The sequence below is a fragment of the Aquarana catesbeiana genome, linkage group LG04 (assembly GCF_042186555.1).
Source record: "Aquarana catesbeiana isolate 2022-GZ linkage group LG04, ASM4218655v1, whole genome shotgun sequence".
Classification (NCBI taxonomy): domain Eukaryota; kingdom Metazoa; phylum Chordata; class Amphibia; order Anura; family Ranidae; genus Aquarana; species Aquarana catesbeiana.
Window position 1 is genome coordinate 310,287,928 of NC_133327.1, and position 144,179 is coordinate 310,432,106.

The following is a 144,179-nucleotide window of genomic DNA, read 5'->3' on the forward strand; positions in this document are numbered from 1 at the left end:
TGAGGGGAAGCACTGGTGATTTTATCATCCAATCATGTAGAAGCAAAGATGCTGTTTTTTTATTTTACTTGCATGTCCCCCTCGGATCTCCAGCAAATGCACTTGTAGTGCAAAGTGGATTTGCCTTTAGTAAATAAACCCCAATGTCCAAGATACCTAATAATTTGGGGTGTACAGAGCAATTTACCTAATGGGGAAGCTATTTAGATTGACCTGTGTGTCCCCAAGGAAAGACATTGGTAGGGTTTTACCCACACTTCCTGTTTGGCTATGTGACAGGAAGTGAATAAATTTGAAGGAGAAAGTGGCAAAATTTGGGAGGTGTCTTCACCCTATCAGAGGTGCAGACATCCCCAAAAACTGACAAGACTTCTAATCCCTCTGCACTCTATCCCCAAGCAAAAGTAAGAAAGGATTTCATTTAGTTGAACTTTGCAAAAACACATTCCTAAGTTCAACTGTGATGCATGTCAATGGCCCATTTAGACCTTGTTTAATAGAAAACACCAGTTGTCTTTCACTAGAAACATTAATTTTCCTAAAAATTGGGTTCCTGCTGCTAGATGCACCAAATGCATCTAGATGCGCGACCGCTGTGTATGTGAGATGCGCAACTGCTGTGTGCGTGGAGGTATGTACCCGGGTGCATATCTGGTTCCCGGAAGCGGTGGCCAGCACAATGAATGAATGACATCATGCCCCTACAGGAAGTTGCTTGTCCTGCTGCTAATTACTTCCAACCACCATGTCCCGCTCACTGTTCTCTGAGGAAGAGATGATCCTTTTTTGCAAATTAAGAATTTTTTTTTTTTACGTGGGGTGGTGTTTGTGTGGGTCCCTGACACACAGTCATACATATTAGGGCCAATTTAGACAGGATCCAATTTACCTACCAGCATGTTTTTAGAGTGTGGGAGAAAACCAGAGTACATGGAGGAAACCCACACAGGGAGAACATGCAAACTCCAGGCAGGTGTTGTCACGGGGGCGGGATTCGAACCAGCGACCCTTTTTGCTGCTAGCTGAAAGTGCTAACCACTATACCACTGTACTGCCCAAATATATATCTATAGATGTAGGTTCTTGTGTCCACCAGCAGAGAGAAGTTGGGTAGATGCCACACTCCCAATTCTGGAGGCATAATAATGGTCTAGCACAGGGGTCTTCAAACTACTGCCCTCTAGTTGTTCATGAACTACAATTCTCATCATGCCTAGTCATGTCTGTGAATGTCAGTTTTACAATGCCTCATGGGATGTGTAGTTCAGCAACAGCTGGAGAGCAGTAGTTTGAAGATTCCTGATCACTCTAGCATGTCTTGAAAAAAAGGTGGGAAAATACAAGTGGGTCATGGCACATCTACATTCCAAATTTGGCACGTAAGATGGTCATGCACTATGCAATCTGATTGGCCAATCTCTGTCCAACTCGATGTTTAGGCAAAATAGGTGATAGGAAGACGCACTTGAACAATTAATTCAAATTATAGGAAATCAAACAGGCTCTTGCACTAAATCTAATTTATTTAAGATCTAACTGACTGCAGTGTATGGTCAGCTTTAAAGATCAAGATCCGAAAATATTAATTTATTGGGTTTAGAAACACTTCTCTGTTCTTTATAATGTATTGAAAGATTTGAGTAAGCCCGGGTTCACACCTATGCGAATTAGATGTGCGTTTCCCCGCATCTAATTTGCATAGTAGAAGAATGTGACTGGCTCCCTATGGAGCCGGTTCACATATCTCCAGGGCGGCTGCGGAGCGCACTGCACAAAAACGCTGTGCTTCTTTGGCTCCGTTTCAGGGCTGAATTCAGGCATAGAATCGCCCCTGATTCGTCCCTGAAACGGGGAACAGGGACGCACAGCGCTCCTGTGCGATCCGCAGCCCGGTATAGTGTGAACCCGGGCTTAAATTAGAAAAAAAACACATTTCAAAGATATATTAGAAGTAATAGGAAGGAGATTAGCATCAAAAGGGGTTAATTAACTGAGAACACCTACTAATTGCCTAACAAGACACATCCAGTGAGATGAAATTAACCAATTGTATTAGGTGTGCGCTATTATCAATGAGAAAACCGCAGTTATCCTAGCACTAGTTGCAGTTTACATATTTATTATCGTTTTGCGCTTCAAAGTGCACTGGCTCGCACATTCAGGTAATGACTTTTCCAGCACACCAATTAAGGTATGAACTGGCGCAACACATTCTTCTTAGTAAATCAGTCCCTATGGGATAGATTTATGGACTTTTATTTTTTTTTATTGTTTTTACTAGTAATGGTGGGGATCTGCGATTTTTAGCAGGATGGCGGCGGACAAATCTGACCCAAAATGACACTTTTTGGAGGACTAGTGACATTATTACATTTATCAATGCTAAAAAAAAATGCGCTGATCAATGTAAAAATGACACTGGCAGGGAAGGGGTTATCACTAGGGGGGCGACAGAGATCACTGTTCCTGATCACTGGGAACAGTAGATCTCCAGCATGTCCCCTGTCAGAATGGGGATCCGCCTTGTTTACAAAGGCAGATCCCCATTCTGCCTCTCCTCACCACGATCGCGGGCTGCCGGCGGACACCTGCGGGCACGCTCTCGCAGCGGGCGCGAGAGCATGCTGACATCGGTGCCCGCCTGCACGAGCTGACGTACAATGACGGCGGTTTGCGCAGGAGAGCTGACCTGCCACAGTACACCTGTGGCAGGTGGTCGTTAAGTGGTTAAAAACTCTGTTTTTTTGATAGAAAATTACTTAAAACCCCCAAACATTATATATATATTTTTTCAGACACCCTAGAGCAGGGATATGCAGGGATATGCAGATAGCGGACCTCCAGCTATTGCAAAACTACAAGTCCCATCATGCCTCTGCCTCTGGGTGTCATGCTTGTGGCTGTCAGAGTCTTGCTGTGCCTCATGGGACTTGTAGTTCTGCAACCGCTGGAGGTCCGCTAATTGCATATCCCTACCCTAGAGAATAAAATGGCGGTCGTTGCAATACTTTGTCACAGCAGTCTTACAAACGCAATTTTTTGGGAAAAAATACACTTTTTAAATTAAAAAATAAGAAACCCGTAAAGTAAGCCCAATTTTTTTCTATATTGTGAAAGATAATGTTACACTTAGTAATATGATATCCACCATGTCATGCTTCAAAATTGTGCCCGCTCATTGAATGGCAACAAACTTTGACACTTAAAAATCTCCATAGGCGACGTTTAAAAATTTCTACAGGTTACCAGTTTTGAGTTATAAAGAAGGTCTTTTGCTAAAATTATTGCTCTCGCTTTAATGATCGTGGCGATACTTCACGTGTGGTTTGAACACCATTTACATATGTGGGACGCGACTTACATATGCACTCGCTTCTGCTCGTGACGGGGTGCTTAAAAAATTGTTTTTTATTTCTTTTACTTTTTAATTTGTATTTTTACACTGTCCCTTTAAAAAAAAAATTTGGACCACATTTTTCCTCCTATTGCATGGAATGTAAACATCCCTTGTAATAGAAAAAAGCATTACAGGACCTCTTTAACATGAGATCTGGGGTCAGATCTCACATTTACACTTAAAAGCAATAAAAAAAAAAAATGTCCCTTTAACCATTCCTACTAAGTAGGAACGCACGATCTGTTAGCTCCCCCAGTCAGTTCCATCCCCCCACAGTTAGAAACACACCTAGGGAACACAGTTACCCCTTGATCGCCCCCTAGTGTTAACCCCTTCCCTGTCAGTGACATTTATACAGTAATCAGTGGCTATTTTTAGCTGAACGTTGTATAAATGTCAGTGGTCCCAAAAAAGCGTCTGATCTGTCTGCCGCAATGTCGCAGTCCCGATAAAAATCACAGATCGCCGCAATTACTATTAAAAAAAAATAATAGTAAAAATTACATAAATCTATCCCCTATTTTGTAGATGCTATAACTTTTGCACAAACCAATCAATATACGCTTTTTGCGATTTTTTTTTTTTTTTTTTACCAAAAATATGTAGAACACATATCGGCCTAAACTAATGAAGAAATTTGTTTTTTTACATTTTTTTGGGGGCGATATTTATTATAGCAGAAAAGTACAAAATATTGTATTTTTTTCAAAATGGTCGCTCTTTTTTTGTTTATAGCGCAGAAAACAAAAAGCACAGAGGTGATCAAATACCCCCAAAAAAAATCTACTTGTGGGGAAAAAAGGACATCAATTTTGTTTGGGTACAGCGTCGCACGGCCGTGCAATTGTCAGTTAAAGCGACGCAGTGCCGTATCACAAAAAATGGCCTGGTCAGGAAGGGGGCAAATCCTTCCCGGGCTGAAGTGGGAAAATCCGATAGCCTCTAGCGGGATCAGGAAGGAACTTTTTCCCCTGCTATAGCAAATAGGAGCATGCTTTGCTGGGGTTTTTTGCCTTCCTCTGGGTCAACTGTAGGGTGAAGAATTGTGTATATGGGATTGTATTTTTTTTGCTTGAACTAGATGGACTTGTGTCTTTTTTCAACCTGACTAACTATATATAACGATGGTGGGCAGTCCATAAATGGTTAAGGGAACAGGATCCATTTTTTTTTGTTTAGGTTAACAAACACTTTAATGTTTGTTAACCCAAAAAAAAAAAATCCTGCTCCCTTAAATCAGATTAAACAGCACAGTGCTTGTGCTGTGTAATCTGTCCCCTCTAAACTGTGAAAAACCTCCCTGAACCTACCACTTCCTGTATCCCCCTCTCTGCGTGCTGACCACCATGGTCAGTGTATTTCCCTTTGTCATCTGTAGCCCTGGTCTCAGCTCTCCTCTCTCCCCCTTCTCCTTCCTGTCAGCTATGTGTCTCTGTCAAAGCCCCCCCCCCCCCCCCCCCCCACTGCTATTAGTAAAAAAAAAAATTCTAAATGGTCCCTGCCAGCCCCTCTAATATAGCCTGACATAGCACACTATAATAGTCTTTTATAAAGATGAGCGTTGTCAATATCGATTTAGCACGATCTTCAGGCGGGTCACGTGACTCTCGGCTGGTTTCCAGGGCTACTGCAGGAGGGGCTAAACGCCCATGTGATCTCCCCAGCTGACGTCAGGGGGAGATCTCCGCCCCTCCTGCAGAGGCCATATATCAGAGGTATACAGCGGCTGCGAGTCATGTGACCGGCCTGAAGATTGTTTTAAATAGGTATTTACAAGCTTCTTCTTTTTTTTTTTTTTTAATAAAATACTAATGCAGCGTGCTATGCCAGGCTCTAATAGAGGGTCTGGTAGTGTTTGTTATATATGGGTTAACAAACACTTTAAGGACTGGACAACTCTCACAGTACTGTTTGTATCTGAGGATCTAAACTGAATGTTATGAAATATATTATTGTGGTCCCTAAACAGGATATTTCCCTAAACTTGTAGGCAAATAAATGAGCCAGAACCTATCCTAAGTGCAAGTGTGGATTTTGATAATGGGTTTGCCTTCACCCAGGAGAGGGCTTCTGTCAACAGAGTGGATCCCTTCCTGGGAAATTATCCAGAAATCTAAAAAAAAGTAATTGGGAGCACAGGCATACTGCAACCAGCATATAACATTGACAAAACGTATATTGATGCGTATCAGTATGGTAATAATACAAGCTGTACATCCAATGTACAAACAGATGTTATCAACGAAGGGCCTGATAGGAGTCCTAGTAAAATTGTGCATACCGTATTTTTCCATGTATTAGACGCCCCCTACTTTTCCAACCCAAAATTAAGAAATCAATATTTTAAACATAAAACAGAACACATTTTTAATTAGTACTTACCGCAGGTACAGTGGGGCAAAAAAGTAGTTAGTCAACCACCAATTGTGCAAGTTCTCCCACTTAAAAAGATGAGAGAGGCCTGTAATTCTCATCAATAGGTATGTATACCTCAACTATGAAAGACAAAATGTGGAAACAAATCCAGACAATCACATTGTCTGATTTTTGAAAGAATTTATTTGCAAATTATGGTTGAAAATAAGTATTTGGTCAATATCAACAGTTCATAGCAATACTTTGTTATATATCCTTTGTTGGCAATGACAGAGGTCAAACGTTTTCTGTAAGTCTTCACAAGGTTGTCACACACTGTTGCTGGTATGTTGGCCCTTTCCTCCATGCAGATCTCCTCTAGAGCAGTGATGTTTTGGGGCTGTCGCTGGGCAACACGGACTTTCAACTCCCTCCAAAGGTTTTCTATGGGGTTGAGATCTGGAGACTGGCTAGGCCACTCCAGGACCTTCTTACAAAGCCACTCCATTGCCCGGGCGGTGTGTTTGGGATCATTGTCATGCTGAAAGACCCAGCCATGTTTCATCTTCAATGCCCTTGCTGATGGGAGGAGGTTTGCACTCAAAATCTCACGATACATGGCCCCATTCATTCTTTCATGTACACGGATCAGTCGTCCTGTTCCTTTTGCAAAGAAACAGCCCCAAAGCATGATGTTGCCACCCCCATACTTCACAGTAGGTATGGTGTTCTTTGGTTGCAACTCAGCATTCTCTCTCCTCCAAACACGACGAGTTGTGTTTCTACCAAACCGTTCTACTTTGGTTTCATCTGACCATATGACATTCTCCCAATCCTCTTCTGGATCATCCAAATGCTCTAGCAAACCTCAGACGGGCCCGGACATGCTGGCTTAAGCAGGGGGACACATCTGGCACTGCAGGATCTGAGTCCCTGGCGGTGTAGTGTGTTACTAATGGTAGCCTTTGTTACGTTGGTCCCAGCTCTCTGCAGGTCATTCACTAGGGCCCACCCGTGTGGTTCTGGGATTTTTGCTCACCGTTCTTGTGATCATTTTGACCCCACGGGGTGAGATCTTGCATGGAGCCCCAGGTCGAGGGAGATTATCAGTGGTCTTGTATGTCTTCCATTTTCTAATTATTGCTCCCACAGTTGATTTCTTCACACCAAGCTACTTGCCTATTGCATATTCAGTCTTCCCAGCCTGGTGCAGGTCTACAATTTTGTTTCTGGTGTCCTTCGACAGCTCTTTGGTCTTCTCCATAGTGGAGTTTGGAGTGTGACTGTTTGAGGTTGTGGAGAGGTGTCTTTTATACTGATAACAAGTTCAAACAGGTGCCATTAATACAGGTAATGAGTGGAGGACAGAGGAGACTCTTAAAGAAGAAGATACAGGTCTGTGAGAGCCAGAAATCTTGCTTGTTTGTAGGTGACCAAATACTTATTTTCCACCATAATTTGCAAATAAATTCTTTCAAAAATCAGACAATGTGATTGTCTGGATTTGTTTCTACATTTTGTCTCTCATAGTTGAGGTATACCTATGATGACAATTACAGGCCTCTCTCCTCTTTTTAAGTGGGAGAACTTGCACAATTGGTGGCTGACTAAATACTTTTTTGCCCCACTGTACACACCAGTACTGTGATATTTGTAGCATATCACTTTATTCAGCCTCTGTTGCATCATTGTGGATAAAAAAATACAGCTCTTGCAAGACACAATATAAGTGAAATCAACAAAAAAGTCCAAAATAAAAATCCAAATAAATGCAACTGAAGTGTTAGTCCACAATGAAGTAGGTGCAAAAAATGCTTCACAAACTTGCAGGAGTACAGTGACACCCCCTTTTGCATCCCCACTCACCAGAACAGGACGACCCCCAGCTTTGCAGTCCAGGGGTCACTTCAGGCTTGTAAATGATATCCCACACACGTGGATTGGTGTCAAAACATCAGATGGTGGATCGGTGTAAACATCAGATGATGGATTCCAATAGGAGGCTCTCAACAGGATATACAGGCACCCAGAAATGAAAAGAGGATGGACTAATAGTGAAGTACTGTTATAAAAGTAGATTTAATGCGCATAGGGATCGGTACTTACAAAAAGACGGAGCTGTAGATATAGGAAGCAGCCGCTTATAGCATGTGTTTCACAGACCGGAAGTGACGTCAAACCAGGAAATTGTCAATGCATTTTGCCCTCCCTCAGGGCGTCATCAAAGACCTCATTTTCTGCTGATAGAGCCATCATTAAATACTGGGAGAGAGAGAGAAACTCCCCTACTGAATATCAGAATGGCATTGCGGAGATCTTGTTGGTTAGATAAAAACTGTCACTACCATGGATGCAGCCATCTTGTTGGTTAGATGAAAATTGTCGCTACCATAAATGGAGCATAGTCCATAGGAGAGACAAGGTCGCCATGGACCTGGTTGGAAAAAAACTAACTTAGAAAAAAACTTTTACGTCAATTCCGGTGACATGGTAAAATTGGTGCCAAATATAATTATACAAAAATACCTAAACTAAACACATGAAATGAATAGAAATAAAAATAAATATAAAAATAAAAAAGTGAATATAAATAATAAAAATAAAATGAAAAATGAAAATAAGAATAAAAATAATAAAAAAAATAAAATAAAAATGAAAATAAAAATGAAAATTAAAATAGAAAAAAAATAAAAATGGAAAACAAAATGAAAATAAAAATATAAAAGTAAAAATAATAATAATGATAAAAATAAAATAAAAAATAGAAAAAAAAGATAAAAATAAAAGTAGAAATAAATGAATACCAAAAATGAAAAAAGAAGAACTATAAAGTAAATAATAAAACTAAAAACAACCGCTAAAAGGACAACAGCACTAAACGATAAAGAAAATAATAAAACTAAAAACAACCTCTAACAGGACAACAACACTAAACCTCCCATACTAAAAATTGGACAAGAAACAGTTCAGGTCTAGTTAGATGTTCAACCCCTGAGGGCTCATAGTTCTTAAACGATGGATCCCCTGAGTCTCATTTCGAGAAATGGCTCTTTTAAGATTACCCCCTCTCCAATGCTCTTCAATTCTGTCAATACCACAGCAGGTAAGCCCACTTGGGTCCTTACCATGGACCAACCTAAAATGATTGGATAAACTATGATGTTTAAAACCCTTTTTAATTCTGTTAACATGTTCACGTAGTCTGACTCCCAATGCCCTAGTGGTCCTGCCTACGTACTGAAGACCACAGGGGCAGGACAAGAGGTAAGTGACATGGGTCGTACCACACGTGATGAACTAAAAAAACCCACCTGATCCAAAAAGGTACATGTTTTCTTAGGAGGATCAACAACGTTGGGTGCTAATTTCAAACGTAAAGTGGGGGGTTTGGTGTAAACCACAGTTTATCTACACCAAACCCCCTACTTTACGTTTGAGATTAGCACCCAACGTTGTTGATCCACCTAAGAAAACATGTACCTTTTTGGATCAGGTGTTTTTTTTTAGTTGTGGGAGGTGTGTGATGTGTAAAACATCCAAACATAGGGTAAGGAAAACTATGGATTTCACTTCACTCGCCTCAGGCGAGTCTTTTAAAATTAACAAGTTCATCACGTGTGGTGTGACTCATGTCATTTACCTCTTGTCCTTCCCCTGTGGTCTTCAGTACATAGGCAAGACCACTAGGGCATTGGGAATCAGACTACGTGAACATGTTAACAGTTTTAAAAAGGGTTTTAAACATCATAGTTTATCCAATCATTTTAAGTTGGTCCACGGTAAGGACCCAAGTGGGCTTACCTTCTGTGGTATTGACAGAATTGAAGGGCATTGGAGAGGGGGTAATCTTAAAAGAGCCATTTCTCGCAATGAGACTCAGTGGATCCATCGTTTAAGATCTATGAGCCCTCAGGGGTTGAACATCAAACTAGACCTGAACTGTTTCATGTCGAATTTTTAGTATGGGAGGTTTAGTGCTGTTGTCCTGTTAGGGGTTGTTTTTAGTTTTATTATTTACTTTATCGTTCTTCTTTTTTCATTTTTTGGTATTCATTTATTTCAACTTTTATTTTTATCTTTTTTTTCTATTTTTTATTTTATTTTATCATTATTATTATTTTTACTTTTATTTTTATTTTCATTTTGTTTTCCATTTTTATTTTTTTCCTATTTTCATTTTTATTTTTTATTCTTTTTTATTTTTATTCTTTTTTTCATTTTTCATTTTATTTTTATTATTTATATTCACTTTTTTACATTTTTATATTTATTTTTATTTCTATTCTTTTTATGTGTTTAGTTTAGGTATTTTTGTATATTTATATTTGGCACCAATTTTACCATGTCACCGGAATTGATGTCAAAGTTTTTTCTAAGTTTGTTTTTTTTCCAACCAGGTCCATGGCGACCTTGTCTCTCCTATGCTCCATCCATGGTAGTGACAGTTTTCATCTAACCAACAAGATGGCCGTAATGCCATTCTGATTGGTTTTCAGTAGGGGAGTTTCTAACCAACAAGATGGCCGCATCCATGGTAGTGACAGTTTTTATCTAACAAACAAGATGGCCGCAATGCCATTCTGATTGATTTTCAGTAGGGGAGTTTTTCTCTCTCTCTCTCTCTCCCAGTATTTAATGACGGCTCTATCAGCAGGAAATGAGGTCCTTGATGATGCCCTGAGGGAGGGCGAAATGCATTGACATAATTTCCTGGTTTGACCTCACTTCCAGTCTGTGGAACACATGCTAAGAACGGCTGCTTCCTGTATCTACAGCTCTATATCATGCCTGTTTTTAATCGTCTTTTTGTAAGTACTGATCCCTATGCACATTAAATCTACTTTTATAACAGTACTTCACTATTAGTCCATCCTCTTTTCATTTCTGGGTGCCTGTATATCCTGTTGAGAGCCTCCTATTTGAATCTATCATCTCATATTTATACCGATCCACCATCTGATGTTTTGACACCAATCCACGTGTGTGGGATACCATTTACTAGTCTGAAGTGACCCCTGGACTGCAAAGCTGGGGGTCGTCCTGTTCTGGTGAGTAGGGATGCAAAAGGGGGTGTCACTGTACTCCTGCAAGTTTGTGAAGCATTTTTTGCACCTACTTCATTGTGGAATAACACTTCAGTTGCATTTATTTGGATTTTTATTTGGACTTTTTTGTTGATTTCACTTATATTGTGTGTTAGGAGCACTGTATTTTTTATCCACATTTATCCAAGTGATTAGCACCTTGTCTACAGCAGCTGCATTTCATTATCACTTAGTTGTTTCCATCAGCGTGAGTTTATATTTAGTAATATATTTTCACATTCTGTTGCATCATTGCTCTCTTCTTCATCACTATTAGTAGCAATATCTTCAACATCTATTGCATCACTGCTGTCTTCTGAGTCACTGTCTATATATGTGAGATCATCCTCAGTTCCGTCCATGAGTCAAAGGGTATTGCCACTGGGGATTAGCAAAATAGACAGTGGAGGGTACCATCATCCTATAGTGATATAATAGAGAAGGAAGGGAGATTGAACAAGGGCTACTCCAAATATGCCCTCAATCGCCAGGAGAAGTTAGGACTATCACGGTACCCAAATATACAATAGGACATTTGATAAAAGTAGAATTTATTATACAAAATACAAAAATACCAGTTACAACAAAAACAACAAGGTGATTGTTGCAGAAATACATAGAACAATAACATTAAAATTGACAATTGAAACCCCCACGGATATGTAGAGGCACAGTGATGTGGGTATAGACGTTGACCTCAAACGTTGACCTCAACAGTTTTGCGGCCAAAATTGGCTGCGAAACTGTTGAGGTCAACGTCTATACCGTTAAACACCATAAGTGGCTGTCAGATGTCTTACCTGGCGCTAGCCTATGCAAATTATTGAGCCCTGAGCTAAAACTAGCTCTAGAACCCCAGACCAGAAGGGACAGGGTTAACATTAATAACAGGCGCTGCACAGAAACTCCATTGCAATAAACAGGTTGACCTACTAACCTACAGCAAGGTGACCACTACACATGCATACTATGTCACAGACTGAGCTATGTGGTATAGTGCATGTGAAATAACAAAGTAACAGATATACTTCTGTCACCAGTTGTTAAATATATACACCCAGTAGCTAAACACAACAATAGTAAATTATTAACATAGGAATACTTTCCCAATAGTCCATGCTTTTGGTCTGGAATATCAACAATTTCTCCATGGGGCCATGTGGTCTCCACTCCCCTCTCTCTCTCCACTTTTTCCTTCTGGGTTTCCAAGGCAGCCACCCAGAGATAGGAAGTGCTAATAAATAATTATACAACTGTGTGAAAGCTAGGATGGTTACATCTAATAGAATTTATTGCATGCATATTATTGTTACAGTATGCAAGTTAGCCATTTGTGAGGTGTTGGAACATCACAAAAACCATCACATTGGTTTTTGCTCTTTCATATAACACAGTGGTCCTCAAACTATGCTTGTTGGTAAATATTGGCACCTACCATGATGAAGCCCTTCATGCAGAAATTTCTTTTTTGTAATCAAACTTTTATTGGAGTTTGCAATACAAATACAAAGCATACAGTAAACAAAAAATAAGCATAGTGATCTTTTCCCCAGTGGTTTCCTGTGTTGTCCCAGCCATGGCGTTTCTACACTGAACAGCAGAGCACATGGAGCCAGCAAGGTAAGTGACCACTGGACACCAATGATAGGGCACTATTCCTCCCTCTGACCAGGGAGAATTTTTTATCCCACTGACCAATGATGCAGGGGCAATTATTACTCACACTGATTACTTATGCTGTGTTTTTTTTTGTTTGTTTTCTGGCCACAATTAGTTCCCAATTAGTCTGTTGTACGGTTAACTTGCCTTTTTTTTAAGAATATTGAGGACATCTGATATAACAAAATGCTTCAAGATGGCCATAACCGTGAGTTTCAGTAAGATGTTTGTTGATGAAAGAGCCATGTAAGGTGGCCAAGTGTTTCATAAGAAAAAAAAATGTTTTAACAATGAGAAATAAGGATTCCACTTCTAAACAGCATTTTTTTGTGTGAAATTAATGAGGAAAACCTTTTCAGGAGATAGGAAAAATTAAGTTGAAATAACTACCAGGTTAATAAACTGAATGTAGTATGTCCAAACCTAACTTGGTTAAATGGGCTTTAGTTATTTTTATTTTTTTCATTGCTGGTGTTTCACACCCAAAAGAAAACACTGGATTTTTGTGTTCCCTGTAAAATCACTTTATTAAAGTTCATGAAGGAACAGAGGATTGGATGAATCTGAGACCACTGGGGTTATACTTTAGGAAAATGTAGACACTGGCAAACAAAAAAAGTCACTGTTCAGCCAAGTATATCCTCTGCCATGATGCTTCTCTTTTTAGAAAATCTGCATTTGGAATAGAAAATAAACATATAGAGACGAGACCTGTGTCCCTTGAACTCCAAGAAAATGATCTTATGGTAATTACAAAAATCCTGTTTTCCTAATCGTTTATCAAAGGAGACAAGATCAGTTGAATCTGAAACCACTGGGTTGACCCAAAGAAGTCCAGCTGATGTATAAGCAATACGGCTAACAACAACGCTAACAGCCCACAAAATGAAAGAATTAAGTAAACAATAGGGGTTGTCCGCAGCTTAAAAGGCTGCCATAGGACCTTACATCCAAAGCTTGCAGCAACAGATGTTTGAGGATGCACCTGGTAAAACTTTTGAAGAGAAGACTAGGTGGTGGGCTTGCAAATCTGGGAAATAGTTGCTTGATGATGAAAAACCCAAGAAGCACTTAACTGATCTAGTAGAGTGCATCTTGACTGGAAAAGGATGGGCTTATCTTTAAAACAATTGTATTGTTTCTGAACCTCCTGAGTGATAATTGAAAGCCACCCACACCCCAACCCTATCAGTATAAATATAAGCTTCTTTTGGGGGAAGCATTTGCAGGGGGCACACATTTGCAACTGGGGCTCTTTCTCAAAGTGGGCGATTTCTATAAGTGGGAGCACTTCTGACTCTGCACTTCAGCGATTGCTCAAAGCGAAGGGACACAAGAAAATACTTTGAAAAACACCACACAAACATCAGGTGGCCTTGTTTACCCCTTTAGCTCTTTCTCTTTGTAACATGCTTTCTCTACCACTCCTTTTGACAGCTCTCTCCTCTATCCTAAAACTATCTCTCCTTCAACCCTCTTCTCCCCCCCACAGCATATATATATATATATATATATATATATCACCCTCACTTCTGTCCTCTCCTTATTACTGCGCCCACTAACTCCTGCTAATTCTAAATCCACATACACTAAAAATCTCCAAGACCCTGGGGCATGTCTCTTCATATAAATCCCACTACCATATTACCTTACTCACCCTCCTGCTTCTCCTAACCTCTGGAGATATATCCCTAAACCGTGGGCCTCCATCATTTAACCGTACCCCATGCACCCATCACCCTGCACCCTCTGGCAGGGTGGCAATTTAGTTCCCATTTCTATTCTTCCAAGACAAGACTCCCTTTCTCTTGTGCCCTTTGGAACTCCCGCTCTGTCTGCAACAAACTCACCTCTCTCCATGACCTCTTTATTGCCAACTCATTTAACCTATTCACCATTACCGAAACCTGGCTCCACGAATCCGACACTGCGTCTTCTGCTGCCCTATCCCATGGTGGTCTTCTCTGGACTCACTCCCCCAGATCCAGTGGAAGTAAGGGAGGAGGTGTCGGAATCCTTCTACCCCCACAGAGCACCTTTCAGGCACTTCAGCCACCTCCCTCTCTGTCGCTCTCCTCTTTCGAAGCACACTGCATTTGTCATTTCACTCCAATTTCTCTAAGGATAGCCGTGATCTACAGGCCCCCTGGATCAGTATCAACCTTTCTTGATGACTTCTCTGCCTGGCTACCCTACTTTCTTTTCTCTGAAATCCCCACAATCATTCTCAAGGTCTTCAACATCCCTATTAATACTAACACTCCTGCCCCTTCCAAACTCCTCAGCCTAACCTCCTCCTTTGACCTGAAGCAGTGGATACATGCTCCTACTCACTCCGAAGGCAATACCCTTGACCTCGTTTTCTCTCACCTTTGCACTCCATGCAACCTCTCTAACTATCCATTCCCTCTCTCTGATCACCACCTTATTAGTTTCACTCTCTCCCTCTCCTCCACCCCCTCTCCCTCCAACCACCTAAAAGTTACCCGCAGAAACCTACGTCATCTCAACTCTTCTCTTCTCTACTCTGCTATCGACAACCTCTACGACAAAATCTCACCCCTATCCTGCACCAACCTAGCCACTTCTGTCTACAACGCTTCACTTCTAGCCTCACTGGACTCACTGGCCCCCCTCACTACACACAGAATCAGGCCTCGACCGCTTCAACCTTGGCAAACAGATGATACTATAAGGCTTAAAAAATGTAGTCGTGCTCATGAGCGCCTGTGAGACCAAGTCTCAGAGAGATTTCAACCAATATAAATCTGCCCTCCAAAAATATAATTCCAGCCTCCTCTCTGCCAAGCAGACCTATTTTACCACTCTCATTAGCAACTTATCATCCCATCCCCGTCTCTCTACTTCGTCCTCCACCGCCTCCACCCGCCAACTCACTCACTGCCCAGGAGATTGCCAACCACTTCAAACAGAAGATTGATACAATTCGCGCAGAGATCTCTACTGTTCTGATACCCTCCACGCTTTACACTTCATGCCCACAGGCACAATCATTACTTCCCTCTTTCAACCCCACCACTATAGACGAGGTTGCTAAAATACTTGGTAATGTCCACCTTACCACCTGCCCTCTGGATCCTGTTCCCTCACAAATGCTATGTTCACCCTCTGGCTCTATGCTACACTTTCTAACCCAAATCTTCAATCTCACCCTCTCTTCTGGCATCTTCCCCAACTCTCTAAAACATGCATTTGTCAGACCCATACTTAAAAAGCCCTCACTGGACCCATCCAATCTTAACAACCTACACCCCATCTCCTTGCTCCCCTTCTTATCCAAACTCCTCGAACGTCTGGTCTACAACCGACTGAGAATCCACCTCGTTGATAATAGCCTTCTTGATCCCCTTCAGTCTGGATTTCGTCTTCAACACTCAAAATCACAGAAACTGCTCTCCTAAAACTAACAAACGATCTACTAACGGCTAAAACCAATTGACACTATTCTGTACTCCTACTCCTGGACATCTCTGCTGCCTTTGATACGGTTGACCACCCCCTCCTCCTCAAAAAACTCCACGCCTTTGGCCTCCGTAAATGTACTCTTCGCTGGTTCTCTTCCTACGTATCCAACCGCACCTTTAGCATTTCTTACAACTCTACTTCCTCCTCTCCTCTTCCTTTCTCTGTTGAGGTCCCCCAAGGTTCTGTTCTTGGACCTCTCCTATTTTCAATCTACACCTCATCCCTGGGTCAACTGATAGCCTCCCATGGCTTCCAATACCACCTCTACGCTGACGACACCCAAATCTATTTCTCTACCCCTCAGCTCACTCCCTCCTCATGTATCACTAATTTACTATCAGATATATCAGTCTGGATGTCACACCACTTCCTCAAACTCAATCTATCCAAAACCGAACTTATAATTTTTCCTCCCCCATATGCCCCTTCCCCTGATCTCTGTCAAAATAGATGGCACAACTATAAGCCCATCCCCGCATGCCAAGGTTCTAGGTGTAGCCCTGGACTCTGAACTCTCCTTCAAGCAACATATCCAATCACTGTCCAAATCCTGCCACCTCAACCTCCACAACATCTGTGAAATGCACCCCTTTCTAACCAATGGCACAACAAAGCTCTTTATTCACTCGCTGGTCATTTCTCGCCTCGACTACTGCAACTCCCTTCTCATTGGCTTACCTCTACATAGTCTATCACCTCTTCAATCCATCATGAATGCTGCTGCCAGACTCATCCACCTTACCAATCGCTCCGTGTCTGCCACTCCTCTCTGTCAATCCCTCCACAGGCTTCCGCTCGGCCAAAGAATTAAATTCAAAATACTAACAACTACGTACAAAGCCATCCACAATTTCGCCCCCAGCTATATCACTAGCTTAGTCTCTAAATACCAACCTACTCGTTCTCTTCGTTCCTCTCAAGACCTCCTGCTCTCTATCTCCCTCGTCACCTCCTCCCATGCTCGCCTCCAGGACTTTTCCAAAGCCTCTCCAATCCTATGGAATGCCCTACCCCAATCTGTCCACTTATCTCCTACTTTATTAGCTTTTAGATGATCCCTGAAAAACCCTTCTCTTCAGAGCCTACCCTACCCACACCTAACAACTGTATTTTCATTTTCTCCATCAGCTCATCCCCCACAGTTATTATCTTTTGTTTCCACTTGACCCTCCCATCTAGATTGTAAGCTTCAACGAGCAGGGCCCTCTGATCCCTCCTGTATTGATTTGTATTGTAAGTGTACTGTCTGCCCTCATATTGTAAAACACTGTGCAAACTGTTGGCACTATAAAAATCCTGTATAATAATAATATTGGATAATGACATGTCGAAGCCAAAGAGACCTATATAGTTGAGCGAGAAGCAGTTGGCCTTTTCCAGGGACCCTCAAGAATGAAAGAAAGAGACTGAAGGAAACTGTACCTGAGAGGTGCACACAATCAGATTGTACCATATCCAAGCAATGGATGGTAATGACAGAAAAATAAACGTATAATATCCTGATTAATCACTTGCCAACTGCCCACAGTACATTTACTGTAGGCGAGCAGCATGTACAGGCAAAGCAACTTACCCATATGTTGCTTTACCTGTACAGACATATGGGAAAGCTGCACCCCACATGATCAACGCTTCAGCAAAGCTGTTATCAATCAATCTGAGCAGTCTCACTCAGGGCTGGAAGTGGCGCCAGTATTTCCCGGCTGAAAAGAGCCCTGCCTCCAAGACCCTCTGCGGCTCAGCCGCCCTCAGGATGGTGTCTCCCCTCTACGGGCCGCACCTCCAGAGCAATGCCACTGACGTGGTGCATTGGCAGCCCATTTAAATATTATTGGGCTGACTTACCTCAGTGCATATTAATGCTTGTGTGGAAGCGTAACAAATTTGTGAGCTGACTTTGAAAGGAGGACAAGCTTTTGTTGGGCCTACAGAAAATCTTAAGATCCCAGCCTGTCCGTACACACAGATATTCTATCTTCATACTCTCCAGTGTTACAGCAGAATAGTTCCACGCGAGCTAGTAAAAAAATTAAATAAATATTTGACTTTTATTAACTCATCGGTAGAGTTAGGCCAATAGTTCGGGCCAAAAAAGAGTTCACACCAAACATCGCCCGTTCGCCCGTTTGGCGAACACCCGAATTTGCATTCTTAGCTTTGCCCAATCAGGGTGCAGTGAATAGCTGGTTAAGGAGCAGGTCTGGGAAGCCGGCCGCAGCGTCGTTAACCCTAGGTTCTAATCTTTTTGCAGCCTGTCCATTTTTGGAAAGGGTCGAGGAATTTTTTCCCAATTTTGCGTGTAATAGACTTCAATGGAATTGCACCAGAAACGCAAGTATTGTGATGCAATTTTTGATGTGTTTTGTGTTTTTTATTTTTCCCGTTTAAACACTGTATATAGCTGATTGCTAAGGAGAAGCCCGCCTCCGCGTCCTTGACAACCGATGAGTAAAATAATGAGTAAAGAATGTAAAAAAAACAAATCACTGACAAAAAAAAAATTGAGAAAAAAAACCAGCTTGTTAAAGGGGGCTTCCAGATTCTGATAATCCCTCTGCCCGCAGATCCCCACAACCACCGCCCAGGGTTGTCGGGAAGAGGCCCTTGTCCCCATCAACATGGGGATAAGGTGCTTTGGGGTGGGGGGCAGAGCCCCTTACCTCCCGATTTCACTTATCTCTTTGATCACAAGTGTAATTATAGATTTTTACTTTATTATTGTAATAAAATTATCACATCATTATTTTGGCACAAACTTCATATATATGTTTGGTTGGGACATTTCTTATATAATTTTTTTTTTGTTGTTGCTGCAAGTGGTTTTAAACTTTTTTAATATTGTTTTTTTCACTTAGTGCACACTTGTCTTTGACATTGCTGTAGTTGGAGCCTCTACACAGTCAGCTGTGGATGAGGAGTTGCTCTAGACCTTGAATGAGTGCCTGAAAAAAGATCAACCCTCTGGCATAATTCCTAGGCTTCATATACCATATCAGTTTTAACTGAGGTAGTGTGTACAAATTTAACCATCTCAATACCATTGTAACTGTATATACGGCCTCGTATTGAGGTGCTTATATCAGGATCATGGTTAAGGCTACAACCATGATTCTGGTATCTTTTTTTACAGCAGGCGATTCTGCACATGGTAAAAGTAATACAAGCAGCTACCCATCTGCGGGATTACTTTTACAGGCGAAACCAGGTGCTTTCATCCCATCCAGGAGCAGGGTAATGATGCAACTGGCAGCATCAGCTTCCCTGGACACAGTGAAAGGAATTGATGATGTTCCTCCCACTGGGTGATGTCAGAAACCAGAAGTGATGTGGATTTAGTTGCTTCCAGTTACGGTTTGATGTAAACAAGCCGTGACTGCCTTAAAAAAGCACCTGACCAAACTGATCTCAATTTGATCAGATGCTTTGGAGGCCAAAGGAGAGATATGAGGTCTAATAGACCCCAGATCTCTCCAAAAAGAGGTCCTGTCATGGTCCATGCTATCACAAGGGTTAAGTTCATGACAGTTCTGGATACTAGTGACCTGTAATTGCCTACAGCTAATCACATGGTACAGGGTGTTGCGACTGGCCCATTTACCATGTGACAGCTGTTGGCCAATCGCAGCCCACTAGTACTCGGAAGCAAAGCTGTTATGCATCAGTCTCACTCTTACTGCTGATGCGGCTGCCTCCTGTCACAAGCCTGTCCCCCCTTCCCACCCCAGAGAGTGAGAGTCTGAGCAAGCAACTCTCCGGGCAGCTGCACACTGAATCCTCCTAGGAGGGCATGAGGGGAGGAGGGTCTGCACTGATAGAGGAGGGTGGTTTGTCCTGAGGTGGGGTCCGTACTGATGGAGGGGGTGGTTTGTTCTGAGGGGGGGGCTGTACTGATGGAGGGGGGTGGGTTATCCTGAGGGGGGTCTGTACTGATTGAGGGGGAGGTCTATACTTAGTGGGGGTCTATACTGAGGGGGTCTATTCTGAGGAGGGACTATACTTGGTGGAGGGAGGATCTTTAGTGAGGGGGGCTAGATTTGGTGGAGGGGGGTGACACCATGTTTCACCACGCCAGGTGACGCCCACCCTATTGACTCCACTGCACCACATTGCACAGATGGTTTACATATGAGCACTATAATGCACTGGCAAGGCGCATTGCGATGCCTTTCAAAATCAGCATTGCAATAACATGCAGTAAAACAGTGGTTCTCAACCTCAGTCCTCAAGTACCCCCAATGGGCCATGTTTTGGGAACTTCCCTTAGATAAATTAGCTCTTATCAATACCTTGTCATTGATATTGATTTAAAGCAGCTCTGCAAAGGAAAACCTAAAAGCATGTCCCGTTGGGGGTACTTGAGGACTGAGTTGAGAACCCCTGCAGTAAAACATGCGCTTTATGGTACCTTACCAGAACATATATCTGAATCCAGCCTTTCTTTTTTTTTTTTAATTGTATTTTTATTAGGTTTTTTTTTTTTAACATTGTAGAATGAACAAGTACAGCAGTAATGTTGTACAATATAAAATATAAAAATTTGAGGACATCTTTATAACGAAACAAGGTAAAGTACATAGGAACAGAGTTCACAATTACAGAGCACAAACCGCTCTGTACTTTTTGTTCAGGATACAGAAAAAGTTCTTCTAAAATAGAAGTGCAGGATCAAAGGTGTAAGTTAGTTACATAAAAGAGAGGAGCATAGATTCTATGAAGGATATGTGGTATGTAATAATAAGTTCTGAATAACACATATGAAAATGGGGCAAATGGGGGGGCTGGGATTTCATGATCATATGGGACGCCCATGCCAGTATAGAACAAAAAAGCTTAAAGAACGGTGTTTGGCATAGGAGTCCCAAATTCCGACTCATCCCAGGGTTTCCACAATTTTTCAAATTGGGGGATAGTATCATGTACTGAGGCCGTTAGATATTCCATCCTTCGGATATCAGTTACTAATTGTAGAAATTTGGGCCAAGGGGGAGGGGCATCGGACAGCCAACACAGGGGAATAAATCGTTTGGCAGCCAGTAGTATATAAGAAAGAAGCCGGTTAGCTCTTTTGGTTAAGCCAGGGAAAGGAAGGCTCAACAAATAGTGTAATGGGTCTAATGGGAGAGTTTTATCCAGCACTTTCTGTATCAGGAGCCCCACCTCCCTCCAGAAAGGTTGTATCCTTGAACACTGCCAAAATATATGGAATAAAGAACCCGTGTCAATCCCACAACGCCAACAGCGCAGCGGGACTGAGGGGTCGTACTTATGGATAACGTCAGGGGTTCTATACCAAAACATAAGAATTTTCATAGAAGTCTCCCGTTGGGTCACACACTTAGAGGACTTGGAGACAGAAGACCAAATCTTGTCCCATAACTGAATTGAGATAGTTCTGCCTAACAAATGGGACCACTTTCCCATATAATGATGCGTGGTCTCAGTCAGAGGTGTCGACTCATGAAGGATACGATGGATGGTAGATATTAAGTGTAACTGGTGGGGTCCCTGTGCACATATGTGTTCGAAATTAGTTGGACTTTCGAGGGATAATGATGAAGATTTAGAGTGGAAAAAGTGTCTGACCTGCAGGTAGAAGTAAAAAAGTTGGTGAGGGATATTAAATTTCTCACGTAAGGTGTCGAAGGGATGTAGCTTTTGCGTAACCGGGTTTACCAGATTTCGAAGTTGAAAAAGGGAGGCGTTAAGCCATGGGGAGATCCTGCTCAAGGACAAACTGTCTGGTATGAGTGGGTTAAACAGTACATTGATGAGCGGGGAGCAGGGCGAGACGAGTTGGTATTTTTTGAAACATTTACGCCAAATAGTTATAGTAAAATTCATTGGGCCAGTGCACTGGTGTCTAAAAGTGGGATCTATAGGAAAGGAATCATCCCAAACCAAGGTACATGGGTGAACCGGGTATATCACACCCTTCTCAATAGCGGACCATTGATTTGGAGCAAAGAGGGATGCCCAAGAAATAATAGGCCTTAAATGTGAGGCATAATAATATTTGAAAATGTCCGGTGCACCCATTCCACCCCTGGACCTCGGAGCAAACACCACTGAACTGGCTATACGGTGGGCCCTATCGCCCCATATGAACTTTAGAAAGTTACGTTGGAGTGTCTTTAATTGGGATGAGGGTAAAGCAATTGGTAACGTTTCAAAATAGTATAACAGTCTAGGTAAAATAGACATTTTTAAAACGTTTACCCTGCCCAATAGGGATAACGGATACTTAGTCCAAGACCTCAAGGATTTATTAATTTCTAAAACTAGGGGTGGAAACTAGGGGTGGAAAATTAGAGAAGAGTAGGATGGGGTGAGAAGAATACCTAAATATTTGAGAGAGGTTTTACACCATTTATAAGGATAGGACTCTTTGAGTTGTAATAGTATGGGTAATGGGATATGTATGGGCAGAGCTTCAGTTTTAGACGTGTTAACCTTATAGCCCGAAATGGCCCCAAAAGAAGACAACAATTTGTGTAGGGAGGGGAGAGAAATCATTGGATTAGTGATCGTGAGCAAGATGTCATCCGCAAAGAGTGATAGTTTATATTCCCCTTGTCGCATTACCACCCCCTGAATATCCGGATGGGTGCGGATGGACTCGGCCAGGGGTTCCAGGCAGAGAATAAAAAGCAATGGCGACAAAGGACAGCCCTGCCGAGTACCATTAGTCATGGGGAAGCTTGGCGACAAGAAGGATGACATCTGTACTTGAGCTGTGATTGTTGAATATATAGCCTTCAAAGCCTTCAGATAAGGACCCCTAAAGCCATACATCTCTAAAACATTGAACATATAGGGCCAGCTTAACCTATCAAAGGCCTTTTGTGCATCTAAACTCAGGATCAACGCCTGTCTAGAGGTTCTATCTAAAAGATCTATCAGGTTTATTGTACGACGGGTGTTGTCCCCCACGTGTCTACCAGGCACAAAACCTACTTGGTCCCTATGAATCAATTTGGGGATAATCCTAGATAACCTGGATGCAAGAATTTTTGTAAAAATCTTATAATCTGAATTTAGAAGAGCTATCAGCCTATAATTATCTGGGATAGAGGGATCCTTACCGGGCTTCGGAATGACAGAGATAAATGAATGAGAGAATTGTGAGATAGGAGATATACCTTTAAGCAGGGATTCATAGAGGGTTAGCATATGTGGAGATAGGATATCAAAAAAAGATTTGTAATAAAAATAGGGTAGACCATCAGGGCCGGGCGATTTGTGTATTGGAAGTTTCTTAACTATGGACAAAAGTTCTTCAGTCGTTATATCTATATTCAAACTGTCCAAGTCTTCAGAAGTCAGCTTCGGAAGTTTTATATTAGAAAAAAATGTTTTAAATTTTTCCTGAGTAAAGTTAAAACCATGCTCAGGAGTGAGGCAATTATATAATTTATGGTAAAATTTGCCGAAGGCGCTAGACATTCCACGGGGGCAGTAAACTCTAGATCCATCTGTCTGCTGAAGGAAATCGGGGAATGAGTTGAAAGGACGTGGACGAAGTTTATTTACTAGCATTCTATGCGGTTTATTTGAGTACTCGTAAAACTTCTGTTTTGTCCATAGCAAAGATCTGACTGCCCTACCCAGATGAAGTGATTTAATTTGCTCCCTAAGAGAGGTTACCCTTCGAAGTTTTGAAACTGTAGGGTCTCTCAACAATCTCCGCTCCGCAGCAACCAAAGCAGCGGTAAGAGATTGCAAAAGACTATTTCTATCCTTCTTTATCCTGGAGCTTTCGGCTATGCAGGCGCCGCGAAAGACAGTTTTATGTGCTTCCCAAAGTGTGGAGAAATCTGAAACAGAACCTATGTTATGTTGAAAAAATTCTTCTAAATTTTTTGCTAGTATATTACGTGAGATCTCGGATTGTAGTAGATGGTCGTTTAGGCGCCAATGACATGACTTAGGGTAGGCCTGGGAAAGCACAAGATGTAACATCCAGCCTTTCTGATGGCCAGCCAGCTGTCATTTTCTGCTCCAACCACCCTTTTCCTGTCGCAAGGTAGAATTATTGTCTTTTTTTTCAGAGAGTTGGCTTCTACATTACCTCCCTGTCATGACAACACTAAATCTAATTTTATGTTAATTTAACAGCTTCAGAATAAGGTTCTCCACCAACTTTTTGGAACACCCAGCAAGCACATTCTATTCAACACCCTCCAGCAGCCCTGCATGTAGTGAATTGACTTATTGTATGCTAGTTATTGAAGAAACAAGCAACTGGGGCTGCAATCACTAATAATGTGTGTGTGTGTGTACAACTGTGCTCATAAGTTTACATACCCTGGCAGAATTTAGGATTTCTGGGCCATTTTTCAGAGATTATGAATGATAACACAAAAACATTTCTTTCACTCACAGTTAGTGTTTGGCTGAAGCCATTTATTATCAATCAACTGTGTTTACTCTTTTTAAATCATAATGGCAACAGAAACTGCCCAAATGACCCTGATCAAAAGTTTACATACCCTGGTGATTTTGGCCTGATAACATGCACACAAGTTGACACAAAGGGGTTTGAATGGCTATTAAAGGTAACCATCCTCACTTGTGATCTGTGCGCTTGTAATTAGTATGTGTATAAAAGGTCAATGCGTTTCTGGACTCCTGACAGACCCTTGCATCTTTCATCCAGTGCTGCACTGACGTTTTTGGATTCTGAGTCATGGGGAAAGCAAAATAATTGTCAAAGGATCTGCGGGAAAAGGTAGTTGAACTGTGAAAAACAGGAAAGGGATATAAAAATATACCCAAGGAATTGAGAATGCCAATCAGCAGTGTTCAAACTCTAATCAAGAAATGGAAAATGAGGGGTTCTGTTGAAACCAAACCTCGGTCAGGTAGACCAACTAAAATTCGAGCCACAACTGTCAGGAAAATTGTTTGGGATGCAAAGAAAAACCTACAAATAACTTCAGGTGAAATACAGGACTCTGAAAACATGTGGTGTGGCTGTTTCAAGATGCACAATAAGGAGGCACTTGAAGAACGATGGGCTGCATGGTCGAGTCGCCAGAAGAAAGCCACTACTATGCAAATGCCACAAAGTATCCCGCTTACAATACACCAAACAGCACAAAGACAAGCCTCAAACCTTCTGGCACAAAGTCATTTGGAGTGATGAGACCAAAATTGAGCTTTTTGGGCGCAACCATAAACCATCTGAGAAGATAAAGAGCCTCATCTACAAATACCACAAAAGACTTCAAGCTGTCATTGAGGATAAGGGGGAAATACATGGTATTAAGAACTGGGGTATGTAAACTTTTGATCAGGGTCATTTGGGTAGGTTCTGTTGTCATTATGATTTTAAAAAGAGTAAACACAATTGATTGATAATAAATGGCTTCAGCCAAAAACTAACCATGAGTATATATAATGTTTAGATGCTAGCCTGGAACTTTGCTTTGAAGCCTATCTCTTTGACCCCTCCCTTCTTGTGGTCCCTCCAGCAGTAATTTTTCAAGTCTTACCTGTTTCAGCAGGAAAATCGAGGAAAGCTGGAAGCCGCACACCGGTGTAATGATGAATGCTTTTATTGGTAAAAAGCTAAATCATAAAGGAACACAAAACACTACAGCAGAAGCGTACAGAAACAGCTGACGCGTTTCACACTCACACTCACTATGAGTAAGCACTCATTGTGAGTGTGAAACGCGTCAGCTGTTTCTGTACGCTTCTGCTGTAGTGTTTTGTGTTACTTTATGATTTAGCTTTTTACCAATAAAAGCATTCATCATTACACCGGTGTGCGGCTTCCAGCTTTCCTCGATTTTCCTGCTTCATCTTGCATCAGCCAGCACCTGGGACTCTTCCCCTTTGAAGGATAAAACTATACTGGCTTTTATCTCCACTGGTTTGTGCCTACCTGAGCGGTGGGACCCTTCTCTGCTTTGTTTGCATCTCTGGACCTGTTTCAGGCATCTTCAGTCCAGGCAAGGCATGTGACCTCTCAAGGTCCTCTGACTGTTGGTCTTTTCGCTGCCTGAGTGGTACTCATTGATGCAAAGAGTGCGCTGATGTCTGCAGTATGAATAAAGGGTGCCATGGTGATACCCTCCTTTTTCTTTTTTTTTCCACATAGATTAAAATGTTTGTTTCTTTTTTTTTTTTTACATTTGCTACACAGTAATTTATGCAAACTTAAAACGCTTTTTCACACATAATGTCCGTTTTTGACGGACTCTGCTTGCTCAGCAGGGATTGCTCCGTCGATCCCTGCTGAGTCGGTGGATGACAGGTCCGTCTCTGCTGCCTGTGGAGGGACGGACCTGTCAGATCTCCGCTATGGGGGATCGGATGAAAACTGATCCACCTGTCTGTTTTCATGCGATCCAATCTGCCAGATGGATGGAAAATAGGGTTACCATCTATCTGAATTTAGCGGAGCAGATTGGACTACGATCGGACATGTCACCGCTGACATCCGTCGCTCCATAGAACTGTATTGAACGTCGGTTTAGGTCCGCCTAAAAAACTGACAGGCGGCCCCTTTCATACTTTTGCGACTTGTCCTGCAACTTGGGACTGCAAAGTCGCATGACAAGTCGTACCCCCTGATTTCCAATGATTTTGCGACTTGTCCTGCAACTTGGGACTGCAAAGTCGCATGACAAGTCGTAGCCCCTGATTTCCAATGATTTTGCGACTTGTCCTGCAACTTGGGACTGCAAAGTCGCATGACAAGTCGTAGCCCCTGATTTCCAATGAGTACCGTCTGGCTTCAAAGTAGTCCCTGCACTACTTTGGTCTGACTTTGATGCGACTTGAGGTCCATAGACCTCAAGATTACACAGGCATTGCTTCAAGTTGTGTCAAAGCCGCATGACTTTCAGGTCATACAAGTGTGAAAGGGGCCAAATAGTTACATATGCTCTATATCAAAGCAGAATACTGATTGATTACATACCAATCATTCCATGTTATGAGTTGGTCCCATAGCTGTGGTATGCACAAGCTGTATGTTCTTTCAAGAACAAGTGTTTACCAGTCATCAATCTTTTTATCGAACAGGGTCTAGTGCATCCCTGTTCACCGTTTCAGGTCCGATTTCAGTCTGAATTTTTGGCTGAATTCGGACCAGAAGAAGCACAGAACTCCTGTGCAATTTGCTCCGCAGCCGTCCTGGAGCTGTGTGAACCGGCTCCATAGACAGCAGGCCACAGGCTCCTGACATGCGAATTGGATGCAGAGAAACCCACATCCAATTCGTAATAGTGTTAACCCAGCCTAAATCACATCTTTCTGAAATGATGAAACAAAAATTGTAATTGTTGAATCGTTTATTGCATTTCATATAGCTTGATTTGTACATACATTGTGAAAATCACAGTATATTGATAAGCAGATTGGTGTTTATGATGCATTGATTGATTCCGATATAAACAGTCCCATAGTGCCCCAAGCCTAGATAGCAGCTACTTTTTGAAATAAAAATAACAAATCATTAAGATCAAATACCCAGCAATGTAAATAGTAAATCTGATTCTATTTTTTTTTCTTTCACAACAGATTGGACCCTAATGGAAGTAGGTTGATGAAATGGCATAGAAGAACTCTAATGACCAAAATCTTTTAGTTTTAAGTCCCTTTTCCACTTCAGAGATGACAAACAATATAAAATCCAAATTAGCTTCTGTCCCTAGATACAGACCGCACATTAAATGGTCAATTTTGTTTACCTAAAGAAATGTTTAGTTCTGTGTACTCACTCACTCACTCATTCAAAGTGCAGATCACAAAGTTAAAAAAGAACATGGTCTAGTTTATTCAACTGTAATAAAAAATGCCCCACCCAGCAATCTCATCCTTAAGCTGCTACATATAGAGGCTGCCATTCCTTATAGTGGTTCTAAAGCCTAATGTTATTTACTTTAATGCATGCTATCCATTAAGGTAAAAACCTTCTGAGTAACAGAATCCCCCCTCCTACCCACTTTATACTTACCTGAGCCCATTGACGATGGTCGGGATCCACACAGATGCCTGGATTGGGAGCTGGCTCAGCCTCTTAGCGATTCGCTTGGAGACTAAACCAGCCCTTCTTGACCCCTTCACAGCCCAGCGCCTCAGTGAGCACTGGAGGGGCAGAGCAGAGAGCCGGTGACTGACAGTCACTACTTTCTGCTCAGAGCGAAGGGGCAAACTGAGAGATCAGCGGCATTTGATCGCTCAGTTCTCACTGCAGAGTTGGCAGGGGATCGATGCTGCATCCACCTAGATGAGTCAATACTTCTCTTTTAATGTTCTCTGGTGCCTAGAGTGCTGGACGCAGGAAAAAAAATAAGTGACTAGGATGAGATATGACAACACTCTAAATTATACAGCGCTGAGATGCTTACTATTCCTTGTGTCAGTATTTCGGTCAAAGGGAGTAATATGTGCTTATAACAATCCAAATATCTACAGTATCTCTCAAAAGTGAGTACACCCCTCCCATTTTTGTAAATATTTTATTCTATCTTTTCATGTGACAACACTGAAGAAATTACACTTTGCTACAATGGAAAGTAGTGAGTGTACAGCTTGTATAACAGTGTAAATTTGCTGTCCCCTTAAAATAACTCAACACACAGCCATTAATGTCTAAACCGCTGGCAACAAAAGTGAGTACACCTCTAACGGAAAATGTCAAAATTGGGCCCAATTAGCCATTTTCCCTCCCCCGGTGTCATGTGACTCATTAGTGTTACGAGGTCTCAGGTGTGAATGGGGAGCAGGTGTTTAAATTTGGTGTTTTCGCTCTCACTCTCTCATACTGGTCATTGCAAGTTTAACATTGCACCTCATGGCAAAGAACTCTCTGAGGATCTAAAAAAAAAGAATTGTTGCTCTATATAAAGATGGCCTAGGCTATAAGAAGATTGCCAAGACCCTGAAACTGAGCTGGAGCATGGTGGCCAAGACCATACAGCTGTTTGACAGGGCAGGTTCCACTCAGAACAGGCCTCGCCATGGTCAACCAAAGAAGTTGAGCGCATGTGCTCAGCGTCATATCCAGAGGTTGTCTTTGACAAATAGACATATGAGTCCTGCCAGCATTGCTGCAGAGGCTGAAGGAGTGGGAGGTCAGCCTGTCAATGCTCAGACCATACGCAGCACATTGCATCAAATTGGTCTCCATGGCTGTCGCCCCAGAAGGAAGCCTCTTCTAAAGATGATGCACAAGAAAGCCTGCAAAAAGTTTGCTGAAAACAAGCAGACTGAGGACATGGATTACTGGAACCATGTCCTGTGGTCTGATGAGACCAAGATAAACTTATTTGGTTTAGATGGTGTCAAGCATGTGTGGCAGCAACCAGGTGAGGAGTACAAAGACAAGTGTGTCTTGCCTACAGTCAGGCATGATGGTGGGAGTGTTATGGTCTGGGGCTGCATGAGTGCTGCCGGCACTGGGGAGCTACAGTTCATTATGGGAACCATGAATGCCAACATGTACTGTGACATACTGAAGCAGAGCATGATCCCCTCCCTTCGGAGACTGGGCCGCAGGGCAGTATTCCAACATGATAACGACCCCAAACATCCCTCCAAGAAGACCACTGCCTTGCTAAAGAAGCTGAGGGTAAAGGTGATGGACTGGCCGAGCATGTCTCCAGACCTAAACCCTATTAAGCATCTGTGGGTCCATCCTCAAATGGAAGGTGGAGGAGCGCAAGGTCCCTAACATCCACCAGTTCTGTGATGTTGTCATGAAGGAGTGGAAGAGGACTCCAGTGGCAACCTGTGAAACTCTGGTGAAATCCGTGCCCAAGAGGGTTAAGGCAGTGTTGGAAAATTATGGTGGCCACACAAAATAATAAAACTTTGAGCCCAATTTGGACATTTTCACTTAGGGGTGTACTCACTTTTGTTGCCAGTAGTTTAGACATTAATGGCTGTATGTTGAGTTATTTTGAGGGGACAGCAAATTTACACTTTTATAAAAGCTGTACACTCACTACTTTACATTGTAGCAAAGTGTCATTTCTTCAGTGTTGTCACATGAAAAGATATAAGAAAATATTTACAAAAATGGGAGGGGTGTACTCACTTTTGTGAGATACTGTATATAAACCAATACTTTATAAAGTGTCCATGCAATGTAATAGCCTCTTATATGTGCATAATAATAAAGACCATAAAGTGCTATTGCGTTGTGCAAAAATTCTTCAAACAGAATTGTGTATTGTTAATAGGGGTGTCATTAACAATACATTGTTAATGACAACCCCATTGCAGTTCGCAAATTGCACCCATGCGATCTGATTCTGGTGCGGACCAAAATAAGGGTCCTGTGCAAGTTTGGTCTGAATGCGATGCAAATTCAGCCATACTATCTGTACGGCCGAAATCGCATCGCATGGACATTGCATGTGATTTGCACTGCAGTGCGATGCGAATCACATGCAATCTCGCAGAGCGCATTGATGTAAACCGGCACTAAGAGCTGGAAATATGTGGAATAGACTCCTTCGGGAGCTAGTTCAAACCAGCTTAGTTGTTTGTTTATTAAAAAGTAAATGCATTCCTGAATACACAGAAAACAACATTTACAGGTAATAACACCAGAGAATGTTGATCCAGGGAATATCTGATCCCTTTCTGGAAAAACAAAGATATTTTTTCCCTGTTGGAGCAAACCGGATCAAGCTTTATGAATGTTTTTGCCTTCCTCTGGATCAATTTTGGGTATAGTTTTCTTTTGTATATGGGGGTTTTTAGTAAGTTTGACCATTTTTTTTTTCTGTTGGTTGAACTAATTTCATTTTCCAAAGGTGAACTTATCCTGTAAGGGCCAGCTCTTCTGCATCCTAGGCCAGCTCCCTGCCCAAGGAATACAGATGATGTAGGAAGTAAAGAGGTTATCTGATTATGCAGTGTTTATAATATATGTAAATCAGAATTTCAACATTTTTGGCAGGTAAAACAGTAAAAAAATATATATATATCAACTGTGAATTTAAATGTTTTCAAAGTTTTGACCTATTTTGCCACAATTGACCTTGCAAAAACCCTCAGCTTTTCGGTTTGAGGTAGAATTATCGTCCTTAATTGTTTCATGCAGTTGGGACACAATGGATTGGCAGTGGGACACGATGAACTGGGAGTGTGACCCTCAACATCTAAAGCTTGGCCACTGTTTAGAGCCAGGGTCCAGTTCTATAAGTTAAACAATGGATAGCCGTGTTTTATTTCATCAACTATTAGATCATAAAGCAAATTGCAATCAACACTGTCCTGGTTGAAGAGATTATGCGATGGTATAAAAAAATTTGGTAGACACGCATCTGCAAGACAAGACAGAAAAAACTGTATATATCTGTTAAAGCACATATCTAGGTCTTCTAGTTTCCATTCTTCATCTCTAGGATGTTTTGCACATAGGTGAAGCAAGGCAGTCTTTGCATAATACGAACAGAACTTATCCAGCTTTTTTCCCTGTCTTCCATCATTTTTAAGCAGTTCCAGTAAATGCTTCAGCAGTTTAAGGCATTTTTTCCTGTCAGAGTATAATGAATAAAGAAATAGGGAGAATGAGTTGATTATTTTTATAACTATAATAAAGAGTAAGTCAGCCGAAAAGTGTTATTTGTGTTATAGGGAAAGATTCTGGTCTTGTATATGTCTTGGATACTCCTCTCCTTGTGGTAACTTCAAACTCTGTGTCCACTTAGAAGTTTTAGGTGTTCCGTCCCCACTTTGTGTGTCACAGCACCTCCTGTTGCATTCTCCATTATATAAACTTTATAAACAATCAAATGTGGAGAATAGGACACCATTGTAATGAAATCAGCAGGTGTACAAACCCAGAAATGCAAGCATTAACCGGGTCCCTGAGAGACTGACGGATAGGTTAATTCTATAACATCTATCAAGAACCGAAATATGAGCTTTGGGTGGACTGTCCCTTTAAAACAGAACCCTTTTCAGTCTGGCATGGAGATCTTCACAAACTCAATCCAGCTATTTAAGCTATTGGTTCTGCCTGGTTACTCTCTCTGTTTGTAAAGAGAACTCACAGGGGTGTTAGGATGCCAATACTGTATTATCATGAACTCCTAAGCCAGTGTTAATTTAGTTGACTAAAACATTTTAGTCAACTAAATGAATACTATTTTAGTCGACTAAAATACGATTAAACTAAAACAATTGAGATGACTAAAATACGACTAAAACTAATTTGGAATTTTAGTCAAAGGACTAAAATTGGACTAAAACTAAAATGCCATTTTGGTCAAAAGACTAAGACTAAAACTAAATAGAAATTTGACTTCAAAATTAACACTGGTCTGTAGTGCATGTTCATACCTCAATACCATAAATACTAGCATATTAGATTTTTCACTCCAGCAGTATATAATGAGTTTGGAAATTGTAGAGAAATGTTAACTAATGCATTACAATTTAATTACACCCATTAGATTTTAGACGACTAAAATGAGTTTTAGTCGACTAAAATGTACTGAAGATTTTAGTCGACTAAAACGTAGGACATTTTAGTCGACTACAATCTACTGGATGTAAAAATAAGGTTTCATATACAAATATTGCCTGATATTTGTCCACATCTATGTCAGGTAGTAGACCCAGGAGACATAACTTTGGGTCCAGACCCACAGGGGTAGCTTTCTCAGTTTTAACGTAGAAATAAAGGCAACACAGAAAGGGGGGTTATAACTCCCGTAAGGTTTATTTTTGCCATCTGTGTCCCATTGGGGAGATTTCCCTTCACTTCCTGTCTTATAGCCAAACAGTGAGAGAAAATCTCTCTGAAGTGAGGGAATCCCTTTTTGTCACCAAGGTTACCAGAACTAGTGTCCCTGTTGGAAGATATTCCTGTTCTGGAGACAATCTAAAATCTGGAATTTTCTTTTACTTTCACTTTTGATGATAACTGTAAACAGGACAAAGAGGGTGAATCTCCCTAATGGGAGCACAGACAGCACTAAAAACCCTGACAAATGTTTTAATCCCGCTCCACTCTATCAAAAAAAAAAATGCCTTTAGTTAAACTTCAAAGCTGAACTCCAGGAATGCAGCCACTTTGTAAAATGTGCTGGTATACTATGACTTAAGTCCAACAAGGTGCATGCCACCTAGGGAGCTCAGTATATGCAGCTATTACAATACTCCTGGAGCTCTGACAGGAGGGACACTGTGTTTTCACCAGAGGATCCAGCGTCACTGTGACAGAAGCATAGTGATAGCAATGTTTCTGGCGCTAAGGAAAAATTTAAACTGTAAATTAAAGAAATACCTCCATAAGGCGGCATGCATCTCATTGGCCTTATCCCCTACTAATCCAGCACATTTTACAAAATAGCTGAATTCCTGGAGTTTAGCTTTAATAATTGTCAGAAACGTACCCCAAAATGTATAAACACATGGGTAATCCAACCACCATGGAATGTGTCAAGGCAGATGTTGAAAAACATGGGAGGTGTGAAATGACCCTGTGTTCTATTTCCATAATTCATTCACACTGGTGCTAGAAAGTCTCGGACAGGTGTTATTCATTTCAATTACATGGCCTGTGTGAAAAGTTGCCAAAACATCAGGGAAGAGATGTTAAAATAGAATTATATGTGGGTGACAGATTGTTTTGAAGGACAACCTCTCTGATTAGGGATAGTTGTTCCACTTACACAATGCTATTTGGCCATCTTTGCAAGGACTTTCAGGTTTGCATACAGGCAAGTATTATATAGACTGATTAATAGATTTTTATCCAGGCTAAGAACACATGGGGGCCTATTTTAAAAATTAGATTAATCTTCCTACTGCATGTGTTGTTAAAGTGGTTCTTCACCCTAGAAACATGTTTACTTTGGGAAGCTGGCTGTAACAGCTTGTAGCTTCATGGTAGGCTTCCCACTGTGCATGCATGAGCTGCACTGCACTTTGTGAATAGTCCCTCAGCATTATGAGACCTGTGATGTGAAAGGGGGGTAACTTCCACTCAGATCGCCTTAATGATCAGACCAGAAATGGGAGTGGGTACATGTCAACACCAGGTACCCGCTCTTTCACCCCCCCCAAAAAAAAATAGAGTGCCAAAACTTAGAGAGGGGGCGGGGGGGGGAGGAGGCAGACAAGTGGAACTTCCCTATTTGGGTGAAGTTCTGCTTTAAATAAGTGACTTGTAGACCACCAGTAAATGACTGGGGTCTATAACGTTTACCCAAAACTATATTTGTACCCTGCAAAAAAAGAATCTGGTATAGTACGCTTATATAATGGTGTTTTTGCAGAGACAATTAGAACCTCCCTTTTGTAATGTGATTCTGTGGTCAAACTCGGTACCATGAACTCAGGATAGGCTCTAATTGTTTGAGTTACATGGCCAAAGGTGTAATTATTTTCAAATTGCCAGGGTAAATAGGTTAAAATGACATTTAATAACCACTCGCCGACCAACCACCACCTTTTTTTTTTACTGTGGCAGGACGGCCATGCTGCGTCGGAACATGTACGTGATCTGGCATTTTCCCTTCTGTGCTGTCATTCCCTACACGGAAGTCGGTTAGCAGGTCCAAGCCAATGATTTATGGCCGGGACCTGCTGATCGGCTTAGCGAATGACAGTACAGAGCCCTGTGTTTACTAACAACACAGGGTTCTGTACATGGAACAAAGTAAGTGAGCCTTGTACAAAAATGGTAATTCTGACTTACTTGTAAATTCTTTGTCTTGACGTACACTACAGGACAAAGTGCTTGTATTCATAGACCACGGTTATATGCATGCTACCTTCAGGTGAAAGGACACTGGCAAAAAATGCCCCACTCACTCAGTGAAACTCCAGTATTTTGTGCAAGTAATAAGGAGTGACCATATAAAACAGAGGTGAGGGGCCTGTATTCTGTATTGTACTCAAAGACAAGGACTATTCAGGTACTGTAAGTCAAAATTCCCAATATCTTAAATTGTACAGTACAGTATACATTGCTTGCATTCATTGCTTGCATTCATAGACCAGCCCTCAAAATTTCCACTTGCCTGCTCGCATTTTAGAAAATTGAGGGCGAGTATGGGGCTGCCTCGGGGTGGGGGTGGGGCAAGCGCCACCGGCAGGCGGGGTTGAATGGGAGCTGTTCTCCCAGCAATTGCCCAGAGAGAGGAGAAGAAGAGAGCAGGGCATGTTTAGGGGTGGAGGAACTGGTGGCGAATAACCCTTAAGGCCTGATTAGTAGCTCAGGACTTGAAATTTTCAGCAGTGTAATAGACTATGGGACATCCCAAAGCAATAAACTAAGGATGGACAACAACATTATAAACAGAACTGCCAACAGCCCCACAAAAATGAGTTAAGGACACCGAAAACCTAGGTGACCGCTTGAAGCACCTTGCGGCGAAAGCTGGTGTCAGCCTGAACATCCATTTGGTAAAACATGGAGAACATGTGAGCAGAGGGCCAGGTGATGGCTTTGCAAATCTGGGATAGGGACGCTTGAGGCTGGAAAGCCATAGAGACACAGAACAGGCCTTGGGGAAGGAGCTCTGATGGGGAAAGGAGGATCCTGACAGCCCTGACAACATCCGGGCAGTGTAGGGAAATTTCCCTGGTGAGTTTTTGGTACAGGACACAGGGAATAAGGGGCAATATCCTCACAAAGTGGAAAAGAGCGACCATCTTGGGTAGAAAAGAAGGTCTTGGCCTCAAGACCACCTTGTCCCTGTGCAATAAAAAAAGGCTCTTTACAAGAAAGGCCTGTCAGCTCAGAAACATGCCTAGCAGACATAATGGCCACCGACAATCTTACGTCTTCCAATAGGATATCGCCAATCGGCTGTCTAAAGTAAAGAGATCACTAGGTTCAGATCCCAAGTTAGGGGGCCTAATTGGGGGGATTTATATGAGCAACTCTGTGAAGATAAGTCCTTATTAAGGATTGTGAAGTAAGAGGTTTCTGGAGGAGAATAGGTACTTGGGGCCAGGCACTGGTCGAGAGCAAATTGCAGAAAGGTGGAAAATATGAACAAAAGTGTATTCCGTGGTACTCTGCTACCTGTCCTTGCAACAGGCAAAGTGATGCTAGATGATAGATTCTGCACAAGGTAGATTTTCTCTCAACGAGTAAGGTGGTGATAACAGAGTCAGAAATATCCCTATCCTTCAGGGCCTGGGTTTCAACAGCTATGTCTTTAAAACCAGTGACTGAGAAGCAGGGTGGAATAGGGGGCCCAGCACCAGCAAGTCTGGTCTGTTTGAAACAGACCAAGGTTTGTTCAACAGGAGTCTATCGCTATCTTGCACAGCAGTCAAGGGAGAATCTTTATCAGAGGTAGGGTATATATGAGCCAGAATGGAATCCAAGAAATTACAAGGGCATCTACCTCAAAAGGCCAGATGGTCCTGGCTACAAATCTGTTTAGCTTGTGGTTGAACATGGAAGATGGAATGTCCATATCTGGTTTCCCCCACCTTTGACAGACATCTTGGAAGATCTCGGGGTGCAGAAACCATTCCCCCAAGTCGAGACATTGATAGCTCAGGAAATCTGCCTGGGAAATTGTCCACACCAGGGAACTGAACGATACAGTGACCTGGAATATGAATTTCTGCTCAGGAGAGTATAAACTGTGTGTCTCTTGGGGAAGCTCGACTTCTGGTGCCCCCTGTGATGGTTTGCATAGGCTACTGCTGTGGAATTGTCCGACTGCACCCTGACTAGGTGACCTTGCAGAAGGGGGGTTCAATGTTGTAAAGTTAATCTGATGGCTCTACATTACAGAATGTTGATGGGAAGTCTTGTTGGCACCTCGGAGGACCTCAGTAAGTTGTAGACTCCCTCTCCCCCCCTTCCCTAGCCTGTGAAGCTGGAATCCATTGATCCATTGTCACCGCCATCAAGGTCATGTGAAGAAATTACTTTCCAGACTTCAGGGCAGAGGTAGAGCTCACCATGCCAGGGAGTTTTCTCTGGCTGGATAGATGCATAGGGCGATCCAGAGAGTGGGTCAGTTTGTTCCATCACATGAGGATAATGAGCTGAAGTGAAACTGGGCAAAGGGACCTGCCTTAAAAGGAGGCTACTGTTAGGCCTAGAACCCTCATACAGAAGCAAACTGAGGGGTACCTTATGGATCTGTGGGTGCAGATGGGGGCCCTTAAAGAAGCTTTTTTTCTGGAGGAAGGAAAATGATGGCTTTGGACTGTGTTCAAGATTTGACCCAGGTACCCCAGATCATGTGCGGGCTGGAGGGCGGGCTTTGGAAAGATGATTAAAGAAGATTTGAAGGAAAGACAGAAGCAGGTCTAAGAGAACAAACTTTAAGGATATGGCAACAATGGGAGGAGTTCAGAACCTCTGCAATATTATCTAAATATATATAGAGCAGTTTTACATGGCCCCCCTCCCCCCCCCCCCCTTTTTTTTGGAGTGTGTATGGTTTATGTGCATTGAGTTTGTTTGTTTTGTGTGAGTCTTGGTAAAATAATTTTAGGAGGTAGATAGTATTTTGAACTGTTATATTAATTGAAAATAGATACATGCATAGATGTATAACGTGATAGAGAAACTCTAAAGAGAAATAGAGGATAATAAAAGTTTAAGGCTATAGAAATGAAGATGAGTTTACTTGTATAATGGAAATTGCTGTATCTATAAGATATAAAAAAGTCATATATATGTTGTCTAAAATGAAAAATTTATAAAATAAAGATTATATAAAAAAAGAAGATTTGATGGAATCCTTTGGAAGTTAGCAGATAATGTGGCTGAGGCGTCCTTCAGCAGAAGATTGTCCAAGTATCCTGTGACATTAATGCCCTTGGTCCACAGCAGAGCAAGAAGTGGGGGCAAGCAACTTGTGATTACTTGAGGTGCAGAGGTGAGCCTAAATGGTGGTGTTACACATTGGAAGTGTTGGTTCCCTATAGCAAAAAGTGGAAAGCCTTGATCTGTGGGAAAGATTGGGATGTATAGATATTGTAAGCTTTTTTTTTTTTGTCTACTGATATTAGAAACCCCCCTTGTCTGAGAAAAGCAATGACAGATCTTGCTGATTCCACATCTAGTTTCAATGTGGAGCAGATACCTCCATTGTTTTTTTGGGAACTGTGACTAGGTTTGCAAAAAAAAAGAAGAAAAACCTTTCCCCTGAGAAACTGGTACAACCACTCCTTGTGACTAAAGTTGGCACAAGGTTTCCAGAAAATCTGCAGATTGTAGGGCAGGAAGAGAGGAAGGGGCAGTGATAGAAAATCTATTTTGTACTCCCTAAAATGGCAGATTGGGCCCAAAGGACTGGGACAAATGCCAATAGATGTCCCCCCATTCTGAGAAGTGTGGGCGCCCCCTCATTTTGAGGAGGGCTTCTGGGCAGGCTTAGTACTAAGCTTTTGTTTTGAAGTTGATGCCTGAGCTGAGCGAAATGACCCCTTTCACCGAGTATAGAGATAGTAGACTTCGGCATTTTCTTGTAAAGTATATACACCTTTCCCTCAATGACTTCATAGATGAATTTATTAAAGTATATCAACAGGCATGTGTGTAAGGTGCCTCTTACAAGAATATGCCCTACACATATGCTAGAGAGTTGGTGAAGTACATAGATGCCTGCTCCCATGTGGCCTGCAGGCTGTTGTGTTCCAGCACTCAACACTAAAAGGAAAACTATAAACTATACTGCGGATGTTATCTCCACCCAAAGTACAATTAAAATAACAGGCCTGTTAGAGAGAGCGGTGTGGAGAGAGAGCGGTGTGGGAACCTATGATCTGGTAAGTGATCACCAATGGGGTAGGGGAGGGGCATTAATTCTTACTGCCATGACCACCAATGCAGGGAGGGCTAACTTTCACTGCCATGACCATCAATATGGGGATGGGGGGGTTAGCTTTCAATGCCAATGACCATAACCCCCCCCCCCCCCCGCTTGTCAGTGGCAGTGAAAATTTTAGTGGTTGGAAAGGCTAAGGGATTTTATTTTCACCTTTATGTATTCTCTGCAGTGCCCCCAGCCCCCTTCCCTAAAACTTACATCTTATCTCAGTCCTGTATTGGTCCAGGGCCATGCCCAGCCTCCATTTTTTTCTCCCCTCTCCTTTGTCTCATAAGATTGGCTGGGCTGAGCACAGTGGGAGCCAATAGCTCGTGCTGCTGTCAGTCAAATCATGAGGGAGCAAGAAGGAAAGGGGAGGGGAGCGGGGGTTGAGCCACGCTGTGTGTTTGTCTATGGCTCTGAGCAAGTAAGTTTAACATGTTTGCTATTTCAGAAAAAAAACAGCATTTATAATCATTTTAATCCACCATCCCCCTCATTTGTTATCATGGCAGTGAAATGTAACCCACCTCCTCCCCTTCCCCCTGGACTGATGGTCACGGGGGGGTCAAATTTCATTGCCACTGGCCATTATTGTTGAAAAGGGGGGGGGGGGTATTGATAGCACTGACATTATTATTGCATCTACTGACACTTGGGGTTGTTATTGGATCCATGAACTTCAATTCTGGGGGTTATTATTGTGTTCACTGACACCAATGCTGTTCATGTACTTGCAATACACTGCAAAAAATGCAACAGGGCCAAAATTTTGGGGCACTGAGGTGCACTATAGTCCTTTCATTTTGTGCTTTATTCCTATTGTGTGGCCCTCTGGAAGTGTTAGAGGCAGGATTTTCAAGTTGCCCACCACCGCTCTAAAGCATCAAAACAATAAGGCTGAGGGCATCAGCTACTCTAAGAGTAGGGGGTCAACAAAGATAGGTTATATTAGTATTCTGCCAATCCAACAAGCTTTTTCCACCTACACACTAATGGAAAAAACTTGGAAGGTGGCTAAGCAGTTCCAGCAGGTTTCAGGCTTTAATATATACAGTCTCATATGGTGCAACAACTCCTATCCTGAATTAGCAAAACTTCAGCGCAGGTGTAGATGGCGGGAGTTTGGTGTGACCCACTTGCATCATAATTTTTGTGAACGGCTCTTTAACGCCATTATCTTAGCTGTAGACTAAGTTCTGCCTTCCACACTATTTTTACTACTTACATTTACAACATGCTGTAAAGGCGCAAGGTGGTAACACTATTTGGTGACAGTCTTCTAGTCCTGTATTTACTATAATGCAGAATACTGTTAATGTGAAGGGAATTATCTCTAAATACAGTTATACTATGCTATTGTTAACCTTTCTAGAAGATTACCCCTTAGAGTGGTGAGCCGATGGGAGACAGATATTGGGCCTTTTGAGGAGGATCAATGAGAAGAAGCTCTCCAAGCAGCCCTACCCTGCTTGCTTAATGTTATCCAGGCGCTTACACAATTATACGAGGGGCGTTAAGTCAAACCGGGACTTTTCATTTTACAGGTATCAAAAGGGATGCTAGCGTGCTGGTACTACACACAGTGTTAAGTGGCAAGTGTTTCTTATTACTGAGAGGCAGCGCACATGCCGCGGGCCAGTCTAGAGACCTTTAATCAAGATGGCAGACAACAGTGGTAATGCGTGCACGGAATAGCTTCCCCACAGACTCACCATCACTAAAAAAAATTTGAGCAATTGCGTCTGCAGGTAAAGTGATGGCAAGTGTTTTCTGGGACAAACTTGGCATTATTCATGTGGGTTTTCTAACCTGTGGTGTCATTATCAACAGTGAATATATTACTGTGGTGTTCTGAGTGATGTGCATACGCGTCTGTGGAAAAAAACAGTCTGGTTTGATCACTGTAAATATTTTTGTGTACTGCTTACTGGTGTTTCCATTATTGTACATTACTTGCTCTGGAAATTAACATTTTCTTTAATAAAATGTATTTTCTGATTTTTAAAAAAAGGAAGGTTCATGTTTTCCATTCATTTGCCTTGCACAGTTAGCATTAGTCTGGCAAATACACATGGCAGCATTTCCAAGCTGCAAGGGCAAAGGAAGCCTTTAAACAAAAAAGGCCACCTGCAAGGCAATATTATAATGTGCTAGCATGCACTGCATACTAGCAGATTATGAAATATTTACCTTTAGAATGAAATCCTCCAGTGGTGCGCTGTCACCGCTGACAGTGCTTCTATCTTCACCTAGTCTTCCTTCCAGGTTTGCGGCCTTTAGCTGTATGAATGGCTGGGGCCGCGATGATGTCACTCCTGTGCATGTGCGCTGGAGGCCTGGCCATGGCACGAAGCTCTGAAGGTATGACACCGGTATGCTGTCCCTTCAGACTGCCTGCGCCGGTGATGTCACCGGCTGCATCCTGTGTGTAAACAAAGCAAGATTAGGAGATATTCACTGTACTTACAGGCAGGGCATTGCTAGGTCTACAAAAGATCTGGGGCTAGAGCCTATAGCAGCGAAGTAAAGAGAGTCATACCCTTGGGCGGGCATACACCTGTATATAATATACGTGTGTGTATACATAGAACATTATATATTATTACATAAGGGGCCACAAAGCCCCACTCATTACATCGGGGTCAGTAGAGAGCTTGTCATGTCACCTACCACCAGATGCGGACTGTGTATACAGAGAGGCTGGGTATATACAAAGAGCCTGGGTATACAGAGAGGCTGAGTATACAGATAGGCTAGTGTATATACAGAGAGGCTGGGTATACAGAAGATAGGCTGAGTATATACAGAAAGGCTGGTATATACAGAGAGGCTGGGTATACAGAAGATAGGTTGGGTATACAGAGAGGCGGGTATATACAGAGAGGCTGGGTATATACAGAGAGGCTGATATATACAGAGGGGCTGGGTATACAGAAGATAGGCTGGGTATATACAGAGAGGCTGGTTATACAGAAGATAGGCTGGGTATATAGAGAGAGGCTGGGCATACAAAAGATAGGTTTGGCATGTACAGAGGGTCTGGGTATACAGAAGATAGGCTGGGTATATACAGAGAGGCTGGGTATATACAGAAAGGCTGGTATATACAGAGAGGCTGGGTATATACAGAGAGGCTGGGTATACAGAAGATAGGCTGGATATATAGAGAGAAGCTGGGCATACAAAAGATAGGTTTGGCATGTACAGAGAGTCTGGGTATACAGAAGATAGGCTGGGTATATACAAAGAGGCTGGTTATACAGAAGATAGGCTGGGTGTATACAGAAGATAGGCTGGGTATATACAGAGAGGCTGGTATATACAAATAGGCTGGGTATATACAGAGAGGCTGGTTATACAGAAGATAGGCTGGGTATATACAGAGAGGCTGGTTATACAGAAGATAGGCTGGGTATATACAGAGAGGCTGGGTATATACAGAGAGGCTGGGTATACAGAAGATATGCTGGGTATACAGAGTTTCCCTCCTCCCCCATGGTCTGCACTTACTAGCACAGGAGAGATTTGTGTGAGAATGTTCCTCCTAACTCTATGATATGGGTGGAGCAAGGGAGGAGACTCACTCTCACACTGATCTCTGGCTGTGTCACTGAAGCACGGAGTGCAGACTCAGTGAGAGTGCCGCGGTTGTGCGGAAAGCGCTGTGTCCGGTGTTTTGTCGAGAAAGTTCCCGCTATCGAGAAGTGCCCGGGACGAACGGCGCATGCGCCACACGGAACAGCACAACAGCTATTTTGACAATCAGCTGTTGAGACCGCGACTGCGCACAATAGCTGACAGAATACATTTTTCTGTCAGATTGTGCCCCGCGCTCCCGCGGCGAGTTCATGTCGGTGAGGGGCGGATTTCTACATGTTGTGGGTGGATTTATAAATGATGGGCAGTTGAGGGCGGAAATTTTAAAGATGGCCAGTGCTGCAAAACAAAACTTTTTATGCTAGTCTTTGATAAATACCACCGCCTCGCCGTCACAACAGCCGATCGTCAAATCAGCTGTTGTGCTGTTCTGTACGGCGCATGCGCCCTTCATCCCGGGCACGTCTCAATAGCACACCTGCAGCCTCAATAGCCACCCCTTAATGAAGCCTATGCCTACAGGTAAGCCCTTAATAGAATTACCTGTAAGTAGAAGTGCAAAATGGGACTTTAAAAGGGCTTCAAAATGTCTTATCAACAGAATCCTTAAGGCTAGGTTCACACTGCCGCACGGAGCGGATTGTAAAATCCTCTGCAGCATCCACTACAATATCTTCATCCTCCTTGTTTTTCTCTATTTTATCCTCAAAAAAGTTTGTAGGTTCCAATTCTGATTCTTGAACAGATTGGTAGGGGGAGAGAGGAAGTGTTGCATTTCTGTTCCCTGCAAACCACAGATTCTAGGAGTGCCAAAAGTTTTCAGACGTGGCAAAGAATATGCTTTTAACATAGGCTGCACGTTGTGCAACTGAGAGGGAGATAAGGTCAGGGGAGAGGGAGCAGTGTCATCATAGGACATTGCTCCAGGACAAGGAAACAACTACAAGTTTCATCCTGAGTGTTATGAATTTCCTGTAAGCCATCAAAAAAATGTGTGCTATTTGGCTCTTTTGTCTTTGCTCCCTTGAGCATGTGTTTGCCATTGCTTAAGTAAGGGGATTCAATAGGACTTTGCATGTCTGAAATGCAGAAACCGCTAAAACCAAGGCACTGACCGAGTTCCTGTGGCTGTCTCTCTGTAGCAAAAGGCAGCAGGAAGCAAACGTGCTGTGTGCATTTTTGGTAAATTTGACAGGCAGAAGTGCATCAGCTGAGAGGCGTGTGGCCACTATGTCATAATCCTCAGACCAGAGGGGAAAAAACGCCACATTTAAAACTGAATAGATATTGCGCTGAAAAATTTGCCACATTTACAACAGGTATTAACTTAATAAAGTGACTAATTCCCCATTCCTCTGTCTATGTATTTCAGGGTCTAAGAACCATAGAGATAGACCACAGGGCTGAACATGTACACGTGTTGCACAATGTGTCAATGTGAGCTTCTAATGCTGGATCCAGTGCTCAAAGCATACAGTATCTCACAAAAGTGAGTACACCCCTCACATTTTTGTAAATATTTTATTATATCTTTTCATGTGACAACACTAAAGAAATGACACTTTGCTACAATGTAAAGTAGTGAGTGTACAGCTTGTATAATGCATGTAACTTTTCTGTCCCCTCAAAATAACTCAACACACAGCCATTAATGTCTAATCTGCTGGCAACAAAAGTGAGTACACCCCTAAGTGAAAATGTCCAAATTGGGCCCAATTAGCCATTTTCCCTCCCCGATGTCATGTGACCCGTTAGTGTTACCATGTCTCAGGTGTGAATGGGGAGCAGGGGTGTTAAATTTGGGGTTATTACTCTCACTCTCTCATACTGGTCACTAGAAGTTCAACATGGCACCTCATGGCAAAGAACTCTCTGAGGATCTGAAAAAAATATGGCCTAGGCTATAAGAAGATTGCCAAGACCCTGAAACTGAGCTGCAGCACAGTGGCCAAGACCATACAGCGGTTTAACAGGACAGGTTCCACTCAGAACAGGCCTCGCCATGGTCAACCAAAGAAGTTGAGTGCATGTTCTCAGCATCATATCCAGAGGTTGTCTTTTGGAAATTGACATATGAGTGCTGCCAGCATTGCTGCAGAGGTTGAAGGGGTGGGGGGGTCAGCCTGTCATTTCTCAGACCATACGCCACACACTGCATCAAATCGGTCTGCGTGGCTGTAGTCCCAGAAAGAAGCCACTTCTAAAGATGATGCACAAAGCCCACAAACAGTTTGCTGAAGACAAGCAGACTAAGGACATGGATTACTGGAACCATGTCCTGTGGTCTGATGAGACCAAGATAAACTTATTTGGTTCAGATGGTGTCAAGCATGTGTGGCAGCAACCAGGTGAGGAGTACAAAGACATGTATGTCTTGCCTACAGTCAAGCATGGTGGTGGGAGTGTCATGGTCTGGAGCTGCATGAGTGCTGCCGACACTGGGGAGCTACAGTTCATTGAGGGAACCATAAATGCCAACATGTACTGCGACATACTGAAGCAGAGCATGGTCCTCTCCCTTCAGAGACTGGGCCACAGGGCAGTATTCCAACATAATGACCCCAAACACACCTCCAAGACGACAACCGCCTTGCTAAAGAAGTTGAGGGTAAAGGTGATGAACTGGCCAAGCATGTCTCCAGACCTAAACCCTATTGAGCATTTGTGGGGCATCCTCAAACGGAAGGTGGAAGAGCGCAAGGTCTCTAATATCCACCAGCTCCGTGATGTCGTCATGGAGTAGTGGAAGAGGACTCCAGTGGCAACCTGTAAAGCTCTGGTGAACTCCATGCCCAAGAGGGTTAAGGCAGTGCTAAAAAATAATGGTGGCCACACAAAATATTGACACTTTGGGCACCATTTTGGCATTTTCGCTTAGGGGTGTACTCACTTTTGTTGCCAGCAGTTTAGACATTAATGGCTGTGTGTTGAGTTATTTTGAGGGGACAGCAAATTTAGACTGTTATACAAGCTGTACACTCACTACTTTACATTGTAGCAAAGTGTCATTTCTTCAGTGTTTTCACATGACAAGATATATTAAAACATTTACAAAAATGTGAGGGGTGTACTCACTTTTGTGAGATACTGTACCTTTTCTCATTAGCAGTATATAGCAGTCTTGTGTCTTATATCAGTGTCTGGTTAAAGCTTGTTGCAGGAGTTTTCATTCTCCTCTGACTGTCTGACCCTGTCTGGACAGTGCTGATCAGTAATGTATATTTCAGGCTGACCCCACACAGTGGTCTCCAAGGTACAACACCAAGGTGTACTAAACCAGAAACTGATAACTAGCCTAAGGCAATAAGCAGTCCGATCTTGATAGAAGTGTCAGAAGTTAAAAGGAATGGTTAAAAAGAAAAAAACTTCTCCAAAGGAGAAAATGTCCATCACCTAAGGAGTGTAGCAAAAAACTTTTTTTGTTTCATGGAGTGGAGGGGTTATACGTGTTTGTATTAGGCATGGTCCTAGCAATTATTTTGCTAGTGTACGATCGCCTGAACGTAACCTGCCTACCTGCCTATAACCCTGGTCTGTGAATACAAGTCCTGTACTGCACCTTTATGATAGATACTATTCTATGTAGGGCTGAAACAACTAATCGATTAATCGGCAACTAATCGATTATGAAAATAATCGATTACTATTTTCATCATCGATTAATCGGCCAGTAACATAATGGGGTTAAAAAAAAACCTAAAATGAGCCCTTTATAGTACAAAAAGAGCAAATAATCGCTACTGTAAATATTACTTTCACAGTTCTACAGTAATAAAATGTACCCCTTACAGTAGTGATTATCTGCTTTTTTTGTACAATAAAGGGCTAATTTTATTTTTTTTTAACCCCATTATTTTACTAAACGTCTTAGACCTGGTTCACATCTATGTGTTTTTTGGTGCTTTTTGCAGAAACGCACTACAGTTCATTTACATTATTTCCTATGGGACACGTTCACATCTATGCTTTTTTCAGCCACTGCGTGTTTGGAAAGGGTCAGGGACTTTTTTTTTAACGCAAAACTGTGCTTTTTGGTTCAATATACTTCAATGGAGAAGCTGCAGAAAAGCACGTAATGCGTTTTTGCAACAATTTGTGTTTTTTAATCTGCCCAACAACAAATTGGCCAAAATAATGCAAAAACGCAAATTGCCGCAAAATCAATTTGACCTCACTAACAATTAGAAAATCGAAAATGAACGTTCTTAAAATTACACTTTTTTTTGAAGGAAGACATTGTTTGTTTGTTTTTTTTAATACAAAAATTTGATCTCTGAGTCTGATATTTACCAGATTTACTCTTTAATAGTATATACAGTATATCTCTTCTGTCTGTTATTCTCAGAGTGGATTAGAGATTTTGCTCCCTAACCATATAGTTGGTTATTTATATTTACAACTGCATAGAGATATATATATTTTTTTTAAACAAGAGCATGTTTATTGATTGTCAGAGAAAGAAAACAACAACCATATATATACGGAATACATTTGTTCCAATGGTACAAATAATCAAAGTACACTTGTGCGAGCAGAGGAAGAAAGAAAAAAAGAGTTTGTTAGGTACGGTTTCCATTACATCAGAGGGTCATACTTGTGTTAATGTCCTTGGGTACATTGCGCTAAGTATCATTATATTCTCCCCTTAGTTCTCCAACCATATCCAATTGTCATAATGGTATTTCAATTAACATTAAGGAATAAACAACGCATAGTAAGTATTGCTTACATCAGATAATCTCTCATTTATGCAGTTATTCAATACAGGTTTCACTGGAGTTGAGCCACCTATCCCAGATTCTGTTATACTTGGCCCGGGCACCCTCTGTGGCTATATAATACTTGCTTATACGGCAGTGTTTTGTTTACTTCACCAATCCAGGCTCGAAATGTGGGAGGATTAGCCCTCATCCAGTGTCTGGCAATCACTTTCCTGGCACAGAACAAGGTTTCGTAGAGGAAAATTGCCAAATACTTTTCAGTGTCAGCGTCTGGCAATATACCTAGTAGGCATGTTTTGGGATCAAGTTGTAGGGGTGAACCCATGTGATCGTGTAAAAATTTTATAACCTGTGTCCAGTAGTGCTGAATGCTTGGACATTCCCATATTAAATGAACAAATGAACATGGGTTAGCTGAGCACCCTGGGCAGTTTGGGTCCTGGTCACGTGAGAATTTGACCAGCCGTGAGGGGGTAAGGTAGGCTTTGTGGATAATATATAATTGAGTCAAACGGTCGGATAATGCCTCCTCCCAATCCGAGTCTTCTATTGGGCCTATGTCCTCTTCCCACCTATTTGTAGCTATATCTATAATTCTTGCTACTGATCACGCCCTTATGATGCTATAGAGGTTGGATATCAGTTTAGCTGGCTCTTCGCCTGTGATCACTTCAACCATTGGCAGCGTTTGTGTGTTAGGGAATCCATCTGTGAATTGGGCCCGTAGGGCATGTCTTAGTTGCATATAGTTAAACAGCATATGTGCGGGTAAATCAAACTCCTCTCTAAGTGATTGGGCATAGAGATATTTAAGAATAAATTGCCTTTTTTTAAAAAAAAACTTTACATATTAACTAAATTATACACCACACTTATTTTTTGATGTTATTAACCGATTAATCGAAACAATAACCGGCCAACTAATCGTTTATGAAAATAATCGTTAGTTGCAGCCCTAATTCTATGATGATATCACAGAAATGATCCTCTTATCTGAAATAATATATAATCAGGAATGCAGCTAAATGTCAGTAATGTGTCTGTGTTAAAGATGTCTAACATGCTATTTTAATACCATAGTCAAGGCTTTAATGATGATTAAAGCCCTGGTTCACATTGATGCGATTTGGCATGTGATTTGACGTGTCAAATCGGCGTTAATTGCTGGCAATGGCACCGTCCTATTTCTTCTTTCATTCCCACTGTCAGTGTGAACCAGGGCTTAAATACATTTGAGGACTTATCACATAGTATCTATGATAGGTAGACAACCAGCACAACTTTTTTTACAGGAATCAGCTCTGTTCTGTTATATTACAAGGTCTCTCATTTAGGCAAAGCAAATAAGTTAGCAATCACTGTGAAGAGTTACAACATAATACAAAAAAAGGAAGTACAGGTCTTTCCTCGTCACTTTTTTGCCTTACTGGAACTCACAAGCTGCTCTAGTGCCAACCTAGGTGCTTACACTGGCACTTTTAAAAGAGAAATGCTAATAATGCAACTACAGTTTCATCACCAACACTGCTGTTCTGAACACCTCCGATTCCTAGAAAAACTGTTCAATACTTGTATATACAGTTCCTTGAAAAAGTATTCATACCCTTTGAAATTTTCCACATTTTGTCATGTACAACCAAACACGTAAATGTATTTTATTGGGATTTTATGTGATAGACCAACACAAGGTGGCACATTATTGTGACGTCGAAGGAACATGATAAATGGATTTCAAAATGTTTTACAAATAAATATCTGAAAAGTGTGGCTTGCATTTATATTCAGTCCCCTTTACTCTGATACCCCTAACTAAAATCTAGTGGAACCAATTGCCTTCAGAAGACACCTAATTAGTAAAAAGAGTCCTCCTGTGAGTAATTTAATCTCAGTATAAATACAGCTGTTCTGTGAAGCCCTCAGAGGTTTGTTAAAGAGCCTTAGTGAACAAACAGCATCATGAAGGCCAAGGAGCACACCAGACAGGTCAGGGATAAAGTTGTGGAGAAGTTTAAAGCAGGGTTAGGTTATTAAAAAAATATCTATCCCAAGCTTTAAACATCTCACAGAGCACTGTTCAATCCATCATCCGAAAATGGCAAGAGTATGGCACAACCGTAAACCTACGCAAGGAGAGCATTAATCAGAAAAGCAGCTAAGAGGTCCATTGTAATTCTGGAGGAGCTGCAGAGATCCACAGCTCAGGTGGGAGAATCTGTCCTTAGGACAACTATTAGTCGTGCACTCCACAAATCTGGCCTTAATGGCAGAGTGGCAAGAAAAAAGCCATTGTTGAAAGAAACCCATAAGAAGTTCCTTTTGCAATTTGCGAGAAGCCATGTGAAATAAGGTACTCTGGTCAGATTAGAAATTTAAAAATTCCGGAAATTTTGAAGCTTGGAAAAAAAAAAAAACTTTTTTTCCCCTGTTTTTTGGGGAAAAAATTGAAATTTTCGGAAAAATTGAAAAAAAATGCTAAAAAAAAAAATTAGCACTTTTTTGTCTTTTTAAGATTGAAAGTCATTCTGTTACTTTAGGAACATAAAATATGACTATGGACAATTTGACTTGGCATAAAATTATCACAACTAGCATATTAAAAATATAGTGTAGCCAAACAATTATCACGAACAGAATTTACTTTTTTATAATATTTATTTGTAAGAAAGGGAGCAACAATCTCCTGAACTGCTTACTAGTTTATATTGAACAGCCAAAAAGCCTCCACAAAACAATTTTCAAAACCAAAAGTAACAATTTTTCATATTTCCTCTCCACAGTAATAAATAAAAATAAAAACCCCATTCTCATAAAAAGAATTGAAAATGGGGGAAGTGTTAAGAAGACAGTGGGACTAAGTTTCAATGGACATTTAATCAGAATCATTTTCTGAGCTGAAATTGTCAGTATCCATCTCTGCTTCTGCAGCTACTCTTTTTTGTCCATCATCACAATTAGGAACTTCTAAAAACTTAAGGTTTGACCGGACTGGTTCTTGTTACAATAGCAGCACAGCACCTCCTAAAGGAAGAAATGCATACTGTTCTTGCATTGGAGGGTTCAGTTTGTTACCTAGAACTTGCTTGTCCTCAGTGCACAGAAATTAGAATAATCTGATATCATTCATTTTTTTTAGAAATGATTTGGAAAATATTTGAAAATCCTGTCTTAAAATATTTTATTTATCATGTTAAAATAAAATATTCCACAATTTTTTTTTCCTTTTTTCAATTTTTCAAATTTTTTGGAAAAAAGCAAAAAAGCCTTCAGGAAAAAAAACTGTTTCCGTTTTTTTTACTGGGCCTTCACATCTCTAGGTCAGATGACACCAAAATGAAACTTTTTGGCCTAAAAGCAAAACGCTATGTTTGGCGAAAAACTAACACTGCACATCACCCTGAACACACCGTCCCCACTGTGAAACATGGTGGCAGCATCATATTATGGGGATGATTTTCTTTAGCTGGGACAGGGAAGCTGGTCAGAGCTGATGGGAAGATGGATGGAGCCAAATACAGAGCGATATTAGAAGAAAACCTGTTAGAGTCTGCAAAAGACCTGAGACTGGGGTGGAGGTTCACCTTCCAGCAGGACTATAACCCTAAACATGCAGCCAGAGCTACAATGGAATGGTTTAGATCAAAGCATATTCATGTGTTAGAATGGCCCAGTCGAAGTCCAGACCTAAATCCAATTGAGAATCTGTGGCAAGACTTCTGACAGAGCTTGAGCTATTTTGCAAAGAAAAATGGGCAAAAATTTCACTCTCTAGATGTGCAAAGTTGGTAGAGACATACCCAAAAAGACTTGCAGCTGTAATTGCAGCGAAAGGTGGTTCTACAAAGTGTTGACTCACTGGGGCTAAATACAAATGCATGCCACAATTTTCAGATATTTATTTGTAAACAAAAAAATGAAAACCATTCATCATTTTCTTCCACGTCACAATTATGTGCCACTTTGTGTTGGTCTATCACATAAAATCCCAATAAAATACATTTATGTTTTTGGCTGTAACACAACAAAATGTGGAAAATTTCAAGGGTTATGAATACTTTTTCAAAGCATTGTACAGAGCAAAATAGGCAATAAATCTAAAGAAAACCTGTACTGTCATCTTTCAAGTCTAATGGTCAGTTGCCTGCCTGGCACTTTTTTCGATCAGGCATAGGACTGAAACAAAAACATGTTTTTGCCCATCCACACAAGCGAGGTGGATGGAGGAATCCTTCCCACTGTTATAGGCAGACTCCTTCACTGTAATGCCTCGTACACACAATTGCACATTCCGACAACAAAATCCATGTTTTTTTTCGGAGGGATGTTAGCTCAAACACACGGTGTCACAAAGTTGGTCGGAAATTCCCAACGTCAAGAACGCTTTGACGTACAACACGTACCACGAGCCGAGAAAAATTAAGTTCAATAGCCAGTGTGGCTCTTCTGCTTGATTCCGAGCATGCGTGGCACTTTGTGCTTCGGGATTATGTACACACGATCGGAATTTACACAAACGGATTTTGCTGTCGGAAAATTTGAGAACCAGACAAAATTCCGATGGAAAATGTCTGGAGCCTACACACGGTCGGAATTTCCGCGAAAAGACTCCCATCGAACATTTTCCATCGGAAAATCCGACTGTGTGTACCAGGCATTAGAATGCCCTGATTAGCACTGCAGTCTCTGATCAATTGAAAAAAATGCCAATGTTCCCATTCGATAAAAGTCGATCAGGATTGGCCATAGATAGATCAAAATTTAGCCAGTCCCTCCTGAACTGGCCAAATTTCAATCCAGCTGTGGCCAACTTAAGTTTATTCACTGTGCCAGAACAATCTACTTAAACTGGCACTTTTAAAAGTGTCAGTGAAGGCAGATTGAGATAAGTACGTTTGATCTAGATTCTTGTTCTTGGTCTATGACAATACATCATGTCAAAGATATGTCAGTAGATATGTCAAAACAAGGTACCCCACCCAAAAGGTGTCAAATGTGGCAGAAAAGAGGGGGGAGGAAGCAAACAAGCATAGCTTCCCATTTTGGGTGGAGCTCCGCTTTAAGTCCTAAAGTTGTGTTTCTTTAGTTTTCCTGTTTTGTATGTGTACCTAGATATCTACTGCACTAACCTGCAACATTTGTTTCCTTCAGCTTCACAACAAGTTTTGGAGCTCCCATGGTTTGTCATGATTTCCTTTTCAATGTGTGAAAATGAAATTCTCCACGTATCTGCAAAAAATACAATAAAAGGTGCATCATGGAGAGCTGAATGGCTTTATAGGCGACTTAAGTGGCTTTTCCTGCATCTGCACTTTCCGGAAGCACATGGTATTTTATCACTGAATTTTACTTGTAAACATTTAAAATGCCCACAGCCTGACCACAGGGTCACTATCCAGTATACCTATTATGAAAGAATTAAGAAGGCTCCCATTGTTGTCATGGGAGTTTTAGTTACTTGGCTATTATGCTAAAGCTTTGACTTCAATGCTTTTCAAATCCTTCAATCAAAATTAATATAGAGATAAGGAATTTTGACACTTATTTACAGAATATTTGTTCTAGTTTGTGATTCAAAAGTATTAAAACCTGACACAGCCAGGCACCTAACATTTTCAGAAGCAAATGCAGAACGGCAGCATTTGTACTTATCTCATGGCATGATAGTAATTAAAATATTGACACAGAGTTACAGTGAGTATAGTGAATTATCAATATCATCAATCAGCATCTAATGAGTAACCCTTTAACTCCTTACAGAAGGCATGAAGCCAATGTGTATACAAGCAGCCATGTATATGATGAAATATGTGCTGAAACCCATAAAGACCAAAAAGATTGTATGTTTATTGATTAGTCCAATAACAGAAATGAAAGATAATTGTTAGGATACTATAATTCAAACACTTATTACATTAGGGCATTATTTTGCTCTGAAAAGTTTACAACCAATGGATTGTGAGCAGACGTGGACAAGGCTCTCTAAGTGAAAGTGAAGACAAGAAGAAGAGTTGTAAAATGTCTCTATTCATATAAAAGAGAACAAGCTTGTTTGGCGGGTTGCTGTATTCACATGAAACTTGAATTCCTCAGAAGCAATCAGGCCATGTTTATGTACAGAAAAAGTCTGGGGAATTCCAGCACCCTTTCACCCACACGTGCACAGCAAAAGTTGGCAGAACTATTTAACCCGCTTTAATATCCTGTGGAGATTACATTGTAAGCAGCTTTTTAGACAAGTTTAGCCAATTTATCACATACAGCTTCAAAGGATTAATTTACTATATGTGAAATCCATAAACTCTAGAAATCATTCAATGGGGACATGTTTTTTGATAACTAACAAAGGTTGGATTTATATATTGTTAATATGATCCACTCACACTTTAAATAAGTGGTACATGCATACAGTTTAAGGCTAGGTTCACACTGGCATAGCTGCAACGCGATCCAATTTTCATTGCAATGTTGTATTGTAACATTGGTACACTTTTCAACAGTGGCGACTGGTGCACAAAAATTTTTTTTGGGAGGGGGGCACAAACAAACTGAAAAAATCTGAAAAAAAACATCAATTGCAGCCTCACTGTGCCCATCAAACGCAGCCACTGTGCCATCAAACGCAGCCACTGTGCCATCAAACGCATCCACTGGGCCCATCAATTGCAGCCACTGTGCTCATCAAATGCAGCCACTGTGCCCATCAATTGCAGCCACTGTGCCATCAAACACAGCCACTGTGCTCTAAAACGCAGCCAATGTGCCCATCAAATGCCGCCACTGTGCCCATCAAATGCCACCTGTGCCCATCAAAGCTGCCACTGTGCCCATCAAACGCAGCCACTGTGCCATCAAATGCTGTCACTGTGCCCATCAAACACAGCCACTGTGCCCATCAAACGCTGTCACTGTGCCCATCAATCGCTGCCACTGTGCCATCAAACGCTGCCACTGTGCCATCAAACGCAGCCACTGTGCCCATCAAACGCTGCCACTGTGCCCATCGAATGCTGCCACTGTGCCCATTGAATGCCGCCACTGTGAATAGGGGGTGGCAACAGTGGCCATGGATAGATTCATGCAATGCATGAATCTATCCATTGGTCATAGAGGGGGTGGCTGGAGAGAGGGGACGCACCACCACTGCTTTTCATGCTACTGCTTTTTTTTATTTGTAAGACCCCTTTCACACTGAGGCATTTTTCAGGCGCTTTTGGGCTAAAAATAGCGCCTGTAAAACACCTCCCCTGCAGTCTCAGTGTGAAAGCCCGAGTGCTTTCACACTGAGGCGAAGCGCTGGCAGGACGTTAAAAAAAACTCCTGCAAGCAGCATCTTTGGAGCCGTGAAGGAGCAGTGAATTTTCCGCTCCTGCCCATTGAAATGAAAGGGCAGCGCCGGCAAAGCGCCGTTGCAGCGGTGCGTTGCGGGTTGTTGTAATCCTTTTTCGCCCGCTAGGGGGTTAAAAGTGCCCTGCTAGTGGCCCAAAACCTCTGCAAAAACTACAGTAAAGCGCCGCTAAAAATAGCACCGCTTTACCACCAACGCCGCTGATGCCCCAGTGTGAAAGCAGCCTTAGGGAAAGAGCCTGCTCAATTGACAGATGCCAGTTGTTAACAGCTTGCCAACCGGCTCACACCGATATACGTTGGCAGAATGGCACTCCTGTGCAAACTGACTCAGTCCGCAAAAGCAGGATAGCGGCCGCGCTCCCACCGCGGGAGTGTGCTTGCGGTTTCCGCGGACTCGATGCCCGCAATCACGGCGAGGAGAGGCAGAACGGGGAGCTTCCTATATAAACAAGGTATTTCCCTGTTCTTCCTAGTAACATGACAGAGATCTTCTGTTCCCTGTCATCTGGAACATCGATCTCTGTCATGTCAGTGGTAGCCCATCATCCCCCTACAGTTAGAACATGCTGAGGCAACACACTTAACCCCTTGATCACCCCCTAGTGTTTAACCCTTTCCCTGCCAGTGACATTTATACAGTAATCAGTGGCTATTTTTAGCTCTGATCGCTGTATAAATGTCAATGGTCCCAAAATAGTGTCAAAAGTGTCCGATCTGTCCGTTGCAATCCTCATAAAAATCGCAGATCAACGCTATTTCTAATAAAAAAGAAATAATAAAAATGCCATAAATCTATCCCCTATTTTGTAGACGCTATAACTTTTGCGCAAACCAATCAATATACACTTATTGTGGAGAATACTGTCGGATGGCTTGTTTTGCCCGGCACCACACTACCACCACATGAACTCGAGTAAGTTAATTTGCATTTGGTATGGGGTTTTTAACCCCACCCCTGTCCATGTTTGCATTTACCATATTATCCAAGCCAATATTAAGATCTCTACTCTTAGATCCATCAAGTGCTTGCTCCTGACGAGTGGCCCTCCAGCCACGAAACGCGTAGAGCTGCCCTACGTTATGATTTTCATCAACATATATATATAGCTTTGTTAGCTAACTCTCAATACCTCATTCTAGGATCCAAGAGGCCAGAGGCTTTGCAGGCATTACTATGTACTACGTTTATACCCAAACCTTATTTTTGGTGCACTCTGGAAAGCTATTGTTTGCTATATTATGTGATATCCAAGTTATGACTAAGATGTATTGTATTACCCATGCATTACCTTAACGTGTCTTTACATGATGTATCTTGTTTGTACCTTATGGCAATCAATACATTCCAATTATGTTCACCAAACTTCTCTTTTGAAACCACGTGCCTCACTTAAAATCCCACCCCCTTGCTCTCTCTCCTACTCGACCATAACAGGGATGGAAATGTGTGACCCTACCGGGCCACAATTTCACTCAGTCCCAAGGGATGGAATAATTGGCCTTACCAAGTCATGCCTTCACTTAAAGTCCCTAAAAACTAGTTTCACTATTAATACCAGTACCAGGGATGGAAGCACGTGGTAATGCTCTATTTTTCTAGATTTGCTACCCCTCTTGCAACATTTTTGACCTAATGACAGCCTCTCTTGATCCACCTGACTTATTGTTTTACTAGTAGTAACCTTGTTATTCAACTTATTTCATTTATCCCATTACATATCTTTTTACAGCGTACTTCAATACGCCTCGGTTCACTGATGGAGGCGGTGTGAGATGTGGCCGGGCCGGCCTGCCTTCTAGGTTTGGTTCTCCGCTTCCGGGAGCTGTGATGTGCCTGGCGGGCCTCCTCCCACCCCGCCTATGCCACGCCTGGGGGGGCGTGGGCGCCGCCAGTGCGCATCAGCATCACGCATCCCGTGCTGGATGTGCGACGCTCTCTGGGTGGTGTCATGCTCAGGTATATGGTAGCCACGCTTGTGAGCAGACCGGGGGATCACTGGTGCAAGTTGGCCGGGCATTGGCTGCCCGACTGCCTTGCCCCTCCCCTTGTCTTGCTACGCAGCGTGACGCCAGTGGGTGTTCCCGCGGTGGCGCATATATGGGCGTCTTCCGGGACTTGATCTGAGATGACCTGTTCAGGCCCGGCTATCTGTTTGTGACCAACCCAGCTGTCTGCCTGCATCTGACCTCGACCATTCTTCTGCCTGTTCCCTGGTGCCTCTGCTGTCTGCCTGATACTTGACCACCGGCCTGCCTGACGATTCTTCTGGCTGACCCTCTGGTACCTCCTCTGCCTGCCTGATATCTGACCCGGCCTGCCTGACCTCTCTGTGCCTGCTGTTGTTCCTGGTTCCAGTCCAGCACTCCAGTCTCCATCCTACTTGCATGCTGTTGTTCCTGGTTCCAATCCAGCACTCCAGTCTCCAGTCTACTTGCCTGCTGTTGTTTCTGGCTCCAGTCCAGCACTCCAGTCTACTCTCCAGGTCCAGTCTCCTGGCCTTCTGAACTGACTGTTGATTCTGCCAGGCACTCATACCAATCCTTACTCCTGTGTCCTCTGTCTCCATTCCAGGGGGCCGTGAGTGGGAGCCGTAGGGGAGGCCTCTCTCTGATATCTAAGTTATGACTAATGCCGTGTACACACAACCGGACTTTCAACGGACTGAACTCCGAAGGACTTTTCGATAGACTTTTGACACGATCACACCAAAGTCTGACTGATTCGAACGTGATGACGTACGACCAGACTAGAATAAGGAAGTTCATAGCCAGTAGCCAATAGCTGCCCTTGCGTCGTTGTCCGGTATGTTAGACGAACAGATTTTTTGACCGGACTCGAGTCTGTCGGAAAGATTTGAAACATGTTCTATTTCTAAAGTCCGTCTGATTTTTCGACAGCAAAGATCCGATGAAGCCCACACACGATTCAATTGTCCGGCGGATTCGTTCCGTCGGACCTTTGCTGTCGAAAAGTCTGGTCGTGTGTACACGGCATTAGATGTATTGTATTACCCATGCATTACCTTAAAGGGGTTGTAAAGATAAAAATTTTTTCACCTTAATGCATTCTATGCATTAAGGTGAAAAAACTTTTGACAGTACCGCCGCCCCCAGCCCCCCCGTTTTACTTACCTGACGCCTCGAATCTTCGCTGCTCGTCCTCATTGCAGCTCAGCCTGGTCGCTGATTGGCTGCAGTGGATGGATTGAAAGCAGCGCAGCCATTGGCTCGCGCTGCTGTCAATCACATCCGATGACGCGGCGCGCCGGGGGGCGGGGCCGAGTGATACAGCGAGCGGCTATAGCCGCCGGCTGTATCACGGGAGCGCGCCCGCAAGCACTAACCACCATGCGAGGGAGCTCGCATTAAGGTGGTAAATGCTTGCGGGGAGGAGCTGAAACAGCCGCCGAGGGACCCCAGAAGACCAGGTTCGGGGCCACTCTGTGCAGAACGAGCTGCACAGTGAAGGTAAGTATGATATGTTTGATATTTAAAAAAAAAAAAAAAATTACCTTTACAACCCCTTTAATGTGTCTTTACATGAGGTATCTTGTTTGTACCTTAAGGCAATCAATAAATTCCAATTATGTTCACCAAACTACTCTTTTGCAACCACGTACCTCACTTAAAGTCCCACCCCCTTGCTCTCTCACCTTCTCGAATATACACTTATTGGGATTTTTTTACCAAAAATATGTAGAAGAAAACATATCGGCCTAAACTGAGGGAGACGTTTGTTTTTTTATACATTTTTAAAAATACATTATTATTATTATAGCAGAAAGTTAAAAAAAAAAAAATTTTTTTCAAAAATTGTCGCTCTTTTTTTGTTTATAGCGCAAAACCCCCCCCAAAAAAACGCAGAGATGATCAAATACCACCATAAGAAAGCTCTATTTGTGGGGAAAAAAAGCACACAAATTTCGTTTGGGTACAGCGCCAAACGACCACGCAATTGTCAGTTAAATCGACGCAGTCGCAATTGTAAAAAGTGCTCTGGTCAGGAAGGGGGTAAAATCTTCTGGGGCTGAAGTGGTTAAGAAGCCGGCACTCATCAGCATCCTAACATTCAGAGACTAATCCCCACTGTCCTTGAGGGATTCCCAGCTGACAGCAGAATGTAAACAAAGGATTTATTGTCGTAAAAGAAAATGCTTAAAAACTCTGCAAAAACGCCTGTAAAATAGCATCGCTAAGATGTGAACGGAGCCTTAGTCAGCAGCTACAGTAGCTGTTGACTTTTAATTTTCATAAATATGACTGGAGATCCGCTTTAGGTTTTACACCAAAAATGAGGTATAAAAATACCTGAAAAACAGTAATTGTATTATGTTGAATGACAATATTTTGAATTATTTCAGTTTAAGTGTCAGACTACCCATTGTTCTCAGTGATGCGTATCACACCCCTAGATAAATGGTCAGCGTAAAGTGTTCCATTAATTGTGTGAAGTATATCCAGTTCCTGAGGAACCGAATAAAATGTGGTCAGTGGATGGCTCTGCCCACCCCACTACGTTCGACAAAAATCGTTTGACCAACTTGTGTTGAATAAGCCTGCCAGAAAATTTTTGACCAAACAGTGTCTACACCCAATCAGAGTCCGGGCAGGTCTTAGCCAGCTTAATGAATTTGCTCTAAACATAACATTTATCTCCAAAACTAACCTTCGACTGTATTTCCTTCATTGCATTGCTTAGGCACCATAAAGAATGGAAGGAACTTGAAATCTCTCTTGACCTTTGTTCCCAGCCAGCTGCCTATATTCATCCCATCTCTTGTCTTTGCTGGCCAGCTCTGCCTGATTTCTAAGGCAATTACAAGATCCACCTCAATGTTTGTTGGCCTATTCTTAATTATGAGAGTCACTGCAGGACTGGATGGATTTCTTCTCTTTATAGAAACTGGCATTCCTGTAAAAAGATGTAATCAAAATCAATCCAGACAAACAAAATGCAACAATACGACTGCATAAGATTAAAATATATTGAAGAGATCTGCACTTCAGTCTGTTCCTCTTCTAAGTCACTTTATTGGATCATCCATAATACCTATACAGCCATAATGTCTCCACCAAAGTAACCATTTCCTCCTTGATGGGCTTCACTACATTGTGGCTTGATCAATAGATCAGTGCGAACAGTTAGTGGGAGCAGGAGGAAAGGATGCCAAGGGCTGTGTGACCAAGGAGCGGGATTAGAGGACACTGGAGGCTAAGTGATCAGTGAGCAAGAGCAGCAGGAGAGGACACCAGGGGCTGAGTAATGAAAAGAAGAGGACACTGGGGGCCATGTGATCAGTGAGCAAGGTTAGGAGGAGAGGAACAGAGGACACTGAGGGCTGTGTGAGCAGAAGCTGGAGGAGAGGGCACCGGGGTCATGTGTTCAGTAAGACCCCTGCCATGACTAGAAAGTCGCGCGATGTTGCCGCTATTTTTCAGCCACGATTTCAGGGTCTATAGACCTCAACTCGCATTAAAGTCGGACCAAAGCAGTAGAGGGACTACTTTGAAGTCGGTGCAACTTGAAGTAACACAGATATTAATGGTTGTCACTGGGAATCATGGGGTATGACTTGTCATGTGACTCTGATGTCCAAAGTCGCAGGAAAAGTCGGATAAGTGTGAAAGGGGCCTAAGCAGGAGCATGAGGAGAGGACACCTGGGGTCCAGTGATCAGTGAATGGGAGCAGGAGGAAAGGATGCCCAGGAATGTGTGATCAGTGGGAAGGAGAGAAGATCAAAGGCCATGGAGTTTACCCATTCATGTCCTCTAAATCCTGCACAGGACCTTAGGGCTAAGCTGTCATACAGAAGCATCGGAGTGTTGGTCTTTTAGTTTCTGGAATGTTTGAAATGTCACCTTAACTCCCTACCAAGGAACTGGTCATTGCAACATGCCAGCCTCCAGGGCTGGGTTTAAGAGGCAGTTATTGAACTAGTATTTTGTTCATTTATACTAATGTATATAGTTTATGCTTAAACGATTTACTTTAGGCAGGCTCCTCTCGGCCCCCCATGGCACGTACCCCTCAAATTCAGGGGTGAGGGTGCTTTGGTGGGGTGTTAGAATAGCCTCACTCATCTTAATTTTGCATTTCTCTGGTTCAGAAGTTTGTTTTTTTCTATACCATCAAGCCTTCCTCGCTACAGAAGCCCCTTGGTCACTGTGCCTTTAATCTCTGGCAGGGATTCTCCTAAACAGGTCAGGACACCTAAGACTCCCTCCTGGACAACAAGGACCTCTCAGGGCTTCACTCATATACATCATTTGGTGGTGGTCACACAAAATATTGACACTTTGGGCCCAATTTGGATATTTTCACTTAAGATGTACTCACTTTTGTTGCCAGCAGTTTAGACATTAATGGCTGTGTGTTGACTTATTTTGAGGGGACAGCAAATTTACACTGTTATACAAGCTGTACACCCACTACTTTACATTGCAGCAAAGTATCATTTTTTTCAGTGTTGTCACATAAAAAAATATAATAAAATATTTACAAAAGTGTGAGGGGTGTACTCACTTTTGCGAGATACTGTATGTATGTATGTATGTATGTATCTATCTATCTATCTATCTATCTATCTATCTATCTATCTATCTATCTATCTATATGTCTCCAAGAATTAAATACTCAATTCATAAACATATATACTGTATATATATATATATATATATATATATATATATATATATATATATACAGAAAAGGAGATTGCGCAAAAACCTGAAAACATCAATATATAATCGTGCAAACACAACATTATAATATGTACTTATATTATAAGTGAATAAATCAATATATCAAGTGGATAAGATAATCACTAATTGATTAGTTAATGATTATTTATAATGTTTAGAAAGAGTCCCAAAAGAACTTAAGAATAAAATCCAAAATGAATCCTTGTGTTTGATATATTTAAACTCCCAACAGTAACAAATTGGTTTTAAACAAGATGATAATGAAAACAACTTCAGATGCCGCCCCTCACACTCTGCAATGGTGACTGGTCATATGCTTAGAATCTGAATGGAGAAGTGAGCTTAAAAAAGCCAGATGGCCTCTTACTGAACTTGATGGACCCCAAATTATAGGGGTCAAACTCGCCTGGTATCAGCAATTATCAACTATGATGTTACACCCAGGCCGCTCCAAAAAGAAATAGCCACTCTCCCCCATCAGGACAGTAAGATGGATTAATGACTTTCCATTCACTCTGTTATCAGCAGTAATCAGCTGTGATATTCCACCCGGTCCGCTCCAAACAGGGAATATCCACTCTCCCCTGTCAAGGACAGCAAGATGGATTAATGATTTTCCAATCACTCTGCTCCATACTCCTCCAGCAGGTTTTTAAAAAGATTTTTAAAAGAAAAAGAGGAACTTCATAGTGCAGTAAATCATGGTAGTTTATTCCAACAATCTTCTCATGCACAGCGAAGAAATACAAACAACACTTAGCTACAAGCTATCAGGCTGTCAGCTGGTGCGTGGTGATGTCACAAGATTCTCTCCAACCGACGCGTTTCCCTGTAACAGGCATCGACTGGGAACGTAGCTGTGTGTTGTCTGTATTTCTTCACTGTGCATGAGAAGATTTTTGGAATAAACTACCATGATTTACTGCAGTTCTTTTTCTTTTAAAAATCTTTTTAAAAACCTGCTGGAGGAGTATGGAGCAGAGTGATTGGAAAATCATTAATCCATCTTGCTGTTCTTGACGGGGTAGAGTGGATATTCCCTGTTTGGAGCGGACCGGATGGAATATCACAGCTGATTACTGCTGATACCAGAGTGAAAGGAAAGTCATTAATCCATCTTACTGTCCTGACGGGGGAGAGTGGCTATTTTCTTTTGGAGCGGACCGGGTGGAACATCATAGCTGATCATGCTGATACCAGTCGAGTTTGACCCCTATAATTTGGGGTCCATCGAGTTCGGTAAGAGGCCATCTGTCTTTTTTTAAGCTCACTTCTCCGTTCAGATTCTAAGCATATGACTAGTCACCATTGCAGAGTGTGAGGGACGGCATTGGAAATTTTTCATTATCATCTTGTTTAAAACCAATTTGTTACTGTTGGGACATTTTTCAGATATGGTACTTTAAATATATCAAACGCAAGGATTTATTTTGGATTTTATCCTTAAGTTCCTTTGGGACTCTTTCTAATCATTATAAATAATTATTAATTAATCAATTAGTGATAATCTTATCCACTTGATATATTGATATATTCATTTACATATTATATATTGGGTTTGCACGATTATATATTGATGTTTTTGGGCTTTTGCACAATCTCCTTTTGTGTGTACAAGATAATAACCAAGCACCTAACATGGAACATTTTTGTATTCTCTAAATCCACCACTGAATTTCAAATCTTAGGAAACATTAACAGTTCCCATACACAAAGTTATTACTATTATACAGGATTTATATAGCGCCAACAGTTTGCGCAGAACTTTACATTATAAAGGGAGACAGTACAGTTACAATGTAATTCAATACAAGAGGGGCCATGCCACTGGGGGCTTACAATCTAATCAGGAGAGGCATATGGTCCAAAACCTAAAAGAGAAGTATGGGTTTGGCATGTTTTTGGATATTCATACTTACCTAGGGTGCAGGGAGCTCGCTGAGACTGCCATCAGTCAAGGCAGCTGGGGGATCCAGACTTCGGAAGTCGGGATGACACGCTGCCTCAAATGATTACAGTGACGTCAGCAGGGAGCGGACTTCAGACCGCTCTCCGCTAAAAACGGGTCACAGGAGTGCAAAACGAATTGCACTCCTGTGACCCATAGGAGAAGCCCAGTCTAAAAAGCTCAGGCTGTACTTCTCTTTTAACCACTTCAGCCTCGGAAAATTTTACCCCCTTCCTGACCAGAGCACTTTTTACAATTTGGCACTGCAACGCTTTAACTGGTAATTGCGCGGTCATGCGATGCTGTACCCAAACTAAATTTGCGGCCTTTTTTTCTCACAAATAGAGCTTTCTTTTGGTGGTATTTGATCACCTCTGCGTTTTTATTTTTTACGCGATAAACAAAAAAAGAGCATCAATTTTGAAAAAAAAGCAATATTTTTATTTTATTTATTTTTTTACTAGTAATGGCGGCGATCTGCGATTTTTATTGGGATTGCAACACTGCGGTGGACAGATTGGACACATCTGAAACATTTTTGGGACCATTGGCATTTATACAGCAATCAGTGCTATAAAAATGCACTGATTACTGTGTAAATGTCACTGATAGGGAAGGGGTTAACACTAGGGGGTGATCAAGGGGTTAAATGTGTGTTCCCTCACTGAGTTCTAAGTGTATGGGGATAGGACTGAGTAGGAGAGGAGGCATTTTGCTGTTCCTACTTACTAGGAACAAACGACATGTCTCCTCTCCTCTAACAGCACAGGGATTTGTGTTTACACATACAAATCCCCGTGCTGGCGCTCGTGCACATGATTGCGCATGGCTGGCGGTGATTGTGCCCGCCGGCCATGTGCATCGGGCGCGTGGGTGCCCTCTGGCGGCTCTTAAAGGGCTGACATACCCATACGTGATTTTGCGCACCTGTGCCACTTTGCCGACGTATATCGGCGTGAGCCAGTCGGCAAGTGGTTAACTGTGAGGGATGAGCTGATGAGAGAATTACAAGTTCAATTGTTAAGGGAGGGCGGAATAGGCTTCTCTGGAGAAATTAGTTTCAGGAAATCCGTAAAAGTGGGCAGAGTAAGATAGCCAGACAGGGTTTCAGAGGATGGAAGAGGCTCTAGAGAAGTCCTGGAGGCAATATGGGAGGAAGAGACAAGGGAGCTAGAGAGCAGGAGGTCTTGGGAGAAGCAGAGAGGACGGTTTGGGTGATATATTGAGACAAGAATGATGATGTCCCTTGGGACAGAGTTTTAAATTGCTTTGTATGTTGTTAGTATTTTGAAATTTTTTACCAGGGCAAGCAGAAGCCAGTGGAGGGATTGGCAGAATGGGGTAGCAGACACTGAGCTGTCAGTAAGGTGGATGAGTCTGGCAGCAACCAAAATCAGTTTTTGAACACGTATGCTTGCACTCTCTGGGATTGCCATGGCTCATCTCTTATGCTCAGAACTGAAAGCAAGACCTTGCAACCCTCTGGACCTTGTGGACTGGAGCAAAACCTTGTCTAGAATAGCCAAAAATGTGATTTTTTGGTTACTCACGGTTCATTTACAGACTGCTTCTTCTATATTCATGACAAAACAGGATTTTATAGACCCACCTACAGGAGTAGGACACCAGGCAAACAAAAATACTCGGCATCTCCTATGGGCAGTCCTCTCTGGGTATAAAACCCCTTCTCTGCTATAGGTCTCTAGTCAGTCACAAGCAGTGTCAAAGGTGAAACTCCATAGAGGGGTGGGTGCTGTGTCCATCAATGAACTCAGAGAAAGGGATTTTACAAAAAAAAAAAAACAGTTTTCTCTTACGTTCATTGATGGATGTTCCCAAGCAGTGCCCCAAAGAGGGGTGGGCAAACCAATCAATGGAGAAGAAACCCAGGACCATATTCCAACACTCCGAATCACCTCAAGGGGTGCCTGAGAGTCCTAAACTAAAACTAGCAGTCCTACACAGCCACCTGCAGCCAAAACTAGCATCAGAAGATGTCAACACATCAACTCCATAAAACTTAGTAAACGTGTGCACAGATGACCAGATTGCCATTTTGCATACTTGAGAAGCAGACGCCTGATGTTGGAACACTCAGGAGGCGCTAATTGTCCTGGTGGAGTGAGCCGTAACAGGAAGAGGAGGTTCCCTTACCTTAACGGCATACGCCTGCACAATAGTCTGCCAAATCCAACGAGAAATAGTGGCAGAAGAAGCCAACGATCCTTTCTTTGGACAATCCGTGAACACACAGAGAAAATCGGACCTCCAAAAAGCAGCCATAACTGAAAGGTACACACGAAGCCGCGAACCACGTCCAGAGTGTGCAGACCTCCTTAGGGTGCGACGGCCGAGGAGACAGAGAAGAAAGGACAATATCTTCAAATAAAAATCTGACACCACCTTCGGCAGAAAGGTAGGGGAAGGTCGACGCACCATCTTATCGGACGGACCTCCGGCAACTTATGCTTACATGTCTGTCACTTGTGTACCTTTGTGAGTACCGTGTTTACAGCTTTTATTAAAACATTATTAGATTTACTGCACTTAGAGTGGCGCGTTTGTTCTATTTCTAGTCCTGCCAAGAAGATTGCTTCTTACTCTTCAACGGGACTGCCCTTTAAAGCTGCTATTTTTTCTACAATTATATGGACTTTTTTCAAGTCAATGTTTTTATTATTATTATTTTTTTTTTTTTTATGCCATAGTTTTCATCATTTGTCCTTTAACCACTTTCTTACTGGGCACTTAAACCCCCCTCCTGTACCCAAATGAAATTTTTATCATTTTTTTTCCCACAAATAGAGCTTTCTTTTGGTGGTATTTGATCACCTCTGCGGTTTTTAATTTTTGTTAAAAAAATTGAAAAATACAGAATTTAAAAAAAAAAAAATTATATTTTTTTTATATTTTGTTATAAAATTTTGCAAACAGGTAATTTTTCTCCTTCGTTGATGTACGCTGATGAGGCGGCACTGATGGGCACCGATAGGTGGCAGTGATGGGCACTGATGGGTGGCGGTGATGGGCACTGATGGGTGGCAGTGATGGGCACTGATTGATGGCAGCACTGCTAGGTGGCACTGATTAGCACCACTGGTGGGCATTGATAGGTGGCACTTGTGGGGATTGATAGGTGGCACTTGTGGGCATTGATAGGTGGCACTTGTGGGCACTGGCAGGTGGTAATGACAGATGGCACTTGTTGGCACAGATGAGGCATATGTGCCTCCTTCCTCTTCGGGACCGATGTCCCTTTGACATAAGCCGGTGATCGGCTTTTTTTTCCTCCTCCGCTGTCAGCGTGAGGAGAAAACGAAACCAATCACCGAGGTTTTGTTTACATCATGTGATCAGCTGTCATTGGCTGACAGCTGATCACATGGTAAGGGGCCGGGACCGACCCCTTACTCGGATCTGTGATCATCCGAGTCTCTGTGACTCGGTGATCACAGCGCGCACAGCGCACGCCCTGCAGGGTGCGTGCGGTGTGCGTGCACAGGGGAGGACGTCCCATGACGGCCTCCCGGAAATTGAGGTCCGCGCTGTAGCCGTCATTCGTGTTGGTATCTAGCGCTCACTTCATCTCTTTATTGACACACCATCTTATCCTTGTGTAAAACCAGATAAGGTGGCTTGCAGGGCAAAGCAGCCAAATCCGACACCCGCCGCGCAGAGGTGGTAGAGACTAGAAAGGCAACTTTCTGCAAAAGCGTAAGCAAGGCAATATTCTGAATGATCTCAAAGGGAGGGTTCTGAAGAGCCAACAGCTCCAAGTTTAAATCCCATAGTGGCAACGGAGAGCACACAGGAGGCACCACATGACGAACCACCCAAACAAAGGTGCAAACCAAAGAATGGGTGGCCAAGGGACGCTAAAAGAAACAGCCAGAGCAGAGACTTGACCCTTGATTGTGCTCAATGCAAGTTCCTGATCCACACCGCGCTGGAGGAAGGCCAACACCTCAGCCACTGAATAGGAGTGAGGATGTAACCCCAAGGCTTCACACCAAATGATATAAGCCAGTGATGGCAAACCTATGGCACGCGTGCCACGAGCCCTCTCTGTGGGCACATGAGAAAATCCTGTATCTCTGAGAAAATCCTATATCTCGAGCACAGCTCCTCTCCCCATAGAACTACATCTCCCACAAGTCTCTGGGGCCAGGGGTGATGTGTCTAGGATGGGCGTGGACGAGATGAAGGGTTGCTCCGGGTTGGATGGCAGGCGGAACATGTGATGGGGATTGAGCCAATGGGGAGCAGTGTCTAGGATGGGCGTAGACGAGAAGAAGAGTTGCTTGGGGTTGGATGGCAGGCGGAACATGTGGTGGGGAGATGCCCAATCACAGGCCGTTCTTGTGCCCGGGAACTGAGTCGGCTGATAGATGTATTATTAGAGTTCTGTGGCAAGCGTTGTTAAAGTAAGTGTACATGCTGTGTGGGGAATAAATGTGTTTAGCTGTGTACACTGTTTCTGTGCCTCTTCAAATAGAATCTATTCCTTGGGACTTTTTTTTTTCTTCTTGTTCCCAACATTGCCACAAAATATGGAAGGGTATGGTCAGAATAATGTTGTGTATATGCTGTCTGTGTTACTCTCTATTAAAGCTGTCAGAGAAGCATTTTCTGTAGGATATGAGCTTTGATGCCATGTTGCTTTGTGTTGGCTATTCAGGTTTATCTGGCTGGGAATGCCTGCTAGATTTAGCAGAGACCACGTCAGTACAGTGAGATGTAAATACATATAGTTTTTGTCCCTGCCTTCCCCCTGTATTTCATGACACCAGGTTCACATGACAGATAGTCCAGAAAAATCACTGGCATTATACAGGGAGGAGATGTAGAGCTGCTGCTGAGAGTTTGCATTCGACATGCAATGATCTGCACAGGCATTGTGAGTGAACCGCATTGGTAAAGCATTGCTACAGTTGTCCTTGAGTGTTCACGTTCAGAAGGATGTTTCCTGGACATATAGGACTGGGAACATAGTCAGGAATGAGAGATTTTTCAAGTAGTCTTCTGCTACAGCAATGCAGGGCAACCAGTACTTCTTCAGCTGGAGTAGAACTACAGATCTCAACATACCTTGTGAAACAAAGAGTGCATAATGTGCCCCAGCAAGGCATGGGGGGACTTGAAGTTCTGCTGCAGCTGGAGAGTTGCTGGTTGCATGTCACCCCCTGTAACAGGATTTCTTTATCATCCAGCCAGTGCTTCTACTGAACAACTAGTAATTTAAAGTGCACCTGTCATGCAACTTGAGTGTATTGAATATTAATGTATAGTTAGTAGAATAGTGGTACTGGAATTTGATTGCACAATGCTAGGACAGCTTCCAAAAAATTTAACTTTTGTCAAAATGTGTTCTAGTTTTAGATCTTCTTGTACCAAACACTATGACTACATAGTGAATACACAATGATTTGTGTTGTGTCCCATGTTCACCCCCAGACATCACAGCACACGCTCATCAAGTTCTGTATATGTTGGCACTTTGAAATGAATACGTTGGTTCTGTGTTGCAGTTTGGGCACTCGGGCTCAAAAAAGTTCGCCATCACTGATATAAGCTCTCCAGGTGCGATGATAAATCTTCTGGGAGGTAGACTTACAGTCCTTTAACAAGTCGGAATCACAAAGCCAGACAACCCCCTGTCTTTCAGAACCTGGTTTTCAATAACCACACCGTCACACCCAGCGATGTTAAAGCAGCATGGAAGACTGGCCCTTGAGACAGAAGGTCCCGAAGAGGTAGCTGCCAGGGAACGTCCGCGACCAACCACATTATGTCAGCATACCACAGACGGCGGGTCCAGTCCAGGGCCATCAGTGTGACCGGGATCCCTTCAGCCTCTAGCCTACATAGCAGTTGAGGAATAAGTCAGAAGATGGTAAGGCATAAATGAGGTTGTACTGCTCCCATGATGCCACCAACGCATACGTCGCGTCCGCCAGAGGATCCATAGACCTTGCCAAGAACCATGGAACCTTTTGATTGAGGCAGGATACCAGAAGAGTCATGTTTGCGTCCCCCAGCAAAGGCAGTGTTGATGGAACACCTCCGGATGTAGGGACCACTCACCCTGATCTAGTGTCTGAAGGCTGAGATAATCCGCTTGCCAGTTTTCGACACCTGGACAGAGACAGCTCAAACTTTTCTGTCCATCGCAGGATGTAAGCCATCTCCAGTGTCGCTGCTGCACTTCTTTTGCCTCCCTGATTGGCATACGCCACTGCATCTGATTGGATCCTCTTCGGCAGACCCCTTATGCGATCTGTCCAATATGTCAGTGACAACCTGATCGCCTGCAGCTCCAGGATATTGATGGGCAGTCGAGCTTCCCTTGGAGTCCAGCGACCCTGAGTTGAATCCAATCCCAAGACACCGCCCCAGCCCGGCAGGCTGGCAACTGTCGTGACCACCGTCCAGCGAATGGGGAGAAATGATGTTCCATTCCACAGAGTAGGAGACCTCATCCACCAGAGAAGAGAAGCCCTCGTTGCTCGCTTAGAAGGATCCGATTGTCCAGGGAGGTGGAAGACCTGTTCCATTTGCATAGGATTTTCCTGCAGTGGTCTCATATGGAACTGAGAAAAAACTCAAAAACAAAAAACATAGGAGACAAAAACCACCCAGTCAGATTTACCTCCACAATGATAATTTATTATGGCTTGTGACTCCACCTCCTAACCCTGCAGAAAAAAAAACCCTCAGTTAATACAAAAACCTCCCTTATAGTAAACCTCCCCAAACACCCTCAATAAAAAGCTATCACCTGAATCAGGGAAGAAAGATTGGATGCAGTTCCACAAAGGGAGCTGGGCTAACCCTCCCCAACACCCCCCAAATAGCCGTAAAAAAACACCCATCTGGGACCCTATAATGTCACTACAACCCTACTCTGGGCAATGCCACACTTTAAAGCCACAATGGACAAATGGGGAACTGTACCAAAGCACTGTGTGTGTACATATGCCTGAATAACCAGCCCGTCTCAGCCTGTCCATCCCAGTCACCTGGGGTTAGAAACTAGAAGTGTGGTCAGTCATGGTAAGGGCTTATTTACCCAAAGCAGTACCAGGTGTAGAATGTGAACAAAGCCACTAAGATGAAAATCCATGCTGAGATAGAAAGTAAACACTGTCCAAGCAGCTTGAAGGCAGTCTCAATCTAACGTAGATGTTAAGTACTGGGCAGTCCATTCGTAATGAGAAAGTGCCGGTGTTTCGTCACATATGGCGACCCATCACATTTGGCTACCCGCTGGAGTGCGCATGCGCGACGCCGCCATATGCATTCCAACACTTATAAAACTTTTGTCACTTTTAAAAGTGTTTTTAAAAAAAAATAAAAAGTGTTAGAAGTGTTTCACCTCATAAAATCGAAGGCCCCTTATACAGCGGGGTGGTGCGGGCGCCGGTGGTATAACGGCGCTATTTTTAGCGCCGCTTTACTGTCATTTTAGCGGCGGTATTGGGCCACTAGTGGGGCGGTTTTACTCCCCTGCTAGCGGCTGAGAAAGGATTAAAACCACCGCAAAGCGCTGCTGGAGCAGCGCTATGCCGGCGGTATAGTCGCACTGCCCCATTCATTTCAATAGGCAGGAGCGGTGTATACACCGCTCCTTCACTGCTCCAAATATGCTACTAGCAGGACTTTTTTTAGCGTCCTGCCAGCTCACCGCTCCAGTGTAAAAGCCACAGCAGCGGCTCTTTCAGGGCGCTTTGCGGTCGCTATTTTTAGTGCTGTAGCGACCTGCATGTAAAGTGCCTGCAAAACGGCTCCCCTGTAGTCTCAGTGTGAAAGCCCGAGTGCCTACACACTGAGGCGATGCGCTGGCAGGATGTTAAAAAAAAGTCCTGCAAGCAGCATCTTTGGAGCGGTGTATACTGCTCCTCCACCACTCCTGCCCATTGAAATGAATGAGCACTGCTGCCGAAGCGCCTGCAAAGCCCTTCGGCAGCAGCGCTATACGGGCGCATCTAATAACTTCATCGGCCGCTAGCTGGGTTATAAGCACCCCGCTAGCAGCCGAATAGCACTGCTAAAATGACTGTAAAGCGCCGCTAAAACTAGCAGCGTTTTATCGTCAACGCCTGCCCGCTCCAGCAGTCTTTAGTAATAAGTGATACAGAATTTTTTTTACATTCAAACATTTATTAAACAAAATAAATACACAAAAACAGGTGATCAAAACTTTTGGACGAAAAAAATGAGCTAACTTTACGGTTTTAGTTTTTTTTTAATTCATTAGTGTATTTTTTCCAAAAAAATTGCGTTTGAAAGACCGCTGCGCAAATGCCGTGTGATATAAAATATTGCAACAACCGCTATTTTATTCCCTAGGGTCTCTGCTAAAAAAAAAATATATTATAATGTTTGGGGGTTCTAAGTGATTTTCTAGCAGAAAATACAGGATTTTTACTTGTAAGTAATAAGTGTCAGAAAAGATTTAGTCTTTAAATGTTAAACTGATAACTCCTACACACAGAGTTCAATCCATTGATAAGTATAAACATTGTATCTCTTTTTGGTTCTTTTCTCAGACTTGGCAGGCTGCCCAGATAGGAGTCGCTCCACAGGAAGACTTCAGGCAACTTGCATTGACTTCTATTACAGAAGTAATTTGCAAGTCGCGCTGAAGTTTTAAACTGGCCTTTTTTTTTATCAGCACAATCGGCCGATGCCGATTAATTAAAAAATGCCAAATATCAGCCAATATATTGGTCGACCTCTAGTGTGTATAAAACCACTGATATCACAGGGAAAGTCCCCTACTGGTCAGGTAACTCTCATACAGCCGTATAGCAGATATTAGTTGCAGTAGTATCATACATACTCACAGCCCTCCATCCGTGATTGAATTCAAGATGGTTACGTGATGTGCTGGCATCAGACAGGCTGGCCGCCTGCCAGTGAAATAAATCATTCTTGGGTCACTCAAGACAGATGTAATCTCTGCAACGTTTGATAAGGGAGCTAGTCTAGGTAATGGCGGCTCAAGCCGCATTACTTCCGGATACAACACAGGCAATCCAGTGTGGTTCCTATTGGTCCTCATAGGGCATGAGGTGGCTGGGCGATAGGGGGGCAAGTCTCTGCGTCTACATGTTTCGTCCTGCCCACCGGAACTTCATCAGGACATATGGAATTGGCATACATGACCACCTCGAAGGTAGCCAACATCAGGCCTATGACCTGCATGCAAAAATGCAGGGAGGGCTGCTTGTAAGTCAAAAGCTGCCGGACTGCAGATCGGAGCTTCAAGAGTTTGTCTGATAGAAGGAACACACTGGCACGCTCCGAATCAGGGATCAATCCCAGATACTCCAGATGCTTGGAAGGGGTCAACACTGACTTCCTAAAGTTCAGGAACCACCTGTAATGCATGGTGATCCCCACACTGTCTATCAGCGATGAGTGGGTCTCCACACGCAGGAGCAAGTCATCCAAGTAGCCGATCACAGCAATCCCTTGTTGTCTCAGCAAGGCCAGGACCAAGACCTTGGTAAACATCCGAGGTGTGAAAGCCAGACCAAAGGGCAGCACTACAAATGGAAAATGAGCGTCCCCGATAGCAAAGCATAGGAAGCACTGATGACCTTCGCAAATGGGAATGTGCAGATAGGTGTCCTTGATGTCTATCCCAGAAAATCCCTGTGGCGGAGGTAGGCTACCACTGAGCGAATGGATTCCAGGGCCTTGAGGTCCAGGATCGAGTGAACCCCCTCCGTCTTGGGGACTGTGAACAGATTGGAGTAAAAACCCTGGAACTGCTCCGAGATGGGCACTAGGACCATCACTCCACGAAGGAGCAGGTCCTGCACAGCTCCGTACAGTACCTGTAGGAGCACTGGCTTAGAGGGAAAAAAATCTGTCCTGAGGAAAGGAATAAAACTATCTTGTAACCCAAGAGAATGATTTCACCGACCCACTTGTCATGAATGAGGGAGGTCAACGGGATCTGGGTGGGGGCAAACCTTCATGCTGAGGAGGGCTTGTCCGCAGGCTTAGAAGACCTTTGGAGCCAGGGGCATTTGGCATCATTTGGAGTTTTGACCAGGACAATAGCCAAGAAGAAACCCACCCCCAGGCTAGCCTAGGAAGGGGAAAGAATGAGAGCCCCCCAGGAAGGATAGGTCCGAGGCCGCATGACAGCCACAACCCGCGCCTCCTAAGCCCAGGTACAGCCACAAAACAGAGCCCCCTAGCAGCAGGACAAGGTCCCCCAGCCTGAGATCACACTGGCAGGGGCAGACCAAGGAGGGCTCAACACCACCAGAGCTAACAATAATGCAGGAGCCTGTGGCCTCCACTATGGCCAGCAGCGTCCACCCTGCTGAGCCCCCTGGGATGCTGCTATGGGGGGTGAGAGAAGACCCCACAGGGACCAACCACCCCAGGAAGCACCAGCACCCCACACCGTGTCCGGGAAAGGAAGAGGGGGAGAACTACTTACCAATCCAGCAGAGTGTGTGGGTTAGGCTCCCGTGACAGAACCTTCTCTCCACCGAAGTGGGGGGCTGTTGGCCAGGGGTATCATTGTGACATGGACTACAGATGACCGGTCATATGTGTCCCTGAGAGGTGTTTAACTGGCTGGCTGTTCCGTTCCGTGGGGCATCGTCACAGCGTGGAGCTAGCGGGTTGTGCACACTCGCTGGTCAGAATGGGGTGACCACTGGATCTAGATTATTCAGCTCGTCTGTTGATAGATGATCTCTACAGGAACAGTAAAATTCCAGAGAAAAAATGGGACCACGAGTGCCAGCAAAAAAAGTAAGGTCCATATTCCTGAAGACACTAGGCAAATATGACTGGAGACCTATAGCAGACAGGGGGTTTTATACCCATAGAGGACTGCCCATAGGAGGTGCCGAGTCTTTTTGCTTGCTTAGTGTCCTACTCCTGAAGGTGGGGCTATAAAACCCTGTTTTGTCATGGATATAGAAGAAGCAGCTGTGTCCGTCAATGACCGTAAGAGAAATGTTCCTTTAACACCTCTATTTTGGAAATGGTATATAAAGTTCTCTTTCGGTGGTACTGGGTACCAACACGACTGACTCATGCAATTCCAACATATAGTGACAGAGGCTTCAGATGTTGTGGGCTTCAGGGAGATGTACTACATATCAGGTGGTCCTGTCCCAATTTGACTGCTTTCTAGTCTAGGAAGTTTGGCCTCCTCCAAACCTTATTCTATACAATTGTCCCAAAAGATGGCCCTTCTACATAATATGATCATGGGCCATTTCATATATCAACAGAAACTGGCCAGATACTTATTTCTGTCTGTTACTCAAGTGATTGTTAACGCTTGGAAAAATCCCATGATCTGTTTCCAAGAGGTCAATGAGCATATAAGTTTTATGCTGGTTAATGAAAAATTAACCAGTACCTTGAACGATTCACAAACCAAGTTTCTAAAAATATGGGAGCCCTAGATTGCCTATTCCTTCCCAGCCTTGAATCTATCTTGCTTGAGCTACCTATGTACTATGTAGGTCTATGTATTAGGCCTATTCCCAAATCTGAGGGGAACCCACTCCCATTCTTTCCCTGATTCCCCTCCTGTACCAATTCCACTTTGCTCTCCTCTAGTGCTCTCTAACTGCCACTCCCGATTTTTAAACCCACAGGAGCTCCCTTAAATTTAGTTTTCTAAGAGTTCTCAGTTTACCCCAAACCGCCCCCTGCTCCCTCCTGTTTCACTACTCTAGGTGGATCTATGGGTCACTATGTAAGCCCACTTTCCTAACTAACACTATTGGGGCCCTGGGTAGCCTCCAGCTGAGGCAGGGGCTAGAACCTGTAAACTTGTAATAGATGATATTTGGCGCATCTTGAAATGAAGAATACGACAAAGATGACCCAGGACCGCTGAGCCGTTAGAATTCTATATCAGGCAAGAATGGGACAACATTCTTCTCCCAAAACTCCAGCAACTGGTCTCCTCAGTTCCCAGACATTTACAGGGTGTTGTTAAAAGAAGAGGGGATGCTACACTATGGTAAACATGGCCCCGTCCCACCTTTTTTGAGATGTGTTGCTGCCATCAATTTCAAAATTACCTTATTTTTCTTAAAATGGCAAATTTTCTCAGTTTAAACATTTGATATGTTTTCTATTTTCTATTGTGAACAAAGTATGGGCTTATTATGCACAAATTAAACAGAATTGGTCCCAGAACAGAGCCCTGAAGTAACTCGTTTTCAACCTTAGACCATTCAGAAAATATGCCATTTATCACCACCCTCTGGATGTTCTCCTGCAACCAGTTTTCTGATTCATCATCATCATCATCAGTATCAAATACCTCAATTTGTAAATTAGGCATTTGTGGGTTACTGTATCAAATGCCCTTGCTAAATCTATATATACTATATCTACAGACCTTCCTCAAAATTACAGCTCACCTCCTCATAGAATGTTAAAAGGTTGGTCTGGCAAAAGTAAATCCATCAGGGTTTACTTCCTCTTGAAGTAACTGCTTATGTAACTAGAATAACTGTCTTCAAAAGACAATTCAAAACATCTCAGGCTGGCCCATGTGTAGCAGTGACAAGACAATAATCCATTATTATGGAGCTGAAAAAATTTGTAGCTCATAAATGAGAAACTTCAGACTAGTCATATATAGTACAAAACAGCGCTAGCAGCCAATACCAAACAATATACATCCTAATGAATAGTGCCTAATACATCAATATATTGTGATAAAACAAATACACACAAAATCTGTAAAAAGTGCAACGGTGCTCCAAAACTTTGGAGGGGTGAAGTGACTCCCCCTTCGGTGACCCCACTCACCAGAATTATTATATCCTCAGCTTCGCAGTCTGGGATCAAAAAAGCATTGATCAAATGATCTGGGGATATGCTGGATGGTTCCTCAGCAAACTCTTGCAGGAAGATGTTTTATGACAGGAAGGATATACCACATTCCATAGATGGGGAGACAGAGAAAGAATTCATAGTGAAATACCGTTTAGCATCAATATATTGATGTATTAGGCACTATTCATTAGGATGTATATTGTTTGATATAGGCTGCTAGTGCTGTTTTATACTATATATTGCTTTAAGGTTGTAGCACCTTTGTGCAGCAGCTGCAGTCTTATTATTTTTCATTTGTATTTTATTTACATTTCATTTTTTGGTTTAACACTGCAGCGCAATTTTTTTAATTAGATATACAGACTAGTCAGCCTAACACCATTAGTATGGAAACCAGGGGTTTCCAACCTTTTGACCTTCCTGGGCCACATCAAAAGAAGAGGAATTGTCCTGGGCCACACATAAAATATACTAACAATAACCCCTGGCTGTGTTTTGTGTGGGGGCGCGGCAGCTCATTCATTTGAATGGGCTGCCATGCCTCCTGAAAACACAGGGAAAAGGTCCGTGCTCCACTTTTGAAATCGCAGCCCACACAGGAACCACAAGTACAGTGCGGGAGTTGGCTACAGCGATTTCCAGTGCGTGCAGGTGCCGTTACACATGCATCTCCAGAGTTTTTATGTGCGGGTGGTTGTGGCTGCAGGAACAGGTGTGGACCAGCAGCAGTAACAACCCGTACATGTGTGAACCAAGCCTAAGGGCAAACAGGTGCCTGATCTGCAGCCGCAACACTGTCACAACATATTCCAAAACAGAGGATTGCCAACTCTGTATAAGCTCATTAAAATCTTTTATTCAAGCATTCCACAGAAAAACACAGCCTTAGATACAGAGATGGTATATCCACTGTACCATCTCTGTATCTAAGGCTGTGTTTTTCTGTAGAATGCTTGAATAAAAGAAGATTTTAATGAGCATATGTACAGAGTTGACAATCCTCTGTTTTGGCAACTAAAATCTGCGGGGGGTGCAGCCCTCCCCAGCATCCATCTAGATCCAGCTATGTGGCATTTTCTACCCTGGCACAAGCGAGAGTCTCTGCATTCGCTGCTGCCGGTGTAATTGCAAATATGGCAGCCTAGCATCCCTCCAGATGTGCCTCTGCTATTCTTGCAAGGCATCCCCAGTGTCTCTCCAAATGTGCATGGGCCAGGCTTGTCTGGGACGGCCACCATAACTGCTATCCTTGCACGGCATCACCGGTGTTCCTCTAAGCATGCCCAGGCCGCATGTTAAACTCTCTTGGGCCCCGTGCAGGGACACCCCTGATGTAAACTGTTGGAATGAATGATAAGGGACTATATCGAAGAATTTTCCCATGAAAATAGTATCATTAGTAGTAAACAAACATGGGTTTTACGTCCTATTTTGTTCCATGCAAAGTAAAAGCATAATGGGCTAGTATGCATTGCATACTAGCCCATTACGTGCCACTTACCTGCAAACGAAGCCCGCAATGTCCACCCTGGTGGCCGCGTCCATCTTCACCCCTCTTCCTTCCGGGGCCATGGACTCCGGCTCTATGACTGGCCGGAGTTGCGTGACGTCACTCCCACGCGCAGGAGCCAACGGTCATGGCACGGGCCCTGTAGAAACGTGCCCGTTTTTCAGTGTGCATGCGCCGATGTCGGCGCAAGCGTATATGGCAAATATCTCCTAAACCGTGCATGTTTAGGAGATATTTCCAGTACCTACAGGTAAGCCTTATTATAGGCTTACCTGTAGGTAAAAGTGGTATGTAAAGATCCAACGGTCTTTCCGACAGACTTTCGACGGACTTTTGACGAACTGCCGACGGACTTTCGAACGAATGGACTTGCCTACATACGATCACACCAAAGTCCGACGGATTCGTACGTAATGACGTATGACCAGACTAAAATAAGGAAGTTGACAGCCAGTAGCCAATAGCTGCCCTAGCGTCGGTCGACGAGTGAATTTTTCGACACACGGTCGGATTGTCCGACAGATTCGTCCCATCGGACCAGTCCGGTCGAAAAGTCCGCCCGTGTGTACACGGCATTAGGGTTTACAACCACTTTCACTCTTCTTTGTCAGGAGCACCATATTACATGCAGTGTTTTAATGAGGAAATATAATTTAAAACATGAAAGTGTTGACCATGTACAGCAAGGAGGAGAATTTTATATAGCATATATGTACAGTCTGACTACAACACCATTGTCTGTAAAAGTTAAATGGGTCTTCTAGCTGCTAGCTGATTGTGTGGAAGGGTTAGACACGTCATACCTTTCTGATCAGCTGTGTTTAAAGAGCTTGTCTTATTTCAATACTAAAGACACACAGTGGGTCTCTTGCTACAGGGTGTCTTTAGGCTTTGAACCCAATACTTTGACAGAAGAGTTGGACTCGGTGTACGATCACCTCGCCCCCAATACACACACCTGTTGCTGCCCACCAAAGACATTTTATTTATGGCAAAATCTACAAAAAGAGTAAAAGAAAAAGGACCATGTGACTTACCTGATATTGCTTCTTTAACAAGCTTTCTGAACTGTGTCAGAATAAGTTTGGCAGAAATGTTTCTATCATCATCTACATATTTATCCATAAAGTGTGCCATATTGCGTTTACAGCATAATGTATAGAAAGCTCCACTTCCACCAAACTCTGTCAAGCCAATCCTTTGATCATCACAGATTGGTATTTTCAACATGATATCAAACTCATTTGGTCTAGAAATCTAAAAGAGAGTAAAGAATGATAATTGTTTTTACTATTTGACTACAAAAAAGGAGCATTAATTAAGTTTTAAAATCATGCTTCTTTAAACGTAGAGTATGGAATACATTGTTCTTTATCCATAGGTTATATGCAGCTACCTTCAGGTGATTGGACACTGGAAGATAAAAAAAAAGCTGCAGGGTCATTTCCCATATAACTCCTCTTACTTCCAGCAAGCCGCAGTTTTTTGCTAGTGCCCTTTTGAGATGGGCATCTTCTCCACTGAGATGCTTACCTCTTATATGGAGGATTTGGCTTTCAAAGATTCTTTCTGGCTGTACTAGAGATTGTGGCTCCTTTCTGTATATTTTAGATCAGCTGATTACTTGGCTGAGCCTTGGCCAACTGAACCCAGACCTCGCTTGAATGAAGATGCGGAGCCGGCCTGCAACCACACCTTGGACACTGGATCCTACATGAGCACTCCAGCATGACATATGGTGCGTCGCACTGAATTAGTTTCAGGGTGCTATACAGGTTCAGGGTTGTTGTCCATCAGCTGATGTAGCTCTGTACTTGAAAACCCCTTCAGGGGTATGCCCACTGAGGAGGGAGGAACCAAGATGGGCCTTGGGTTGGGTGATTGTGGGCCAACATCTCCTTCCATGAGCCCAGTGCTCTGTTTTTTCCAATCACTAGGGTCCAATGGACCATCGGCTGTGACAGTTAAAATGTGTGTTGCAGTCCAGTGTCATTTCTGGTGCATTTATTTAGGTCATTTTTCCTCTGTGGTAGCTTCTACTGCATTTTCCGGGCTGCCATAGTGCTGTTTTGGCTGTTTCCCATGCCTATCATGCTTGCAAGCAGTTTTTATATTCAAATCCTGGTGCATAGAGGACAAAATGGTTCAGCATTAGGCTCCTGCATTAAAACAATACAGCGAATACCTGGGCTCTGTCTGTTAAGTGTGCCTAGCATATACGGCAATAACCCTTCTCAGCCCGCAAAGGCTGTTGTGAGTACCTTTCTCGGGACATTGTAGCACCACACATGACGGATCTTAAGGCGTAAAAAATATATATAGATATCGATGCGCTCTAATAGATATTCAATCAGTGTGTATCTCACACCATGTGAAATACATAAAATGTACAGATACAGGATGTGATTAATAAGAATGCATACCGTGCTTGGGTTCACTCAATCAATAAAATAATTTTTTGCAATAAATAAAGTGCATATATGCATCTAGATTCCTTATAATGTGCTACCTGCACTAATGCTAATAAATTGAAATCAATCCCATAGTGCTCAATAATAAAATTACAAAATGAGATAATAAGTGTCGTTCTGAAATCAGCTACTACATGTGAACGGTGCACATCAAGAGGTGTAGAAATACAAAAAACGAAGAAAATTAGTAGTTCAAAAATTAAGGATGATAATATAATTAGCCCAGCAGTCCATCCATCTTTTGAAGTTAGAGGGTTAATTACTATTAAATGTCAATCCTATTCATGGCTTTATCATCAACAGGCTCTTATTCCAAATGAAGCAATATTGTTAACTTGCGCTTAGTTTCCCTTTGTAGTCTCAGCATGTGATGGATTATGCAAAATAAACAAGAAAGCATATCATTGCGCAATGAACTAGTAAAATAAGGACAAAGGCAAAACAGCACAGTGATACACTCACAAGCACCAGGTTAGTCAAGGCATAGAGGCATACAGATTGCAGTCAGCCGCTGTGGAGGAGGCGCATTCCGAGAGCCGCTGCTGTTAACCTGATGTGATAGACAGCAGTGAACGTCACAGTAAGGACCTTAAGGATCTTAAGGCGTAAAGTCCTGACCCTGTGTTGGTAAGGCCCTGCTGTGTACTTGGGATACAGCAGCTTGTAGTGACCTAGTCCTGAACATCCACTATCCCCTACTGCTATGTAGTGGGCTGTGAGTATCCTTTGTGGGTAATGTCTCACTTTGTACTGTTATACGGAGACCTGTGGTGGACTTGTCACAGATAGGCCTCCTGCTCTGCAGTAGTTGTGAGTGACCCTTGCAGGTAATGTCTCACGGAATAATGTTGTTACAGTAGCCTATAGTGACTTTGTAATACAGTACCATTAACCTTCCTGCCCTGCAGTGACTTGTAAGTACACATCGTTTGTAACATCTCACTGTATTCTGTTGTACAGTGGCATATGGTGACCTAGTCAGGAATGGTCATTAACAGCTACTGCAGTAGATCTGTGAGCAACTTTATTGTTAATATTTTACTGGGTATTGGTTGTCAAAAGCCTATGGCAACCTGATCCCTTATGGCCATTGACCTATATTGATTTGCAGTGATCTGGAAATAATTCTTATTGGGAATATCTGTGTACTGTTTGTACAAAAGCCTATGGCGTCCTTCTCATGCACATTCATTGTCCCTTATGCTCTGCAGCAAGTCTGTGAATTATTATTATACACGATTTATATAGTGGCAACAGTTTGCGCAGCACTTTACAATTTTGAGGGGGGACAGCACAATTACAATACAGTTCAATACAGAAGGGACAGGAGGGCCCTGCTCATGGAGCTTAAATTCTAAAGGGAGGGGGAGGTGGTACAAAAGGTAATAGCTGCGGGGCATGATTTTATGGGGGTGGCTCGGGTATAGTGCTTAGGTGGGTGTGGGATAGGCTTTCCTGAATAAATTAGTTTTCAGGGATCTCCTAAAGGTGAACAGGGTAGGGGCTGATTGGACATTCCTGGGGTAGTGAGTTCCAGAGGATGGGAGAGGCTCTAGTTAAGTCCTGTAGGTGAGCGTGGGAGGAGGTAACAAGGGAGCTAGAGCAGGAGGTCCTGGGAGGAGAGGAGGGGAGGATTTTGGGCAATATCTGCAGATGAGATTGGTGAGGTAGCTGGAGGTGATGTTGTGGATGGCCTTGTATGTTGTGGTTAGTATTTTGAATTTTATAGGGTGGGGGAAGTGGAAGCCAGTGAAGGAATTGTCAGAGAAGGGCAGCAGTCACGTATCACTTAGTGAGGTGTATGAGTCTAGCAGCAGCATTCATAATGAACTGAAGGGGGATAGCCTGTGTAAGGGTAGGCCATTAAGGAGAAAGTTGCAGTAGTCGAGGTGGGAAATAACCACGGAGTGAATAAACTGCTTTTTGGTGTCATTAGTCAAGAAGAGGCGAATTCTGGAGATGTTACGGAGGTTAAGGCGGCACGATTTTGCCAGTGATTGGATGTGGGTGTTGAAGGGGAGGTCAGAGTCAAGGATTACACTCAGCACCCTGGCATGTGTGAAGGGACCAATGGTTGTGCTGTTGATCTTAAAGCGGAGTTCTGCTTAAAAAAAAAAAAAAAAAAGTCAGCAGCTACAAATACTGAAGCTGCTGACTTTAAATAATCGGACACTCACCTGTCCCACGGTCCAGTGATGCGGAAGTATGAAGCCCCGCTCGTCTTCCCCTCCTCTCTGCGGCGCCGGCATTGTAACTGCGGACACCCGACTGTGGGTACACAGCCGGGCACCCACTGTGTATGCGTGAGCCGCGCCGCGTGCCGTGACTGGCCGGGCAATCATCTGGGACTTGTGACGTGTCCCAGATGATTGCCGAGAGGAACTTGGAGGAACTTGACATGCCTGCACAGAGTCCTAACCTGAACCCGATAGAACACCTTTGGGATGAATTAGAGTGGAGGCTGTGAGCCAGACCTTCTCGTCCAAGATCAGTGCCTGACCTCACAAATGCACTTCTGGAAGAATGGTCAAACATTCCCATAGGCACAGTACAGGAAATGCGTCCCTCCCCTCTGTACTCTATGTCCTTTCTATTGCTTGCTACCAAACTTATGCTTGCTGGGAGCAGAAGGGGTATATGAGGGATGACCCTGCAGCTTTCTTTATGCCACTGTTCAATCACTTGAAGGTAGCAGCATATATGGAACAAGAAAAGGATTTTTAAGGTAAGTCAAAAATTTTATTTTTGTGACCATTCTTCTTTTCTGACTTAATTCAGGTACATTTGTAGTGCCTAAAAGATTACATACAAGTGAAATCCATACTATGAGCCTGTTCACACGTGGGTATTGTAGTAACACACGCACATGCACTGGTGTACTGCAGTGCCATCAATTTTGGATGGAAATCCAATGGACCACCACAACACACCTGTGCCACAATGCACAACAATGCATGGTGCATGAAAAAAAAAAAAAAAACATTTTCATGCATTTATTTTGAATACAGTTTAAGGTGGTGATACCAGTTCTATTTTAGAATACATTCTTGATATTTTTAAAGAATATATAATACCATTTTTAAGTTTATATATATATATATATATATATATATATATATATATATTATATTGAACATTACATAACTACACTAAACTGTGCTTTTGTTCCCTAGTTTTAAAACTACCCTTTCATTTTTTATCAAATATCTGAGGCTTCTAAGTGTATTATTTGTGGTTAAATGGCGACATCTTGTGGTTACCTTTAGCCTTGTGCACACTGGCTCTACTGAATGCCTTTCTCCTGGCAGGAAAAAAGCAGTGTCAAAAATATGGCTAAAGCTGCATTTTCTAAAACACATTTAGGCGCATATACATGTGTCAAGTGCTTGGGCGTTAATTCATTTCATTGTCCAGAATAATTTATTGTGACCATTGTAATGAATTAACGTGCAAACGCTAAACATGTCTAGGGTGTAGACATGTATAGGGGCGTCATGCATTTTTTTTATGCCAAAATGCTGCTGCTTCTGAATATGCTGGCAGTGAAGTTTTCATTTCTGCCTCTAAACACCTGTAAACGGCTATGTGTGCATGGACACATAAGCTAACAATGAGGGGTGTTTAGAGACAGAAAAAATACATTAAATGCTCCTGAAAGTGACACTTTTAGGGCTCATTTACACTTGCTTCGGCTTCAACACACATTAAAACGCTTACTGCCTTAACATGCTTTTATGATGTGTTTTTGATGCTTCAAGATTAAAAGAACATATCTTGTGGCTGATACATTTGTTCTCTACAATATTTTGTCAACATAAATAATCTGCTTTATCTACATATACACCCCTGAAGAAAGAAGGGATTCTGAAACGCGTTGGGTATGGTCTAGGGACTTCTGTTGTGGTTTTTATATCATGGAAGTCCTGGACTTATGAGCATTACATCTGTGTTGCCATGTTGATTTTTATATACATGTAGATCAGCCACCATCTTTGTTTACAATATATATATATATATATATATATATATATATATATATATATATATACATATATACAGTGGGGACGGAAAGTATTCAGACCCCCTTAAATTTTTCGCTCTTTGTTATATTGCAGCCATTTGCTAAAATCATTTAAGTTCATTTTTTTTCCTCATTAATGTACACACAGCACCCCATATTAACAGGAAAACACAGAATTGTTGACATTTTTGCAGATTTATTAAAAAAGAAAAACTGAAATATCACATGGTCCTAAGTATTCAGACCCTTTGCTGTGACACTCATATATTTAGCTCATGTGCTGTCCATTTCTTCTGATCATCCTTGAGATGGTTCTACACCTTCATTTGAGTCCAGCTGTGTTTGATTATACTGATTGGACTTGATTAGGAAAGCCACACACCTGTCTATATAAGACCTTACAGCTCACAGTGCATGTCAGAGCAAATGAGAATCATGAGGTCAAAGGAACTGCCTGAAAAGCTCAGAGAAAATTTCTGCTGCACTTAAGGTTCCTAAGAGCACAGTGGCCTCCATAATCCTTAAATGGAAGATGTTTGAGACAACCAGAACCCTTCCTAGAGCTGGCCGTCCCGCCAAACTGAGAAGAGCCTTGGTGAGAGAGGTAAAGAAGAACCCAAAGATCACTGTGGCTGAGCTCCAGAGATGCAGTCGGGAGATGGGAGAAAGTTGTAGAAAGTCAACCATCACTGCAGCCCACCACCAGTCGGGGCTTTATGGCAGAGTGGCCCGACGGAAGCCTCTCCTCAGTGCAAGACACATTAAAGCCCGCATGGAGTTTGCTAAAAACTCCTCTACAAGAGCCAATGAATCCCCTAGCCTCACCTCTTCTCTGCAACCAGATAGTTCAGAAGACTGGTTCAGACTGTGGAGGAACCAGTGGCAGTGAAAAGGACATTATGTAAGTGTTCATCTAATTTTGAGGCCCTTATGCAGGCAATCACCAACTGCCAATCTACCCTTACAGGGAAAATCGAGCAGATGCAGCTTGATATCAGTCTCATACGGCGAGACATGGACACATTCAGGTCCCGCCTCACTGAGGCCGAACGCCGCGTGGGGGACACAGAAGATGTACTGCGAGACCATACAGTCTCACTCCGCACGCTGCAAACAAAAATTAAGTCCCTTGAAACTCGTGCAGAGGACGCAGAGAATAGAAACAGGAGGAATAACCTCCGCGTGGTGGGCCTTCCGGAGGGGGCTGAGGGAGCTGACCCCACGACCTTCACTGAAAACCTCCTACGTGAGTTGCTACCTCTAATGTATTTGTGGTGGAGAGGGCACATAGAACGCCTGCTGCCCGGGGGCCCCCGGGAGCTCCTCCGCGCACATTTATCCTCAAATTATTGAACTTCAGGGACCGGGACCTTGTCTTCCGTGAATCAAGGAAGGTTGAGCAGCTGAGATATGAGGGGGCTAAATTAATGATCTTTCCGGATTTTTCAGTAGATACCCAAAAGCAACGATGTTCATTTGATCAAGTGAAACTTAACCTACGCAACAAGAAGATAAAATATAGTATGTTATTCCCGGCGAGGCTACGGGTCCAGGATGGGGAGAAGGTGCGATTTTTTACTTCCCCTGAAGAAGCGTCGCAATGGCTGGAAACCACTCAGAGACACTGATGATCTGCCGCAGGCACAAGGTTTGCTTCTATTACCCTGGCTTTATGGCTGCATTTATTTTTGGAACCCTGGTAGTCACTGACATTAGTTTGGTTTGGGCTGGTGACCCTTTTGTTCCCATGGGGGCTGGCTGAAGAGGTGATGGCTGGGGCCTCATGGTCCCTGGGAGCATGGGGGTGCAGGCGGACCTATACCTCATACAAGGCCTTACAAATAACACACGTGCAGCCAGAGAAGATCTGAGGCAGAACACCTTCAGTGTCTGTTTTCTTCAAAGCATTCCTTCTGATTATATGTACTCACGGTTAATACAGGTTCAAGTTATGTGCCCCCGGAGGAATGTGTTTATTTCTCCGGGTGATATCAGTTCTTTATTCTGCAGGGAACGTTTATCCTTTTATTTTAATGGGAGGACTTACTGTATGTACTGTAACACTCAGGTCCCCTCTTGTTCATCTCCCCAATTGGCAATTGCCATGACAGTTTCTGGGAAAGAAGCACGCCGAAGTTTGGGGGGTGGTGCGGGGTGGGGGAGGGGGGGATGGAAAGTGAGCACAAGTTTTTGCTCCGAGTTGAAACTTTTGATATTTTTTTCTTTTTTTTTCTTTTTTTGTTGCTGCATATGCTTAATATCTCGTGCTGAGGTATACTTTACTGAAGATCAGGGCTGGTTTGATCTCTCTCCACTAGATGGCATGAGCGATCTATTAGCTAATACTCAGGGAAATATGTGTATGTTTTTTTATTTTTCTTTCTTCCTGCTCACATTTAAATTGACCCCGAGGGGCTGGCTGCCATTCTGTTTTATCTTTGACGGAGCACCAATGCCACCACTGACAGTATTATCGTGGAATGTTAGAGGGTTAAATTCCAAAATTAAGAGGTCCCTGGTTTTTAATTTCCTGAAAAAATATAACCCGCATTTATGTGTGTCTCAGGAGACTCACCTGGTGGGGAGCAGGACGCTGGCACTTCGGAGACCGTGGGTTGGTGCATATTATCACTCTACATATTCCTCATACTCCCGGGGTGTCAGCGTCTTGGTCCATAAGTCAGTGGGGTTTACTCTATTGGATCTTCAGTTAGATCCAGATGGAAGATATGTGGCCATACATGCAATGTGTGACAGAATAGAATTACTGATAGTAGGCATATATATCCCCCCCCAGCCACGATAGAGATCCTTAGGAAACTCACCCCAATAATAGCTCAGTATCCTTCGGCCGGAGTACTCCTGACCGGAGATTTTAATATGACCCCAAATCCAGACCTGGACAGACTTGGTGTGGGACCCTCAGGTGTGACCCCCTTGGCACAGTGGGCTGACAATTATGGATTTACTGATGTGTGGAGGTTGAGGCATCCGGGGGAGAGACAGTACACATATCACTAGGGCCGCGCATGCGTCCTTCTCTAGAATTGATCTGGTGTACACATCTGACATTCTGCTCTCCCGAATACAAGAGGTGGAAATTTTGCCGCGGGGTATTTTAGATCACGCTCCCCTCCTACTTAAAATGCAAACAGACTCTCCGATGGGCACTGCCCTTTGGCGGCTCTCGGGGCCCTGGATTGCGGATGAGAGGGTGATCCCCCTGGTGGAGGGCGAGTTGGGGATCTATTGGGCGCTTAACGAGGGCACGGTCCCCCCTCCTACGCTCTGGGATGCCTTTAAGGCATACACTAGGGGACAATACAAAACGGCAATTGGGAGGGTTAGGAAGGATACCCGGATGGCATTGGAAGAAGCTGAGAGAAAGGTTCTCCTTTTGGAAAACAATTACGTGCACACTAAAGATGTATTAATATACAATGCTATGCAGTCTTTACATAGAGAGATCTCTCTTTTGCGGATTGAGACCACTAAGAAACAGCTGTTGGCTCAATCGCAAAGAATCTTTGAGCAAGGAGAGAAGACAGGTAGAATGCTAACTTGGCTGGCCAAGGAGCGCTCCTCTTCACTACACATTGCCCATATAAGGGATGACATGGGAGTGATCCATTCTGATCCCACTGCAATAAATGGGCAATTTGCAAAATACTATCAACAGCTATATACCTCTAAGGCCACCTCTACTGAGGAAGCTATGTGCACCTTCCTAGACCAGATTGACTTCCCCCAATTATCTATGGAGGCCAGAAATACACTAGACGCACCAATTACTCTGAAAGAGGTCCAGACATCAGTGGCATCACTTCAGTCAGCAAAAACTCCAGGCCCCCCGATGGCCTGCCGGCAGAATTCTATAAGACAAACAACGAAATTCTCCTCCCTATATTTCACAGGCTGCTCCTCGCAATGCTAAAAGAAGGTTCCCTCCCTCCCTCAATGTCAGAGGCTGTGATTGTAGTTATAGCCAAACCCAATAAAGACCCCACATCATGTACATCATATCGCCCTATATCACTTCTAAATGTAGATGCCAAAATAACTACCAAAATCCTAGCAAATAGGCTCAACTCGGTTATCCTTTCTATAAATAATGGCGACCAGACAGACTTTATGCCAGGCAAGGGTACGGACATAAATTTACGTAGACTGTACACTAATATCTCTCATGCAGGGAAGTCGCAATCCCCGGGAGTGGTGGCCTCTCTGGACGCCGAGAAGGCCTTCGACTCGGTAGAGTGGAGGTTCTTGTGGCAGGTGCTTGAACGCTTTAATTTTGGCCCCCAGTTTATCTCATGGATAAAACTCCTTTACAGCAACCCCACAGCAAGAGTCTGAACGAATGGAATGCTCTCTCCCCCATTTTCTTTAGAAAGAGGAACCAGACAGGGGTGCCCTCTGTCCCCGGGTTTATTCGCCCTAGCCATTGAGCCTCTGGCTATTCTGCTCAGAGCATCCCCGAGGATTGGGGGAATAAAGGTTGGTCCGCTGACTGAGAGGCTTTCATTATATGCTGACAATGCATTCCTGTACCTTCCGGATGCGTCGGCATCGTTGTCCGCAGCCCTTGAAATTATCAATCACTATGGATCCTTCTCAGGCATTCGGATCAACTGGACTAAATCCATTATATTTTCATTGTCTCCGATCGTACCTGATATGGACCCTTCAAACCCACTAGTTTTGGTCTCTAAGTTTAAATACATATGTACTTGACAGACAATGTATATCCAATCCTACACCAACTTACTACCCGCTGTCAGGCCTGGAAATCCCATCCCCTATCACCAGTAGGTAGGGTTAATCTCTTAAAGATGACGTTCCTCCCCAAATTCCTCTACGTATTCCGTAACACTCCAGTCCCTATCCCCAAATCTTTTTTTGATAAGCTAGATCAGGTCTTTAATACATTTGTATGGGGGGGCTCTGCTCCTAGAGTAGCACAGACCACCCTTCAGCTCCCTTTATCATTGGGTGGCTTGGCACTCCCATGCTTTAGAAAATATTATTGGGCTGCAGTTGTAGTCACTGTCCGTTGGTGGTTCTCCCAACCGAAATCTAACCCCTCACTTAATCTTGAAACTGCAATACTGGGTTCATACTCAGCTCTGAGTAATCTGGTCTTTAAAGGGGCTAAGGCACATGTGGACATGACAATTTCGATGCGAACGACGGTTGGGGTCTGGGAACAGATGTCAAAGAGGATTGCTGAACCTAATACCATTTTCCCTTACACACCGCTGTGGGGCAACCCCAAACTAAAACATCTCCAAACAGTTCCAGATCCGGCCCTGTGGGCGAGATATGGAATTAAAATAATGCAACAAGTTTGGTCCGGAGGTAGAATCATCCCATATGACACTCTAAAAAATGATTTCCAACTTCCCCCAAAAATGTTCTTCCGTTATCTGCAACTGCGGCATGCAGTACAGGCCCAATATCCAGGAGGTGTCGCTTTGCAATCACATGGGGTAGAGAGGCTTCTCATCTCCAAAAATATAGATCGAATCGTATCCTCCCTATATACTCAGATACTAACTGAGGAGCAGACTGGGGAAACAGGACTATATGATAAATGGAAGGGAGACGTTCCAGACCTTGCTCCCGATGATTGGGAGGAAGGTCTGCAACAATATATCCCCCTTATGATCTCGGCAAGGGATAGATTTATTCAGCTCAAATTTATTCATAGAACATACTACACGCCACAGAGATTGTCTAGAATATACCCGACACAAACGGACAGATGTCCGAAATGTACGAGGGAACTGGGTACCTTTATCCATGTAGTCTGGGAGTGCCCGGTTATACAAAAATTTTGGACAGAGGTGGTCGAGGTTATTAATACAGTGGGTAATCTAAATATACAAAGGAGTCCGATTGTTCTACTGCTTGGGGTGTGTGACAATCTTATACCTAGTGTGCACAAAAGACTGTTTGTTTTTTACGCCTCATTCTATGCCAGGAAGGCTATTCTCCTCAGGTGGAAGCAACCTGATCCCCCCACAGTAACCCAATGGAAGGATATGATAAACTCCATATTACCACTTTACAAAATCACATATATCAACCGTAAATGCCCCAAAAAATTCTCCAAGATTTGGGGAGCTTGGTCCAAACAATAGAGATGCGCTTTAGTAATCTGTGGAACACATGTTAAACTTCTCCCTGGAACGCTCCCTCCCCCCCCTTCCCACCTCTAGTCTCCCCCCCCCCCTCTTCCTGCCCCCCCCCCTTTCCTCTGGGATTTCCCCTGTCCCTGCCTTGGTGGTCTTATAGAAGTGCACAGACAACAGTGCTCAAAAAAACAGAGCAGTGAGGTATTTTGGGATGCAATACACTCTGTGTCCTCTTCGTGCAACATACACTAGTGTGGGTAATGGCCCCCTACCTAGCGGTGCTAGGTCAACCGCAGAGGTAGTCGCTAAAAGCGCAGGATCTTGAGCCTCAATCACGTCCCTATGTCCACGCTTGCTAGCGTTCCAAGATCCTTATGGCAGCTGGATGTATATAGCTATGGTCCTAGCTGGGGTCCTAGACCAGTGCGGGTCCTAGCTCCTCCTCCACAACTCAGATGTATATAAGAAAGTGGATATGCAAGACAAAGATACCATATAGTGAAGTATGTTTTGAACAGGGGGGTCGCTTTATTCAAAAACATAGGTAAAAAGTACTCACATTGAGCAGTATACAGATCAAATGCCTATCTCCTACGAGCAGCGAGCTCGTAATGCTTCCAGCATTATGAACAAGCCTATTCCATCCCCACATGTGACATCACCGATCACGTGACTTCTTCAGGGGATAAACAAAATAGGCTCATTGTGGTCTTAAATAGTCTCTCCCATAGAGATTAATGGGCAGCCATTTTCTTGTAGCCGCGCCGGCCATTATTAGGTATCTCATGTGCGCGGCCATCTTTTTGGTTAGTAAAGGCTAAGATTAAGTAGGAGGATATCGGGTTAGCTGTATGTTTCCATGGTGATATGTAGCTACACATGGATACAGCCTAGTCCTATGGAAGGAGATCCATTTTCGATGGTATATTATGTAAAAACTATTTATATTACAGATAGTTTACTCTTGCTGAACCGCTGTCCGTTTTAGTGATATAGCCTGTAGAAATAATTTAATCTTGCTAAGCGCGCTGACAGGTAATAAAAGGCTGCCAGTTAAAGTACACAAGAAATATATTAAAAAATTAATAAAGATATTTATTTAATAAATAAAAATCATTAAAATAATTTAAAAGAACTAAGTTACTTAAAATATAAAAAATTTATATATATAAAAATATATATATATATATATATATATATATATATATATATATATATATATAAACAATACATATAAAAAGGGGGAAAAAATTCCTATATTAAATCTTATTGTTTAAAAATAAAATAGAAATTCCGTGGGAGGGTGATGGAATAGGCTTATTCGCTTCATATATACATCTACCCTTACATAATATCTCATGTATATACATATGGTCTGGACTAAAATACAATATCCAAGGGAGGAAAGAGAGATAAAAAAGGTAAAAAAGGTAATAACATACAAATGTAATCTGATTTTCTGAAGAGTGGCCGAGGGCATTGGGAAAGAGAGAGAAAAAAGGGCCAAGACATGTTCCTAAAGGTATTGTAAAATTGGGTAAAAAAAGGGGGCAGATGGGGTGTGTAAAGAGATAGATGTGTACACTACTAATTAAAAGTCACTTAAAAAGCAATTCAAATCAAACTTGATATTCAAACCTCTAGGTGCAAAAGTATCTAAAGTGAAAATCCACTTGGATTCGAACTGGCTGAGAGTCCTCACTTTATGGCCCCCCCGCCAGTGCCTGACATACGGTTCAATTCCCCAGAATTTTAGCTGTGTGGGGTCTTTATTGTGGCACAGCAGGACGTGTTTAGATACACTGTGTTTATCATACCCCTTTAAGATATTATTCACGTTCTTTGATCCTTACCCGGAGGGGTCTTTTCGTGCGGCCTATGTACTGTAGGCCGCAGCTGCATTCTAGGGCGTATACCGCTACTTCCGTGTTACAACAGATAAAATCTTTAATTTCGTATGTCTCTCCTGTACTATTCAACGAAAAGTGGAATTTCTTCTCATTGGGGCGCCTGGTTCTCAAACATGCAAAGCATTTTTTACAGGGGAAAAAAACGTTCCGCGTAAAGAAGGACAATATTTTCTTTGGTGGATCGATAACGTTTTTCACAATTTTATCTCTAAGGGTGGGTGCTTTTCTATAAATAAATCTGGGATTGGGGGGTAATTTTTCCTGTAATTCCTTGTCTGCTAAAAGTATGTGCCAGTGTCTCTTAATAATCTTCTCAATTCTTTTATGTTGGGCATTAAAATCCAGGATTAATGGTGCTACCGTGGATGTCGTTTCTGTTCTGGTTTTGTCTCTGATTAGTTATTTTCGGTCCATCTCTTTTACTTCGGATATCTTGTCTCTTATGAATTGTTGATCATAACCTTTGTTGGTAAATCTCTGTGCAATCAATTCTGCTTGTTCCAAATACGTATTTAGATGGGTGCAATTCCATCTTAACCTCATAAGTTGACCTTTGGGGACATTAAACAGCCAGTTTCTGTGGTGACAGCTGTCACTCGGGAGATAGCTGTTCCTATCTACTGTTTTAAAGTGCGTGCGTGACCATAATTTCCCATCTTCCTGTATGATGTCTAGATCTAAAAATGTAACCTTTTCTTCACTGGTCTCCCAGGATAATTTAATATTTCTGTCGTTTATATTAAGGTTTTCCAGAAAACTGGTAAGTTGGCCTAGTTCACCTTTCCAGAGTATAAAGACATCATCAATATACCTCTTGTAGATGGCTAGTTCGGTGGGTCTGTTGCTGAAGACATTTTGTTCCTCCCACTGGGCCATGAAAAGGCCTGCCACACTTGGGGCAAATTTGGCTCCCATCGCTACCCCTGTCTGTTGGTGATAGTAATTCTTATCATACCAGAAATAGTTGTTCTTTAGACAGAAGTCTAGGCATTTCACTATGAACTTCCTTTGAACGCATGGTAGCTTGGTATATAGCCTAAGGCCCCATTTTACGGCTTTGCATGCTTGGTGGTGAAGTATCACTGTATATAAGGATGAAACATCCGCGGTAGCCAAAATCCAAGGACCTTCTTCTTTCGGGGTGTCTTCTAATATTTGTAACATCTGCTTGGTATCTCTGAGATATGCCTCTGTGTTCTGGACCGCTGGCTGCAAAAAAACATCTATATATTGCCCGATCCTTGATGTCAATGAGTCTATGCCGTTCACTATCGGTCTTGGTGGTGGATCACTTTTGTCTTTATGTATTTTCCGCAATGAGTATATGATCGGGGTTCTGCAGGAGTCAGGTATCAGGAATCTGGCTTCTTTTTTATTCAGTATGTTTTTCTTTACTCCTAGGCACACCACCTTCTCTAGTGCTTTTCTGCACTTAAACATCGGGTTGCTTAATAGTCTGCTATAAGTCGTCTCATCTCCCAACATCTTAGTCATACTGTTGTGATATTGTTCTTTCGATAAAATCACAATTCCCCCTCCTTTGTCAGCTGGTCGTATAACCAAGTCTTTCCTTCTGGTAAGTTTCTTAATACCGCTCCTTATGTGGCTTGGTTCTTCTTTCTTCTTGATCTTTAAAACTTTAATATCATCTAAAACTACTTTTTTTAAAACTTCAGTGTACTTATTGTTCTTTAGTGTTGGATTGAAAACAGATTTGTTTCGTAGTGTGCTATGGACAATCTCTTCATCACAAGATCCTATATGTCTCGGCCTTGGTGGATTTCCTGCGATGTACTTGGCAATATTAAGTTTCCTCACAAATTTCTGAATTCCTAAATAGGTTTGAAACTTGTGCAAATTCTTGGAGGGTGCATATTTTAATCCTTTGTCTAAAACCCCTATTTCTTCGTGTGTCAATGTTTGGCCACTTAGATTAAAGATTCCCTCTCCTTTCACTCTCTTTTTCTTTTGCTCTCTCTTGCTCTCTCGTTTTATAAGACCTAAAACAATCTGAGATTGTATGACTTGGAAATATGCAATTGTTTAGATATGTGTTTTGACATATGTAGCAACATTATGTTCTTTGTAAATATGTTTGTATGTTTGAATTATCTCCGATAGGAGACAAATAAAAACTTTTCTGTTAAAAAAAAAAAAAAAAGCTACAGGCGCATTTAGACTTGAATGGAAGAAGTTGACGAGCTTCAACTCCTAAACTCAACAAATGGCTTAATTTTTGCTGCACAGTGACGAGAAGTGACTCAAATGCTAAATGTTTTTCAAATGTAAACAGCTCCGCCCATATTATACATTAGAGGCTGCTTTACTAAGCATTCAGGGAGTGGCAAAATCACGCCCCAAATGCTTGTTTCTATGACAAATGTAAACAGGACCTAACAGTAATTATGTTTAAAATGTCCCCTCCCCCTCCCGCTACGTATCCTGCCTAACCTGTGTAAAAAGAGGTTTGAAAATTCCAGTTTTTAGTTATCTCCAGTTCAGTCACGTAATTCGGGAGCTACTGATCTCTGACATGGGATCATATCACCAAATTGGCCTAGGACTGCTTAGGATTACACATACATGTACCCTAAAAGGGGCTAAAAATCATCCAAAAGACAGCTGTTCCAACCCTTCCCTACTCCAACAAAAATGTAAAAAAGCCTTTAGATATCTTTTCAAAGAATAATTACAGGTATTTTATACATGGACCAATGTAATTATGTATTCCCCAAGGGGGTTTTTTAGGCAGCAATACATTGAATGTTATTATAATAATAAAGTAAGTCAAATTCATAACGTATATAAAATGTGTAACAAGTTTATTTAAAAGTACAAAATACAGACTCTGGTTGACATGTACCAAAAATCGACATATAACATCATCCATGGTTAAAAAACGTGTCATCAATAATGTCCATATGAATACCCCAATGCATTCCATTGTTTTTCTTCTATTTGGGTGGTTAAACACCCGTTTCCCCTTCTAGCACATGAGAGACCCCATACGAGCCAGGACATATCCCAACGGTTTGAAGATGTTGCCCAGTACGATTGCACTCACCAATTATTGGCATAGGAGAATATCACTCCTGGGATGGGGGTAAACAATCACTTTTCCCCCTCCCCATCCTCGCTCCAATTGGCTCCTTGTTCCAATGGTTTGAGAATGTTGCCTGGTGTAGAACATATCTACCATGTAGGCATGGGAGAACATTGCTCCTGAGATGAAGGAAAACACTTTTTTTCCCTCCCCATCTTCTGACCTTTTTGGTTTGTTGGTTTTTTGTATATGTTCCTGGCCTTTTTAATGTATTTTTTAACATCTTGACATATTAGATATACATTACTACTTTCAAATTTATGAACTACAACATTTATGTGGCCACACCACTTTGTTTTGGCATGTAAGGCTCACTGCCCATGGACTGCTGTGTCCGCTGTGTATCCCGGGGTGGCATTCCCATCTCCATTTGACTTCCCGGCACGGGGGGGGGGGGAGACGCATTATGCTTTTGCGATTCTCCCCCTTATGGTCTCCACGACAAGACTTTTGCCTAAGGGCAGTCGTGGGGAGCTCCCCCCGTGCCGGCGGCGTCCCGCGATCACCTCCGGACCATCAGTGACGTCGCGTGCGTGCGGGTTTCTTCGCGCACGCGCGTGGCGTCGTGACGTCACGCAATTGCGTCGGAGGTGACGGCGGCTGCCGGGGCTTCCGCCTTCCGGAACGCCGAGGGGGCCACACAGACGCCGTCAATCGGCGCCATGGACATGTGAGGATTGGCACGTTGGGGAGGAGTTCCTCACCTGCAAGTCGTAGGTTAGCCCCCTGTGATTATATAATTGGCAGTTCTTGGATGCTCTGTAGTTGTATCCTTGTAAAGCTGCCACTATACTGAGAAGCATCCAGCACTAGGTAAGTGCTATGTTTAGTTTACCCACTATAGCTGATATCGATTCTAACATCATTAATAATACCATCACTAACTAACTATTTTTTGGATACACTCACTTAGTACAATTGTCTTTTCACCTCTAGCCATCACTATTCATACACATGTTCACCATTCCAACCTCTACATTCACCCCATACACTCCTAACAATTGGCTTGATCTGTTCACTGGCACCCATACACATTTTTAGTTTTTATCACAGTTTGGTTTGATTTAGTTAGTTCTTTTCTTTTTACACTAATTCTCACAGTGCATTCCCACACGATCACTTCACATCCATCATCATCACCATGGCACTATCAGCACATTCACTTTCTCCATCCATGCTCTAATTGGATTTATTATTCTTAACATCCTTCTATCACCCATCATGCGTTATTCATGCACATTTTTCATTATTTGTATCCTTTAATTATTATACTATCAATTAAATACATACTTCCGAGTAATAGGTTTGATTAACAGTAATATACATATATACAAGCAATCACTCCATTGAGGGCTAATTAGCTATTGCCCTACGGCACTAGATATTTTGAGAACAATACTACTAAGGTTCCTAACCAAGTCTTTTCTATATACAATGGCAGGTGCTCTGCCCCCGTCATTTCCCCTGTCCAAATGTGTGACCCCTTGCAAGTCCAATGGATTGCGGATGTGCCTGGGATGCACGGAGGGATATGTGCGGCCTCTGGGATCTCTAGGCCTTCATGCTTTTAAACAATCTGGTTTGGTTGGTGCATCTTCACCATATCATCCACTCAATGGTAAATATACCTCCATAGATACAATGTAATACAGTTATTTATCAATGCTAAATGCTGTGTAAATGTTTTACATATTGACTAAGGTTATAAGTTTAAACTCTAACTGTGACATATTTTCCTAGAATACAAAACCCCCCTGAAGAAGACCAATGGGTCGAAATGCATTGGGGTATTCATATGGACATTATTGATGACACGTTTTTTAACCATGGATGATGTTATATGTCGATTTTTGGTACATGTCAACCAGAGTCTGTATTTTGTACTTTTAAATAAACTTGTTACACATTTTATATACGTTATGAATTTGACTTACTTTATTATTATAATAACATTCAATGTATTGCTGCCTAAAAAACCCCCTTGGGGAATCCTTGTCTTGTCTTTTCTGTATACATTTGGGTTGTGCAGCCTGGGCGCTCTCGTATATGTGTTTTTCCATTGTTTTTCTTCTATTTGGGTGGTTAAACACCCGTTTCCCCTTCTAGCACATGAGAGACCCCATACGAGCCAGGACATATCCCAACGGTTTGAAGATGTTGCCCAGTACGATTGCACTCACCAATTATTGGCATAGGAGAATATCACTCCTGGGATGGGGGTAAACAATCACTTTTCCCCCTCCCCATCCTCGCTCCAATTGGCTCCTTGTTCCAATGGTTTGAGAATGTTGCCTGGTGTAGAACATATCTACCATGTAGGCATGGGAGAACATTGCTCCTGAGATGAAGGAAAACACTTTTTTTCCCTCCCCATCTTCTGACCTTTTTGGTTTGTTGGTTTTTTGTATATGTTCCTGGCCTTTTTAATGTATTTTTTAACATCTTGACATATTAGATATACATTACTACTTTCAAATTTATGAACTACAACATTTATGTGGCCACACCACTTTGTTTTGGCATGTAAGGCTCACTGCCCATGGACTGCTGTGTCCGCTGTGTATCCCGGGGTGGCATTCCCATCTCCATTTGACTTCCCGGCACGGGGGGGGGGGAGACGCATTATGCTTTTGCGATTCTCCCCCTTATGGTCTCCACGACAAGACTTTTGCCTAAGGGCAGTCGTGGGGAGCTCCCCCCGTGCCGGCGGCGTCCCGCGATCACCTCCGGACCATCAGTGACGTCGCGTGCGTGCGGGTTTCTTCGCGCACGCGCGTGGCGTCGTGACGTCACGCAATTGCGTCGGAGGTGACGGCGGCTGCCGGGGCTTCCGCCTTCCGGAACGCCGAGGGGGCCACACAGACGCCGTCAATCGGCGCCATGGACATGTGAGGATTGGCACGTTGGGGAGGAGTTCCTCACCTGCAAGTCGTAGGTTAGCCCCCTGTGATTATATAATTGGCAGTTCTTGGATGCTCTGTAGTTGTATCCTTGTAAAGCTGCCACTATACTGAGAAGCATCCAGCACTAGGTAAGTGCTATGTTTAGTTTACCCACTATAGCTGATATCGATTCTAACATCATTAATAATACCATCACTAACTAACTATTTTTTGGATACACTCACTTAGTACAATTGTCTTTTCACCTCTAGCCATCACTATTCATACACATGTTCACCATTCCAACCTCTACATTCACCCCATACACTCCTAACAATTGGCTTGATCTGTTCACTGGCACCCATACACATTTTTAGTTTTTATCACAGTTTGGTTTGATTTAGTTAGTTCTTTTCTTTTTACACTAATTCTCACAGTGCATTCCCACACGATCACTTCACATCCATCATCATCACCATGGCACTATCAGCACATTCACTTTCTCCATCCATGCTCTAATTGGATTTATTATTCTTAACATCCTTCTATCACCCATCATGCGTTATTCATGCACATTTTTCATTATTTGTATCCTTTAATTATTATACTATCAATTAAATACATACTTCCGAGTAATAGGTTTGATTAACAGTAATATACATATATACAAGCAATCACTCCATTGAGGGCTAATTAGCTATTGCCCTACGGCACTAGATATTTTGAGAACAATACTACTAAGGTTCCTAACCAAGTCTTTTCTATATACAATGGCAGGTGCTCTGCCCCCGTCATTTCCCCTGTCCAAATGTGTGACCCCTTGCAAGTCCAATGGATTGCGGATGTGCCTGGGATGCACGGAGGGATATGTGCGGCCTCTGGGATCTCTAGGCCTTCATGCTTTTAAACAATCTGGTTTGGTTGGTGCATCTTCACCATATCATCCACTCAATGGTAAATATACCTCCATAGATACAATGTAATACAGTTATTTATCAATGCTAAATGCTGTGTAAATGTTTTACATATTGACTAAGGTTATAAGTTTAAACTCTAACTGTGACATATTTTCCTAGAATACAAAACCCCCCTGAAGAAGACCAATGGGTCGAAATGCATTGGGGTATTCATATGGACATTATTGATGACACGTTTTTTAACCATGGATGATGTTATATGTCGATTTTTGGTACATGTCAACCAGAGTCTGTATTTTGTACTTTTAAATAAACTTGTTACACATTTTATATACGTTATGAATTTGACTTACTTTATTATTATAATAACATTCAATGTATTGCTGCCTAAAAAACCCCCTTGGGGAATCCTTGTCTTGTCTTTTCTGTATACATTTGGGTTGTGCAGCCTGGGCGCTCTCGTATATGTGTTTTTCCATTGTTTTTCTTCTATTTGGGTGGTTAAACACCCGTTTCCCCTTCTAGCACATGAGAGACCCCATACGAGCCAGGACATATCCCAACGGTTTGAAGATGTTGCCCAGTACGATTGCACTCACCAATTATTGGCATAGGAGAATATCACTCCTGGGATGGGGGTAAACAATCACTTTTCCCCCTCCCCATCCTCGCTCCAATTGGCTCCTTGTTCCAATGGTTTGAGAATGTTGCCTGGTGTAGAACATATCTACCATGTAGGCATGGGAGAACATTGCTCCTGAGATGAAGGAAAACACTTTTTTTCCCTCCCCATCTTCTGACCTTTTTGGTTTGTTGGTTTTTTGTATATGTTCCTGGCCTTTTTAATGTATTTTTTAACATCTTGACATATTAGATATACATTACTACTTTCAAATTTATGAACTACAACATTTATGTGGCCACACCACTTTGTTTTGGCATGTAAGGCTCACTGCCCATGGACTGCTGTGTCCGCTGTGTATCCCGGGGTGGCATTCCCATCTCCATTTGACTTCCCGGCACGGGGGGGGGGGGAGACGCATTATGCTTTTGCGATTCTCCCCCTTATGGTCTCCACGACAAGACTTTTGCCTAAGGGCAGTCGTGGGGAGCTCCCCCCGTGCCGGCGGCGTCCCGCGATCACCTCCGGACCATCAGTGACGTCGCGTGCGTGCGGGTTTCTTCGCGCACGCGCGTGGCGTCGTGACGTCACGCAATTGCGTCGGAGGTGACGGCGGCTGCCGGGGCTTCCGCCTTCCGGAACGCCGAGGGGGCCACACAGACGCCGTCAATCGGCGCCATGGACATGTGAGGATTGGCACGTTGGGGAGGAGTTCCTCACCTGCAAGTCGTAGGTTAGCCCCCTGTGATTATATAATTGGCAGTTCTTGGATGCTCTGTAGTTGTATCCTTGTAAAGCTGCCACTATACTGAGAAGCATCCAGCACTAGGTAAGTGCTATGTTTAGTTTACCCACTATAGCTGATATCGATTCTAACATCATTAATAATACCATCACTAACTAACTATTTTTTGGATACACTCACTTAGTACAATTGTCTTTTCACCTCTAGCCATCACTATTCATACACATGTTCACCATTCCAACCTCTACATTCACCCCATACACTCCTAACAATTGGCTTGATCTGTTCACTGGCACCCATACACATTTTTAGTTTTTATCACAGTTTGGTTTGATTTAGTTAGTTCTTTTCTTTTTACACTAATTCTCACAGTGCATTCCCACACGATCACTTCACATCCATCATCATCACCATGGCACTATCAGCACATTCACTTTCTCCATCCATGCTCTAATTGGATTTATTATTCTTAACATCCTTCTATCACCCATCATGCGTTATTCATGCACATTTTTCATTATTTGTATCCTTTAATTATTATACTATCAATTAAATACATACTTCCGAGTAATAGGTTTGATTAACAGTAATATACATATATACAAGCAATCACTCCATTGAGGGCTAATTAGCTATTGCCCTACGGCACTAGATATTTTGAGAACAATACTACTAAGGTTCCTAACCAAGTCTTTTCTATATACAATGGCAGGTGCTCTGCCCCCGTCATTTCCCCTGTCCAAATGTGTGACCCCTTGCAAGTCCAATGGATTGCGGATGTGCCTGGGATGCACGGAGGGATATGTGCGGCCTCTGGGATCTCTAGGCCTTCATGCTTTTAAACAATCTGGTTTGGTTGGTGCATCTTCACCATATCATCCACTCAATGGTAAATATACCTCCATAGATACAATGTAATACAGTTATTTATCAATGCTAAATGCTGTGTAAATGTTTTACATATTGACTAAGGTTATAAGTTTAAACTCTAACTGTGACATATTTTCCTAGAATACAAAACCCCCCTGAAGAAGACCAATGGGTCGAAATGCATTGGGGTATTCATATGGACATTATTGATGACACGTTTTTTAACCATGGATGATGTTATATGTCGATTTTTGGTACATGTCAACCAGAGTCTGTATTTTGTACTTTTAAATAAACTTGTTACACATTTTATATACGTTATGAATTTGACTTACTTTATTATTATAATAACATTCAATGTATTGCTGCCTAAAAAACCCCCTTGGGGAATCCTTGTCTTGTCTTTTCTGTATACATTTGGGTTGTGCAGCCTGGGCGCTCTCGTATATGTGTTTTTCCATTGTTTTTCTTCTATTTGGGTGGTTAAACACCCGTTTCCCCTTCTAGCACATGAGAGACCCCATACGAGCCAGGACATATCCCAACGGTTTGAAGATGTTGCCCAGTACGATTGCACTCACCAATTATTGGCATAGGAGAATATCACTCCTGGGATGGGGGTAAACAATCACTTTTCCCCCTCCCCATCCTCGCTCCAATTGGCTCCTTGTTCCAATGGTTTGAGAATGTTGCCTGGTGTAGAACATATCTACCATGTAGGCATGGGAGAACATTGCTCCTGAGATGAAGGAAAACACTTTTTTTCCCTCCCCATCTTCTGACCTTTTTGGTTTGTTGGTTTTTTGTATATGTTCCTGGCCTTTTTAATGTATTTTTTAACATCTTGACATATTAGATATACATTACTACTTTCAAATTTATGAACTACAACATTTATGTGGCCACACCACTTTGTTTTGGCATGTAAGGCTCACTGCCCATGGACTGCTGTGTCCGCTGTGTATCCCGGGGTGGCATTCCCATCTCCATTTGACTTCCCGGCACGGGGGGGGGGGAGACGCATTATGCTTTTGCGATTCTCCCCCTTATGGTCTCCACGACAAGACTTTTGCCTAAGGGCAGTCGTGGGGAGCTCCCCCCGTGCCGGCGGCGTCCCGCGATCACCTCCGGACCATCAGTGACGTCGCGTGCGTGCGGGTTTCTTCGCGCACGCGCGTGGCGTCGTGACGTCACGCAATTGCGTCGGAGGTGACGGCGGCTGCCGGGGCTTCCGCCTTCCGGAACGCCGAGGGGGCCACACAGACGCCGTCAATCGGCGCCATGGACATGTGAGGATTGGCACGTTGGGGAGGAGTTCCTCACCTGCAAGTCGTAGGTTAGCCCCCTGTGATTATATAATTGGCAGTTCTTGGATGCTCTGTAGTTGTATCCTTGTAAAGCTGCCACTATACTGAGAAGCATCCAGCACTAGGTAAGTGCTATGTTTAGTTTACCCACTATAGCTGATATCGATTCTAACATCATTAATAATACCATCACTAACTAACTATTTTTTGGATACACTCACTTAGTACAATTGTCTTTTCACCTCTAGCCATCACTATTCATACACATGTTCACCATTCCAACCTCTACATTCACCCCATACACTCCTAACAATTGGCTTGATCTGTTCACTGGCACCCATACACATTTTTAGTTTTTATCACAGTTTGGTTTGATTTAGTTAGTTCTTTTCTTTTTACACTAATTCTCACAGTGCATTCCCACACGATCACTTCACATCCATCATCATCACCATGGCACTATCAGCACATTCACTTTCTCCATCCATGCTCTAATTGGATTTATTATTCTTAACATCCTTCTATCACCCATCATGCGTTATTCATGCACATTTTTCATTATTTGTATCCTTTAATTATTATACTATCAATTAAATACATACTTCCGAGTAATAGGTTTGATTAACAGTAATATACATATATACAAGCAATCACTCCATTGAGGGCTAATTAGCTATTGCCCTACGGCACTAGATATTTTGAGAACAATACTACTAAGGTTCCTAACCAAGTCTTTTCTATATACAATGGCAGGTGCTCTGCCCCCGTCATTTCCCCTGTCCAAATGTGTGACCCCTTGCAAGTCCAATGGATTGCGGATGTGCCTGGGATGCACGGAGGGATATGTGCGGCCTCTGGGATCTCTAGGCCTTCATGCTTTTAAACAATCTGGTTTGGTTGGTGCATCTTCACCATATCATCCACTCAATGGTAAATATACCTCCATAGATACAATGTAATACAGTTATTTATCAATGCTAAATGCTGTGTAAATGTTTTACATATTGACTAAGGTTATAAGTTTAAACTCTAACTGTGACATATTTTCCTAGAATACAAAACCCCCCTGAAGAAGACCAATGGGTCGAAATGCATTGGGGTATTCATATGGACATTATTGATGACACGTTTTTTAACCATGGATGATGTTATATGTCGATTTTTGGTACATGTCAACCAGAGTCTGTATTTTGTACTTTTAAATAAACTTGTTACACATTTTATATACGTTATGAATTTGACTTACTTTATTATTATAATAACATTCAATGTATTGCTGCCTAAAAAACCCCCTTGGGGAATCCTTGTCTTGTCTTTTCTGTATACATTTGGGTTGTGCAGCCTGGGCGCTCTCGTATATGTGTTTTTCCATTGTTTTTCTTCTATTTGGGTGGTTAAACACCCGTTTCCCCTTCTAGCACATGAGAGACCCCATACGAGCCAGGACATATCCCAACGGTTTGAAGATGTTGCCCAGTACGATTGCACTCACCAATTATTGGCATAGGAGAATATCACTCCTGGGATGGGGGTAAACAATCACTTTTCCCCCTCCCCATCCTCGCTCCAATTGGCTCCTTGTTCCAATGGTTTGAGAATGTTGCCTGGTGTAGAACATATCTACCATGTAGGCATGGGAGAACATTGCTCCTGAGATGAAGGAAAACACTTTTTTTCCCTCCCCATCTTCTGACCTTTTTGGTTTGTTGGTTTTTTGTATATGTTCCTGGCCTTTTTAATGTATTTTTTAACATCTTGACATATTAGATATACATTACTACTTTCAAATTTATGAACTACAACATTTATGTGGCCACACCACTTTGTTTTGGCATGTAAGGCTCACTGCCCATGGACTGCTGTGTCCGCTGTGTATCCCGGGGTGGCATTCCCATCTCCATTTGACTTCCCGGCACGGGGGGGGGGGGAGACGCATTATGCTTTTGCGATTCTCCCCCTTATGGTCTCCACGACAAGACTTTTGCCTAAGGGCAGTCGTGGGGAGCTCCCCCCGTGCCGGCGGCGTCCCGCGATCACCTCCGGACCATCAGTGACGTCGCGTGCGTGCGGGTTTCTTCGCGCACGCGCGTGGCGTCGTGACGTCACGCAATTGCGTCGGAGGTGACGGCGGCTGCCGGGGCTTCCGCCTTCCGGAACGCCGAGGGGGCCACACAGACGCCGTCAATCGGCGCCATGGACATGTGAGGATTGGCACGTTGGGGAGGAGTTCCTCACCTGCAAGTCGTAGGTTAGCCCCCTGTGATTATATAATTGGCAGTTCTTGGATGCTCTGTAGTTGTATCCTTGTAAAGCTGCCACTATACTGAGAAGCATCCAGCACTAGGTAAGTGCTATGTTTAGTTTACCCACTATAGCTGATATCGATTCTAACATCATTAATAATACCATCACTAACTAACTATTTTTTGGATACACTCACTTAGTACAATTGTCTTTTCACCTCTAGCCATCACTATTCATACACATGTTCACCATTCCAACCTCTACATTCACCCCATACACTCCTAACAATTGGCTTGATCTGTTCACTGGCACCCATACACATTTTTAGTTTTTATCACAGTTTGGTTTGATTTAGTTAGTTCTTTTCTTTTTACACTAATTCTCACAGTGCATTCCCACACGATCACTTCACATCCATCATCATCACCATGGCACTATCAGCACATTCACTTTCTCCATCCATGCTCTAATTGGATTTATTATTCTTAACATCCTTCTATCACCCATCATGCGTTATTCATGCACATTTTTCATTATTTGTATCCTTTAATTATTATACTATCAATTAAATACATACTTCCGAGTAATAGGTTTGATTAACAGTAATATACATATATACAAGCAATCACTCCATTGAGGGCTAATTAGCTATTGCCCTACGGCACTAGATATTTTGAGAACAATACTACTAAGGTTCCTAACCAAGTCTTTTCTATATACAATGGCAGGTGCTCTGCCCCCGTCATTTCCCCTGTCCAAATGTGTGACCCCTTGCAAGTCCAATGGATTGCGGATGTGCCTGGGATGCACGGAGGGATATGTGCGGCCTCTGGGATCTCTAGGCCTTCATGCTTTTAAACAATCTGGTTTGGTTGGTGCATCTTCACCATATCATCCACTCAATGGTAAATATACCTCCATAGATACAATGTAATACAGTTATTTATCAATGCTAAATGCTGTGTAAATGTTTTACATATTGACTAAGGTTATAAGTTTAAACTCTAACTGTGACATATTTTCCTAGAATACAAAACCCCCCTGAAGAAGACCAATGGGTCGAAATGCATTGGGGTATTCATATGGACATTATTGATGACACGTTTTTTAACCATGGATGATGTTATATGTCGATTTTTGGTACATGTCAACCAGAGTCTGTATTTTGTACTTTTAAATAAACTTGTTACACATTTTATATACGTTATGAATTTGACTTACTTTATTATTATAATAACATTCAATGTATTGCTGCCTAAAAAACCCCCTTGGGGAATCCTTGTCTTGTCTTTTCTGTATACATTTGGGTTGTGCAGCCTGGGCGCTCTCGTATATGTGTTTTTCCATTGTTTTTCTTCTATTTGGGTGGTTAAACACCCGTTTCCCCTTCTAGCACATGAGAGACCCCATACGAGCCAGGACATATCCCAACGGTTTGAAGATGTTGCCCAGTACGATTGCACTCACCAATTATTGGCATAGGAGAATATCACTCCTGGGATGGGGGTAAACAATCACTTTTCCCCCTCCCCATCCTCGCTCCAATTGGCTCCTTGTTCCAATGGTTTGAGAATGTTGCCTGGTGTAGAACATATCTACCATGTAGGCATGGGAGAACATTGCTCCTGAGATGAAGGAAAACACTTTTTTTCCCTCCCCATCTTCTGACCTTTTTGGTTTGTTGGTTTTTTGTATATGTTCCTGGCCTTTTTAATGTATTTTTTAACATCTTGACATATTAGATATACATTACTACTTTCAAATTTATGAACTACAACATTTATGTGGCCACACCACTTTGTTTTGGCATGTAAGGCTCACTGCCCATGGACTGCTGTGTCCGCTGTGTATCCCGGGGTGGCATTCCCATCTCCATTTGACTTCCCGGCACGGGGGGGGGGGAGACGCATTATGCTTTTGCGATTCTCCCCCTTATGGTCTCCACGACAAGACTTTTGCCTAAGGGCAGTCGTGGGGAGCTCCCCCCGTGCCGGCGGCGTCCCGCGATCACCTCCGGACCATCAGTGACGTCGCGTGCGTGCGGGTTTCTTCGCGCACGCGCGTGGCGTCGTGACGTCACGCAATTGCGTCGGAGGTGACGGCGGCTGCCGGGGCTTCCGCCTTCCGGAACGCCGAGGGGGCCACACAGACGCCGTCAATCGGCGCCATGGACATGTGAGGATTGGCACGTTGGGGAGGAGTTCCTCACCTGCAAGTCGTAGGTTAGCCCCCTGTGATTATATAATTGGCAGTTCTTGGATGCTCTGTAGTTGTATCCTTGTAAAGCTGCCACTATACTGAGAAGCATCCAGCACTAGGTAAGTGCTATGTTTAGTTTACCCACTATAGCTGATATCGATTCTAACATCATTAATAATACCATCACTAACTAACTATTTTTTGGATACACTCACTTAGTACAATTGTCTTTTCACCTCTAGCCATCACTATTCATACACATGTTCACCATTCCAACCTCTACATTCACCCCATACACTCCTAACAATTGGCTTGATCTGTTCACTGGCACCCATACACATTTTTAGTTTTTATCACAGTTTGGTTTGATTTAGTTAGTTCTTTTCTTTTTACACTAATTCTCACAGTGCATTCCCACACGATCACTTCACATCCATCATCATCACCATGGCACTATCAGCACATTCACTTTCTCCATCCATGCTCTAATTGGATTTATTATTCTTAACATCCTTCTATCACCCATCATGCGTTATTCATGCACATTTTTCATTATTTGTATCCTTTAATTATTATACTATCAATTAAATACATACTTCCGAGTAATAGGTTTGATTAACAGTAATATACATATATACAAGCAATCACTCCATTGAGGGCTAATTAGCTATTGCCCTACGGCACTAGATATTTTGAGAACAATACTACTAAGGTTCCTAACCAAGTCTTTTCTATATACAATGGCAGGTGCTCTGCCCCCGTCATTTCCCCTGTCCAAATGTGTGACCCCTTGCAAGTCCAATGGATTGCGGATGTGCCTGGGATGCACGGAGGGATATGTGCGGCCTCTGGGATCTCTAGGCCTTCATGCTTTTAAACAATCTGGTTTGGTTGGTGCATCTTCACCATATCATCCACTCAATGGTAAATATACCTCCATAGATACAATGTAATACAGTTATTTATCAATGCTAAATGCTGTGTAAATGTTTTACATATTGACTAAGGTTATAAGTTTAAACTCTAACTGTGACATATTTTCCTAGAATACAAAACCCCCCTGAAGAAGACCAATGGGTCGAAATGCATTGGGGTATTCATATGGACATTATTGATGACACGTTTTTTAACCATGGATGATGTTATATGTCGATTTTTGGTACATGTCAACCAGAGTCTGTATTTTGTACTTTTAAATAAACTTGTTACACATTTTATATACGTTATGAATTTGACTTACTTTATTATTATAATAACATTCAATGTATTGCTGCCTAAAAAACCCCCTTGGGGAATCCTTGTCTTGTCTTTTCTGTATACATTTGGGTTGTGCAGCCTGGGCGCTCTCGTATATGTGTTTTTCCATTGTTTTTAATGTAATTATGTATATACCATACCTGGCCAATGCTGTTGGAAAACACTACAGTAGACAAAGCTTTTTCAGGGATCTCCACTTACTTCTGGGCTACATGCCGAGCGGCTGCCCCGCTGCTTTCTGAACAGCAGTTGGCCACTTAGCGCCTTTGCATTTTTTGAATTAATACATGGTCTTCTCTGATTTGACAAGGTGAAGAGGCAGGGCGACATCACACTCTCCACCTCATCATTAAGGGGGTAAAACCTTCCAGGGCTGAAGTGGTTAAGAAAAGCAGATATTATGGAACTGGGTTTAGATATATTTTACATCAATGCAATATCCAAGCCATAGCAATGATCCTGACAGAAAGATTCCCCCACAGCTGGGATGACACCAGGAGCCCCCACCAGCCTGGACACAGGAAGACCCCTGAGCAGAGGCTGGGGGCAGGACATGGGAAGCACAGTGATTTGAGGGGGGGTGATGATTGGTGAACAGGAAGGACATGGGGGACCCCTTTGATCAGGCAGGACATGGTAGGGCCCCAGTGATGAGGGGAGACATGGGGGGCCCCAGTGATCAGAGAGGACATGGGGGGACCCCAGTGATGAGGGTAGACACAGGGGGACCCAGTGATGAGGGAAGATTGGGGGGGGGACCCAGTGATGAGGGAAGACAGGGGGGCAGTGAGGAGGGAAGACATGGAAGGGCCCAGTGATGAGGGAAGACATGGGGGGCCCAGAGTGATGAGGGAAGATATGGGGAGGGCCCGTGATGAGGGAAGACATGGGGGGCCCAGTGATGAGGGAAGACATGGGGGGGACCCCAGTGATGGGGGAAGACATGGTGGGACCCCAGTGATTAGGGAGGACATTGGGGGGGCAGTGATGGAGGACTTGGGTGGCAGTGAAGAGGGAAGACATGGGAGGGCACAGGAAGGGAAGTTGATGTCAGGCCGGCACACACACACACACGACAGTCAGGAGGCCTCACCTTCTGGTCCCCCCCAATGTCCTCCCTCTTTCCGGACCCCCTCCTCTAATGTCCTCCCTCTTCACTCCCCCCCATGTCGTCCCTCATCACTGCCCCCATGTCTTCCTTCATCACTGGGGTCCCCCCATGTCTTCAATCTTTACTGCCCCCCCATGTCTTCCCCATCACTGTCCCCCATGTCTTCCACCATCACTGGGGTCCCCCATGTCTTCCACCATCACTGGGGTCCCCCCATGTCTTCCCCCATAACTGGGGTTCTCCCATGTCTTCCCTCATTATTGGGGTCGCCCATGTCTTCCCCATCACTGGGGCCGCCCTATGTCTCCCCTCATCACTGGGGCCCCCCCCATGTCGCCCCTTATCACTGGGGCCCCCCATGTCTCCCCCATCACTGAGCCCCCCCGTGTCTTCCCCATCACTGGGGCCCCCCATATCTCTCCTCATCACTTGGCCCCCCCATGTCTTCCCTCATCACTGGGCCCCCCCTTGTCTTACATCATTGCTGCCTCTCCCCATGTCTTCCCTCATCACTGGGCCCCCCATGTCCTCTATGATCACTGGGGCCCCCCATGTCCCCACTCATCACTAGCCCCCCCTAAAGCCCGAGTGCTTTCACACTGGAGCGCTGCGCTGGCAGGCGTCACAAAAACTCCTGCAAGCAGTTTCTATGCAGTGCTGTAGGAGCGGTGTATACAATGGGCAGCGCCGGCAAAGTGCAGCTGCAGCGGCGTTTTGCAGGCAGATTCAGATTCAGTTGGGACTGTATTTGGACAGATTACGAATTAAGGCCAAAAAGTTCTATCTTGGTCTCATCAGACCAGAGAATCTTATTTCTCACCATCTTGGAGTCCTTCAGGTATTTTTTTTAGCAAACTCCATGTGGGCTTTCATGTGTCTTGCACTGAGGAGAGGCTTCCGTCGGGCCACTCTGCCATAAAGTCCCGATTGGTGGAGAGCTGCAGTGATGGTTGACTTTCTACAACTTTTTCCCATCTCCTGACTGCATCTCTGGAGCTCAGCCACAGTGATCTTTGGGTTCTTCTTTACCTCTCTCACCAAGGCTCTTCTCCCCCGATAGCTCAGTTTGGCCAGACGGCCAGCTCTAGGAAGGGTTCTGGTCATCCCAAACGTCTTCCATTTAAGGATTATGGAGGCCACTGTGCTCTTAGGAACCTTAAGTGCAGCAGACATTTTTTTGTAACCTTGGCCAGATCTGTGCCTTGCCAGAATTCTGTCTCTGAGCTCTTCAGGCAGTTCCTTTGACTTCATGATTCTCATTTGGTCTGACATGCACTGTGGGCTGTAAGGTCTTATATAGACAGGTGTGTGGCTTTCCTAATCAAGTCCAATCAGTATAATCAAACACAGCTGGACTCAAATGAAGGTGTAGAACCATCTCAGGCTGGGTTTACACTAGTGCGAAAAATGCTCCGACATTGGGAGCTCATGTCGCATGACGTGTGAAAATCAATGTTTCCCTATGGGAAAAACGGCGTGGGGGTCCCCCCAAATCCATACCAGACCCTTTTTCAAACACGCAGCCCGCCGGTCAGGAAAAGGGGTGGGGACGAGCGAGCGCCCCACCCCCTCCTGAACCGTACCAGGCCGCATGCCCTCAACATGGGGGGGTGGGTGCTTTGGGGTAGCACCATGTTGATGAGGACAAGGGCCTCTTCCCGACAACCCTGGCCGTTGGTTGTCGGGGTCTGCGGGCGGGGGGCTTATCGGAATCCGGGAGCCCCCCGCCGCACCCTATGTAAACGAGTATGGGGTACATCGTACCCCTACCCACTCACCTAGGAAAAAAGTGTCAATAAAAAAAACTCACTAGACAGGTTTTTAAAATAATTTATTAGGCAGCTCCGGGGGTCTTCTTCCGACTTTGGGGGTCTCTTCCTTCTTCTCCGCGCTCTCTGGTTCTTCTCCCACTCTCTGGTATCTTCTGCCGGGCTCCTCCGCTATCTTCTGCTCTTTTGCCGGCTCTTTTGCTAGCGGTGGCCCGGTCTTCTCAGCCGTCTTCTACCCTCTTCTTCCGATGTTGACACGACGCTCTCTCTCACTGTAATGCCGTGTGTGCGGTCCGCAATGACTTATATAGGGATGGGGCATGGTCACTTGGGGGGCATGCGCGTGGTAAGCAATTTTTCGCGGGCATTAGCTGGTGTTGGCGCTTCAATCACCACGGCACCATGGTTGGTATGGTGTCAGGGTGATTGAAGCGCATTATTTCTATTATTACATTGTAATATATAATGAAGTGGTTCAACTCACCATAATGCAGAAACAGTGGAAACCCGGGCGTATCACTTGCCACATCTCCTGCCACCAGATGCAGCGTGTCACTTGCCACCGTCGCCTGCCACCAAATGTGGATTGTCACTTGCCACCGCCGCCTCGCACCAGATGTGGATTATCACTTGCCACTGTCACCTGCCACCAGATGTGGATTGTCACTTGCCACTGTCGCCTGGCACCAGATGTGGATTGTCACTTGCCACCGTCACCTGCTACCTGATGTGGATTGTCACTTGCCACGTCACCTGCCACCAGATGTGGATGATCGCCTGCCATTATTTGCGGATTGTCACTTGCCATGCCAACCAGTGCCACCAAATATGCATTTTCCCTGCATTGGTGGCAGGCTGGCAGTATGGATCCATTTCGTTGAAGAGGCCCGCACTATGAGTGTGGAAGAGCGGTGATGCGGGGCGGGTGGAGAGAGATGTCATCTCTGCTCGTCCGCCCACTTGCTTCTGTCATCCGCCTGCCCGGCTCTCTCATGCAGCCCACCCGCCGCACCCGCGGCATCGGCTGCAGGGAGGCCACGGCCCGCTGGTTATGCAGGAACCCCTGTGAGAAGAGACTTGAGGCTATGGGCCCCAGATTCGGGGCTAGAGCCTCAATAGCCACCCCCTAGCGACGCCACTGGGGCTGGGGTAAGTATTAGGGGGCTGTTGAGCTTTAAGGGCAACAAAAAATTCTCATGCTAGGCCCCCTTCCCAACACCAGTGTGAAGGGCTGTGTTTTGCCTGGAGGGGATGCACAGGTGTTCCGTGCATCCACTTCTAGGCAGTTTTATTCTGGGACATGCAGCAACACGCACCCACACAGGTTTCAAATTTGTAACGACTGTTCCATGCAACTGCTGAGTCCCAAAATGAAAGTACCTGCACGCGAATGCATGGGGCATCTGTGCATCCCCTGCAGGCAAACACAGCCCTTTGCACGGGTGTACGCACGTGCAAACAAGGCCCTAGTCTCTTCTTGACCATTCAACATATATATGGTGATAGGTAGATTGTGGGCCATATATGTTCAGAACAGACCCAGCACACTGACCTGAGCTATCACTTCTGATTGGGATAAGCTCAGGATCATGCCACAGCGGTCACACAATTAGGAAGTTGATCAGCTTCCCTGCATTAAAGCTCATTTAAAGGCCTGCTGGGATGCAGTGTGGGGTAGTTAGCCTGTTGCTGCCCACTTTAAAGCCCAAATGCCACACATATGCATTTGAGGTTTCTGTGCACTCTCTTTGACAACTCTTGCTCCCTACTAAGGATTGATAGTGAGTGGGATTGACTCCTGATCATGTGACCAATGTCACAGTCAATGGCAGCAGTCACATGATCACCGATTCTTCCAGCCCCCCCATGCGTTCAGTACCTAAATCAAAACTATACCCACCTTGGCTCCAGCAATGAGGCTTCCCGGAGTTCCCAGCCAGCTGGCTTCCGATTATGGATCATCGGCTGGGCCAAGATGATGTCACTCTCATGCATGTAGGAGTTCATTCAAATTGCCATTCCCGAACTTGTACTATAAGTTGTGTGTTTGTGGCTCACTGTACAGGGTGGACACGCAGGTAAGTACCTCTAATGTAGAAGAGACACAGCATGTCTATTCCGTATCAAAAATCTTGCCTGTCCGCCCATGTTTTGTTTATCTGTCTAAAGTTACGCTTTAAAAGAGAAGTTTGAGTTTTTTTAAAAAATAAACATTTATACTTACCTTGGCGGATGCAGCTTCGATCCCATACTGCATCTGTCCCCCACCGCTTCTAAGACTGAATCACCGCTGATCGCTGGTCGGTTCCAATTATCGCTGTTTTACTAACCTGACAGCTTAATATTCTAAATAGGAAACCTTCATTTTGTTTGCAAATATTACCGATTCTAACTACCAGCAAGAATAAGTCCTTACATTTAAAGAGCACCTGTTCTTTCAGATCCATTATGGCAGCGCCTGTTAGCGGGCATCCACTCACCTGCTGGCGCCACGTCCCTCACCTTGGTGTGTCACTGCCGCATCACCAGCCATCCCATTAAAGTGAATGGGACTGTCGGTAAATCACCAGTGGGTCAGAGGAGGAGCCGCTGTGGGTCAGAGATTACAGTTGCTCTTTAAAAAATATCGAGTTGATTTAAATCAAGCCTTTTTACTAGTGATTTAAATCATTATTTAAATTGACTTGATCTAAATCAAATCCACCCTGATTCTAGATGAGGCAAAACATCAAAAATAAATACAGTGCCTTGAAAAAGTATTCCAACCCCTTGAAATTTTCCACATTTTGTCATGTTACAACTGAAAACATAAATGTATTTTACTGGGATTTTATGTGATAGACCAACACAAATTGGCACATAATTGTGAAGTGGAAGGAAAATAATAATTGTTTTTTAAAATTTCCTACAAATAAATATCTGAAAAGTGTAGTGTGCATTTGTATTCAGCCCCCTTTACTCTGATACCCCTAATTAAAATCTAGTGGGACCAATTGCCTTCAGAAGTCACCTACCGTATATACTCGAGTATAAGTCGACCCGAGTATAAGTCGAGGCCCCTAATTTACCACAAAAAACTGGGAAAAACCTATTGACCCGAGTATAAGACGAGGGTGAGAAATGCAGCAGCTACTGTAAGTGGAAAAAGAGGGTCAACAATGCCCATCTGCAGCTGCATGCCTCCCTGTGTCCTGTGCATGTGTCCTGTGCAGCCTACGTGTGTCCTGTGTCCTGTACATGTGCATGTGTCCCTGTGTCCTGTACATGTGCATGTGTCCTGTACATGTCCATGTGTCCTGTACATGTGCATGTGTCCTGTGTCCCTGTGTCCTGTACATGTGCATGTGTCCTGTACATGTGCATGTGTCCTGTGTCCCTGTGCAACCTCCGTGTGGCAATCTCCATCCTCCCTGTGGCGATCTCCATCCTCTGATCAGCGTGTGATAATACCAGCCGGCGGCCATTCCACTGTTCAAAAGCCGTGCCTCCTCCTTGTCTGTTATAGGTACAACACTCAGCAGTCAGCGGTCAGCCTATCACGGACATTCTCTCATCCTCATACCACGGACGAGGATGAGAGAATGTCCGTGATAGGCTGTACACTGACTGCTGGGAAATGGAGTGTTCAGCCTATCACAGACGAGGAGGAGGCGTGGCTTTTGAAAGCTGGAATAGCCTCCGAACTGTATTATCACACGCTGGCCGCCGTCTGCCTGCATGACACACTGATCATGTAGGCAGACAGCGGTGACTCGAGTATAAGTCGACGGGGGCACTTTTAGCCTAAAAAAAAAGGCTTAAAATCTCGACTTATACTCGAGTATATACAGTAATTAGTAAATAGAGTGTGTAATTTATTCTCAGAATAAATATAGCTGTTCTGTGAAGCCCTCATAGGTTTGCTAGAGAACTTTAGTGAACAAACAGCATCATGAAGGCCAAGGAACACGTCAGACAGGTCAGGGATAAAGCCGTGGAGAAGTTTAAAGCAGGGTTACGTTATAAAAAAATATTCCAAGCTTTGAACATCTCACAGAGCACTGTTCAATCCATCATCCGAAAATGGAAAGAATATGGCACAACTACAAACCTACCAATGGGAAGAAAAATGCAGCGCTAAGAAGTAATAGGAAGTTAGGGTGTAGTGAAACAATTAAGTAAGAGATGCTGTACTGAACAGTAAAGCATATGTGCAAAAACCATAAGTGAAATGAAATGAACAAACACAGTATAAAGTGTCCACATATGGTAAATGGATGATTCCAAACTCAAATTATTAAGAGGAACTGGTATGGACCAAAAAATGATGTGAAACTAGAAAATAAAGTCAATGGTGCACGGTGTGGATCTGTGACTGTGAGTCAACAACGGGGTACAGAACTTCCGTAGCTGTAAACCAACATCTCGATATGGGGCATCAGAATGAAAACATCAGGAAGTAAGATAAGATGGGTACTCTTACCAGATGACGTGGACTCCACTGTCATATGACATGGAGTCAATGGTGCATGGAGCCAAACCTAGGCTGGAAAAGGATATCCGGAACGGTGGAACCTCTGTCTCACTTCTCGACTTCTCTGATGGGGTGAAGAAACATCAGGAAGGGCCGCCAACTGGATATCAGCCAATAGACCTCAAGGATGTGTTCCAAGGAGAAGCCGGGGACAGATTTGATCCAGACCCCGTGATGGAAGTAGGGCTACTGGAAGGCAGTTTCTTGCATCGGGATAATATGCAAATAAAAAATAAAAAGCTTCTGCATAGTGCAGGTAAACCAGGGATTTTTATTTCTAAAAATACCATACAAAAAATGGATAAAAGTGATCACAATTAAAATAAAATCTAAGCAGCGTAAGGAAGGGGAGATCGTCCGACGCGTTTCGACCAAGGGGGTCTTCAACAGGGGCATGGTCCACCTAAACTGACAGGCCGGCAAGGAGAGCCAAGAGGCCCATGGTAACTCTGGAGGAGCTGCAGAGATCCACAGCTCAGGTGGGAGAATGGACAAATCTGGCCTTTATGGAAGAGTGGCAAGAAAAAAAGCCATTGTTCAAAGAAAGCTATAAGAAATCCCGTTTGTGGTTTGCAAAAAAAAGCCATGTAGAGGACACAGTAAACATGTGGAAGAAGGTGCTCTGGTCAGAGGAGATCAAAATTTAACTTTTTGGCCTAAAAGCAAAATGCTATTTGTGGCGGAAAACTAACACTGTACATCACCCTGAACACATCATCCCCAAACATGGTGGTGGCAGCATCATGCTGTGGGGATACTTTTCTTTAGCAATACAGGTAAGCTGGTCAAAGTTGGTAGAAAGATGGATGGAGCCAAATACAAGGCAATCTTCAAAGAAAACCTGTTATGCCGCGTACACACGACCGGTTTTGCCGTCGGAATAAACTCAGACGGAATTCCATTCAAGTGGTCTTGCCTACACACGGTCAAACCAAGGTCCGACCATCAAGAACGCGGTGATGTACAACACTTACGACGGGACTAGAAAAAGGAAGTTCAATAGCCAGTAGCCAATAGCTTCCGTCTCGTACTTGCTTCAGAGCATGCGTCGTTTTCGGCCCGTCAGAACAGCATACAGACGATCGGTTTTCCCGATAGGAATTGGTTCTGTCGGAAATATTTAGAACATGTTCCATTTCTAGGTCCGTCAGAATTTTAGAAAAAAAAAGTCCGATGAGGCCTATACACGATCGGAATAGACGATAAAAAGCTTCCGTCTGACTTTTTCTGTCGGACATTCCGCTCGTGTGTACGCGGCTTTAGAGTCTGCAAAAGACTTGAGACTGGGGCAGAGGTTCACCTTCCAGCAGGACAACAACCTTAAACATACAGCCAGAGCTACAATGGAATGGTTTACATTAAAGCATATTCATGTGTTAGAATGGCCCAGTCAGACCTAAATCCAATTGAGAATCTGTGACAAGACTCGAAAATTGCTGTTCACAGACGCTCTCCATCCAATCTGACAGAGCTTGAGCTATTTTGTAAAGAAAAATGGGCAAAAATGTCACTCTCTAGATGTGCACAGCTGGTAGAGACATCCCCAAAAAGACTTGCAGTGAAAAGTGGTTCTACAAAGTATTGACTCAGGGGTGCTGAATACAAATGCACGCCACACTTTTCACATATTTATTTGTAAATAATTTGGAAAAACATTTATTATTTTCCTTCCACTTCACAATTATGTGCCACTTTGTGTTGGTCTATCACATAAAATCCCAATAAAATACATTTACGTTTTTGGTTGTAACATGACAAAATGTGGAAAATGTCAAGGGGTATGAATACTTTTTCAATGCACTGTATAAAATAAAAATATAGATTAAGCAAAACACAAAATATAAATATAGATAAAGCCAAACACATCAAGGATAAATATAAAAATAAAATGTAAAATATAAATATAGATAAAATAAAATGTATAAAGTAAAAAAAAAATAGATAAAGCAAAACACAAAATATAAATATAAAATATAGATAAAGCAAAACACAAAATATAAAGATAAAATATAAATAAAGCAAAACACATAAAATATGAAAATAAAATGTAAAATATAAATACAGAGAGAACAAAACATGTAAAATATGAAAATAATAATTAACTGCTTGCCGCCCGGCTCTCGTTCTGGGACGCCCGTCATTTGATGGTGTCCCCGAACGGCCGCTCCGTGTTGCTAGGACACGGCGTGACCCCAATCTCTGAAAATAGCAGCGTCTGTGGCTTTTTAACCATGTGATCGGCTGTGTCCAATCACAGCCGGTCACATGTAAACATGGAGATGCCAGTTATCGTCTCTCCTCGCCTCACACTGACAGAGTGTGAGGAGAGGAGAGCCGATCAGCGGCATCTCCTCACAGGGGGACATCTAGGAATGTAATCGGGGCACTGATCATCAGTGTCCTGATTACAATAAAGAAAAAAAGTGTCACAAACCAGTGCCCATCATTGCCCATCAATGCCAGCATACAGTGCCCATGAGTGGCAGCAATCAGTGCCCACAAGTGCCACAAATCAGTGCCCATTAGCAATGCCAGTCAGTGCTGGCAATCAGTGCAGCCTTTCAGTGCTACCCATCAATACCCATCACTTCTGTTGATCAATGCCCATCAGTGTCGCCCATCAGTGCCCATCTGTACCGCCTATCCGTGCCGCCTATCAGTGCCCACCAGTGCTGCCTATCAGTGCCTATCAGTGCCCACCAGTGCCGCCTATTAGTGCCCATCAGTGCCACCTAACAGTGCCTATCAGTGCTCATCATGCCACACATCAGTGCCACCTATCAGTGCCCATAAGTGCGGCATATTAGTGCCTCCTCATCTGTGCCCATAAGTGACACCTAATCAGTGCCCATAAGTGCCACCTCATCAATGCCCACCAGTTCAGCCTATCAGTGCCCATCAGTGCCGCCTCATCAGCGCACATCAGTGAATGCGAAAAATTACTTAGTTACAAAATTTACTGACAGAAAAGAAAAGTAAAAAACATTTTTTTCAATATTTTTGGTCTTTTTTTTTGTAAAAAAAAAAAAAACGCAGCAGTGATTAAATACTACCAAAAGAAAGCTCTATTTGTGTGAAGACAATGATAAAAAAATGTGTTTGGCTACAGTGTAGCATGACCGCGCAATTGTTGTTCAAAGTGCGACAGCACTGAAAGCTGAAAAATGGCCTGGGCAGGAAGGGGGTGTAAGTGCTTGGTAGGCAAGTGGTTAAAGTGGTTGTAAACCTAGTTACACCACTTGTACCGTACTACAGCCTATAATAAGGCTTACCTGTAGGTACTGTAAATATCTCCTAAACCTGCACGGGTTAGGAGATATTTACCATATATACGCTTGCGCTGACGTCATTGGCACATGCGCACTGAAGAAATGGCTCGCTCTTGCCGTTTCTTCAGCAGCGCATGCGTGGGAGGGACGTCATTGCGGCTCCGTGAACCCAGAAATAACTCCGGGAGACATGTCGCCGCTCACATTGGTGTGCGGGGACCGCTGCAACTGCGTCAATCTAAGGTAAGTATGTCATTATGAGCTAGTATGCGATGCATACTAATTCATTATGCCTTTTTTCTTACAATGTTTTTTTTTTTCTTTGGGTTTACAACCACTTTAAAATACAGATAAAGCACAACACATGACTACAAAAATAAAATATACATGTAGATAGGGCAAAATACATAAATATAAAAATAAAATGCAATTACAAACAAAGTGAAACACACAAAATATTAAACAAAATCTCACCTTCACTTTTTCATAATAGCTCCCTGTAGACATCCATTCCATGTATGAGAACAGAGGGTCTTCCTGTGACACCTTACGTATGATGGTGTCTACTATCGGGTTCACTTTCATTGCAGCACGTGAGATGTCAGTCATTTTCAGGCTCAGACTCTCTACCACGGGTCTCAGTCCCCTGCCATTGGGGGCGGCCAGTGGCGGCACCTTTCCCTTCGGCTTGGCTTGGGCCGGTTTGTGCCCTCCCGGGTCTGTGTTCTGCTCTGCTCTCCTCAGAGGCTCTTTCTTAGCGCCTCTTTGCCCCTGAGCCCTTCCAGCAACTTCTGTCTTTCCTCTGCCCGGCTCCTCATTACATTTAGCGGCTCCCCTTCCTCTGCCCGGCTCCTCATTACATTTAGCGGCTCCCCTTCCTCTGCCCGGCTCTCCATTACATTTAGCGGCTCCCCTTCCTCTGCCCGGCTCTCCATTACATTTAGCGGCTCCCCTTCCTCTGCCCGGCTCTCCATTACATTTAGCGGCTCCCCTTCCTCTGCCCGGCTCTCCATTACATTTAGCGGCTCCCCTTCCTCTGCCCGGCTCCTCATTACATTTAGCGGCTCCCCTTCCTCTGCCCGGCTCCTCATTACATTTAGCGGCTCCCCTTCCTCTGCCCGGCTCCTCATTACATTTAGCGGCTCCCCTTCCTCTGCCCGGCTCCTCATTACATTTAGCGGCTCCCCTTCCTCTGCCCGGCTCCTCATTACATTTAGCGGCTCCCCTTCCTCTGCCCGGCTCCTCATTGCTCTTGAGGGCTCCCCTTCCTCTGCCCCTGGGCTGCTTAGGGCAGGTGTCTGGCTCTTTGCCCCTTCCACGGCCCCCCATGTCTGTCACCTGGCGGGCTCTGAAGTAATCTCTTCTTTTTTTTTCTTATTGCCTCTTTTCTGGAAGACTTGTCCCCTCCCCTTCCCTCCTTTATTATACAGATAAACGAAACTTTATGACTGTTCCCATTAGGGAGATTTCCCCAATGACCGATCTCACCGAGAGTGAAAGTGAAAGAAATGCCAACGTTTCCGCCCTATTTGTGGAAATTGATGTGATTTGCCTGTTCCTATTAGTCCTTTGGCTCTGTGGCTCTCACCTTTGGGATATCCCCTACCAAAGGTTACATTCACACAAATACTGGCTAGGTTTTTTTTTTCATTCAGACATGAACCTAAAGCAGAAATCCCGAAAGTTGTCACTAGGACAGGTATAGAAGGGAAATCTTTAATTGGGGACAGTGGTTCTGGTGACAACTGGGGATTCTCTCACTTCCTGTCAGTGGCGCCTGGTGTTTTGGGGGGAGCGGCAAACAATGCACCCACCCCGCCCCCTGCACATCAGTCGGTTGGGTCAATCGCACCCCTCCTCCCCATCAGTCGGTTGGCCCCGCACTTACCCTTACCTCCGGGCAACAGGCAGCAGCTTCTCATGCGTCTCCCCACGGCAGCCATGCGTCTCCTCTCCCTCCTCCTTCTAGGTGGCCAATAGGATCGCCTGTACTTTCAGCGAATCGGGTGATGGGTCTCTCCCGCTTCCTGATTGGCTAGGAGGAGAATCAGTGTGACAATAGCATATATTCATTCGCTATTGTTACACAACTGGGTGGGCTCAGGGGGCGCAGTGCTCTGTTCCCCAAACCCACCCTTTTTTGAAGCCTATTAGAGCCCCTGGCTCTAATTACATGCTTAAAAAAAAAAAAAACATAGGAATCCATGCGTCCGGCGCCCTGCATGTATATTAGGGGACCGGACATATGGATGGGGGGGGGGGGCTGCGGTGTCCGTGCTGTCCTAATGGATGGACCACTACTGCTTCCTGTTGTGGTTATAGGACAGGAAGTGAAAGGAATATGTATAATACTCCCAATAATTATGCATTAATCTCTTCTTGACCATGCAACACATACAGTATCTAACAAAAGTTAGTACACCCCTCACATTTTTGAAATATTTTTTTTTTATCTTTTCATACAACAACACTGAAGAAATGACACTTTGCTACAATGTAAAGTAGTATAAAAGTGTAAATTTGTTGTCCCCCTCAAAATAACTCAACACACAGCCATTAATGTCTAAATCGTTGGCAACAAAAGTGAGTACACCCCTAAGTGAAAATGTCCAAATTGGGCCCAAAGTGTCAATATTTTGTGTGGCCACCATTATTTTCCAGCACTGCCTTTACCGCTCTTGGGCATGGAGTTCACCAGAGCTTCACAGGTTGCCACTGGAGTCCTCTTCCACTCCTCCATGACAATATCACGGAGCTGGTGGATGTTAGAGACCTTGCGCTCCTCCCCCTTCCGTTTGAGGATGCCCCACAGATGCTCAAAAGGGTTTAGGTCTGAAGACATGCTTGGCCAGTCCACCACCTTTACCCTCAGCTTCTTTAGTCATCATGGAGGAGTGGAAGGGGACCCCAGTGGCAACCTGTGAAGCTCTGGTGAACTCCAATGCCCAAGAGGGTTGAGGCAGTGCTGGAAAATAATGGTGGCCACACAAAATAGACACTTTGGGCCCAATTTGGATGTTTTCACTTAGGGGTGTACTCACTTTTGTTGCCAGCGGTTTAGACATTAATGGCTGTGTATTGAGTTATTTTGAGGGGACAGCAAATTTACACTGTTATACAAGCTGTACACTCACTACTTTACATTGTAGCAAAGTGTCATTTCTTCAGTGTTGCCAACGTTCAATGTCACATGAAAAGATATAATAAAGTATTTACAAAAATGTGAGGGGTGTACCCACTTTTGTGAGATACTGTGCAGCCTTATATAGTGTGGGGCGTGGACTTACCCCCCTGAGCCATGATTGGCCAAAGGCTCCCAGCAGAGCGCGCTGTGATTGGCCAAAGCATGCAGATCAGGTGCATGATATGGCCAAACATAAGATGCCAATGCACTGCGATCTTGCAGGGCATTATGGGGCGTTCCGTGGTGCTCAAATTTGCCACGAACGCCCCATAATGTTCGGGCTCATCCCTATCTATGAGTGGAGGAAGTGGACCTTTTATACATTCACTTGTCCTTCATTCGCAGATCACAATGTATTCATAAAAGCTATAGAACAGCTTCTATTACTAGAGGCGCTGGGCAGAAGGGGTGGGCAGTCTGCAGACCTGATGAGTGCCTTTGACAAGTTCATAGTTCTATTAAACCCTGCTGCACTGGAAGATTAGAGACTAATGTAGGAGCCAGCAGCACAGTATTTAATATCCCTATTGATTATTTTTTAATTTTATTTTTATATTAGCTAAACTTTACATTTTCATATGGCTAGGGGTGGAGAAATAAGAACAAATACTTTTTTCCTCACTCCATCAAGCCTGTTTGCAAGTACAATGCAGGACCAGCAGTTATGCATTGTACAGGAAGACAGTAAGAGTCTGCTCACAACCCAAGACACTGGCAGTGGAAGAGGTCACCTGCTGCCAGGTAAGCGAGTGAACAAAGGTAAATATTTGTGCTTATTCCTACTACCTGACCAAACGGGTTTTTACCCATTTTGTGTGGGGTTTGCCTTTAATACAGAAGAGTGGGAGTTTGGGTATCTCGTCTGCTGAAATGGCTAAAATATTAACATCTGTATCACTCATTTGACTTGTGTTGCACCAGATCTCATAACAAGAATCTAAGCATGTGGGTGGATCATATTTTCAACCTCTGGTAAAAGAGTTGCCCAGATGTTTGGGAGGTACTAAACGATTACTATTTTTTGAGGGAAAAGGAAGAGACATTAAAGTGTATGTAAATCTAAGAACAGAATTTTATACTGTATACTGCAATTTAGGTCCTAATATGCAGCTGCTGCTTTAGTTTTATTTAGCCTTATTGCACTTTATTTTCACCTGATATTCCTGCCAGTAAGCCTCGGTTCACACTGGGACGACTTGTCAGGCGACCTAGTCGCCTGACAAGTAGTGTCCCGTTCTCTGCAATGGAACCGTTCTAATCGGAGCGTTCTAATCTAATAAGTTGCTCCAACTTAGAAAAAGGTTCCTGTACGACTTTGGGGGCAACTTGCATTGACTTCTATAGAGAAGTCGTTTTGCAAGTCGCCGCTGAGTCGTGTCCTGGGTCGCCTGAGGCAGTCGCGCTGTAAGTCGTGCTGCCTCAGTGTGAACCGACCCTAGCACACTTCCTGTCCTAAGGTAAAATTCTCAATCACTGTATCTACGATGGGGCAGTGTTCTCACTATAACATACAAAGTGTGTTGGGACTCCTCTTCTCCATGTATCAGTACCCCCGCAGGGGCTGCTGGTAATTGGTTCCAGGCAACAAGAACTTTGCACTTCCATCCAGACACAAGAAACAGACTCTGAACTTGGTTTTGTTATTTTATTAGGGGTGATAACTTGGATGGGGAATAGGGGATTATGGGATGCCCAGCTTTATTGAAACAATAAACAGTGAAAAATTCCTTGCTATGTACAAGATACTAAATTGTCCTCCTTCCTGGACACTGACAGTCTTTGGTGATCAAAAGCAAAAGCCCCTTGAGGACTAGGAACTCTCAGTCCCTTTTAGAAAATAGCACAGTGTGTTATAAGTAGGGATGGGCCAAACACCCCCTTGTTCGGTTCACACCAGAACATACCGAACAGGCAAAAAATTCGTCAGAACACACGAACACGGTTAAAGTCTATGGGACACTAACATGAATAATCAAAAGTGCTCATTTAAAGGCTTATATGCAAGTTATTGTCATAAAAAGTGTTTGGGGACTTGGGTCCTGCCCCAGGGGACATGTATCTATGCAAAAAAAAGTTTTAAAAACTGACGTTTTTTCGGGAGCAGTGATTTTAATAATGCTTAAAGTGAAACAATAAAAGTGAAATATTCCTTTAAATTTCATACCTGGGGGGTGTCTATAGTATGCCTGTAAAGTGGCGCATGTTTCCAGTGTTTACAACAGTCCCTGCACAAAATGACATTTCTTGTCCCCATCAACATGGGGACACTGTGCTGTGGGAGGCTACCCCAAAGCACCCTCCCCATGTTGAGGGCATGTGGCCTGGTACAGTTCGGGGGGGCGCTCTCTCGCCCCCCCTCTTTTCCTGCGGCCTGCCAGGTTGCGTGCTCGGATAAGGGTCTGGTATTGATTTTTGGGGGACCCCCACGCCATTTTTTTTATTTTGGCGCGAGGTTCCCCTTAAAATTGTCTGGTATGGATTTTAAGGGGGACCTCCACGCAATTTTTTTTTTTAATTTTTGGTTTGGGGTTCCCCTTAATATTCATACCAGACTCAAAGGGCCTGATAATGGACTGTGGGGGAATCCCATGCCGTTTTTTTCAATGACTTTTATGTATATTGCCGTGACCGACAATTCATTAATAGCCGTGAGTACTTTTAAATGACTTTTTTCCTTTAGAAATGTCATTTTGTGCAGGGACTGTTGTAAACACGTGAAACATGCACCACTTTACAGGCATACTATAGACACCCCCCAGGTACGAAATTTAAAGGAATATTTCACTTTTATTGTTTCACTTTAAGCATTATTAAAATCATTGCTCCCGAAAAAACGTCCGTTTTTAAAACTTTTTTTGCATTGATCCATGTCCCCTGGGGCAGGACCCAGGTCCCCAAACACTTTTTATGACAATACCATGCATATAAGCCTTAAAAATGAGCACTTTTGATTTCTCCCATAGACTTTTAAAGGGTGTTCTGTGGCTTTCAAATTTGCCGCGAAAACCCCAAATTGTTCACTATTTGGTGAACAGGTGAACACCCGATGTTCGAGTCGAACTTACGTTCGACTCAAACATCGTGCTTATCCCTACTTTTAAATTACTTTTTTTCCTTTAGAAATGTCATTTTGTGCAGGGACTGTTCTAAACACGAGAAAAATGTGCCACTTTACAAGCATACTATAGACACCCCCCAGGTACGAAATTTAACCACCTGACATCCGGCCATAGCTGAATGACGGCTACAGCGCGGATGTCAATTCCCGGGAGGCCGTCATATGATGGCCTCCCCTTACCTCGCTTGGACACAGCCAATCACAGATCGCTGTAAATGGCCGCTGTGATCACTGCGATCACCATGGCCAATGAGCGATGATCTCAAATGTAAACATTTGAGATCATCTCTCATTGCCGGCTCTCTCTCCTCACACAGAGACAGCGTGTGAGGAGAGAGAGAAACTGTCAGCGATCTGTGAGTTTCAATAACGTTTTTACAGTGCCCACAGTGCCCATCAGTACAGTGCCCATCAGTACAGTGCCCCATCAGTACAGTGCCAACCTGTGCCAATCGGTGCCCACCTGGGCCAATCGGTGCCCACCTGTCTGCCCAGCGGTGATCAGTGTCCATCTGCACAATCAGTGCCCACGTGTGCCACCTCATCAGTGCCCACCTGTGCCACCTCATCAGTGCCCACCTGTGCCAATCAGTGCCCACCTGTGCTGCCTCAGTGCACATCTGTGCAATCAGTGCACATCTGTGCCGCCTCATCAGTGCCCATCTGTGCCACCTCATCAGTGCCTATCTGTGCCGCCCCATCTGTGCCGCCCCATCTGTGCCAAACCATCAGTGCCCAGCTGTGCCACCTCATCAGTGCACATCTGTGCTACCTCATCAGTGCACATCTGTGCCATCTCAGTGCACATCTGTTCCACCTCATCAGTGCTCACCTGTGCCGCCTCATCAGTGCCCACCAGTGCCACCTCATCAGTGCACATCTGCACATCTGTTCCACCTCATCAGTGCACATCTGTTCCACCTCATCAGTGCACATCTGTGCCACCTCAGTGCCCATCTGTGCTCATCAGTGCCGCCTCATCAGTGCCCATCAGTGCAGGCTTAGCAACCATGGCCAAAAGAAGCTTTTCCGCTGAGGAGGCTTAACAAATACTGTCCCAGGCCGAGGAGAGCAACGGGGAGCTCTCTTTTTCAGATTCCCTTTCCGACTCCGATCTGAGTCGGACATTATGAGCCAGTCCTCAGTAGTGGAACACTGAGTGACTCAGAGGAGGAAAATATTCGGCCCGCCAAACGAAGGCGTTCTGGTGAGGAGGCAGTGGCATCTACCAGCACTGCAGTGCCATCCACCAGCGCGGCATGTCCCATCCACCAGCACCGCAGTGCCATCCACCAGCACCGCAGTGCCATCCACCAGCACCGCAGTGCCTCGGCAAGAAAGGCCAAGGACCCATGCCAGCCTTCCCTATGCCCTGCAGAACCCCTTGTGGCTTCCTCCTAATTCAGGAGAAGCCAACATTCCCCCTTTCACTGCCCAGCCAGGAGTCCAGGTGGACACGGAGAATTTTTCCCCAATAAATTTTTTTAATTTAATTTTTACCGAGGACATGCTGTCATGCCCAGTGCAACCTTTATGCACAGCAATTTATTTTGAATAATCCAACGTCCTACTATGCCCGTCCCTATAAATGGAGAGACCTAACGGTGGAGGAGTTGAAGGTTTTTTTAGGGCTCACATTTAATATGGGACTCACAAAAAAAAAACACTTTGATGTCCTATTGGTCAACCCACCCCATCCACCACATGCCAGTATTCTCCAAGGTAATGCCCAGAAACAGATACCTCATGATAATGAGGTTTCTTCATTTCAATGACAATACCCAGTGCCCTCCCCGAAATGACCCAAACTATGACAGGCTTTTCAAAATTCGGCCACTTTTAAATTATTTTTCTGCAGTATTCCCCCAGCTGTTTACCCCGGACCAAAACATATGTGTGGATGAGTCCCTTGTTAAGTTTAGTGGCAGGCTTAAAATAAAACAATATATTCCCAGTAAAAGGGCCCGCTATGGGGTGAAGGTATACAAATTATGTGACCGAGTCACAGGTTACATGTATGCCTTCAAAGTGTACGAAGGGAAGGACACCTAGCTGCAACCCCCTAATTGCCCAGACTACTTGGGATCAGGCGGGAAAATTGTTTGGGACCTCACATACCCCCTACTGGAGAAAGGCTACCACCTGTATGTAGACAACTTCTACACATCTCTGTGTGTAGAGGGCTTTCCTCAAAGTCTGGTCAATAAGAAATTGAGAAAAGGAGAAACGGCAAGTCTACGAAACAACCAGATTTTGGCAGTGAAGTGGAGGGACAAAAGAGATGTGTACATGTTGTCTTCAATCCACAATGATACCTTCATGGAAATCCCCAGAAGAAATGGCCCCATACAGAAACCTAAATGCATCTATGATTATAATTTGTTTATGGGAGGAGTCGACTTGAATGACCAGATGCTGGAACCGTACCTTGCCACAAGACGGACATACCATTGGTATAAGAAAGTCGCAATTTATTTTTTTCATTTGGCCATCTACAATTCATATTTAATTTATCGTAACTCCACCCAAAACCCCAAAGCTTCCTTGGCTACCAGGAGGAAGTTTTCACTGCCCTTATATTCCCGAACGGCCCACCAGAAATTATCCGATCAGATGTTCTAAGTCGACTCTCCGAACGCCACTTTCCCGATAAAATCCCTCCCAAACCAACAGGCCAACGACGGCAAAAAAAATGTAAGGTGTGTACCAGGATTCAGAAGAGACACATCTTTTTATTGTGCACAATGTCCTTCTGAACCAGGCCTCTGCGTAGGTGAATGTTCTTGCCGTTACCATACTTCACTAAATTATTAGTGAAGTATGGTAAACGTAAGCCTCCGTTCCTGCAATTTACCCTTATGCCACTGCCTCCTCTGTAACTGACCCTGGCTTGTTATTTGACCACGCTTCTGCCTAACGATTCTGTACATACCTCTGCCTGATCTGGAATTGACCCTGGACTGTTATTCGACCATGCTTCTGCCTAACGATTCTGCACATACCTCTGCCTGATCTGGAACTGACCCTGGACTGTTATTCGACCATGCTTCTGCCTAACAATTCTGTACATACATCTGCCTGATCTGGAACTGACCTTGGACTGTTTGACCATGATATTTGCCTCTTGGACTGATCTTGTACCCTGATACTGGACTAGTGGGATTCAACACAGGGGTCTCACATATGTGAGGGGCTCCAGAATTGTTTTTCTGGATGGAGTAAACAATTTTTTTTGTTTTCTCAATCCTAGATTAGGGTCTGGAGACTCGGAGGCTTCAAAGAGATTTGGGTGGGAGAAGGCTCTACCCCTGTCCCCATTCTGTCCTGAATGAGGCCCTACTTCTTCCTGTAGGACTTACTGCCGTCATGCCTCTGCCTGTCGCACTGACCACACCACATGGACCTGCCTACTACCAGGACCAATATTTTTGGCACTGCGGACAATATCTCTGCCTGCACTGACCCTGGACTTTATATGGACAGTAACCCTGCCTGCTGCCTGGACAATTGTGTTCGCCGCTGCTGACCAAGTCCCTGCCTGCTGCCTGGACCAGTGCTATCCTCCTGTGTACAACGGCGCTACTACAACCACAGGTAATCTTTTGTTTATGCTTTGCTCAGCACAATGTATTTTGGGGTGTAATTCTTGGTATGTGCATGCTATGTGTCCCTGGAACACCTGACGGTGTTCCTTGCATGTTGGATCTCTGTATGTGGCCAGGCTGTGTAGAAGTCTCACACATGTGGTATCGCCATACTCAGGAGGAGTAGCAGAATGTATTTTGGGGTGTAATTTTTGCTATCCAAATGCTATGTGTTGGAAATATCTTATAAACTGACAACTTTGTGTAAAAAAAATGCGTTTTCATTTTTTTTACCACATTTTCCAAAAACTTCTGGAAAAAAATGAAGCGTTAAAAAGACTCATTATGCCTCATAGATTATATGTTGGGGTGTTAGCTTTCCAAAATGGGGTCATTTTGTGGGTGTTTCCATTATCCTGGTGCTCCAGGGCCTTCAAAAGTGTAATAGGTGGTTGAGAAATGTGATGTGTAATTTATGCTCCTAGAACACCTGATGGTGCTCCATGCATGTTGGGCCTCTGTATGTGGCCAGGCAGTGAAAAAGTCCTACACATGTGGTATCGTAATACTCAGGAGGAGTAGCAGAATGTATTTTTGGGTGTCATTTTTGCTATCTAAATGCTATGTGTTGGAAATATCTTATAAACGGACAACTTTGTGTAAAACAAAATGCGTTTTCATTTTTTTTCCACATTTTCCAAAAACTTCTGGAAAAAAATAAACCATTCAAAAGACTAATTATGCCTCATAGATTATACGTTGGGGTGTAAGCTTTCCAAAATGGGGTCATTTTGTGGGTGTTTCCATTGTCCCGGTGCTCCAGGGCCTTTAAAAGTGTAATAGGTGGTTGAGAAATGTGATGTGTAATTTATGCTCCTAGAACACCTGATGGTGCTCCCTGCATGTTGGGCCTCTGTATGTGGCCAGGCAGTAAAAAAGTCACACACATGTGGTATCGTAATACTCAGGAGGAGTAGCAGAATGTATTTTGGGGTGTCATTTGTGGTATACACATGCCATGTGAGAGAAATAAGCTATTACAATGACAATTTTGTGGAAAAAAAAAAATCTCAATTTTGCAAAGAATTGTGGGAAAAAAATACAGCTTCAAATAACTCACCATGCCTCTAACTAAATACATTGAAATGTCTACTTTCCAAAAAGGGGTTATTTGGGGGGCATTTGTACTTTCCTGGCTTGTTAGGGTCTCAGGAAATGAGATAGGCCACCAGTACATCAGATGTGATAATTTTTTTATGATTTGCACCATAGCTTGTAGACTCTAAAACTTTCACACAGACCAAATAATTTCCACAAATTTTTGGTTATTTTTACCAAAGATATGTAGCAGTATAAATTGTGGCCAAAATTTATGAAGAAAAATGACTGATTTGCAAAATTGTATCACAGAAATTAAGAAAAATTAGTTTTTTTCAAAATTTTCTGTCTTTTTTCATTTATAGCGCAAAAAATAAAAAACACAGAGGTGATCAAATACCACCAAAATAAAGCTCTATTTGTATGAAAAAAAGGACAAAAAATAATTTGGGTACAGTGTTGCATGACTGAGTAATTGTCATTCAAAGTGTGAGAGCACTGAAAGCTGAAAATTGGTCTGGATAGGAGGGGAGGTTTAAGTGCCCAGTAAGCAAGTGGTTAAAGGAATATTTCACTTTTATTGTTTCACTTTAAGCATTATTAAATCACTGCTCCCGAAAAAACGTCCGTTTTTGAAACTTTTTTTGCATTGAAACATGTTTTCTGGGGCAGGACCCGGGTCCCCAAACACTGTTTATGACAATAACTTGCATATAAGCCCTTTAAAATGAACACTTGATTTTTCATGTTAATGTCCCATAGACTTTAACGGTGTTCCGGCGGCTTTCGAATTTGCCCTGAACACCGCATATTGTTCGGTGTTCTGCAGAACACCCGAACAACCAAAATTCGGGCCGAACTTATGCTCGGGCCGAACCGTTCGCCCATCCCTAGTTATAAGCTGCATTCAGGAGTATCCCCAACTTCTCCGTAGAAACTTCTCCCAACCCTACTGCCTGCAAGAACTACCAGCCCACTTGGCTGCTCTGAAGATCTCCCAGGACAAGGGATAATTACATATATAGTTACATAGTAGGCGAGGTTAAAAAAAGACACAAGTCCATCAAGTCCAACCTATGTGTGATTATGTGTCAGTATTACATTGTATATCCATGTATGTTGCGTTCATTTAGGTGCTTATCTAATAGTTTCTTGAAACTATCGATGCTCCCTGCTGAGACCACCACCTGTGGAAGGGAATTCCACATCCTTGCTGCTCTTACAGTAAAGAACCCTCTACGTAGTTTAAGGTTAAATCTTTTTTCTTCTAATTTTAATGAGTGGCCACGAGTCTTGTTAAACTCTCTTCTGCGAAAAAGCTTTATTTCTATTGTAGGGTCACCAGTACGGTATTTGTATATTGAAATCATATCCCCCCTGAAGCGTCTCTTCTCCAGAGAGAATAAGTTCAGTGCTCGCAACCTTTCCTCATAACTAAGATCCTCCAGACCCTTTATTAGCTTTAATATAAATAAAAAATTGTGCTGCGCTTAAGTGTATATCATATAAACTATTCACCGTGGTGATACCATCAAAAAAAAAAAAAATAAAATATATATATATATATGTTTGCACACAATTCCTCCTAAGTGCAATGTGCATATAAATAGATATTTCAACACATAAACATAAAATACTGTGCATATATTGAATGGATAAATTAATAAGAAATGGATAAAAAACACATAATCATAAATACTGTGCGTATAATGAATAGATAAGTTAATGAAAAATTGATAAAAAACGTGCAATACCTCACACAAAGTGCAACATGCAATTCTTCAATTATAATCTAAAATTAATTTACATATGAGTGACAAGTGAATCTTAAATAAATCAATGCAATCTCTAATGGTGAAATATCACCCAAAAAAATTCCATATAACAGTGTTCAAAATATCCACAAAAGATTCTGTGTGTGATCGTGTCCAAAGAACACATTAAATGTCCAAATTATCCAGCGTGCTGAGTCCAAGTGTCACAAAAAACATGCCGTGGTGTGCCTCAGTGACCCCCCAAAGTGATTGCGCTCACCTTAGAGCGTGTGACACAGTAATCAGCTGTGTCAAATCACGCTGTGGAGCCACCCCAGGGCTCTGTATAGCAAGCTAGATACGATCTCCAATCTGGATCACTATGCCTCCATAGACATCACACCAGAAAGTAAAGAGAGACTATATAGTGTAATTCCGTCAAACAATATTTATTGAATAAAAAAACCCACTCCCCACAAAGGGGTACTCACATTTTCCTGGTGCTATTGTGCACCATACAATATAAGCTCTTAAAAACTGTCGATCGGCGTGCTGCGGGGTATAAGCTTCTCCCAACTCAGCTCTGTGCTGTTCGCTCCGTCCAGGACCAGGACGGAGCGAACAGCACAGAGCTGAGTTGGGAGAAGCTTATACCCCGCAGCACGCAGCTTCTTTTAGATTTACCTTCAACTATGTAGTGCAAGTACCTGCCTGACTGCATACAAATTGAAAGTGTTTAGGTTTGACCTCATATTATATTATATAGTTTTGGTAAATCTAATCGAAGATTGTACAAAAAAATTGTATAACGTATGGTCAGCCTTACCTACAACAGTTTTACAGGAAAATCTGCAACAGAGACGCAAACAAAAATAAAAAAATGTTACAGGGGTTCTTGGATTTTCTATACTATATTACATAATTAACTATAAATACATAATTACATGCATAATATCTATAAAACATTACTACATAATAATTATTCCTGTCTGTGCTTCTGTTGGAGAGTTGTGCCCCCCCTCCCCCTACACACACACACACACACACACACACACACACACACACACACACTTCCTGTGTGGTAAATCATTGTCATCGGGAAGTGAAGTGAAATCTGTGGTTGAGCTGCATTTATACCTCTCCCCTTTTAGCTGCAGAGACAATGGCCAGAGGTGTACACATGCCGCAGAATTATACCCTTGGCGCTTTCAAGAGAATGGGGCTGCTCTGCAAGTACCCTGCAATGCATGCGGTTGCAGGGCGTTAGTGTTCGGTTTAAGGGGTTCAACCAGGAGGCAAGGGGGTGATACAACGCCTCCTCACTGCCTATCAAGTGCTCTATGCAGAGCGATCTGAACATGGATTGCTCTTCAGAGGTTAATGTAAGTGTGAACGAGCCCTAACGGTGCACTGGATGGAAGTAAAAAAAAAAATGGTAGTGGTTCTTCCCCGTTTTGACTTGACATACACATTAACCACTTCAGCCCCGGAAGGATTTGCTTCCTTCATGACCAGGTCATTTCTTTGCGATACGGCACTGCGTCGCTTTAACTGACAATTGCAAGGTCGTGCGCAATTGATGTCCTTTTTTTCCCACAAATAGAGCTTTCTTTTGGTGGTATTTGATCACCTCTGTGGTTTTTAGTTTTTGCGCTATAAACAAACAAAGAGCAACAATTTTGAAAAAAAAATACATTTTTTACTTTTTGCTATAATACATATCCAAAAAAATATATAAAAAAAACACATTTATTCATCAGTTTAGGCTGATATATATTCTTCTACATATTTTTGGTAAAAAAAATATTGGTTTGCGCAAAAGTTATAGCATCTACAAACTATGGGATAGATTTAGGGACTTTTTAAAAAAATGTTTTATTGTTTTTACTTGTAACGGCGGTGATCTGCAATTTTTAGCGGGACTGCGACATTGCGGCGGACAAATCTGACCCCAAATTCCACTTTTTGGGGACCAGTGACATTATTACATTGATCAGTGCTATTAAAATGCACTGATTAATATAAAAATGACACTGGCAGAGAAGGGGTTAACACTAGGGGGCGATCAAGGGGTTAACTGTGTTCCCTAGGTGTGTTCTAATTGTGGGGGGGATGGGATCACTGGGACATGACAGAGATCACTGTTCCCGATCACTGGGAACAGTAGATCTCTGATATGTCCCCTGTCAGAACGGGGATTCGCCTTGTTTAAAAGGCAGATCCCCATTCTGCCTCTGTATTAGGCGATTGCGGGTCGTTGGTGGACATTGAGTCCGCCCGACCCACGGGCACACTCCCCCAGCATGCAGAGGGAGCGCGCCGTCTTGAGGTACGGCGGTTCACACAGGAGAGCTGACCTGCCGCAGTATATCTGCGTGAGCTGGTCGGCTAGTAGTTAAAGTGTTTGTAAATGTTCCAATTTTTTTTAAAATAACAAGCATGATACTTACCTACTCTGTGTAATGTTTTTTCCCAGAGCAGCCCGATCCTCCTCTTCTTGGGTCTCCCGTTGGCACTCCCCCCTCCCCGCTGAGTGCTCCCAGAGCAAGCTGTTTGCTCTGGGAGCACTCGTGCTTGCTCACTCCCAAGCTGCCTGTGTGTGTCTATGAGACACATATGAGACATATGTGCGTCAGCCAATGAGGAAGTAAAGACCAGGGAGAGCTTCTGCTCTTGTGCACATCGCTGCATTGGGATCGGGCTCCAGTAAGCATTAGGGGGGCTGAGGGGGGAGCTGCACACTGAAGGTTTTTTTACCTTCATGCATAATGCATGAAGATAAAAAAACCTTCAGCCTTTAGAACCATTTTAAGACTGGAAAAGTGACTAATTTGTTTAAACATTTTTTGAGACTTAATTCATAATTTGGAAGTGGCCCTTTTTGGCACACAAGTGGAAGGATTGTGAAAGTGGAATTGCAGACACAAGGTGATAAATTATTTTTAAAATGTTGAAGCAGATAGGTTTATTGGACTGAAAACCTCTCAGCCTTTTGATCTGAATTCACATTGGGTTATTACATTTTTTATAAACAGGATACATCTGCCACTACCTGCAAAGTCTATGAATGTCATTTATAGCATTTACTGTATAGAAACATTATATTGTGGTGTGCAGTTTACATCTATTGCCACTAGATGTCCTCGTAGTACTACTGTCACTATTCATATATTTGAAACTGAAAGAATAACACATTTTTGTAACAATAACATGTAACAAATGTTTGATAGCTGGTTATGTGTTGAAGATCATGCTGACAGGATATTCGTCTGTAGTTAACAATAATAAATATAACACTAATATGTAACAAGTAATATGTACACCAGATGACGTTTGTACACATGCGCACCTCCCCGATCTATTATGAGATTGAGGTTTGAGGTGACACATGCGCAGTTGTATAGACCAGATTGAGGAGTGAGGCGCACATCTTAGAGGACATTTCCAGAGTGATCTATAATAAGCTTAGGTTTACAGGTTGGATAATCAATTTATTAGCTTTCATTGGATGAATTTTCTATATATACGCAATGACGGATGTGGACCCATACCACAGATGATGTCTTATTAGACGAAACATGTCAGGTCGATGTCCATGTCATTGCGTTCCATCTTGCTTCTATGATCCAGTCTGGGAGAGGATTTGATTGAATGGTTTTCTGTATGCCTAAATGTGAGTGATTTACACTTTTTAATAAAATTTGTATCAATGGTTTTACACTATGCAGAGATGTTTTATCTTTCATGGTTGGACTGCATGATTGAGAAAGAAGTCCTTTCCCGCAAGAGATACCATGTTGGATTGAGGGATTTGTTTTGCAGACTACCACTTTGGAGATATATTTCTTCTGCTGCCTGTTTGATTCAGTGCTTCTGGCATTTGGGTCCATGAATTTTGGTAAGCGTACCTAACCCTTCCTTGGATGTTGGATGTGAACACCGCGGTGATCTCTTGAAAGGACTTATGTGTTTTTCCTTAACAACAACTAAGTTGAACACCAGTGGCTTCCACTTTCTATGGACTTTCCTTTTATTGCACATTTTTCAATTGTATATTTTCACTTTATAAGCACTTGGTACGTTTTCTGTGAATATATGTATTCAGTTATGCATTGAGATTCATTGTATGTACCCTTACCTGTTGCTGATTAATCCTTTTGTCCAGTCCAGGTGCCCCTAACCACCACTGAGGCTTGTCAGCATCGAGACACATTTCATACAACAATAAACATTATATTTACATATTCAATGGAAGTCGGTATTCTATCAGGTTATTCCTTACAATCATATTATTTCTTATTTAAGACATTATATCCTGGATCAAAGCTCTCTCTCTTATGGAACTTTTTGCTGTTCGATTGTATGTACCCTGCACAGTCACTTTGCAGTTTTTATTATGTGTTGAATTATTCTAGCACAGATTGTGTTCCTCTTTTTTGAATGTTACACAATATTCTGTCAAATTGTAGTGCCTGCAGCTGCTCACCTTTAAGCAAGTAATAGTGCAGTAGTTTATTTGAAAAATTTTCTGTCTCAAGGGAAACCTTTTACTTTTATGCAGCCCATATAGTACAATAAGCACCAGTATAGTAAGTAATCTTTCATTCTTTTCAATGAGGTGTGGATAAATAATCTACCCTCTTTCAATGGAAGGAATGGCTGCTTGAGCAACCTATGATCTTTGTACTACAGTTGGATCTGTAAACATTAGTGCTGGAAGTCTGGCGCTCACTTCAATGTATAGGCTGAATAAAAGTAAACGTTTTCCCTAATGCAGCAATAGTGTGGCTGGTTCAATTTATAATCATCCCCAGTGAGCACATCTATTTACCTGCATTCCTTTCTACCCATTAGTGGTAATTTATGCTGAATTTTTATGCAATGCACAGTAACATATATAGTATATGATGTGAACAACTGTTTTATATGTGCCCTTTTATAGAGCCTTCATTGATCAATGCAGATCAACACAACTCTAAGCTCCTGGTGTGAACCCTGAAAGTGGACCTGAATTCAAACAGTGAAGATTTGCTTTGTTATAGGGAACATTTAGAAATGTTAATTGTGTCCAAGCTATACCCTGAAAAATGTACCTTTTAGCTCCTCCTGAAAAATAGCATTCCATTTACTAGTATGTGCAGAGGGCCTAGGCACTCCTCATAGCTGTATATCTGCTGTGTGAGATCTAAGGTCCTGCTGCTTCTGCCTGCTACTCATGGGAGATTTGGAGTGAGATTTGGTGATGTTACTAGAGTACCGCTCACTGATTACTTTGCTGGAGGCTCTGACACGGGGAAGCAAACCCCTGCCTTTACCAAGATGGCTACGTTCACACAGAGACACAATGCAGAACAAGACATGATAAGTGAGAAATAGATAAAAGATCAGCTGCAGGGAGACTGCAGACAACACTGGTGACTAGACACCTGCCCTCTATCTGCTCTTTTTTGCACAGCTTTAGGAATTCAGTTCCTTTTGTGTCTAGAGGTCAATGATGACAAGATGTCTATACCAAATTTATCAGCATGTATGGGTTAACTTGACAGTAACTGAATGGGCACATGCATACAGGCAGTTTGGCACCTGCAATGTAAAAACTGGGTGTTTTCAGGACATTAGAGAGACATAGGTGCAATGTACAGTCCACTGCCAGCAGATGCCAAATCAATGACAAGCAGAAATATGTGGTGATAAAAGAGAACAGGAAGTGCAATGATCTGGCGCAATAAAACTCTTTATTATTACAGCAAAGACAAATACCATTACACTCACATATTTCATGAGGAGCAGAGCATTTTGTACACAGCCATCCTGATGAAGGTGAGCACTGACACTGAGGACAGTGGTGTGGTATCTTTTAGATCAGGGAAAGGTGGCACACTCTCATGCCTGGATCAAACTCCTCACTGGGGCTCCACACTACCAGCTCTGGAACACGGCCAAAGGCAAGTGTGTGAAAGGATGGTAATCTAGGTGGCACATTTTGGGGGGTGGATTCCCCTTTGTCATGCCTGACGGCACACAGAGATGGAACATCCTACAACAGAAGAGATACAAAAAACATAGTCACTTCCAGAGCTAATAGGTCTTCCAAGGTGCGGAGTAACAGATGTCAGATAAAATGGTGGCGTGAAAGGTATATGTAGCACTACCCTCGTAGGAGCTGCTGATAAATGTTCAATTCTGCACCCTGCCTCTCAACCCCAAAGAACGGTCTCAACCCCGCTGACACACCTGTATGGTAATATTAGTGTGGGACCTAGCAGTAAAGAAAAGCACAGTAATTATACACTATACAGTATATTTACCGTAACCTTGGAACCCATCACTTCACCAGCTGTAATAATAGATAGAGACTCACACAGGATATCAATTAATTCACAAGGAACAGTGTGATAACATAAAGGTAATAAATGACAACAGATAACAGTCAATGTATATATGAAACCGTAGATTCAATGATCAGCATAGAGAGTATATGCAGACAGGTGCACAATGGAACAAGTACCCAATATCCTCCAAAACTTATATTTAGCATCTTCCCACTGAAACACACACACCAGATCTGCAGTATAATGTCATGAACATGCAACAGTACAATGCAATGTATATATCCTGTACTTAAAGCGGGGGTCCACCTATCTATCGTTTTTTTTTTTTTTGGAGTTCATTCACAAACTTTTCTTCTCATGATTATCTACTTACATGTTCTGTGTAATAAGTCCGCCTGTGTCCGATTTCGTTGTAAAGAATAACTTATAAAATTCACTGAAGGCGGTTTCCATCTTCATTGTGGGCATTTGAAGCCCACAAGCATGTATTTCCTGGATGCGGTGAATGCTGTGCTCCCAGCATTCACCGAGATGTTGTGATGACGCTGTTGCACAATGCATGCTGGGAAGCCTGAGACTAGCTCCCAGGGGACTGTGGGAGGTCTGGGAGAGGCTAGAAACACGCCTACTCCCATGGGAGGAAAACCAGGAAGTGCTAAGAAGATTAGAAAAAAAAGGTAATTACGGCGATTTAAATTTTTTTACACAGCATGTCAGCATCTAGGCAAGGAAGAGAATGCATAGAGATAATGTTCAAAATTTGGGTGGAACCCCGCTTTAAGGGCTCCCCCTAGGTTGTAATGCAATGTTCCAAATGCAAAGTAAACTGTGATGCTTTGTAGAAGATGATACAAGTTCCTTGTCTTAGAATCTTCAGCTAGCTTATGGTATTAGACTGCAGTATTTGTAAATCCAAACAGGGAAACAAGAAGAAAGCAAACTGTAGGACAGATGATGCGCTGGTAATTGTGTACTTGCAAATATAAGGCACTTATAATACTTCCTCCTTAGCAATGGGTGTTCAGTATTGACTTTATAGCACAGAAAAACAAATCCTAAAGTTCAACTGTATGCAGCCTGTGAATAAGTGAGATCACTCCTGTGGGACTGCAAGTCTCACCAGCAGTCTGTAGATAACACACTCAGTTAATAATGTACTCTACTGAAATAGGCATGTGCCCTTCTCACCAAGTAGACCCAAAGGCTGTGAGGCTCCGTCCAGGCTCTCCTTCTGATGTCTCAGTCGAATGAAAGATGGCGCCGCCACGCTGTACCTCTCTTCCGGATGGCTGGGATGCAGGAACTTCCAGACGTCCTGGCACTGCATACCGATCCGCTTGTGTGGCTCGTAGGGCTGTATTCTGAAGTCCCTCAGAGGCTGGCGACCCCGCTCCGCGCCGTGCAGGCCGCAATCTTTTGGTCACACAACACAGACCTCCCTGCTGGTTGTTGAATGGTGTCCCAAGAGGCCGAAAGATGGCCGCACTGTCCTTTTTATCTGTTTACCCAGCAGGCTGTTCTGTGACTTGGCATTGTGGGTCTGTGAACTGGGCATTGTGGGTCAGTAGTTCCCAGACTGAGTTAAGCACATGAGTCACTTCCTCATAAACTACCAATCCCGCAATGCATAACTGTTTGCTTCTAAAATAGAGAAAAGGTCATGACAAAGTTTTAGCGGCCACTAGATGGAGCCAAACCCTCACTTAAATAACACATTGTTTAGCATGATAACTTTGGTCACAACCCCTGCGTTACATACTCCCCCCACTTGAAATCTTTGGTCCCCAAAGACAGTCAAAGCTCGTGACCTGTTACATGCTTTTATATGCAAACGGAAAAAAATAGGTTAATGCACACATGACAACAAACAAGTTCCATTATCATAAGAAGAGTTTAAACTCAAACGGTTCATACCATGACACAAAACTGACAGAGGAGCCTCCCTCCAATTGTCACAAGGAGGAAGACTGTGCTGTCCACTTGCTACTGACACTGAAGTGTCCTGTATAGATGTGCCAGGGGGTGAGATGGGATTGTCCTCCACCAAATCAGCGGTGGAAGGACCAGGCATTTAAGGAGTCCTTTTTGAAGTAAGACAAATCTCCTCGGAGCATTCACCCAGAATGTCATAGGTTAGTTTCTTGGGTGGTTGGATAATTCTCTTTGCTCTCTGTTCTTTAGGTTCTGGTGCTACAGGCACACTGGCATCGTCTTCCTCCACGGCCACTTCTTCCTCCTGCAAATCCACTTCAGCTTCCTGTATCTCGGTTTCTTTCATTTCAGCTTCCTGCATTTCCGCTTCAATGAAGGAACAAGAACCCTCGGTGTCTGTTTCTAACAAGGAAGATTGGGGGTCTTCCAGATCTTCCAAAGAGCTGTCCTGCGGCACAAACTTGGGGGCCTCTGGTCAGAGAACTCCACTGTCTGTCACCGTGGGATGAGAAAAAAGTGTGGAAGTAATCTCTTGTGTGGGAGATGGCCACAACCAGTCTATTCCCATCTCTTCGTCTTCGCTGTCCTCATCATCTACAGCAAGAGGCACAGGCTGAGATCTAGTCACTGGTCGGGGCCTCTGAGAGGTGGTGGATGTGGACGGTGAATCTTGCTGCGGTGGTACAACGACTGCCTCCGACAGTTGCAAAAGATGATTGCGATGCCAAGTCTTTGGTGGGCCTGTGCATCCCTCTGGCCAAATCTGGTACACTGGCAGTTGTTTGCAGATAACATAGGGCTGTGACTTCCAGCGATCAGCCAATTTGTGTTTCCCAGGTACACCTAGATTCCTCAGCAACACTCTATCACCTGGTTGTAAATCCTGTACTCGCACCCTGAAGTCGAAATTTCTTTTGTTCCTCTGTCCTTAAGCATCTGAAGCAGCTTGAGCCTTATCATAGACAGTCTTCAGGCTTCTCCGCAGTCGGTCGACAAACCCTCTGTGGGAAGTTGCTGAGGTATGGTCTAGAGAGGTGCCAAAAGCTAGATCTACTGGCAGCCGGGCCTCTTGCCCAAACATCAAGCGATAAGGAGAGTATCCTGTGGCATCATTTGCAGTGCTGTTGTAAGCTTGTACAATAGATGCTATGTACTTGCTCCAGTGTTGCTTTTGCTCTGAAGTTAGAGTTCCAGGCATATTCAAAAGAGTTCTGTTGAATCTCTCTGGTTGGGGATCCCCTTGAGGATGGTACGTGGTGGTTTTAGATTTCTTGATTTCAGCAAATCTAAAAGTCTCTTAATGAGGCTGCTCGCAAAGTCTCTCCCTTGATCGGAGTGGATACGCTGGGGCAGGCCATAATGCACAAAGAATTCCTCTACTAAGACTTTGGCCACCATGGATGCCTGTTGATCCTTTGTGGAAAATGCCTGGGCATAATGGGCGAAATGGTCGGTTATCACCAGGATATTTCCCTGCCCACTCAGATCAGACTGCAAGCACAGAAAGTCAATGCACACCAGCTCCAATGGTCCTTGGCTCTGGAGGTGGCCCATTGGGTGGCTCGTTAGGTAAAGTCTTCCTTTGAATACATCTAAGGCAAGAGTGGCAGTAGCCCTCGACTTCAGTCCGCATTTGGGGCCAATAGAATCGGTCCCTGACCAGTTGGAAAGTCCTCTCGGACCCTAGATGGACATGATGGTCATGCAGAGCAATTAACCCTGTCTCCCGATCTTTCTCTGGTAGGAACAACTGCCATTTCTCTTCAGAAACTTCAGAGGGGCCTCTTCGGTAGACACCCCTTGTTGCAGCTGTAATCGATCCCACCCTTGGTGCAGTAAACGGCCCTCTCTTAGAAAGACAGTAAGGAGCAAGTCAGGGCATTGACTCTCTAAAGCCTTTAATGCCAAACTACAGAGAGGATCTTCCAACTGGTCCCTACGCAGGTCTTTTTTTGAAAGCTTTGGCAGACCTTCATCCCCGACTTGGGTGACGCTGCAATAGCACCTGGGCACCCCAGCGGCAGACACTCCAACTTCCTCAGCCCTGGCTCCATCTCTTCCTTGCTGTTCCTCTCCTTGACAAAGGGCTCTCACCCCCTCAGGGGTCAGCTGAGTCCACTCTTCCGAGGAGTCTCGGGAACAGTGGGGTCTTCTCGACAAAGCATCTGCATCCTTGTTCCCGATCCCTGGCCGGTAGTTCAGGCTGAAGGTAAAACCTGATGGGGCAGCCAACCATCTGTGGCCTGTGGCATCTAACTTGGCGGTAGTGAGTAGGTATGTGAGAGGATTATTGTCGGTCTTGATTGTGAACTCTGCTCCATACAGATAATCCCTCAGTGTATCCACTACTGCCCACTTCAAGGCCAGGAATTCAAGCTTGCGTGTGGGGTAGTTCTCAGTGGGTGCCAAACTCCGACTCACATAGGCAACAGGCCTTAAGTGCCCATCATGTCCTTGGTACAACACTCCGCCTAACTCATCTCGGCCGGCATCTACATGCAGTTCGTCCGGCTTAGCTGGATCTGCATAGGTCAAGACTGGGGCAGTTGTAAAGCTCCACTTCAGCTGCCTGAAAGCCTTTTCACACTGGGCGGTCCACTGTTCCTGGATGGACTCTTTGGGCCCTCCTGCTGGTTTTATAGGCTTAACTGAATCTGGATCATCGTCTTCCTCTTTACTTTTCAATAGCTCATTGAATTGGCATGCTATTTTAGCAAACCCCTCAACGAATCTCCAGTAATATGAGCAGAATCTCATAAATGACCTAAGCTCGGTCAAATTAGTGGATCTCGGCCAAGAAGTGACAGCTTCCAGCTTCTGAGGGTCTGTGGCTACTCCTTCAGCGGACACAATATGGCCCAGGTAATTGAAGTTGATAAAACTGGCATTTTTCCATGGAGAGCTTCAAGCCTTCATCATGGAGTCTCTTCAGGACCTTTTCCAGTCACTCTTCATGCTTCTCCAAAGTCTTGCCAAACACGATGATGTCATCTAAGTACACCAATACTTCGATCAGGTTCATATCACCGACAGTCTTCTCCATCAATCTTTGGAAGGTGGCTGGGGCACCAGACAGGCCTTGAGGCATGCAGTCAAATTCGAAAAATCCCACTGGGGTAATGAAAGCGGTCTTCTCCCGTTCTTCAGGGTGCATGGGGATTTGGTAGTACCCGCTCTTCAAATCTAGCACGCTAAACCATTTCACCCCCGATAGGCTCTGTAAGGCGTCTTCTATCCTTGGGGTGGTATATTGTTCAGGAATGGTCCTTCTGTTTAGTGTCCTGTAGTCAATACACAACAGCAGCATCCCATTCTTCATCCTCACCACCATTATTGGGGAAGCGTATGGACTCCGAGACTCTTGGATGACACCTGTTCTCTTCAATTCTGCCAGCTGTTCTCGCAGGTCCTCCAAGTCCCCTAAAGGAATCCGTCTAACTCTTTCTCGAAAAGGCTTGTCCTCTTGAAGACTGATCCGGTGCGGGGCACTTTTTGCATGTCCAACATCAAACTCGCTCTTCGAGAATGCAGCTCGCCATCTTAGGAGCTGGGTCTTGGCCCTTTCTATCCAAGCAGGTGAGAGAGGAGTATTCTTTAGGTAGAACTCTCCCACAGGGATTTCATGTTTTCCTCCTCCTTTCAAATCACACGGTGAGACAGCATCCGAGCTGGCATCTTCATAGGTGAGGCTGCTGTGTTGCGAACACTAACCGAGATCTTCCTGTGACTTCTCTGTAATGCCTTAGTTGGGACCACTTCAGGAACTATTTCCCACCCCCTGTCTTCCTTTTGACCATCCGCTTCAAGGACAATGAAAGGGCCTGGTTGTTTCCAATTCAGCTTGAAGGATGCCCTCAAGCAAGCCACCTCACCGGGCTGTAGCACCTTCTCATTCCGGTCCAAGCGCCAGATTTTTCCTACTCCTTCAGCTGGAGCCTTCTGTTCTTGCATTAGGCGCTGGTAGGCTGGTCTCAACATTGGGTGCACACTTGGAGTTGAAGTGCCCTGCCCTTGGACAAGAGGTGTTAACAGTCTTCTGACATGGTCAGTATTAGTCCAGATGATGAGGGAACTTTTACTAGCCCCTTGTGGACGAGGACAGACCACTGCCAAAGTATCAAACATCTCAGCCTTCCCAGGTACAGAGAGGTCAAAGGTTAGTCTGATGGGTAGATAGCCATGATAGGGGAAATTCTGGGTCCCAATACCCCATATCTCTAACTCTTCTAACTTCTGTATTGGAAGGTGTTTGAGGTGCCTGTCATAAAAGTCTCTATAGAGGAGGGTCACTTGAGCTCCAGTATCCAGGAGGGTCTTGGTGTAGACTCCTTCCACCTGGATGGAGACAACTGGAGAAGGTCCCACTAACTTGGGAGGGAATTTGAGAGAAGTGGCTGGCTGGGCCTGTTTGGTG

At 43.4% G+C, this 144,179-nt stretch overlaps 1 protein-coding gene and 1 long non-coding RNA gene across 5 annotated transcripts; one reads left to right on the plus strand and one right to left on the minus strand.

The window, feature by feature from the left end:
* Positions 1-31,141: 31,141 nt before the first annotated feature.
* LOC141140039 (cyclic GMP-AMP synthase-like) lies at positions 31,142-120,626 on the minus strand. Of its 2 annotated transcripts, XR_012243886.1 has the most exons (6): positions 119,238-120,624; positions 78,454-78,673; positions 59,082-59,327; positions 52,195-52,294; positions 40,944-41,175; positions 31,358-31,483 (listed from the first exon to the last, which is right to left on the minus strand). XR_012243886.1 is itself a non-coding variant. In XM_073626801.1 (5 exons), exons 1-5 carry the CDS (start codon positions 120,090-120,092, stop codon positions 31,144-31,146), a joined length of 1,761 nt encoding a protein of 586 aa, XP_073482902.1. In that variant the 5' UTR covers positions 120,093-120,626; the 3' UTR covers positions 31,142-31,143. The 2 variants fall into 2 exon arrangements, 1 of the variants encoding a protein (XP_073482902.1); XM_073626801.1 differs by lacking the exon at positions 40,944-41,175 and having other exon boundaries at positions 31,142-31,483; positions 119,238-120,626.
* On the plus strand, positions 80,326-108,061 carry LOC141140041 (uncharacterized). 3 transcript variants are annotated; one of them, XR_012243887.1, is made up of 2 exons: positions 80,326-80,514; positions 96,500-108,061. It is a non-coding gene; the product is annotated as an uncharacterized lncRNA (long non-coding RNA). The 3 variants fall into 3 exon arrangements; XR_012243888.1 differs by having other exon boundaries at positions 96,799-108,061; XR_012243889.1 differs by having other exon boundaries at positions 80,326-80,467; positions 96,799-108,061.
* Positions 120,627-144,179: the final 23,553 nt, after the last annotated feature.

Bases quoted from the DNA above. Each gene is read 5' to 3' on its own strand.
- LOC141140039 (XM_073626801.1), bottom strand. From the start codon at position 120,092: ATGGGGGGCCGTGGAAGGGGCAAAGAGCCAGACACCTGCCCTAAGCAG. The intron at 78,674-119,237 runs GTGAGATTTTGT...ACTCTCTTTTAG, and splicing joins GCTATTATGAAAAAGTGAAG to ATTTCTAGACCAAATGAGTT. The intron at 52,295-59,081 runs GTTAGTTTTGGA...TATTTTTTGCAG, and splicing joins TGAAGGAAATACAGTCGAAG to ATACGTGGAGAATTTCATTT.